A 144,179-nucleotide genomic window follows, 5' to 3' on the forward strand; every position below is an offset into this window, starting at 1 on the left:
GTCCTATAGAAGTGGGGCATCAGGGATTCTTGCTCATTTCCCCTAAATCAGAAGAAGAATACCCATCAAGGATACCACATACACACAAAAGTGTGTGATTCTTTATAAAAAGGGTTTTTAACAGCCACCACTGGGCAATATGATGGAAGAAAAAGAAGAGCACAGGGCACATACTGGAATTCTTCAGGTGCACAGTTGGAACAGAAATGCAAAACAGGATATTCTTGTTCAGTAAATATTATCATTTCTTTTTAATTTGCTCATTAATTAAGTTGTTTAATCGCTGCTGTCAAAGGAATCAAGTTTGTGACTTACGTTGCTGCACTGTTTTAATAGTTGCTGAAAAAGAAAAGGACGATGTTTGTAGGTTTGGCCTGCACTTTAAAATATGTAGCTGGAGATAACAACAACTGATGCTTCACATGTGGGTCTATAGACAGACAGACAAACAGACAGAATCTTTATTGCTTAATCCAGAGACCATAGCAAATACATGTGGGTCTATATGGGGTGGGTTGGTTTGCACATTTCTCTAGGCACATACCGCAGTGAATTTGTTTATTTATTTTAATAATTAATTTATAGCATTTATAACCTGCCCTATAACAAAAGGTTCTCAGGGCAGCTTGAACATAAATTAAGGTAAGTTTAAAATTCAATGAATGTAATAATAAAAATAAAATATGTTGTAGCATAAAACCTCAGGAAGGGAAGAATAAACAGCAATCAGAAGCTGACTTAACAGGCTTAAAAGGCCTGGGCAAATAAAAATGTTCTCACTTGGCAAAAAAGAAAACCCACTTAGGGGACAGAGAAGCCGCAAGTTATAGAAGACAGTACGAGTGAAGAGTCCTTTTCCAATAACCACCTGTCACACCATACCTGCCAGGGATAGCTCTTAGTATTAGGGCACTTGTAGAAGAACATTCAAAGAGATTACCAAGCCACAGGTAGGCACATATATATATAGAAAAAGATACATCTTAAGTAAGCATAGTATACTCTTCCAAGTCTCATTCTTCCACAAATTATGGAAGTCTGATTGGTTGTTGTGAGTTTTCCGGGCTGTTTGGCCATGTTCTTAAGGTTTTTCTTCCTAACGTTTTACCAAGTCTGATTGCTACTGTTTTCATGTTCATTTCCTTTACATGTGAAGTTGTACTGGAATATAATTATTTTCCTAGTGAGTCAGTTTTTGCATACACTTTGACAACAACAGCTTTGTATCATGGACTTTTTTTAAAAAATAAAAGAACTGGGTGGGTTGTGTCCATCAGGGGCTGCATCTAGGGTAGTTGCGATCTTGAAAGGCTGAGAAGCACACTTTTTCCCTCATGGGGCAAAGTATCTTTCAGTGTCATACAAGAAACAGCTGGGAGCCGTATGTGGTCCTAGGTCTATGCTTTTCACATCCCTGCTATAGATCATAGGAGTAGAAATTCTCTGTCTAATCTCATAAAATTAACTACATGAAGAAGTACAAGAGTTTGGAACAGTTACTTGGCCATGCTGGAATTCTGAGAGCTGTCATCCAAAACTTCCCCATCTTATGTATCATTCTATCATGCTTCCCCTTGGATGCCGGTGGATTTTCCCCCCAAGCTAAGAAGTCCCAAGGGTTGCAACGTTTCCTCATAAAAAGAACTGTATTATTCCCCTGTTCATTTAAATAATAGTTAGAAACCTGCCAAGACCCAAGAGATAGCGTTTCCTAGGTTGCAGGACCTGGCTGTAACTTTATCACAGCACAGCCATCTCAGCTGGGTCCATAATGCTTCTCTCAGCCTAGTCAATTTCTTCACCACTCCCAGCTCAACAATATCCTACTGAGGTGATTTGTCAGCCAGGACTGGACACAGTACTGTATTCCAAGGAGGGCCATGTGATAAATCCTAACATGAAGCTGGCAAGGTTTATGATGGTGTCGTTTTTAACCTTTCCAAATCAACTCTTCCATGGGATGTGCTTTTAAAAGGTGCCCACTGTTGCTATGTTGCCATGGTTTTTCCCCCTCTCAATGCTAGTTTGACAACTTCCAAGACTTACTTACTCCACAAACACTCTTATTTGTCTATCTCCCTGTACTCCAGGAGTTTGAGAGAGAAGTCATATTCTGATCGAGAAACCCATCACGAAATAGAATTTTAGAAACCACTCAGATGCTTCTTGAATTTATACATGTAACTTAAGTGCCTATTTATAGAGGTCTAAGAGATTCCTGATCTTCTTCTATGTCTCTGTCTTTTTCCCTGTCTCTCCCTCTCTCCCTGGCACATGTAACTACCCTGAAAGATTTCCATGGCCTGCATATTTCTGTCATTACCCTGTGAAAATCATTTTCATGCAAAATATTTCCCCTCTTTTAATCTAACTTTCCCACAAGGACCTGAAAATGGAAACAGACTCAGGCCCTGTCAATCAACACAATTATAAATATTCCCACCCCCACCAAGGATGGATTATTTGAAACTCTTTGAGGAATACATATTTTCTAGTACACTGTGTTGATGAATAGCCAATACTTAGACCATATTGTGCATGTAGGTTGTGGCATTATGTACATGATAGGGTGATTAGATGTTCTTAAAGTCCTGAAAAAAGTGGTGCCTCAACTTACAAATCCCGACTTACGACCACTTCGAGTTACGACCAGCTCCGGCCACAAAATTTTGCTTCGACTTGCAGCCGGACCTTCAAGTTACAACCAAAAAAAGACAGGGGGAAAGGCAGGGAATTCAAATTGCTAACCGTTAGTGGTAAAGAAGCTGCTTCTTTGTAGCTTTCACCCCAGCTGTTAGTTAGTGTGCAATCGGAGGAGGCTTCGGACTGCCTGGTAAGGTAAGGTGCTGCTTTCTACTTTTTAAAAATTTTTCTGTGTGGGTTTTGCAGCGTGGTTTTGGGCTGGGTGTTGGGATTATGTTTCTATGCTGTGATGGGCCTTGCGGGATTTGTTTGCTTTTGGGTTTTTTCCCCCCATTTCCGATGGGTTTTGTGGGGTTTGTTTGCTTTTTGTTTTTTTTTTTCCCATTTCCAATGGGTCCTGTGGGGTTTGTTTGCTTTTTGGTCCCCCCCCCAATTTCTGATGGGTCTTGCGAGGTTTGTTTGCTTTTGGGGGTTTTTTCCCCATTTCCGATGGGTCTTGCACAGTTTGGTTGCTTTCTGCATTGCTTTTTTTGCATTTTCAAAGGGTCTTGCACAGTTTGTTTGCTTTCTGCATTGCTTTCCCCCCATTTCTGATGGGTCTTGCATGGTTTTTTTGCTTTTTGCTTTGCTTTTTTGCATTTCCAAAGGGTCTTGCATGATTTGTTTGCTCTTCTTCCTTCCCTTCAGCCAGAACAGATTAATTGTGTTTCCTATGGGTCTTGCAGTGTTTTGTGGGGCTTTTGGTGATTTTTTTCCTTCGGCCGAAATGGATTAATTGCATTTCAGTGCATTCCTATGGAAAACAGTGCTTTAAGTTATGACCATTTCAAGTTACGAGCGGAGTTCTGGAACCAATTAAGTTTGTAAGTCGAGGCACCACTGTATTTGTATAACACTCTAAACTCCTTCTTGCTTTAATATTACAATGATTAGGGTGGCAGATTTTTTTGAAGGGCAGATTGACTTCAAGCTTCCATGTTCTACTTTTTCCCCCAAACTCATTTGGGGAAATTTAAAAAAATTACAAAACAAGAAGTTTAAATTTAAGTTAATTGGAGTACAAACTCTTGTTTCAGAATGTAAGAACTCTCTTTAAGATCAAGGAAACCCACTTTCTCTGTAATTTATTGGAAGAATCCCATCAAACAACAGATGAGCCATTAAAAATCAAAGGGAAAAGTAGGTAGGAAAGCAACAAATGCATTTATTCTCTTCAACAACACTCTTAAATTCTACCAATGTTAGTTCCAAGTCTTCAAACTCCATTGCAAAATCATTCCAAACACTGGAGACTAAAGACCAGAATGATTTACACCTAAGAATGTTCTTATTGTAAATAAATAAATAGTGAGATAATTTGTTATTCATTGAACTGAAATAATACATTTATTCTTCCTCCCACCCACCTCATTCCCCCCATAACAGATATAGGGTAGCATCCTATTGATCTACAGTCTGCCTACCTATAGAATAATGTGTGTGTTGCTCTGGTTATCATCTCAAGCTGGATACCTCTGATTTGTTTTTGTAGCTGGGACAGTGCTGCTGAGCCCCTGTGGAGAAGGGGAGATGCTGACAAGTCATTCAATGTTATAATTACTTTTTGCATTATCTTCACACCAAGTTGATTTGGGGTCTGTTTTGTACTTGTTGCCTCAGTTACCAAATTTATCTGTTACTGCTTTTCCAAGACCCAAAACATTGCACCACATTCTAGTTTTTGTGTAGGAGTTTGCCACAGTTGTCTGGACAGCACACCAAATGTGTGTGTGTGTGTATGTGTGTACATGCGCACACAAACATGCATGGTTGCATGCATGGAAGAGCGACTGAGGGAGAGAAAGCAGGAGAGAGCAAAAAGGAGAAATAGTATACAAATACGTCAGAAGGCAAACTTTGTCTCTTAATAAAATTCTTACTACCTCAGTACCAGGTAATATATTAGTAATATGAAAGATATGAACACTTGGAACAATTTGTACAGTTCTTTGGGAAGCTGACAGGTGGTTTGATTAGAGGGTGTGCTGACATTAGTTAAAAATACAAAGTAGTATCGATAGGGTTAGGAGTTCTGTTTTTAAGGTCAAGCTAGAAATGAAAGGGAGATGGGTAAAGAGACTTTTGCCCCCACTGAGGCCTAGATCACACTTTTATGTGTGCCCGAGTTGAAGACGGGGTCACAAGGTGAAACAGAGTTCAACCGTAAGATGACTGATAGCTCTCTGGGAGAGAAGGGAGATGGGATGGGGAGAGGGATGTCTAGACTCCGGGAAAAAGTCACTGGAGGTTCATCCTGCCTGTGAGAAATTCCTCTCAGCAGTAGCTATCCCATTGATGAATTGACCCATGGCCCTGGCCCGAAGCTGGCAGTTTGCACTCACTTGTCTCCTGCAGATGTGATATAGGTTCTTAACTAATGTGTGCTGCCAAGCTCTGACATTTGCTGAACCAACAGCCACCTACTGTCCCGCGCAGATACTCTAGTGCTGGAAAAAATCATGTAAATGCAGTAATTATGGGTGGCAGATGATATGTTCACTACATTTTCCCCCCAGTTTGTTGGACAAGCCTCACAAAAACAGCTTTTTAATCCAGGAGTTACTGAGTGCAGAGGTGTGTAGCCTCCAACATTTATTTATGCTTTTGTTGTTATTCTTCTTCTGCCTTTTAGGGCCAAGAACTCACGAGACTGCTTACAAAATCAGAATTTGGACTGACGACATTGTAATAAAGATAGGAACAATAAAAAAACCAACCTGCAAAATCCATTAAAACACAGAGAACCAGCAAGGGGAAAAAAAAACTTGGCAGGACAGAATTTTTTTTTTAGGATCTGCTTAAAAATTGCAAAACTGGGTAGTAAATGAAGTTTTCAAGAGAAGGGGATTCTAAAAGTAAAATGTACTTCAGTTTCTTTGACTAAGAGTGGCAGACAGCAGGAGAGTGTCCATTGGGAACATTAATTATAACTTAATCAAATTTAAAACCTGAAACCCTCCCCCTCACCCCATATTCTTACTTCAGTCCACAGGAAATCAGCAGACCTCTCTCTGGGATCATCTCCCCAGAAGAGTCCCTTAAACTGCATTTTTCCAGGGAAGAGGAAAAAATAAAGATGGAAATAATTGTAAAATTCTAGTTTCTCCGTGTTAATTTTAGCAGCAGTGTGATTTTTTTGACTGATGGCAAAGATGCTTTGAAATTTAAGAAAAAAAATTAGTTTGTTTCACACTTTTAAAAAAACCAGACAAAATTAGAAAGATGCATCTAAGATGATCATTTTCCCTCCCTGATGAGCCATGATGGATCAAAGCAAGAAAGGAAGTATCTCAGAACTGACATATCTCTAAAAATTTCATGATTGTCTGTATTTGATGTGACACGTCACCAGACTGTGTGTCAAATCTAGAAAAAATCTTATAAAAGCATCAAGACTCAGAGTATGGTTAACTGCATTTGTGATGGGTGGGACTGCAGAATTAGGAACAATTCCTGGTCATTTAAAAAGAAATTGTATCCTTATGATAAGGATCTTTATAGATCCTTATCAATCTATAATTTGATATATTTATTTTTTAAAAAAAACACCTAGATATAATGAAGAACAATAAAGACTGGCTGGTACCTTTCTGATGACTTATAGCATGAGAGGAAGTGTTTGAAAGAAAAGATAAGTATATTCATAATTTAAATTAGTATGGCTGTTTGTCATTTTTCTTACAGAAAAATTAATATTATTAATATTTATACAAATATTAAATTACTCAACTTTCCTGGAATTAGCAACTTTATCAGAATCAACATAAAAACTGATGGACACAACCCACCCAGTTCTTTTATTTTTTAAAAAAGTCCATGATACAAAGCTGTTGTTGTCAAAGTGTATGCAAAAACTGACTCACTAGGAAAATAATTATTGTAAATCCAAAAACCACCAACCAAAAACTGTTCATCTTCTAACAGGTGAGGAGGAAGAAAAAAAAAGACATTTCTTGTTCTTGTGCCCGAGAATGAAATAAGCAAGCATTTAGATCTCTAACTTACAGAACACCTATCTTGGAGTGAGCCCAGACAGAGCTTGGTTCTGAATTAACATGCGTAAAATACACAGGAAAGAAGTGTGAAGAATGTTTGACACTAATCAATATACACATACAGTTCTCTTCTTTTTAATGGTGAATCAATATGGCCTATAGCAGAGGTGGGGAACTTCAGCCTGAGAAATGGATCTTGCCCTTTACTTAGGCGCATGGGACCCTTCAAAGCACTTTTCAAGGAGAAGTTTGACCAGCATTGGGGAATCTCCCACTTGAGGGGAAAAGCCTTTCTAAAGCATAGTTAGGTTGGCTGCCAATCAAGCTGCTTCACAAGCTCTTGCCAGAGAAAAGTTCATATGCTTAAGTGTATGCTTGCTGAGATAACACCCATTTGTGGAGAGAGAGAGGCAAGCTACAAGTCATTTTAATTTCAAAGATGACCATCTCCATCAGATTCACCTTTTAGGGAAGAAAAGAGAAGAAGTAATTGGTTAAGATTGAGCAGTAACACATGGATGGACATTCAGGTGACTAAATGGCCCAATACAAGCCTGGAAGATACAGAAATAGTGGGGGCAGGTTGGCTACTCCTGAGCTTGTTGGGCTGTTAGGAAGTTACATTCTTGTTTTCTCACTTCTCTTTTCCTTTGTGCATCTTTATTCTTTTTGTTTTGAATTATTTAGCCTCTTGTTTGGCAGTGTTTTGCCAGGTACTTCAGTTTTGACATTGGGAATATTAAAATCTTTCAGAGTTGTCTTCAGTGTGTCCTTGAATTGTTTCTTTTCTCCACCATGCAATCAAGTGCCTGCAACAAGCTCTTCAAAGGATTATATATTTTGGGAGAGAGTTGTCCAGCATCCTGATGACACGACCAGCCCACTGAAGTTGTTGTTTCAAGATTGTAAAAAATGCTTGTCATCTGTGTTTGATCCAAGACTTCAGTATCAGGGACTTTATCCTGCCATTTGATGATGAGAATCCTCCAAAGACAGGTGAGATGAAAATGATTGAGCTTTCTTGCATGGCATTGATAGATCGTCCGCATCTCTGCTCCATACACTAGAGAGGATAGAGCAACAGCTTTGTACATCTTCAGTCTAACAGAAAGGTTAATTCCACACAGAGGATCGATGTCTTCTGAAGGCAATGCTGAATTTAGAGATTTGTGAGGCCACTTCATTGTCAATGAGCACAAAGCAAGAGACAATATTGCCAAGATGCATGCACTTATCCACGGCAGTAACAGGGTGTCTGTATACCTTCAGAACTGGTCTTCCTAAGGTACACTTCTTGCATACCACCCCAGAAGAAATGAAAAGAAAGTTCCCGTTTTAACTTTAAAATTACATTTTCTCCATTTCTGAAATGACATTGTGGCTTTACACCAAGTCTCTTCTACTCCTTCTACTCCTGGTTTTACATACCTTGGCCACTGCTTGGAAAAAAAATACTTTTTTGGATGACAACTCCAAGAATGTCCTACCCAGTAAGGATAGTGGCCGTGTGGGAAAGATCATTTCTGACCTTACCTGCCTTTGCAACTTCTCCAATCTCTGACTTTACCTGCCTTTGATGCTTTTGTCTGGTTTTAACAGAAGTATTTTCCTAAGATGGTGAATCTAGATGCTTCTGGGTCCCAAGAAGCTTTCTATGAACTTTCTGCCTTTTTATCTTCCCTCTCCCTGAACTTACTATCAAGTAACGTAGCATGTTTAACTCCTAATCACTTATTTTCTTCTGTCTAAAAGATATGTTTCATATCTGGTAGAAGCTTAGCAGGGGGTTTAAATAGTAGATGGCTTTCCTTATAGTTCTTGCCATTTTTCTCATCCCCTCCTCTTTTAATGCACAGGTTGCAAACTCTGGGGAAGAGCGAAAACAGCCCCTGGACTCTCAGAGGTTGCTCTACTCTATAAAGATAATATCTGATGGGGGGGAGAAACGATGATGTCCATGTTCAGATAGATAAGGGGATGAGAAAACTCTGACCAATTCACTGTCTTTTCCATATTCTTCTGTTTATGTTTATAAAGCATACTCCTTTGCTTCCAAACTTTCATTTTTTAAAAGCAACTTTTTGTTTTACTCCAGATTCCCACTGCAAAGATTTTACCTGGGTAAATAGCAAGGGCAAGTTGATATAGCTTTATGCTGTACTAGCACAAACCTGCTTATGTATGGCTGGATGAACCAGTGTTAAGCACATCTAAGGATTTAGGATAAGGTGCTGTGATTCAGCAAAGTGGCTCCATCACTACTCATTTAAACACGACTACTCAGCATGATGTAAATGAAAATGGAGAAAAAGCTACACAAAGTATCACAGAGGCTCTAGTGATTTATACTTCCTACAGGTATCTCACAGATCATATTTGCTTTGTGAAATTCAATCTGGGCCAACGGCTCTTCCAGATGGGCATTTGTACATCTTATCCCCCTCCTTTTGCTGTCACGTAGTGATGGAAATTCATGAGATTTAGTCATATCCTGATGGTGGGTGGTCTAGCATTGAACTATTTCTCCACTTCTTTGCTGTCCTGTCCTGTATTTGCTCTTGCCAGTGCCCTGTGTGCACCCAGGGTTCTTCAGTAAAGCTCTTCTATGCTTCCCTATGCTGAAATCCTAGGTAAATATGCTGAGTTCTCAAGAGCCTAACAATGAAAATCTTAGAAAGTGCCAGAATACAAAACTCCACCCTCCTGAACAAAGTGGAGCAAGGGTTTTGGCGAAGTTAAAAGGGATAGTGAGTTGGGTGGTGATCATGGGTAATGGATAGGAAAATCATCATTTGGAAATCAGGAAAAATCACAATACGATCCATGCAGAACCTGGAAAACATGGCAGTACAAATGTACCATCTGGAAGATACCTAAGATTGGTTGGTTGGTTGGTTGGTTGGTTGGTTGGTTGGTTGGTTGGTTGGTTGGTTGGTTGGTTGGTTGGTTGGTTGGTTGGTTGGTTGGTTGGTTGGATGGATGGATGGATGAATGAATGAATGAATGAATGAATGAATGAATGAATGAATGACTTTGATTTATATGGTCTAAAAAATTTAAAAATTGGGCAACCAATTTTTGAAGAGAGGTAAGACTGGAGGCAAGGCATTCAACTGGGGTTGACATGAAAGGCCTCCCTAAATAGTAGTACATCTAACTGCCTCCTAAATGAATACAGGAAGGGGCCAGGTGTAGCTCCTCTGGGAGTTGATTCCAAAATGTAGGTACCACCACTGAGAAGGCCCTGCCTCTACTAGGTGACTGTCAGGCCTTTCTTGGTCTGGCTACATGGAAGAGCCTAGCCTGAGAAAATCTGGTGGGTTGGGCAGATGGCAGTGGGGAAAGACACTCTGACAGGTAATGTGGTCCAAAACTGTGAAGGGCTTTATATGTGAATGTCAGAACCTTGAGCCTAATCCGGGACACAGTGGGTAACCAGTGGTCTGGGGTGATGTGATCAAATTTGCTACAGCAGCCACTAGTCTGGCCATCATATTCTGGTCTCTGGGTTAGTCTCAAGGGAAGCCCCACATAGAGAGCATTGCAGTAGTTGTTCCAAGAGATGGCCAGCACCTGCACCAACATCCAGAAGGAGCACTTATCTAGGAGGGGGGCAGAGTTGGGGGATAAGCCTAAGCTAATTAAAAACTGATTTGGACACAGCTACAATCTGGGAATCCCAAGAAAGAGCCTGGTCCAGAAGAATGGCCAAATTATGAACTTGATTCCTAAACAGGTGGACAGTTCCATCCAGTCTAGGTATAACCCCCCCCACCTTTCAGAGGAACCCCCAGGAACAGAGTCTCAGTCTTGTCTAGATTCAGTTTGAGCTTGTTTGCCCTGGTCCATTCCAGTACCGAAGCCAGGAATTGCTCAAGTGTCTGAACAGCCTCTACTGCAGAGGTGGTAAAGGAGAGATAGAGCTGGGGGGTGGTGTCATTCAGATCTCCTGATGACCTCCCCTAGCAGCTTAACATAGATGTTAAACAGCATTGGGGTTATTGATGACCCCTGTGCATCCCACAATTGAGGGTCCAAGAGGCCGATAACTCATCCTCAAGCTGAACTCTCTAGACACAATCCTCGAGGAAGAACTGGAGCCAGCTTCATGCTAGGCCCCTGACCCCAGTCTCCAAGAGCCCATCCAGAAGAATACCATGGTCAGAAGTATCAAAAACTGCTGAGAGGTTAATGAGAACCAGCAGGGTACAATGACTCCTGTCAGCTTCCCTTAAAAGATCACTGTGCAGTGTGACCAGGGTCATCTCAGTATCCCATTGTGGCCTGAATCCAGACTGGAATGGGTCAAGACAATCCTGCTCCTCCAGGCATGTCTGAAGCTCGTTAGCCACCACCCACTCAATCATTTTTGGTAAAAGGAATGTTGGCGATTGGACCGAAGTTACTAAGATCTATGGGCATTTGATGATGGGTCAGATGTTTCCTTCTTTCAGATAGGAGGGAAGAACTCCCTTTCTCAGTGAGGAGTTGATAATGTTTGTGACCCAATCCTATAGATTGAAAAACAAAGTTGTGTTCATTGATTTTTTTGAAATAATATAGCCCTGGCATTTGAGGACCAGGAAAAGAAATGACACACAGTCAAAGTCCAAATCTACAATAGCATAGAACTCTCCATATTTGAGTAACACGAAATCTAGGTACAAGTTCTCTTTCAATGTATATTTACTATATTGATCTGTAACTAATATGTGACATATAATATGCACTACTATTTGTGTATATGCATCTGCAGAAACAGTCATTTAAATAAAGCTATACAGAAATGCACAGATTTCACCATCTCTCTTTTTTCTTCTAAGCCACAATACTGTGGCCTGTTTGTTGGTATTCTTTAATATATACTGTAATCCCTATATGATATATATTTTTCTTGCATCTCCATATTCAAGAAAAGTAATTTTGTTATTGGTCCAGCCAAATCACTACAAATAGATTGGATGGCACATAAATAATACAAATTTGCACATTGCCTCCTGCTTATGTGGGGTAGGAGGATTGTTGTTATTTGTTAGGAAATGTTGTATTACAGCCTCATATTAAATCCTGATAATTTCTAAGGGTCATCACTGTAATATATGTGTGGAAGACAGTTACTGTGATGCTTCTGTCAGCCAAAACCTTGCTTTCAAATGCGTGTTCACAGCAGAGCATAGCATAAATCAGAATAGGTTTCTAACAAACCATATATCTTCTGCCTTTACATACTTTTATAATCATGGGTGCAGTTCAGGCACTAGGGATATTTTATAACTAGCACTGGAATAAACTTAACATCATTGGGAACCCCTTTTCTGGATTTCCTATCAAATGTCCGCATGTAGGGTTATCAGTGTGGGTTACCGCAGTCAAGCTCTAATCAAAGCAACAAAGTAGTGCAATGAAGTAGTGTCATTTTAGGCTGGGCTGAAAATGCCACATACGTACCATATTTACTTCCCACAAAAGAGGTAAGCTTTCTGTGGGAGACTTTCCTGAAATTTGGATGGGTGTCCATGTAGTAGATGAAAGGTGACATAAATTTATGGCTAGTCTTCAAAAAAAATTTAAGAAGCAGCAAAGTTGCTGGGTTACCACAAACACTGTGGTAAAAAATGTTCCCAAGGGATGAAGTTACTTCATGATATCTAGCAAAATCCTACTGAGTAACATAATCAAATTTGCAAGTTTAGGTCCATCCCTTGTATGGAAAGAAAGAGCCCCTGACACACTTCCCAGGAATAAATCAAAGCTTAGGAATTTCTTTACATTACTAAAGAGGATTTTGGGCATAATATAGTTCCTATTAGGCCATAATGCTGCCAGGTTGCTCCTTTCTATCTCAGGTCAATGAGAAGAAATAATGAAAAGAAAACTATGATCTTCTGCCAGTTTTATGTAAGGTAGTTCCCTCATTGCTTCCCCAGTCCAGCACGTATGAGTAATGCTAGGGCAAGTATTTCAGCTCCACACTGCTGCCAGGAGCCTGGGACTGTGAGCCCAACAGTACAGAGAATCTGCTGCTAGAAGACAATTGCTTCACATCAGGTGAATGCTCATTCTTTGGCTCTGCATTTTGTTTCTTCAACAGTCCCTGAATATCTTAATACTTAAAAATAGGCAAGTCCCAGGAAGCATTCTCAAAGCACGTTGTACACTAGCCAGCATCTCCTGCACCCTGCCTCAACTTCAGCAATGCTGGTGCACTTTATCCATGGAAGATCCTTAAATTCAACAAAGATTTCTATGTATAAAGTACTCATTCAAAAATAAATTTCTTCAGTGTTCCTTGTCAGGATTAGAAAAATCACATGTTGTATGAAGTTTCCATTCTGCATACACTGTTTGCATGCATTGTTCACATAACACTGCATACTCTTGTAAGAAGACAAATGGTATACATGTGTGGTGACTGTCTGATCCCTGCTGAGCAATCTTCCACTGGTAGTCTTAGATCCAATCTTAAACAGGAATCAAGGTGGATCTTTGAGATTAGTGGTAATCAGGGCAGATCTTTGAGATTAGTGATAATAAAAGGTCCTCTTTTGTTCAAAGGTTTGTTCAATGGGGTCTCCTCTCCATAATAGTTTTGGTTTGCTTCAGACTCCTAGCAGGACTTGTTTGCTCAAGGTCTAGCACTTAAAGGAGGAAAAACAGTTTGCAAATTGCAGGAGCAGGTAATTGGCAGTCATAAAGAGCCGGACCATTCCCCATAAATATGGGTTTTTAGAGAGGAGGCCCTAAGTTTTCATAGACTCTGCAACTCATCAGGACCTTTCAACACGGCTAATGTCAGGTCCTATACAGTATTCCTTGTTTTTCACAAAACTATTTCCAAAGGTCCAGATGATGTTTTAAGTGGAATAACATGACTCAAAGTAGTTGTGCCAGATGTGACATCCTCAGTTACATCCTCAAATAGACTGCAAATGAAGAATGCATGCTCCATTAATTTCTACTGGAGTGAATAATGCATTACTGCAATGCCATTCCCTTAGTTTTCTCAAGAAACTCTCTTCTACTCCTTGCTTTGTTTTCTTTTGTTCAGGAAGTCTTGTATTGCAGATCGGTTCACAGCTTACCTTCTTTCATTCTTTCTTCAGCACACAGAAACACACACAGACCCACAGAAACAGAGAATCATCAAGAAAATACTTGGAATGTCCTCTTCCATTGGGTATTATATAGCTGTTTTTCTCCTCCTGGTGATTAAACCCACAGTTCTTAGCAAATATGAAGAACAGGTTTGATACATAAATCAACAGCTGTAATTGCTTTTAAAATGCTGAAACCACTTTCAGATGCTGTCATCCATTTCTTAGGTGGTGGCCTCCTTTTTTTAGTAGCATCAGTAAATCAAAATTCTGCTCCCTCACAGCTCAAGACATTTATACAAGGAAAATGGGTTGTGTGTGTGGTCTTCCTGACATATTTTTTGGCAGATTAAAAATCATAATCTGAAAATGACTGGAAATATTGCTTAAAGTGTTTGGGATATCTTAGATACCAAAAACGTTTTTAGCATATGTTTACTCCTGGGGAAGTTTCTTCTCAAGTAAAACATTTTGGAATAAGCAGCAATTAGAGGCAATGGCAAACAAAAGTCATCAGAATGCCATAGAATGGTGTTTCCCAACCTTGGATCCCCAGGTGTTTTTGGACTACAATTCCCACAAATCCTGACCAGCATAGCTAGTGGTGTAGTCTTTTGGGAGTTTTACTTCACAGACACCTGGCGATCCAGGTTTGGAACTACTGATAGAGAAGATTGAACTGGGCACAGTGATAAGACCTACCTCTACCTCCAAAGAGCTATTTGACATTTAGTACACAAATTCTGCTTATAGCAGCCATACCAGTGCTTACTACACATTCCACAAACATAAAGATTGAAGGCTAGATTTGCAATTATGTAATTCACTACTAAATTAGTCGGGGGTTTTTTTCCCCTGGGCTTTCTTTTTGTCTCCTGAGCACATGGCCTGGGGGTGGGGCCTAGGGGTGGGACTTCCTGATTTAAAAGAGCATGTCCCAGGACCCTCGACCCTTTCCCCTAGGAAGCTGGGCTGAGGGCGAAGGCCAGGTCTGTTTGCATGGATGCCTTGCTGAGTTTTTTTTTTCCTGGGCTTTCTTTTTGTCTCCTGAGCACATGTCCTGGGGGTGGGGCCTAGGGGTGGGACTTCCTGATTTAAAAGAGCATGTCCCAGGACCCTCGACCCTTTCCCCTAGGAAGCTGGGCTGAGGGCGAAGGCCAGGTCTGTTTGCATGGATGCCTTGCTGAGTTTTTTTTTCCCTGGGCTTTCTTTTTGTCTCCTGAGCACATGTCCTGGGGGTGGGGCCTAGGGGTGGGACTTCCTGATTTAAAAGAGCATGTCCCAGGACCCTCGACCCTTTCCCCTAGGAAGCTGGGCTGAGGGCGAAGGCCAGGTCTGTTTGCATGGATGCCTTGCTGAGTTTTTTTTTTCCTGGGCTTTCTTTTTGTCTCCTGAGCACATAGCCTGGGGGTGGGGTCTAGGGGTGGGACTTCCTGATTTAAAAGAGCGTGTCCCAGGACCGCGCTCCTAACGGCGCGCGAAATTCTCAAGTTTTATATCTGGCCTTAATATGGTAAATAGGAAAGGCAATGAGATTTTCATAAGCCGGGGAGTCAGGAAAGTTTTAAGGATCAGATCATACTTTTGCACTATTAAAGAGCAGGCCGGGTAGGTGGGGCTCGTCAGCCATGGAAGGCAGCCCATCTAGGAGAAGGAAAACTCCAATTTCAAACCTCCGCTGCCTTGTGGCTATATCCACTCATGGAAAAGGCTTCAGGAGTTAACCTCGAGGCAAAATCCGGAGCTGGAGTCCCGAAGGCAGCATGTGTCGTTCTGCCAACTCCTGCGACATTGCTAGAACCAGTTGTATTGGCTCTTGCCTTTCCATTGGACCATTTCAGCAATGTGGAGAGGGGGGATCTGCTGCTTGGGTAACAGCCTATCCTCCATATTACCTTACCCGGGCTTCATGCTCTGGAGAGGACACTCCTCAATTCAGAGCATGTTACCATAGTCTCTCGAGACTAAAGGATGCCTATGCTTACTAAATTAGTCACTGCAAGCCAAGCCCAAGTCTGTTCTAAATTTCACTGGCTTTTAATGCTCAGCATCAGCCTTCTTAACTCTTAGTTTGATTGCTATCTCACAGCCCTTCAATGTACTTCCTTTCCCAAACTTTCCAAGTGGCAGAAGGGAAAAGAGAAATTAAGTTGAGCCTAAAACTGATAGCTTTTATAGTAGTTTATAGAGATATGAATGCTTAAAGTAGTTTATGGAGATATGAATGCTGGGAAATCTGGTTGGCTGATTCATTCTCGTTGTTGTTGCAGAATCATAAAACTGTACAGGTTGAAGGGATCCCAAAGAGTATCTAGTGTAATCCCTGGCTGATGGAGGAAATCTACCTCTATAGCATGCTTGAGAGATACCTACCCGAATTCTATTTAAAAACTAGAAGAGAGTCTGCTATATTCCTGCCCCAACTTGACTATAAGGAATATGATCCCCAGACTCAAATGAGAGCTCTTCTCCAACAAAGAGTGACCCCTTCACAGAATTACAGAATCAGAAGGGGGCAGCTAGTCCAAACCCCAGTTTCAATGCAGTCTATTCACAGAGCAAGAACAACCCCAATAGATGGCCTCCTGGCCTCTGTCTAAATGCCTCCAGCACTATGAGCCCACCAGTCATTGTCAAACTATTCTCATCATTGAATCATCTTCTTCATTCATGTCAGGAGCAATTTAATGTTGCTTTCTAAGTGAAAGGATCAGCCAACAGGTTGATATCACTGCCCAGAGGATGCCCAAAATGTTTCACAGTCTCCACATTCTTCACGAAGGCTCCTTCTGTGTCCCCCATCATTAAAACATGTTCCTGACATGCCACTGAATTGAACCTCTGTTCATAGTGGATGGTTCAAACAAGCTTAGATGTTCCCACTGCTTGAGCTAGAAAAGAAGCTTTTTTTAAAAAAAGATGTGAGTCATATCAGAACTGCTTATTTTTGACAACTGCAGGTTGTCTTATTGACTAAACAAAGATTAAATTCCTAGTTGTTTTTAGGGTTTTGATATGACATTTTATCATCTTCAAATTATTTTTGCATGCCAGACCATTACTCATGGGCTCTGCCCTGTATGAGATATCAGCAGTAGGCTCCAATCTCTACAGTGAGCTCCTTTATTGTCCAGCAAAAAAAATGCATAGGACTTGCAAGGCTTCCGGAATATTTTTCCCTTTATCAGATGAAATGATAAAAGCTAGCAGCATGAGGCAAGGCAGCAACCAGAAGGTAGGAAAAGGCTGATCTTTTCCTTGTCATCCACAGGTTGATCTCTTTCATTACACTGGAAGATGTGATGGAGGAGATACAAAGAAGACAAAGGAATAGTCTTATCGGTAATGCAGCATTGTTCGATTTCACCCAGGATGATTCACAGACTCATTGAAAGTTGGAATTTAGAAACTTTAAGTCCTCTACCTTAAACAGCCTAAATCTCTCACATGAATTCAACATTGTTTCTATCCCATTTGAGTAGAGGGGGTCTTTCATGGTGGAAAACAGAGAGTTACCAGGCAGGCTTTACATTGTCCATGTAAGTTTGCTTGTCTACTTGATAATGTTTGCAAATGCTTGTACATTTTCATGTCCCTCGGCATAATATGCACGCATTTTTGGTAGATCTGTAAAGGTATTACCCCAACGTGGAATCTGAAATTCATTTAATGTGAGCACATCTATCACTTCTTTTGTTCATGACTTTCAGCAGTAAATTATTTATATAATCTATTGTCTCAAAGTAAATAGAAGAAGAAAAAAATTGTTTCTGAATGAATATCCAGAGTATCTGCTGTGCTTTTTATCAACTTCACTCATTCCAGTTTCAACAGAGCCAAGTCTGAAGTCAGTTAAAGGGCTGTTGTTTTGCAGTGGCTGATAGAATAAGGAAGTTTGGACACCATGTCTTTCATACAATTTATTCCAAAATGGTTAGAAACCAACAACAGGCATAAGGTAACAGAACAGTAAAGTTTGTTACTTATTCCTGTAGCCTTCCGCCAAGCTATCAAATGAGCTAGAAAATTTGCTTCAGCTCCTCAGCTTGAAAGAAAATTGATTTACAATAGGCATGGGCATTTATACCAGCTGAGGACTTGTACAACATGTTTAATATTACATCAATGCAATGAAACTGTTTATCCAGCAGGTTTCTTAAATCAGCTGAACTGGGCAAGTGGTATAGATTTATTCCCCTTTGGCCTGCATTTTACAAAAGAACAGACTACAACTTTATCAAATAAAAGCTACAGCCCTAAATTTGTTCTTAATTGGAAAGTAACAATGCAATCTTATACACATGTACTTTGAAGTAGATGTATTATTTTCAGAGGTACCAACTCCCAATTAAGTGGACTATAGCCAAAATTTCATTCAAACCTGATTCAGGTCTGTGAGGTAAATATAAACTGATCATAAACACAGTGCAACTGTATGGTTGCACTCTGTCTAAAAACACCAAACATTCACACAGCTATGTGCATTTAACCACTCTGTTAAACACACACTTTAATATGTTGAGGGGGTTTTAGTATGTCAGAGAAGCCAAGACCAATCCTGTCAGATGGCTGCAAATATATGTTAGCTAGCAACTTGATGAGAGAAGAAATAGTGAAGTCAACAATCTGGATTAAGTTGTTCTGTAAACTGCATTGTATTCCTCCATATTCCTTGAAAGTCCTATCTGACTTCATGGCAGACACTGCGTGGAGGGGAAAAAAGAGAAGCTTTCCAAAGGTAACACGTCTGCTACACTCTTTTTCTAGGGACAAGCCTGAAACCTTGACTTTAAAAAAAAGGATTCCTAAATTATTTATTTTCTTATCTTGGAAAAGTACAAATGTTTGGTGCAACCTTTTGCAAGCAGAAGTTCCACAATCCACTGCATAACCACATAATCTGACATCAAATAAAAACAACATTAAACTATGAAGAATTTCCTGTAACTCCACTTAATGGGCATTGTACTATATTTAAAATGGTGAGGATTTGTTCATTAGACATTTGCCTATCTTAAAAAAATGAATTGTCAGGCTTTGCTTTACTGACTATAATTACAAATAGTTCAGATAAACGTTTATTTCATTTATGCATGACATGTGTGCACTACATTTATAAGCATCTAATTTAATCCCCATATAGTAGTGTGGGAGTTTTATTTTTGTTTATTTATTGCATTCCTTCATTGAGCTCAAGGTGGCAAACATCACTCTCCTTCACAAAAATTCTGTATGGCAGGTTGCAGAAAGTTTTTCACTGCAGCTACCAGGATTCACCAGGAATTCCCTCAGCTAGAATTCTTGTAGCTTTAGCCAAAAAAGGAAAGGAAAGGAAACCAAGTCCTCAGAGAAGTTTTAATATACATACATATACCTTGGGAAGATACTCTCTGCAGCAATGTCCATTAGAAATGAAGAAGAAAGACATAGGTAGCACTTTCCAAGTTCCATGGGAGCTGCAAGGCATTAGGGTACTGTCAGTCAGTCAGTCAGTCAGTCAAATTTTACTGAAGAAGTCTACAGACCATTTCATCAATCATTCACCATATATAATAACATTATTGAATTTTATAAACTCACAAAGGATCGGCTCTTACATGAAAAAAGAAAATTGGATCATATGTGTCTCATATATAAACCAAATACTCAGAATTATGTCAGTCAGGTCCTCAATCTAAAATAAATTACAGTTAATCCCATAAAACCTTGCTTTAAAATCCTTATAGAACTCTGCTATATAATTTATAAAACCACACATTTCTTTTCATCCTCTTTCTTTCTAAGGGGAACTGCCTTGACCGCATAAAGAGCAACCCTTTGTGCTATGAACGTGCTGGAGCCACACAACAAGTCGTACATTTTCCTCTCGTCATCCCATGTCCTCATCCTATTAAAGAGTGGGGCAAAGTAATGTTTTCTAATATTAGCATATAACTGACAGTGCAGCAAATAGTGGGCAAGATCTTCTATTTTATCATTCCCACAGGGGCAATGTCTATTTTGTACAGGTATGACCCAAAAATGACCCCTCTGCATCATTGTATCCATTTGTTCAAAACAAAGTTGTGTAAAGGCCACACGCAAGTCTCTTTTCATCGTAAAGGACATGTTTTTCATCCTGAAACTGGGCTTCAGCCCCAGCCAGCCATTTCATAGATTTTACAGGTGCTAGTGCAGCTAGGTCCACCTGAGCTGTAATATCTAAATCTCTTTGCTTAAAAACATTTTTATATTGCAATTAAGAACATTTATATTCATATATGTCATATATATTCATATATATCCAGAGAGTTCCAGAAAAATATCTACTTCAGCTTCATTGACTATGCAAAAGCCTTTGACTGTGTTGACCACAGCAAACTATGGGAAGTCCTAAAAGAAATGGGCTTGCTTGACCACCTTATCCATCTCCTGAGAAACCTATATGTGGGACAGGAAGCAACAGTTAGAACTGGATGTGGAACAACGGATTGGTTCAAAACTGGGAAAGGAATACGACAAGGCTGTATATTGTCCCCCAGCTTATTTAACTTATATGCAGAATACATCATGAGGAAGGCTGGACTGGAGGAATCCCAAGCCGGAATTAAGATTGCCAGAAGAAATATCAACAACCTTCGATATGCAGATGATACCACTCTGATGGCAGGAAGTGAGGAGAAATTAAAGAACCTCTTAAAGAGGGTGAAAGAGGAGAGTGCAAAAAACGGCCTGAAACTCAACATCAAAAAAACTAAGATCATGGTCACTGGTCCCATCACCTCCTGGGAAATTGAAGGGGAAGATATGGAGGCAGTGACAGATTTTACTTTCTTGGGCTCCATGATCACTGCAGATGGAGACAGCAACCACAAAATTAAAAGACACCTGCTTCTTGGGAGGAAAGCAACGACAAACCTCAACAGCATCTTAAAAAGCAGAGACATTACCTTTCCAACAAAAGTCCGAATAGTCAAAGCTATGGTTTTTCCTGTCGTGATGTATGGAAGTGAGAGCTGGACCATAAAGAAAGCAGACTGCCGAAGAATTGATGCCTTTGAATTGTGGTGCTGGAGGAGGCTCTTGAGAGTCCCTTGGATTGCAGGGAGAACAAACCTATCAATTCTAAAGGAAATCAACCCTGAGTGCTCACTGGAAGGACAGATCCTGAAGCTGAGGCTCCAATTCTTTGGCCATCTCATGAGAAGAGAAGACTCCTTGGAAAAGACCTTGATGTTAGGAAAGTGTGATGGCAAGAGGAGAAGGGGACGACCGAGGATGAGATGGGTGGACAGTGTCATCGAAGCAACCAACATGAAATTGACACAACTCCTGGAGGCAGTGGAAGATAGGAGGGCCTGGCGTGCTCTGGTCCATGGGGTCACAAAGAGTCGGACACGACTAAACGACTAAACAACGACGACGATATTAAATACTATAACCATAGTTTGTGAGTAATTTCAAAAAAAATGAGAACCAATATTTTTGAGAGGGTGTAATCATTTGCTCATTGAGGCATGCCTTACGGAGCCTACTGTTGCCAATGAACAGAGAGTTTTTGCAGTAGGAGGAGCAATCAGCAATAGTTAGATAAAGCAAGCAGCTCTGCACTGTATTGCCATCCTTAAATGTTCATCTTCGACCACAGTTACAAGCCAGAAAAAGAAGATAAGAGAATTTGTAAGAGTCAAAGCTGCACCTTATCCAAGGAGAACCCATAGCCCAAGGAACAGAAGACACTTTTGATCCTTCACACGGATCATTTGCTTATGATCCACCCAGGGTCATCCTTTAGAGAAACAGATAGCACCAAGAGATTTCTTGCTGTTCTTATATATCATCAATGTAGAACTGGCTTATAGCAACTTTAATAGGGTTTTCAAGGTATTTGAATGAGGTATTTAAGGAAGTTTCAGACACCCCAGTGAGTTTCAATAGCAAAGCAAGGGAATTATACCCCGGTCTCCTGAGTCCTAGTGCATTACTCCATTTACTACACCACACTGGTTACCCACCATCAAGAGATGACTGAAACAGATAAGATAAAGATTATTGAAAATGTTACCTCCCACATGTTTTTTATCATGGTTAGTATCCTGCATCCTGAGCTCCAAGTATAGAAGCTACCCTGGCAGTCTGACAAGATGCCAGTTGTGTGTAACTGGGTGCTAAGCCCGCATATCATTATAGCCATGTCATGTCAATACTGAACAGGACAGTGGCCTATAACTCCCAAAATTCCATGGGAACCACACTTGCTAGGTTCACTGAGAGTTCTAGGCTGCTCAACATCATTTGACAGGAATTCTTCTTGTGCTCTATACTGTTTAATACCAACATGGAACCACTGGGTAAGTATAGCTCCTGTCACTAACATGGAGATGATGCTCAACTCTTTTCTGACTTTTCCATCAAAGTTTATAAAGTTTGTATGTATAAAGTCAGGGAAGGGTTGGATACAACAAAACAATCTAAAAAAATAAAATCCAAACAAGAGTGAAAGTACTGTTGTCCGTTGGCAAAACAGCTGTTGTAGGATTGTGTTCCAATTTTTTTCAGATGACATACAATTCTCCCATAAAGATCATGTTTGTAATTTGAGACCATACCCAGATTTGCAGTTTTTGCTTGATCTTCCTTGATAGTACTAAGAAGTGTCTTTTTCCCACTTTGGTTTATACACCCAATATGCTCTTACTTAGAAATAATCTGCTCTAACTACAGTCATACATGACACAGTGATGTCCAGATTGTTCCTGGACCAAATTCAGCTTTTTTTTTTTCATTGAATGACTTGGGCAAAGGATACTTGAAGAACTACCTTTTCTGACTGAGGCCAGAAACAGATGTTACAAATAACCACAACAGAAGAGAAAAACCCATAAACACCAATTGTGTATTAAACAAGGAATTTTGTTTTGTTTTCTGAATAGTCTTCAAGACTCAAGAACAGGATTCCTCTGAAGCTGGATTTCTTGAATATGATTGTGTACCTGAATTATATTTCTCTAAAAGTAACATGCTTTCAATTCTAAAGAACAGTTATCTATAATGTATTTTTCTGCTCTAAAAATGACCTGATCATTTCAATTGAGACTACCCCCAACCCTCCTGACTTCTGACACTCAGTGTATGGCTACATATGAGAGTACCTCCTTAGTCATTGCTCTTAGGCTGTAGAATTTTCTTTCCAGGAGAGTAACCCATCCTCCTTTCTACTGACCTTCTGGGAGATAACAAAGACTTCCTAGAAAATATATGGAACTACAGTAGTCTAGCTGCTACTTATGACAAAAACTGATTGTTGTATTTAACTTTCAGAGGCCAGTATCTTACTGTGTGGTTTTGCCTGTACAACGGGAATGACATCATTATGAGCAGCAGATTACTGTTGATTAAATGTTTCTTTTTTCTGTTTCCAGATGCACACAACCCACATACAATGAAACAAAGGAAGGTGCACCCCAAAATAGGGGGGGAAAAGTATTTGATCAGCTGCAATCTGTCATCACACAAGGGAGCTGTGCAACAGGATACTGAACTGTATGTTTAATTCTGCTAGCGTCTTTTAGACACATCTTAGAAAAGTTACTTGCTGGAACTACAATTCTGAGCGCACCCTAGCTAGCATGGCCACTAGGGAAGAAAGAAAGGGAAAAATCAACTTTTCAGAGCTTGGATCTTAGCTTGTATAAGAAGATAGGATAGTAATGTGTTTATACATGCATTATTGTTATTACTTTCAAAACCTATTTTTGGTATCGTGGTGTACCTGTCTGTAATAAATAAGATAAAGGTGACTAAGTTATCACTCATTGATGTATAGAAACATTACTGCCAACGTATGAGGACTTCTGTCAAATGATTTCTAGTCTGGTAGCATAATCCTTCTTTCTCCATTTATTATCCTATTTATAATCTTCAACTAACCTTTATGTTACCATCTTTTCCTAGCATTTACTCAAATAGGGGACCTGAACTTAAATCCTTCCCTCGGGCCTCGCAAAGATTTAGGTGGCCATGACTGCAGCTATGCCCTTCCTTCAAAACAGCCAGTAGATTTATCCTTGCCCAGAAAATACACCTTCCCATTCAAACTTATTCAGAGTGCCACAGACCATTTTTTTAAAAAATCCCTTTCCCTCCCATTGTCTTGTATAGGGACACAAACTGGTCTCCAAAATGGAAAGAAGAAAAAAGATTTTTGTTTTCTCAGTGGCTTGATGTGGGATAAACTGAATATTGTGGAGGAAAGTTTTTATTTTGGAATTGTTATAAAGCTGACTTCCCATGAAATGGAGTCTTATTTCATAGATCCAGAGCCCTGGAAGGGACACGTAGGTCATCTAATCAGATATATCTTCCTTCTCCAGTGGGGATAATCTGAACATAAAGCTACATGCTCTGGCCAGTGCCCAGCGCAATTAAATATGGCAGCAGCATAAATAAATATGTATAACAAACCAGACCTGTGCTGTACATTATAGAGTATTCCATGTCGTCCAGAATACAAAGCAGATGAAGGGAGAAGGTGGTATAGAGAAGGGGTACCACACTAACACTGCCTGAAGGCAAAAGGGGGAAAAGTGCATTTGTGCCAGGCTTGTTCCAAAGGAAGCTCTCTAAGCGTACTAGCATGAGTCTGGACTGTCTTTAGTTTACTGGCAGCAAAAGCTGTTCGGTTCACCAACCTGTATGTCTGTTTAACTATCTGATGTAATCAGTCTAATGAACTTGTCTATCATCTATCAGTTTCTCCACACATCACAGCCAAGTTGTATTAAGAAAAGCAAATTCTGAGTGTTCTTTGGATTAGCAGTGTGATCAGCTCTGGAGCTGGCACAACTGACATCTCCCTTCAAGCAAGCCATCCATGGCATGTCTCTGGAACAAAACAGAACAAAACAAAACATTATAATTGCTGGGGAAAGCTGATCTGCCATAGATGCCCATTAGGGGACATAAATTGTTTGTCTAACTGCAGTAATTGAGTCACATGTGTCTATCAGGAGGGCAAGGATGTGACCCTGCATAGCCACAATGAATCAACAATAGAGGCAATGGGTGTAAATCTCCAGTTATTTGCTCACACAGTGAAAATTTTTTTAAAAAAAAATGGAAGCTTTCTCATTTTAAATAAGAGGAGGAGGATGAAAAATTTTGTGCATTTTCCCCAATCTAGCACTTTTCTAGTGAAAGGTTTGCAAAAAAAAATTCAGAAAAGTATTTTGTTCAAAATATTTTCAGTGCAAAACCAAATTGATTGATTAATTGATTGATTGACTGACTGACTGACTGACTGATTACGAATGCTTCTGTTCAGCAAAAAAGTACTAGCCTTTTAGATCTCATGAAGGAACAAAAATATTGCAACAATTGATTGTATTCTTCAGTCCAGCGTATCAGCAGGCCCAAATATTATTCTTCTATCAAGGACAAGCTAGAGTCATCCAGTTGCCCAAATGTACCAAGGGCCCTGCTTGCAGCCCATCAAGCCCTGGAACACAGGAAGGCTGACCATCATCTTCTGTGTTAAGAGATTTCAGTCTTTCATGACAAACACTTTCTGTAAACAGCTCACAGGTTTCCATTCATACGCCATCTTCATCAGGGAAGGAAAGATATTGACTCAAGCAAAGCTAACCTTAAATACCTCCAGATACAATCAGAACTAGCTGGGTACAAATGCAGACCAAACTCAGGCAGATTAACGTTAAAGAACCAGTCCCCCACATTGGCCAGCATTATATAAGGACAACCTGCCAAGTGTATTCAGTTTACAAAACAAAGGCTTCCAGCAAGCACTAAAATTAACACCACTATCTTTGTTGATGGAATGTGGCTCAGGTTTTATCAAGACAGACTCAATAATAAATCTAAAACAAGTACACATCTTCTGCTGTCTTTCCCAGGCATCCTTGCATGCCTGGAGGTTTAGTGGGAAAGACAAGAAGGTTGATCAACTGGGGATGGCTCATTCCCCAGTAGACCAGAGTGTAGCTGTTTTCACTCCATTCTGTCAGGAGAGAACATATGAAGCATTCTGGCCTCTTCTCCAACAGTCTTGGAGAGTGAGGCATTATCTGTTGTGATATTATAATAACTGCTGTGTTGTCATGGAATTTTTTTGCTTGCAGTTGAGGGGCAATTTTGCATACAAGAGCAGATTCTCAGAAAGGGAGACAGGCATTTGGTCCTATCCCAGGCAGCTGATCCTCTTCCCATGGGGATCAAGGAGTGGGGGACTGACAGGGATCAGCCCTGCTTAGGAGAACTACTACAGTGACCCACAGCTGGTACCAATGGGTCTCACCGCCCCACCCCACTGCCATGCACCTAGGGAGTACAGACTCAACTCTGGTTGCCAACCCCTGGCTTCTCAGCAACAGACTGGGAAGGTGGACATCAGATCATAGCCAGGTCACCCAATGCAGAAATATTCTTATGTTGTGCCAATACTTTTTACCTGCAACCAATCAGAGCTGTACCCTTTTATTTCCACCATTTGTCACTTTCCTAGAGGATTCCACAGGCAAAAGTCCAATAAGCCAGTCCAAGGTCAGAAATCCAGGAGAGACAAAACAGATGCCAAATTGTCAAAGCCAAAACACAAACTGAAGTCAGAGTCCAAAAGCCAAGGGTCAAGAGAGCAAGGTTCAAGATAAGCAGGAGCGTGGACGTGAGCCAGAGAATTGACTTGTTGCTTACAAGCCTCTGGGTACAAATTATGTAGCAGCAACAATCATCTAATTCCTAGAAACATTCCATCCTGTTAAAACTCAGGGCTGGTTGACCTGATGTTCCTGTGAGAAGCATTCATGCGAGCCTCAGACCTCCATGTTGTGAGTCTCTGCCAAAGCTTATCTCTCACTCTGGCTAGTGCGGGAGAAGAATCTGGCAGTGATTCAGCTGTCTGTGATAGTAATTGCCCAGCATTTTCCTCAGCTGTAATTAACCCCTCTGATTCCAGATCTTTTTTGGCTGAACTCATGACACCATTCAATAAACTGTCAAACAGTGAATAGTGCACTATATTCTCTTGGTAGATAGGGAGTGTTTAAAGCCGTCTTGCCTGGATCCACCATAAAATGTATGAGTTAATTACTTCCTTAATATATACATATTATACATGTTTTTGTTTTTTCTGTGACCTTCCGCATTAATCTGTTTTGGATGACAATGTATGCTTGTGAAGTATATCATGGTATATAATTTGGGATCTGTTTTCCTTAAAGATCCTGCCTATACACTACAATCAGACACTGGTTCCAACAATAATACTAATAAAAGATGGCAAACACAAAGAGGAGGGCCTTCTTAGTCGTGGCTCCCACACCTCTGTAAGTTTCTTCTGATTGGCTTACAATTGGCCCTTTCAGTAGTTTTTTAGGAACACTTTGTATATATATACAGTACATTTTTGTACATATACATATACACATACATATACATATATATACATACATATGTATACTATATACATATATATACATACATATATATACTTTGTATATATATATATATATATAAATTTTTATACATATACATATATATACATATATATACATGCATATACATATACATATACATATACATATACATACATACATACATGTGTGTGTATGTATACATATGTGTGTATATATATATATGTATGTATGTGTGTGTGTGTGTGTGTGTATATATATATATATATATATATATATATATATATATATATATGTATATATATGTATATATATGTATATATGTATATATATGTATATATATGTATGTATGTATATGTGTGTATATATATATACAGTGGTGCCTCGCTTAACGATTTTAATTGGTTCCAAAAAAAAAATCGCTATGTGAAAACATTGTTAAGCGAAACACCATTTCCCATAGAGATGCATTGAAAACCGGATAATCCGTTCCAATTGGAACGGATTACCATCCTTAAGCGAAAATCCCCATAGGAAAAAACATTAAGCGAAACCCATTGAAATGCATTGAAGCCTATTTCAATGGGGGAAAAAAATTCACAAAAATTCAAAAAGACTCAGAACAAAGCCAAATTAAGTTAACGAAGGTTTTATTAGGTGCACTAATGATTCCAAGCACTTTAAACATTTTTTAAACATTTTAGAATATTTTAAAAATAGCAAAAAAGGGGCTGTAAAAAAAAACGTTAAGCGAAACAAGGGGACCTAAAACTGTCATCGTTAAGTGAAGCATGGTCCAGAAATCGTTAAGCGAAAATCGCCCATAGGGAAAATTGTTAAGTGAAGCACAAGATCACTCTGAAAAAGCCATCGTTAAGTGAATTTTTTGTTGTACGAAGCAATCGTTAAGCGAGGCACCACTGTATATATATATATATATATATATGTATGTGTGTATATATATATATATATATGTGTGTGTGTGTGTGTGTGTATTATATATATATATATATATATATGTATGTATATGTATATGTATATGTATATGTACAAAAATGTACATACTTTATGACTGCTGAACAGAAATAGGAAGCCTGCATCCAGAGCCCAATGCTGTGTACAGTAAGAGAGATTTACTGGATCAGAAGAGAACTCAAAATAGAGGCAGATAATTTTGTCCATTTACATGAAGGGCATTAAAGTATCAACCTTGGCAGTGTTGATCATCTATTTTCCAGGCACATGCAGATCTTGGAAAAGTTAAGACCCAGAGGAGTTAGAGATGGGCACGAATTTAAAAAATGAATCACCAAATTCATTCAAAAATCGCTAATTCATCAATTCATATTCATACGAATAAATGCCCCCCACGAATCATGAATCAATGTATGTTTAGTTATTTTGATTCATTGATTTGTTTGGCTATGAAATGCCCCCCCCCAGCACCTAGAGACACAACATTCACAGGAAAGCTTCCTCTGACTGTCCTCTACAGTCCCTCCATGTCTGGTGAAGTTTGGGTTTCAGATGTCTGAGTTATATACCTACAAATAATCATGATGAATCAAAACAAATCACAGTTTTCTGATTTGTGCCCATCTCTACCCAGAATCCCTCAAACAGTGTCACAATCAGCCATGCTAGTTGTAAATTCTGGGATGTGTAATCCAAAACAGTGACTCTCCCAAGTATAAGCATGAGGATCTGTAGACTGGGGCCAGAAAGAAAACCTTACTGAAATTAAATAATTTGTTTAGGACAGTGGAGTTCCTGTAAAATATATGTATAATATAAATGTTTCTTAGTCCTGATGGTCACATATTTAATTCTTCATGTTACATCTGTTTCAATTTTTTTATTTCATCTGCTTTTATTTTAATAATAACCTTATCTTAGAATTGCAGAGCTGGAAGGGACCCTATGGATTATTGAGTCAGGGAGGCACAGTGGGGAATCGAACTCCAACCTCTGCCTCCTCAGCTGAATACCTAAACCACTGAGACAGCTTCTACCCAAATTGTTCCAGGGGCATCCAAAGATTTGGTTATTTATAAACTCAGCAGAAGGAGAATGGCAATTATAGGGCATGCTGCCATAAGGCAAAACAGGAATGAGCTTTGAATTCACCTGGAAAAAAATTGGTTGGCTCAGATAATGCATGTACAGTAGTACAGAATCCCGAACCTGCTGAGCAATGTCCAGTGATGTCAAGGCAATACTAAGTAAATTGCTCTCATCATCAGACCCATGCATATGATGATAAACATAAAGAATCCTGTAGCACCTTGTTGTCATTGTTTAGCCGTGTCCAACTATTCGTGACCCCATGGACCAGAGCACGGCAGGCCCTCCTGTCTTCCACTGCCTCCCGGAGTTGGGTCAGATTCATGTTGGTAGCTTTGATGACACTGTCCAACCATCTCGTCTTCTGTCATCCTCTTGCCTTCACACTTTCCCAACATCAGGGTCTTTTCCAGCATCTTACAGACTAATAAATACTTTAATGTGTTTGTAAAATCATCTTGGAAAAACTAAGCACAACAAGCCTCCACTGATGAGGCAAAGTGTAAATCAAAATGAAGGGAGGGATTTCCCCCTTTTTTTCTCATTTTCTTTTTTTTTTCTTTCTTTGTTTCTTTTTCTGTGAAAGCTAAGAAAGAGTAAACATTCAAGTATATGCTGTTCATGAAAATTTAATTGGGGTTATTTTTTTCTGCATTTTTTAAAATGCTCTTTTTAAAAGTCTGTGATTCTGTAACACCAGCCATCTTGGTGCACATCCAGTGAACCTCACAGCAGATCTTTGGAACTGAACTTTTATAGCTTTTACTTTAGTTTTAAAGTGTTATTATCATGAATGGTGGAAACCACACTTAAATTCTCCTGCTCAAATCAGGTATTTATTTTGTTAAAAGTCCAGACTCCTACTGAGATTTTATTCCATAAAAAATAAAATGGTGTAGACTGGGGAGGTAAGCTGCATAATTAATTAGGAGCCCATCATATGTCTAGTTGTGTGTCTGGTCATGTGACTGACATGTGACCAGTGCATACAAATGGCATCCTGTTAACTTGTTTAAAAAATCCCCAAGAGCTGCTAGGGGGAATGGCAAAAGCAGTCAAACCCAAACTAATGAACCAAAAGGATTATGCACAATTAACACTGAGTTCAGCAAGTCAAGTCTTGGTCCCTCTGCGTGCTGAAACAACTGTTTACTTGTAATGTTTATGTCACCAGCTAAAGTTTACTTATTCATTCATTTCAGTTTCGAATTCACCCTGTCCCTAAAAGCACAGGGCAGATCTCCCCACCACAGACACACACATATCATGTAGCTAAATTAAGTTCAAAATAATGTCATCAACAAACTACTGGCATAGGAATTTGTCGTGTTATTCAGTACTGTAGGACTTATGTATCCACGGAATCAATATCTGCAGTTTCACTTATCCGCAGTTTGCCACAGTCCTACATACAAGGACACCCTTTTGTGGCCTTTGTCTCTTATATGTTGTATATGGGTTTCCTTGGATCCACAGTTCGGGCATCCATGGTAGATCACAGAACTGATCCCCAAAGATGCAGGGTTCTTTCTGTACTTCTTGGAAGTGTTCTTATGTTATAGTTCTCAATAGGCTAGGAAATAGGAGAAAATAGTTTCTTGATTCTCTCTACTGACCCATTCTGATATTGTACCATGAAAATATTTATAAAAAATACAAAAGGCACAACCAAAGAATGCTTCCCTTTGTCATTTAGGAATAATAAAAGAATTGGCGCCAAACCTGAAAAATTCTTGTCAAAATGCCTTTAAATGATGTTTAAAGTCACTTTTAAAATACTTTGAATACTTATTACACCTAAGTACTGTGGTCTTACTCACCATACCTAAAAACAACTAGTTACCTGTTCATTATTATAAGTGAATTAGTCATAGGTAATTATACTACTTGTATCTACCTACTTCCAATCTCTAACCAGTATGCTTTTGTCTGTATTTGACAGTATAAACTGAATACATGCAAGAAAAAGGGGGGGATTTGTTTGCCAGGTCTTTGTGAGACATTTACCCAAAATGAGAAGCCCGGGCAAAAAGCCCTACAATTTATCATCCTATCCTACTTGTAACTCTTAACCTAAGAGTGTGTCATTTTACTTGCCTTGTTATTTATTTACACATGCATTTTCAGTATCAACCCCTTCATTCATTAATCCTAATGTGGCCTTTTTCAATGTCTATTTACCATTTTAAATACTTACTATAATTTACAGGGCTTTATTGAACACATCCGAGGTATATTATATGAGGCTAGCTTAATGGAAAGTCATGTATACCAAAGCAGGAGAAAAAACGCACATTTAATTTATGGTTGGCTTTGGGTTTTGATCATAATTTACTTCCAAAGAACTGACTATTCACACAAAGTCACAACATTAGATGTTTTCCAGTAGCAAGATGAAAGAGAATGTCATTTTTTAAAATGGTTTTTGCTGTTGTTGTTGTCCAAGATTTCCCAGATTGCCGTCTGGGATGGTGCAGAACGCATATCACTGCTTTACTAAATATTCGTTGATGCTTTGTCTTGATACAGTCTGATCTGGTGTCAAGATGTCTATCCCAAAAGAAATGGGTGCTCAGAGCACATTATGGATGCTATTTTTAAGGATAGGAAAACAAAGAAAACTATGATGTCACAAAACTGACTAAAACTCTATTCAGACACCAAGTTAAATCCAGTGGTAAACCCAACTTGAAATGAATGGGACTTATTAGTAGCTCTTGGAACAATAGGAAGTGTTCAGCTCCATGACCTGACCCTGGTCCCAATGTCTTCACACATACATCTTCTTCCCTCTTATATTCTCAGTGGCCCCATATGATCATGAGAACAGAAGCCTGCTACAATCAGAAGTAGAATCCGTTGAGCAGATAGCTGGAGCTGGATGCATCAGTAAAAATTAAGGCCATGCATGGCCCATGCCATATTAGAGAACTGACTGGCAACTTTGTGCGCAGAATGTTGGATTAGATTAGTCCAACATGGCTCTTCTTGTGAAGGAGCAGGAGCATCCAAAAATATTAAAGCTTCTAGTCAAGTTAATAAATCTTTGTTTATGACCTATGCCAGTGTCATGCAAATGAAATACTAGAAGTGACAGATTGCCACTAATTAATGAGTCCCTGCTCTTCTTCTAGGTTGTAAACCACTTCTATCTAATGAGATGAAGTTAAAACAACTGGAGTTGAGCAATTGAAGCAGGGACTCTCTAATTTGTACCAATCTGCCAGATGATGACATAATTTTCCCCTACACCACAGTTAGCTATAGTAAGAGGATTGTGTCCAATATGGCTACAATTTCCCCTCTAATAAGGAGAGTTGGGATACAGCTGTATCCCGTTTATATGTGCTGATGGGCCCTATTCAGGCTGCAAATAAATAAATAAATAAATAAATAAATAAATAAATAAATAAATAAATAAATAAATAAATAAATAAATTTATTTATTTATTTATTTATTTATTTATTTATTTATTTATTTGATTTTTACCCCGCCCCTCTAGACAACGTCTACTCGGGGCGGCTTACATCAGTTAAAACGAGTTAAAAAAACATATAAAATGCATTTATACTAAATTAGTACTAAACAAAAGGTTTCCAAGATGGTGGTATAAAAAAAAAAGATGGAGAAAGAGAAAAGGAAAATGACTTAATTGACTGGGGGGTAGGCCTGTTTAAACAACCACGTTTTTAATTGGCTTTTGAAAACCCCCAGCGAGGGTGCCAGCCGGATTTCAGTGGGGAGTGTGTTCCACAGCCGAGGGGCAACCGCCGAGAAGGCCCGGTTTCTTGTTTTCTCCTTCCGGGCCTCCCTGAGCGTCAGTCCCCTCAGCCGTCCCTGCTGGCTATGTCGGGTGACTCGGGTAGATCTGGGTGGGAGGAGGCGATCTGCCAAATATTGAGGTCCCAAACCGTTTAGGGCTTTATATGTAATCATTAATACTTTGAAGTCAATGCGGAAACGAATAGGTAACCAGTGCAGCGCAGCCAGAGTGGGGGAGATATGTTGGTGTTTTCTCACCCCACTAATAAGCCTGGCTGCTGCATTCTGGACCATCTGGAGTTTCCGCATGAGCCTCAAAGGCAGCCCCACGTAGAGTGCATTACAATGGTCTAGTCTCGAGATTACGAGCGCGTGGACTAGAGTAGTGAGGGCCCCCCACTCAAGATATGGCCACAGCTGGGCAATCCGCCATAGATGAAAATAGGCAGAACGGACCACGGACGCCACCTGGGTTTCCATGGTTAGCGCCGGGTCCAGATGTATCCCCAAGCTGCGGACCTCACTCTTTGTGGCAAGGGTCGTCCCTCCAGAAGAAAGGGAGTCACCTATGCCACTGATGGGAGGGCCACCCACCCTCAAGACCTCCGTCTTGTCCGGGTTCAGCCTCAATCCATTTGACTGCATCCATTCCAGTACGGTGTCCAGGCAGCGCTGGAGGGACTGGACGGCATCCACTGAAGTTGAAGTAAAAGAGATGTAGAGCTGTGTGTCATCAGCATACTGGTGACACGATGCCCCACACCCTCTGATGACCCCGCCCAGCGGCCTCATGAAGATGTTAAACAGCATTGGGGAGATGATCGACCCCTGTGGAACCCCACAGGGCCGAGACATTCTCCCCAATCTGCCCTATCTGGGGGCGGTCCTCCAGGAAGGAGGGGAGCCAGGCAAGTGCCAGGCCACCAACTCCCAACTCGTAGAGCCTCCCCAGGAGGATACCGTGGTCGACGGTATCAAAGGCAGCTGAGATGTCGAGGAGGACCAACAAGGACACATTGCCCCCATCGGCCTCCCTCAACAGGTCATCCAGCAGTGCGACCAGTGCCGTCTCTGTACCATAGCACGGCCTAAAGCCCGACTGAAATGGGTCTAGAGCATTGGTTTCGTCTAAGAGCGCCTGAAGCTGGTCTGCCACCACCCTCTCAACCACTTTGCTGAGGAAGGACACAAATAAAGATCTGCCAGAGTTTATTCCTTGTACGTTCCTAATCAGGACTGCAAGAAGGCAATCTGCACACATCCAAAATATCTTTTAAAATGTCCACTGGCATGCCTTAAGGTTCACCAGTTTTAAAATCATAAATAGGGGGTCCTAGATCTTGAACTTCACAATAAATACAATTAGATTCTAGTGATTTTTGTATCTGAAAGCAGGCCAGTTTTGCCCTGCTGAGGATCCAGGATAATTCAGATCCCAAATGTGGAGATGAAACTTCTGTATTTACTGGCAATCACGGGTAAGCAGTAAATTCAGCTTGTGGCATCACTGCAATGTAGTTTATCTGTCTCTAGAGTTTAAAATCATTCTCCTGCAAGAGACAACTGGTTAGGACCTTTCCCTGGACAAGTGGCCAGAGCTTCCTGGCAATTGTTTCATAATGAATTATACTGCATCATCTGTCTAACAACCCTCAACCTAGAAGACATTAAGGAGAAATGAACCCAAAAAAAGCTGGCAATAGTACAGGCTGAAATGCAAAGAGAAAAAAAGCAGCTCTTCAGACGAAAGGGAGCTGCTGATTAACAGAGCCGAGGGGAAAGGAAATATCTCCTTTTTCTGTTTGTCCAGAATTAAAACAGAATTAATGTACTCTGGTGTTTGAATCCTCACCTGTGCTATAACACTGTGTAAATGCTGAGCTGCTTAACAGCAAAAGAAAGGGAGTGCAAGGAGCAGAGCAGCTCCTTTGCTGTCAAACCAAACTCTAATTGCATTTTAATTCTTTTGTCTTTTTATTGTATTTTAAATGTTGTAAGCTGCCCAGAGACCTTTGGGTAGTGTGGGCGGCATACAAGTTAAATTAAAAAAATTTAAAAAGTAAGTAAGTAAGTAAGTAAGTAAGTAAGTAAGTAAGTAAGTAAGTAAGTAAGTAAGTAAGTAAGTAAGTAAGTAAGTAAGTAAATGTATGTTGATTTCCTTCCTGAAAACCATCCAACTGATAGGAAAAATTAATGAAATTAGACTGTTCTACTTATTTTCTTGATAAAAGAAGTACCAAGTATTTCAAAGTCTACTTCTGAACAAAGTCTTCCTTCCTTCCTTCCTTCCTTCCTTCCTTCCTTCCTTCCTTCCTTCCTTCCTTCCTTCCTTCCTTCCTTCCTTCCTTCCTTCCTATTAATGGCCACAGCAAGGTACAATTCATAGAATGGTTGTTGTGGGTTTTTCGGGCTCTTTGGCCGTGTTCTGAAGGTTCTTCTTCCTAACGTTTCGCCAGTCTCTGTGGCAGGCATCTTCAGAGTGCTGTCCTCTGAAGATGCCGGCCAACCTTCAGAACAAGGCCAAAGAGCCCGAAAAACCCACAACAACCATTACAGTCTGGCCGTGAAAGCCTTTGCGAATACAATTCAAAAAACTCACAGAAAACAACAGACCAGAGAACAGCTTTTCATTATGTTTCAGTTTGCTTTTTGTTAACAGGGTTTGTGTGAAGAAAATGACAACTTGACTGCACCACTGCATCTTCCTGCAAAGTTCAGTATCCCAAAAATATTTGTGGTCCTGCAGTGCCCCAACTCTGACACGTGATTGTTTGGCACGGATATGCATGCACATGCAATTGTACCTCTTAGAGATACATGTACATAGACTTCTCCAGTAGCAGATGCATGCACACCCCTTAATTTTGGACATTCTGGATACAGTTTCACATAAATATACATGGGGAAATTTGTTGCAGAGTTTTTAATTTTTGGTTTAATTTATGTAGCTGTGCAGCAGAAATGCAGGGATTCACAAAGCAGAACAGGTTCAAGCTCCTCAAAGTAGACCACCACTTTTTAAATCAACTGGCATTTACAGTGTGGCACTCACCCTTGAGGCCCCTGTTTTATTTCGTCCTCACAAAGGCTTGCACTCCTTCCTCCTCTTCACACTGCCACCAGATGTTATTTCTTTAACATCAATTAAGTACTGGACACTTATGCTGCCAAACACAATCAGTTTATTGAACAGGGTGGGGTTATTCACATATATTAAACTAGGTTTGGTTCATTCAAATCACTCTTTTAACTCTCTCTATCAATCTCTGACCCTCCTGGTCCCATTCCCAAGCCTCCAGCTCTCTAACTCTCTTTCCAGTCTTCTCTCTCCTTCTGCCCAAACTCCTCTGGCCCCCGCCTTCCGGTCTCTCTATTGGCTCTCCCGTCAAGGGTCCACAGTGACGGACAGATGATGTCTGGGCTATCCGCTACACACAGCCTCAATAACTCACATTGAGATATGTGAAGCAGAAAGAATAAAAACTATTTTCCAAACTAACAAAATATGTCTGGCTGCTTCAACAGGCCTCAACAGACTACTGCTTCTAATGGACTAGTGACAGAGGGGAAATTCAGAGCAGAGAGGCAGGGCTTTCTTTGAATTCAGAGAGAACCATTGGTTGATGCTAGGTAAATTGACAGTCATCCCAGCCCAGAAAGGTATCTCCCAATCACACCTACTAGAGGCAGCATGCGAGACTGAAAAACTCCAACATTCACACAGCTCCCATATCCCTTCCTATATAGAGACCCCTTTTATATACAAGTTGTAACAATATTTGCTATTTATGCTAGAGGAGGGCAGCAGACTCATGTAGAGCTTGTGGCTATCAAGCAGGCATAACTGTTCCACAAATTCCTATTAGAAAAAATAGAAAACCTACATTCAATGCTTCAGAAAATCCTTTCAGAGGTAGTTCAGGAAGAAAGAATCCTAAAGTTGATTCCAGAGACCCCTAAAGCCATGAATTCCAGTATGCAATTACAGAAGAGGCTGCATGTGCTACCTCTCTCTGGCGCATATAGCAGCCACTACACTGACTTCAGAAAAGGAGGAGGAAGCAAAGCCTGAGAGCAGCGATCCTCAGATCAACAAATAGCTCTTTAGTAAGGCTACAGGAGAAGAGGACAGAGATGCTAATCTGGTTATCTATCTCTCGGTCATGCCAAAGTGTTTTAGGTTTCTTGATATATTGGCACTTTAACCTCTCTAGAATTCTGTTCAGTGTTTGATGGCTATGCCAAAAACAGTAGGTTGCCTGAGTGGAAAAGTTGCCATTAATCAAGGAACACATGAACTCCTCTTTTTAATTATTGGAGGTAGTTCACACGTGAAGCCAAAAGTTGTAAACAGTAGGACTACCATGTGATGTACATATATAGGAGTCAGAAAATGTGAGCAGACAGTGAGGTACATGAAAGTTAATTATGCCAGTTAAATTTATCTCTGGTTTTTACAGGGCAAGAAGAGTCAAGAATCTAACTTCCCTTCCCACTGTCAGCAGCATAATCATCTTTCATATTTGAAGCATCGTTCTATAAAACAGGCAGGAATAAAGATTGTATCCTTCATTCTCTGCAGCCCCTCCTTCCTGCTTTCCTTTTTAGTGGTATGCAATGAGTTGAAGGGATGGGAAAGTTCTCCTTAGCTAAGCCAATATCCCATGAGTTATAAATGGCATTTCATACTCATATGCAGATTCCCCCCTCCCCTTTGCCTAAGTGAATTATTTACAAGCTACAGCTTGTGGACTCCAACAGTCAGCTGCCAGAGATTTACACCTACACTGAGTTTCTGCTCGCCTGCTGAGAGAATATGGAGTTTTCCACTGCCCTTTAAGATCTGAATGTTGAACACAAACCAGCTTTGCCTGAAACCCTTCCTGGCTGGTAGCAGACTCGGATTCGTTATAGGGAAGAGAGACAAGCTACCATTAAGCTGAGAAAAACCGGAAGATGGGGTGTTCTTTAATACCTTAACTGTAAGAGGAGGGGAGATTTTTCTCACACCATAAATTCATTTGCAAACTAAAAATACCAGGGCTGATATAAACAAATATATTTCCCCTTCACACTTCAGAATATCGGAAGCAGTTTTTCTTAGTACCAGTAAAATAATAACATTGTGGTTGCCACAATGATTTTTAAAAGGGATGCTGCAGAGTAAGGAATAATGAATAAGGAAGGAATGCTTACTCAAGGTCTCCTCTGAATATTTTGTAGAACCTGTTAAGATACTCTTGAGCAAAGTACTACTGTTACTAAATCAAATATTATTATCTATGGCACTGAACTATGTCAGAATGTGAACACATTTTGTCATCTTGCCTTCATTTGGCTACCTTGTGGTGAAATGCTTTTTGAACCTGGGCAAGTAACGAGGAATAGTGGTAAGACCCATAATTTATGCCAGGTAATTCATCCACAATTTACCCTGAGTTTGCAAACTTTATCTCTAAGAACACAGTGAACAAGTCATGCAACACATTCACTGTGTGGCAAGCATATCAGAAAAAAGAGAGAGGGAGAGAGAGACAAAAAGATCATGGCACCTTAAAGACTAACTGTATTTCAATGTATTTTGTATTTTCAATATATTTTGTATTTTGTGGACCAAGTCCACTACCACTACCCGGAGACTTGATCCACAAAATTAAAATATTGCAGTTTGTCTTTAAGTTGTCAGAACATTTTTGTCACTTGTGGGGTTTTTTCCTCTTGCCTTGTCTTGTATGCTTGCACAAACTAACGTGGCAATTTCTTCAAACCCTCCAGTGTGGCTAGGCCACCCGATATCCTTCAGGAGTTTATAATGAGAATTGGCCCCACATAACTTTTATTAGCTTACATGCCACTTTTTTTTTAAAGTTCTGGCGCTGCTGTAAGCTATGCCAAAAAGCAGCCAAAATGATACTGGTCCTGCAAATCCCCTTACATATTCTCTTTAACTAAGAAGTGATGAAAGTTTGTAAAGTTGTTTCAGTAGCTATAGGACTGGCCAGAAGATATGTAATGGCTTGATCCACTTCACTTGATTTTCCAAATTTCCAGATACCAGAAACCATATCTATAAGTTTTCTGCATTATATTTAATTTCCCCACCTTGCAGTCATGTAACCATAGCAGCCTTGTTTTTAAAAATAAAGAAATAAAATGAACACAGACAACAGCTTTTTCAGGAAACTACCGATGACCAGTGCCTCATTCAAAGCACTACCAAAGGAGATATAGGTCAAATACCCTGAAATTCTTTGCCTATGATTGATTTGGAATAATTATAATGTCGTAAGGGGATAATCTCAACTATGAAAACAAGCCAATTATTAGTGATTAAGAACACAATCCTATGCATATCTAGAAAGAAGTAAGTACTATTAAGGTCAATTGGTGAATCTGTGTATCTGATCACTGCCTCAATCATTTAAGTACAAGCCACTTCCAGCAATGCAATCCTCCATGAAATATGCTGCACATATAGTTTTATTTTGTCCCCAATAAACCTTTTTACTCACCCTATGGTCTGATGAAAAAGCTTCAAGGAGGCAAGTTCCAATGCAAAGTGTATTGGGAAGTGTTCAAGTAACCACTGCTTTTTTCCTCATGTTGTTGCCATGTTTGTTTGAATTTTATTTCAGGGATGCACATAAGCTGTGCCCCACAAGCCACGTGCAACCATCTCTATCAGGCTGAGTACCCTACCCCCACCGCTGCACCAATTAGTTGTACGGCAAGGGCCCCAGGAGTCAAACTGAGATACAAATTGGGAACAGGGCAGAGGTTCTCTCCATCTCTCAAGTGGGCAGAACAGTCCACATCTCCAATAGTAACAGGAGATAAGGGACACGTAAAGACATTAAAAGGTTCAAAATTCTGCTTTTAAAGTGGGAATATAAAAATGTAAATACGCCATTCTTTAAATATCTTGTTTCATAGATGTGGACATTTTTTCCCCACAGGGGCTTATGTCTCAATAGATGTGCATTGAATTGATTTTTAGGTTGCATGCTTGGTGGGAGAAGTTCTAATTGTGTATATGTATGCGTGTGCATGTGTAGAAAGAAGTGCAGGCCCCGTAAAGCCTACTCAAGAGCTGAAAAAGTTATGCCTGTCTGGTTTTATGCCCACACACATTTCACAAAGCACTTGAGGAAATTGAAGCTCGGAAGCTCAGATGCACACCTTTACATGGAGGGTGGGACGTGATATGTCAGAGAAGCCAAGAGCAATGTTCTCAGGAGGGGTCTAGGCTCTATTGACTCTTAGCAGGGTCACCCAAAGTGGAATGGCCAAAGTTGAGACAACAGACTAAGATGCATCTATGCTCTTCAGATGTATTGGCCACATCAGCAGAAGAAAATGGATGGCTCGAATGGTGATGGAGGCAGAAAAACTTAGGGAAGGTAGCTATTGGGCAGCAGCAATAGCTGAAGATGACACTAGTAAAGGATCTTTCATGAACAATTGCAATGGCACTTCATGGTACTTATACGGCAAGCTTTTATCTGACTTGATTTTATCATCTACACCGTGCTCTGTGGTAGCCAAAATTCCTCCATGTGGCAGGGCCACTTAGACTAGCATAATAATATCTCAAAAAATGGGTTGGATCCAGACTTACAAATTCACTGAAATCAATGAGATAAATCAATCATGACTGACTTTACATTCCACTGATATTAATATAGCATGATTAAATCTGATCTAACTCAATGTTTTGCCTTTCTGCACATTATTGCTATCATTTTTAGCATGCAGAAATGAATCCTGATTCACATCTCATCAGATTGGATATACACTGGGGGCTGATGTTAAACAGCAACAAGACTTTTTTTTATACATACAAGCAGGATGTAAAAGTCACATGCGCCTTACTTAGGTGTTCTAACCTGAAATTATTTAGGGCTGCAACGTGATGAAAATGCAGAGCTGCAGCTGAGTCCATTCCAGCTTCTTCCTCAGAAGTTACCCACATCTTTGTACTTTCCATCTGTCTGTGTATTCATCTGAATGTGTTTACATGACTGAGTTCTTAGGCAACCCTAAGAGTTCTTACAGGTTCCTCTTCGGACCTACATGCTGAGCATGCAAAGGTTTGCAGAAGGTTCTGGGTGGGGGAAGGTATCAGTGCGTGACTGTTGAGTGCACCCCGACTCCAGCATGCTTAAAGCCCTATCTGGTTTCAGGCAATAACACTGAATAGGAATTTGGGTCATTGAGCATTCACATATAGTGTTGCTGTTAGGGTGCCTTTTTAAAAGTTTTTGAAAGACTAAACATGAACTGGAACTTTTAAATGTCCAGAAATTGAGAAAAATTAGAGGAAGAGATCAGCAACATTTTTGGCGGGGGCGGGGGGAATAGTGACAGTCAATAGCAACTGGCCTCAGCACAGTTAAAACTAGCTATGCCTGAATTCCTGGAGTTTAACCACTTTGCACTGGTTTTAGTGGTAACTGGTCACAACCTATTTTGGTGTGAGTCAGTTATTCTGCATTAAGAGCTTCTGGATAGTGGTTTAGGTATCTGGCTTAGGAGCCAGAGGTTTGGAGTTCAGTTCCCTACTGACCTTCCTTGACAGGGGCTGGACTTGATGGTCCATAGGATCCCTTCCAGCTCTGCAGTTCTAAGATTACTATTATTATGTGTTTCTAAAACATTGACTATAAATGCATTGTATCAAAAATGGTCTCCATCACAAAGATAAAAGTTACCGAATGAATGAATTTATTTCAGCACCTTATTTTAATTAGTGAGAAAGCTACCTTCTATGTAGCCATCTAGATCAGTATGTCGTGATCACGGCTCTACAAGGTTTAGGGCAGGATTCTTTTCTAACCTTACGTAGATATGCCAAGGACTGTTAACTGGGGCCAAAAAACAGATGTTAGAGACAGAACATGGCTGGAAGAGGGAAATTCTTAACTAATGTGAACACTGAGTGTTATAGCATGAACCTCTTTCATGTCTGGGATTAAGCAGATTAGCTTGTTTTGTTTGGTGGGTGGTCTTCAGGATTTAAGCATGGGATTCCTCCAAAGTCTGATTTCGCAAACATGGAAAGAATGCCTCTCTGCAACATTACCATGCTTTCAGCTCTAATTGTCAGGTCTCTAACACTTGTTTCTGGCCCAGGACATTTGCCATACATTCAATGTGCTCTACTATCAGGATACACCAGCATTGTACAATCTTACTCTGATCTTTGAAACTTTGCTAAGAGCTCCAAAAAGCAGATAGATGCTTCCTGTTAGAAACTGAATTACTTTTAAAGATATCTCGACTTGCAAGTATAATTTTTCTCTTGCAAGTGCTTTTGCTTATTCAAAGACCACCTCAGCTTTTGCAAGGTACACAACCACCATCCGAGCCATTCCTCAGAAGTTCTGTACATCATATGGTTGCTAACAACCTGTCAAAGTCATCCTGACAGCAAACTGAGAGGCTGATGGTTTGGGTAACGTATTAGCAGAGATGAGAAAAGATAGTCCTCATTACTGTAATAAAGCCAGCAGAAGCACACTGGGAATCAATTACTGATTTGTGACCTGTTGAACTAAACCTCAGTCAAATAGGGAAGTGCACGGCGAGCTTCCTACATTATCAAATGATTTAGGATGGAGTGCTGTCTCAAAGCTTGCAACAAGGCATGGCAAGCATTTTTTTTAAATTGTAGCTTACTTAATTACCTCGTTCCTGAGCACAAAGATCAAATTGAGCAACTTAAGGTGCTAAAGCACTTGTGCCAGTGAGACATGAAAGGGAAATAATTAACACCCTATACAAGACATATGTCTGGGGATTGGACATCTGCTGACAAAAGACAAGGAGACTGAAAGTTAAGTCAGACTCTGTGTCCTTGACTCAAAACATGTATGTGTGATGGCCTGAATAATACAGGACACAGTTGACTGAACCAAATGGCCACAGACAGGGTAGATGGCCTTTTCCTTTTCAATATTTTCCTTCAAACAATAACAATAGCTGGTTGTTGTAGGTTTTTCAGGCTGTTCGGCCGTGTTCTAGAGGTTTTTCTTCCTAACGTTTCATCAGTCTCTGTGGCCGGTATCTTCAGAGGACAGGAGTTAGAACTCTGTGTTCTGGTGTAGTATGTAGTTGAGTATTTGTAGCTGTGGGATCAGCTTTTTGTCCTTTTCAGGAGATTGAATTATTATGGTGATCAGGGTGTTTTTTGTTATGGGTGTATTGTTGTAAAAAGGGGGGGAGATGATCTGTCACTGTGATTGATGGGTGTCATTAGCTAGTCTTTTGTATGCAGTGATCACCGGTCCTTGTAGCTGGGTAGAGTTCATTGACTTTTTGCAGGTTGTATTTTTCAGTGCTAGGAGCCAGGCTTTGTTGAGTTTTAGACTTTCTTCTTTTTTGTTGAAGCATCACTCAATCTCACACTACACCAGAACACAGACCTACAACAACCATCGAATCCAGGCCGTGAAAGCCTTCGAGGATACAATAACAATAGCACTTAGAGTGTAGCGATATGTATACTACTACTACTGCTACTGCTACTGCTACTGCTACTACTACTACTACTACTACTACTACTACTACTACTACTACTACTACTACAGTGTAATAGTACAACTAAAATCATTATATACAAACCAGATAAGAAATGGTAGAATTGTGGGGAGTTACATGCTAATGAGCAGTTCAATCCTACATCAATCATGCTCTGATAGCAGAGAGTTAAGCTTAGGCTCAAGTCTATTCTGCTTGCAGAAACCTTTTCTAGCAGTACCCCCATTTTTTACTCTTGCGGATATCTGTTGGCAGTACAGTTTGTCATTAGAACTACTCTCCTGACAGAAGAGGCAAAAAATGGCATGGAGAAGAGGTTAGGTGCGTTATGCCAGATCCAAGCCTCTACCAGCCCAAGGACACAGACACTAGGCTAGCACATGGTCAGAAGAGGATAAAGGTAGGATTTTGTTTCAGTACAACTTGAGCTGGTCAGGTGTCCATGACCAACTCAGCCAGTTAGGACTGCACGTTTTCGACCCTATACCAACATACCAACAATTATATTAGGATTAGTAATATTTGTCACTTTTCAGGACATGAAGGTACTCAAGGTATTGTGCAATAATATTAGAATATTGTTTAAAACAGATTATAAGACAGTTTAAAAGACAAACTTTTAAAACTCATTCTTTTTAAGAGGTAAGGAAAACTCCAAAAACCACAGTTAAGCCCAGTTTTTGGCATCAAAGGAAGCAATTTCAGTGGCCTGTAATCTTGACCGTCTGTAGAAAACTGATGAGGGATAAAAGAGACTGATGTTTTCTTAGAAGGCAGTTTCATAGTTAAAATGCTACAGAAAGCCCCATCTTTTGCACCGATCACCCCTTTTTGGGGTGGCGGGACATGCAGCAGGGCCTCTGCTGTATATCTCAGATTCCAAAGTAAGCTCACAGCAGAGGAGACGGCTTTTCAGATATTCTGACCCTAAGCTGTTTATGGCTTTGTAGGTGAAAACGAACATTTGGTACTGAGCTTGGAATCAAAATGGAAGCCATGACAATTGGGTTGGATATATCTGGTGATATTTTGTTTCTAAAGTGCCTCACAATGTAAACTTAGACATGGCTACTGTGAGGTTTACCCCCAGGTAAATGTGTAGCTGATTGCAGTCTTAATATATGTGTTCTGAAAAGATGAGAAAATAAATAAAAGGTTCTCGAAAATGATATTATATTAAATAATCCCTGGATGCAATATCCCACCAGATCCAATTCTGTGAACAGAACAGGAGAGCGAGTGAGAGAAAGATAACATTGAATGACGCAACACTGGTGATTTGTAATACAATTCCATACATGTCTATGCAGAAACATTAAATTCTACAGCACTTACTCAGAAATATGATACCCACTGTGTAATTTGGGGGGTAACTCATTTTTCTGTCGTTGGTTGTTTTTCCAGCATCTTAGACTTTCCAATTGGGTCATCTAGTTCGGATGATCTTGACACCATTCGGGAGTTCAGGCTTCTGGATAACGTTCTGCCCTATGCACTTCTTTCAGTTATGTGTTTGTTTATACTTTGTACAGTTAGATCTTTAATTCCTTGAATGAGCTCAAGACAGTGTATACTGCTGTCCTCCTGGCACAGTGCAAACAAATCTGCCAGGTTTTGACAAAAGGCACTTGACCTGGAGGGAAAAAAAGCTTCACCAACATTTGTAATGTACATTTAATATATTAGAATTTTAAAAACTTGGGATCAATTCTCTACTTGGGAGCGGTTCTACACTGGTAAAACCACTCCTTAAATATCTCATATACGCAAGTGTGGGTGGACAGGAACTTGCAAAAGAGCAAAGTCAACATATAATTTCCTACAAACCTCTGATGCAATTCAAATTGTGCTGATATCATTTAGTTCCAATGGTGTGGTCAACTCCTGCCATTTATTATTATTATTTATTTTATTTATATCCCACCTATCTGGTCGGATCAGGACCACTCTAGGCGGCTAGCTGCGAGGCTGTGCCTTACATGTGCTATAATTCCTGTCAGAAATCCAGTGCTCCTTAAACATATAGAGTATACGCTGCCTACTTTTCTGAGGATAATAATTCAAAATAACTGAAACAATTTTAAAAATCTATTGAATATGGATGGGTAAAAATCTCTGAGCAAAAATAATATAAATATAGCATAGATTCAGGTTTGTGTGTGTGTGTGTGTGTGAGAGAGAGAGAGAGAGAGAGAGAGCGCACGCGCACAGTGCTCAGAGAAAAAAGTGTCCAGAGGTTATTTGTGCATTACTGGAACAGCATAGGACAATTCAAGAAGTCCTCAGTTGCATTCAAGGGGGTAGGGAGCCCTTACTAATCAATTAATTTTGGTCTGGCACCCTTTAGGTTTAAATGCTAAAATGTAAATAAAAAGGGAATGCCAAAGCAGAAGCAGATTGAAAGCTGAAAGCCCATGCCTCTTCTGGAAATGGGAAATCCAGTTGCTGAGTCCTGAAGAGGATGCGGATAGATCTCACTGAACCTCACTAGACTGTTCCTTCTCCATCCACCAGCTCTGCAGAAACCCAAGAACAAAGTGGTTTAGGCCAATCAGAGCAAGTCAGTCTTGAATTATGCAGCAGATATTGGATATGAATCAGATTGAGTCGTATTCACACATCCCTACATTCCTTCACTTCCTTCTAAGCAGAATTTGGCAATTTATGGCCCATGGGCCACTCTGAGCTCTTATGTCACTTTTCTACCATGTACTAATTTTTGTCAGAATCCTCAGAATCTCAGTTTCCCTGTGAAAGTGTATGCTTCTAGTCCTCATTCATGTGTGGAGATCTGTGAATTAAAAAAAGAAACACCACAGTAATTTTGGAGCGGGGAAAAAAAGCAATGTCACTTTAAAAGTTTGGTTGTTCACTACGTAAAATGTGGATCTAGCACAGAAAAACTTACATTGGATAGAATAACAATGTGCTCATTAACTGTAGCTTGGCACCTGACATATTCATGAAAATTATGCACACTTTGTGTATTTAAAACACATACAAATTAATTGTAGGCCTCTGGCTCATGACACATTTCTCATTAGGTCCTCTGTACTGAACAACTTGTCCAGTCCTATTTTAGACAATGAAATAAATCACATAATGTCAAAGAGCTGGTGCTTTATTTATGCTCTCGATACAGAGCTACAAATCATCTTTGTGACTTGCATATCCCAGGAAACTGATTCCATTTTATTCTGAACAGTTCAATGACAATATGCAGAATTTATCAGAAAGGATAACACAGTATCCAGATGTTCCATCAGTATAGAAAGTATTAATTCTAAATATTTGAATATAAAAAGCTATGGCTTTTTTTCCATGGCATTTGTTTTTGGCTGTGGACATAGTGATAAAGTCTGTGGAAAATATCCGTCACATAAGGTGTTGTTGGTTTTCAGCAACCTAGAACAACTTTCCTCTAAGAATACTGATCTTCTGAGCATGAAGACTGGATTTCTGGGGAGTAAATGTATAATCTCCATTTTATTTTATTTCTAAATGTATTTAAACAGCCTGAGAGCTGGAGGGTGGAACCACTTTCTGGACAACAATTCTCGGAACTCCCCTGCCAGTATGGGGGATTCTTGGAGCTGTCATTCAGAAAAGTAACTTGCCTAAGCTGCACTGATAAGATGTGTTGGCCAAAATATTTGCCTACAATCAGCAAACTACTTGGAATCACTACACAATAATGGGAGGCAGAAGGCTGTTACCCTACTGGCAGATGTCTGGGTGACCTGCACTATATTCCCATGAGTGTTATCTTGTGTACGTTCAACCCACAGACTTTGCATTTCTAGGTGTTCTATGCAAAAAGGCTATCAAATTCAGATCTCATTAGGTACGGAGCCAGTGGTGCAACAGCCTTCAGGAAAGGGATCTTCTGCTCAAATGAAGTAATGAAAAGCATGTAACTCTCAAAACACCTCCATTATTTATTTCCACACTTGCCTCAGATGCCATCAAAGATGAACCAAATATGTGTCTCATTTTAACATCACCTCCTGGAGGATTGATCCTTTGGAGCATTCAACACTGCAGATTTGTTCTGATCAGAAAGGCCAGATGTCACAAGCTGAATGGTTTGTTTGATGCAGAGCCACCAGTATGTGTTCCTTCCTCGGCTACTGCCCTGCCCTTATGCTGACTGCTATGATTCATTGGATATTGGATCATTCCAACTGCCAGGCAACAGGGATTCTCACCAGCATAATTTTCTGACACAAAAAGGCCAGGGAGAAGAAAAAAAACAAGTGGAAAGGGTGCTTTGAAAAGAGAGGGCCTTCATTCTTTGTCATGGTAGCTAACAATTCCCATCACCACAGCATTCATGAAAGTATTCAGTTTTAGAACACACTCCATTTTGTTTCTGTTATATATTCCTGCAAAGTAGATTTCCATTTCTTATTAAAGACACAACCCTGATCTTAAATTGTAAAAATTGTGGTAGGAAGGCTCTGTTAGTTTATTCCATCAGAACTCCCTATTTGTATAAAAATAGAAAACTTGTTGTCTTCGTGACCTGATGACTTAGTGCACTGTGGCTCTTGATTCTGATGTCCTCATGTCTCCCCTGGCAATACCACCTTTCTTTGGACACAACTCTTTTACTGTTCTAATCTGTTTTGATCTGTAACAATCTTGGATCCCCAGAAGTTGTTGGACTACAACTCCTAGAAGTCTTCACCTTTGCTGGCTAGGATTTCCGGGAATTATAGTCCAAGAACATCTGGGGACTTGGGAACCATTGGTCTATAACTTCCATTTGAAGGAAAATTTTTGTCATTGAGAAATTAGAAAGAAGGAGTGCTAAAGCATTTCCTGCCACTCTAGGCCACAGAACTCCATGGTTTGTCTCTCAAAAATCTTAGGAGAAAAACTATGTGTATGCTATCTATTTCGTGGAACATACTCTACCTCTCCTTAATCTATATTTTCCTCCTTAATCAGTCATTTTTCTCTCAACACCCTTACTGACTTACCTTATTATTTAATCGCAACTAATGATTACACCAGCCCTCCCCCTGTGATCAAGGAAGCCTTTCTTTTCTCTGCTAAGAGATCAGAAGAGAGGGATGCAGTATTCTTCCTTTTTCTGTAGTTTCTCCTGTAAGACTTCAGACAGGAAGTGTTTTGTTTGCCTCTAGAATTGTGTAACACACAAGGAATTCCTTTACATTGAGATGCATTGCTGCAACCACACAGATGTAAATTTTATTCATAAATATCTAACCAGCCAGATTCTCTGTCTTTGGCTCATCTGTTTGTGTGTACGCAAATATGCAAAGGGCACCAATGGGAGAGATTAATAGAGGAATGCAGGATCAAAGGCAAAGCAAAAAAGAAACTAAAGCAAAGCATAGCTGATCTGCCTGTGACTTTCAATATTGCTCCTCTTTAGTCCTCAGATTTATTAGGAGATAGATCAGGGCTGCAGTGATGTACCTGCTGGTAAAGATTCTCAGTAACTTGTGTCTTATGAAGAAAGGATGGCTGGATTGAATGAATATATTGGTTACTTAAAATCTGCTGCCGTCCAAATTAGCAGTTGTTTAAATAAGGTTGAAATTGAGAATTCTATTTCTTGGACTAAACTAGGTATTAACACCACTTAAGATAAACACCAGTTGTGATTTATCTGTTGTAATTTATCTGTTAATTTGTACAGCAGTCCCTTTGCCAGATTTCGCAAACCACAGGCCTGGTGTAATGCATGGTCTCTCTGTCCAAGGGAGGGAAAGGTGGTTGTTACCATGTCATTCATGTCATCCACAAAATTCTTACAATGGGATGAAGAAGGGCATTCTTGTCACTTCCTACACAACAGTTCTTTGGCCCTTTCAGTTTTCCAGACCCATTTGAAAGCAGATTGTACCGGATCCCCTCAACTGGATGATCTGGGACATGGAGTATCTTTGTTTAAGGCAAACAGAAATAGGAAGGAAAACTGCATTTTACCCTTCAGCTGTGACAGGCCGACTGACACTATCTGAATAACAAGCCCTAACATGCAATTGCTGCTGACTATAAATTGAAGTACATGAACAAAAATGTATTTCATATTGATCTTTCTCAGCTGAGACTGTGGTATGCAGTCATGTATTTCCATGGTGTACAATCACATGGTTGGTCCTTGTTTAGAGTCATGAAATAGGAACAGAGGTAGCTAATAACAATAACCATCAGTTTTGAAAAATCATGGAATCTGTATGGAATACTGTCACTATATTAGACCCCAGTTTACAAACCAGCAGAGTTCCTCACAAGACTTCAGGAAAAGACTCCAGGCAATGTTATAGCTTCTGAATGGTGGCCAAGAATGAGTTTTAATTCTATGGCCAAGTGTATAAAATAAGGAGCGATCCTTTTTATTATATATTACCTCCCTAGTCATTATGAAATCATTTGGTATTCACTGTGATCACACTAATCATTAATATACTCATTTGGCATTCATATGACTGCCTTATGCACTTCCATAGAAATTCCATTGTAATTAAGCATTAGTTAATGTTAACAGTAATGGACATTTAAAGTAAAGTGTGGCCAGCTAGGGTCACTAGCAGCAGACAATCAATTTATTCAAGTATTGCGGACATTAAACAAGCTCCTGTCACTTAGGAAAGCTATTGAAAGGTTAGCGGAAGCTGAGCAGGAAGTATGGTTACTTTCCGAGTAAGACCGACTGAGACTTACTAGCTTCTTCTTGCCCACACCCCAAATCAGATTTTGTTTTATGAATAGTGTGCATTTATGTATTGCATTAGCTGTTGAAAAATCAATCTCAACAGAGACTAAAGTTCAGTAACAACGTAGAAGTTCTCAACATTCAAATTTCTTTTTAAAAGATTGCAGGAACTTAACCTGTACTGCACACTGCCAGCTGAGGTAAACAGTCCTGCTAGATGCACTACTTACCTCTAACTGGCAAATCTGAAATAGTGTCTGAGGCAACCTTTCCCCAGGTATGATGATGCACCATTTGGAGAGAGTGAAGGAAGTATCAAGAATCTGCGCCTGCGTAGTCTTGAACTTATAAAAAGTTAAGATCGATAGGTGTCATATTAAGTACCTTGTTTAAGGCATTCCAGCTGGCATATCCCACTAATGTACATAGGTTCAAAAGATAAACGGCCATATTAAAGCGAAGGCATGCAAAGTCACCAGTTCTTTAGGATAGATGTTCTCACCTATTTCAGATTTTAACCACACAAATCATGTTGTTTTGCCAGTGCAGGAGGAATTTTATGCTCTTGTTGAAGGCAAACACCAAGAGCAAATCTGAAAAATCTCAGAGTCTGGTTTTCCTTTTTAATTTATATTTTTAAGGTTATTTCTCACATGTCATACAGGGCTCTCAAATAGTAATATGCATTTTTATATGATATGATGAAATCTGTGGAAGCAAGAAGGTGTCTATGATGTTCAAATGTAATGAAGAAGCATGTTTTCCCAGGGAGAAATCCAGCTAAATGATTTATAGCATGATATATGTTGCATGTCTGTTTTCTCTAGCCTTCCTGTAGAACACTCTTTTCCCCTAACTCTCTCAAATTTCTTCAACTTTTATCTTGTTCCAAGCCTAAAGTAAGTTGATACAATAATGAAAGAACAATTAATTATTACATATATGAATTCTTACCAAGAAATTAGTTTTGTTAATTTCACACTGAAAAGTATGGTATTGACCCAAGTAAAATAACTTTGTGGAATTGCTCATAGATCACCTTGATATGTAGAAGAAGAAACAAAAAATTTGCAGAATACTCATTGCACTGTTTACCACCTTAGGAATCACTCAGAACCATCAGACGGTGTGGGAAACTTCTGCTTAAAGGTTGTAGCTGCATTCTGTTCCAGTGATGTGCATACACTCCTGGCAGGAAGTGGCAGCTGCCAGCAGGTGGGGTAACCCCTTACTCTGCCCTTTGGCTTAGAGGTAGAGCATAAGATCAAAGGGTTATTTTAACCAATCCTAGTTGCAATTAGGTAACTACAGTAGTATCCTATCTAAATTCTAACAACATACTATGTAACTCATGCTAAGTCAATAAAAAGAGCTCTCAGGGTGTTGCCTTTAGGCTCTGCTGGTTGGGACATCCATGCTGTTGACTCCTTTGTTCTAAGGCAATTAGCCTTCCTTTGTTCCTTGATCGCCCACAAGATGGTGTATGCAAATTTAAGTTGTTGGCATTTCTGCAAATAGATATTGACCAGAATCTTATCAGTGATTTAAGCAATCATAAAGGAAACTGTGTAAATTGTGGTGGCAAATTGCTGCTTATTAATAAAGCACTATTGCTCCCGCCAACCTAGCGGTTCGAAAGTATGCAAATGCAAGTAGATAAATAGGGACCACCTTGGTGAGAAGGTAACAGCGTTCCGTGTCTAAGTCGCACTGGTCATGTGACCACGGAAGATTGTCTTCGGACAAATGCTGGCTCTATGGCTTGGAAATGGGGATGAGCACTGCCCCCTAGAGTCGAACATGGCTTAACAAAAATTGTCAAGGGGAACCTTTACCTTTACCTAATAAAGCACTATTAGCTTCCCTGGGAATTTACCTGAATGTACAACCAACCAGATACATTGTTACCAGCACTTTGTTCATGAGCAAACATGTTCCACCACAATTTACACAATTTCCTTTATACAAGCATACAATTCTGGCCATTCCTTGAAATATTGAAAATTGGGCTTATTGCTAAGGATGTGATAAATGCAAATCCGATCTGGACAGTCCTGCTTCTGACTTGCCACAAGGCTATAATTAAGTGATCTGTTGCTGATTTGATGAGCTTGATAAATTAACACTCCAATTTATAAATGCATCATCCAAATGCATGATGAAAAGTTTATATAACTCAAGGTTGGAAAAAGGAAGAATATGAGGACATAGCTGGATGCTTGTGGGAAATCACTTTCCTGACCCAGTTTTTGAAACAGTAAGTCATCAGTGAAGTCAGCTTTCATTGCCTTGTGCCACAAGCCAGGCCAGTGCACGACATTTTGCTGCCTTCCCTACAACTGTGTTTAATATCCATGACCTTTGTAAAGGTGGCACAGATCAAGCTTTCGGGCAAAAGCCAGTGAGTAACTTATGAAAGTATCTGTGAGGATAGTTTCTTATAGAAAGTAAAAGTATGATCTTTAACCAATCTCACAAAAAGGATGTAAACCACTATGTAAGAAAAGTGGCTAGGTGAATTATTACTGATCAGAGGTGTCTTGTGTAGACTACACTAGAAAAAGAATACAGTATTTATTATCAAGTGATGTCCCATTCAGTCTGATCAGGGGCTGCCAGTACCTATCCTGGAAATGGTTCAACATGAAGTTCTCAAGAATGCCTTTAAAGCACCTAAGAATTCCCCTGTGACATGGGCATTCACTGAACATTTTGCAGTTGTTGGCTATATTAACCCATCACCAAAGAACTTTACAATAATAGATATCACCTTCACAAATTAGGGGAAGAACTGAGATTCTTTCAATGCCATTGAACAGCAGACACATACTCTTGGAAATAGTTTATTTTTCTTCAAACAATTTGTAAAAACATATTGTTGGAACTATAATATGCATGCCTGCCAAAGGAAAGAAGCACATAATGGAACTTATAACTGCCAACCACATCTGTCAACGCAGACACCTAAACCAACTCAAGCATCCCTCAAAACCATTTTCAAAACCAGTTTGAAAGCTCCCTTCCATAGCAATTGTAACCAAGGCTCTATATACTGAGAGCCAATACAAGGCTTCTGGCCTACTTATAGCATCACTCAGAAGCCACTAGTGTACAAACATAACAAAACATACACAAACAGATTTTTAAAACAATAATAATAATACTTTGCCTCATTGCTGACTCTCCAGGTTATTTTTTTTGCTCTGGCCTCTCTGTTCTTTCCATCTAGAAAAACTCTGTGTTTTTGGTTCCTATCAGCTGCTGTCGCAGACATGAAAGAACTTTGATGACTTTCTGAATGTCTTCTACTTCATGACTAAACTGTATTAGATAGATTTGTGTGAGTGAGTGTGTGTGTGTGTGTGTGTGTACACTCCACCTTCAGTAGAGCATCCTTATTCAGGACAAAAGTTTGATACAACTATTCGCTCTCATCAACATTGATACAAGCACCATTAAATTGTTTTTTTTTTAAAAAAAATCTATGAATATAGCATGCCATTTTTTTATTTGCTTTAATCCTGGGATGTCAACAAGTACACAGCCATTTCTCAAGCTATTTGAAGCTCACAAATGTAACAATAGGCACCTTTATCCTCAGCTTTAACAGTGAGGTATTACTTTGGAAAAATGCTCTCTTTCCTCACACAATACTGAAGCATTTTGAGCTTTTTTTCTTTGGTTGTGGTGGGGAGATAAGGTTTGCAAAATTCTGCCTAGTGGGGAGGAATTGGATTGAGGGAGACATTTTCTCTGTTTTGTTAATTCCAATGAAATTAACAGGACTTTCAGGGCAGAGCAAAGAAAGTATTTCTTCATAATATACATAGTTAATTTAAGGGTTTTATTTGGTACTGTCATTCCACAAGCACAAACTTTCTACAGATTGTGTGAACTGCATTTTCATTCTTGTGCAAGTATCAGATCTAGCTGGCTGGATAGCCCAGTGAGTTGAGTACCTGATTGCAGATCCAGAGGTCTGGGATTTGATTCTTCACTGTGCCTCAAAGGAGAACAATCAGCTCATGTGTCTTACACAGTCATGGAACACCCCGAAAAGAAGGGAAAGGTAAACCACTTCTATGTACTCTATGCCTGGAAGATCCTAGAAAGCACTGGCATAAGCTGGAATCGTCTGAACAGTATGCAAGTATTACTTTAATTGTGTTTGTACATTCAAGCAGAGCCATCTCATAAGAAGAGAACACTCCCTGGAAAAGACCCTGATGTTGGGAAAGTGTGAAGGCAAGAGGAGAAGGGGATGGCAGAGGATGAGATGGTTGGACAGTGTCATCAAAGCTACCAACATGAATTTGACCCAACTCTGGGAGGCAGTGGAAGACAGGAGGGTCTGGTGTGCTCTGGTCCATGGGGCTACGAAGAGTCGGACATGACTTAATGACTAAACAACAACAACAATTTATTGCACAAGCACTTTCATAAACAATTTTATGACTGCCCCTCCCAACCTGTTCCAAAAGCCCTTAGTCTAACTCTTGTGCTGGGGATAACCCACGGGGGGGGGGGGGGGAGTTAGTCACAGTAAAACCAATTTCAGACTCCACTGCAGAAACAGTTGCAATAGATATCCCGCTTGCCCTTGCCTCACTGTGGCACCATTGACACTAGTCATGCTTATGCAAGTTCTGCTGGCTACTCTGCTAAGAGTTTCATAAAACCTAATGGGCAAATGAAGAACAATCAGGGCAGCATTTACAAACTGGACAATAAGCCCCATGGAAAGCCCCACATCAGTCAGAATGAGACTCAGATGGTTACACAGTTTTGAGCTGTGGTAACCCCCTCATGTTAATTCTTGAGCATTTTTACTAGTGGGAAGCCTCTTGAGAGGATGTGTAATAGTCATAGGAATTCTTTTTGGTCTGCACATGGGTTCAGCATCTGGCCTAATGCAATTCAACTTCTATATACCAAACATTAGTTGATATGATGTAGGAAAATAATGGCATTTTTATCAGCCCCATGGAAAGTTCTGCACTAAGCATCTAATCTTCTAATAAGTGGTGAATAAATACAAATAACAATAATTGTGTGCAGTTAAATAAATTCAGTCTCATAGTGAGCTTTTTCAAGGTTTTCATGGTAAAGGGTACTTAGAACTGGTTTACCATTCCTTCTTCTGGGGACATCCTGGAACTATGCAGCTTGCCCAAGGCCACATAGGTTGGCTCATCTGGGTGGCACAGGAGGGAATGTTAACTGTTTTCCAGGATCCTTGAACCTCTTGGTACATCTCTGAATATCCAGATGGCTCTGATGTTCAAAATGCCCTCTTTCATATAGAGCATATGAGGGCAACTCAGATGTCACGTTAAATAAGTTAAAATTAGCTATAACTAACGGGACTAAATTCACATAGCTAGATTTCATGACAAGCATCATCACAGACCATGCGTCCCTCTCAGACCTCTGTTCAACAACAGGAGCCCAGCTGGGACATGAAAAGCCGATCAAGAGCAAGCTATCACTTGTGATTAATAAAAAAAGAAATGCAGTGGTCTGGATCCAAAGGTGCCACTGCACTCACACACTTTCCTGTGACATAAGCTATCATATCTTTTCAAAGTCTATGCAAGATGGCATCTAAATATTCCCTTGTGTAAACAGCTCCTCCATCTTCATCCTGTTCACCCAGGCTGTGCAATCGGCAGGTTACACGCTTCCCCCCCCTCCCCCGGCTGAGCAGGGATCAGCCACTGCAAGTGGAGACTAGCACTGACTGTGTCCCAGGGGAGAGCGGAAGTTCCCTGCTGCCTTTCTAGATACTGCTAACAGCCAGCCGCTAAGCTAGTCACCTTGCTCTTCCTTCTTAAGCTCAAGGTCCTGTATAAAAATGCCCATGAGACGTTCACCTCCACCATCATTACACCGTATCTCACCAAAGTCTGGTTTCTCCAAATAATATGTATTCTTAACTGCTGGTAATTTTTTAAAAAAATCTTCGTAGCTGTTTGCTTTTGCTGCACATTTCATTTTAAAATATTTCAAAAAGAATAATGATTTGGAAGAGTCTCTCATACAGCACCACAAATTGTGAAAGTATCACTATTCAGTGCATGCGTAGCTGCCTTGAGGCTTGATCTGAGGTTGATTTAGATTTTAAATTGCTTCCCAGCTTACCCAGTCTTCACTGGAAGGACGTAGATCATTGGGATGATCCTAATGTTTGCCATCCAGCATGAAGGAGAGAAAACATCTTGATGCTCTCTGAAAAGTCATGTCACATAACACTGAGTCATGCATATGGGCACAGGATTTTAAAGAAAAAGAAAATCTTACATTCTCCAAATGGTAAGTAATGATCAGAGTTAAGCAAGAGATTCAGTTGTAACTCTCTTATTCTAAGAAGTGTCATTATAAGCCTGGTGGCATGCCAGCAAAGAAAATACTATGTTACCTTTGGTTCATTAGTTGTTCCTCTCTTAGATCAAGGAACATCCATATACATTTTAAGTTTCACCTTCATTTTTTATGCTTTTCTTCTCACTGGTGTTACTATGGGAAATGGGATTGTGGGCATTGGGGGAGGCAACAATACCTAGCTGGTTTTAGTGAGAACATTAGCTTCATGTTCCCACTAATCTCGAAGTTGCTCATGAGTAACTAAAGTATTTGTGCTTCTACTAGGAACCAAAAAGAAATCAGCCTTAATACATTTGTTCTTATAATTATAAACTATCATTCACCTCACCTTTTAATAGTCACTTTACCTTCTAATAATGAGTATCTCCATCAGAGTTTGCCTACACATTTTTACAGCTGTAGCGTATGAAAAAGATAATGTAGGCACTGCATGCAATAGACTGTTTTCCTAAAGAGATGGGAGTGTCTCTCGCTACTTCTTGACAGTAGCTGCTAAATATTGTATATTTATTCGAAGCATCAAACTGGGTGGTCTGGCAAATGGACTGTAAAATGAGGAGCACTTTTAAAAGTTAGCAGGAGTACATGTACATGTGGGGGGGGGGCTCCCCTCCTAAATAGGAAATACAGGAATGAAAAATCTTCTGCATGGGACCAGACAGTTGCTTACTCAAGTCAGATTTCATAATTTATAGGAATAATAGTTTCAATTTCTTTTTAGTGTCAAACGGTTTTTCTAAAGCAAAACTTTGACAGCCATTTGATATGTCCTTCTGATTTTGGACAATGAAGATCCAGAAATCAAAAGCAAAGTATCAGTTACTTTTAAATAAACAAACTCTTTTAATACTACTTACTATGCTCATTCCCCATAGACAGAACACTGGTCCATTTTCTTCCAAGCAAAATCATATAGATTTGTGTGCTAGAAACCAGAAACTTGGGAAGGTTAAACATTGGCTTAAAATATCCTCAAATAACTAAGGTCAAATTCCATAGCTCATTTAACTAATGTCAAATTCCATAGTTTATTCACAACTCAGAGAAAATATTTCTGCACCATTTTATTTCTGGACAAATCAGCACTTTTACAAAGCTGGAGAGAAGCAGAGAGACTTACAGACAGAGGTCAAACATGAGTAATCAGTGTGGGAGCAAAAGATCTATCTTCTGACCACAAAACAGTATATTATCATCCTCTGTATTTCATTCTCTTTTACTTCATAGAGTTCGATCATGCTTCTTTCCTGGAATTTAACTCACCACCCAATCAGATGTCTGGATGCTGTGACAAAGGAAATTTACCTCTAAATGAGATGAACTTTTGCCTGTCAGTTTGTAAGCAAAAAGGTGGTGGTGGTGATTGGGGCACACCTGTGAGACTCTTGAGCATATTTTGCTTATAACTAAAAGGGACATTTTAAAGACCCAAATTCAAAATTTGCCTGGATAGTAATTGCATTATATTGAATATAACAGTGATTCTCAAGCAATGGTGTGTTTACTTCCAGTGGGACGCGGATGTAATCTTGGTGGATGCAGGATTTTCATAAATTAAAAAAAATTACCTCAATAGCCTTGTGTGATACTTTGATTTGAGAACTATACAGCAAAATCTGAGCTAAAATGACCAGGCTCCAGTTCACATACTATTTTTGGAAGTGCACATTAGATCAGTTCATATTAAAAAAGGAACTATACAAATGTGTCCCTTACACTTTCCTCTGGGATCTAGAGCCAAGGAGGAAATGTTAATAGGATTCAGCGGCTTTTCATGACCTTGAGGTGAGGTTAGCTAAAAATCAATGTTTTTTTTTTTTAAAAATCAAATTGATTTAAGTTACAATTTAAATTACAATTTAAATTTTTTAAAAATTTTAAATTGTCAAAAAATCTGGTTTTTTAATTTTAAATAATTTTATTTAAATGGAATTCATCCTGCTTAGGGCAATTGAGGGCATCTCAGTTTTAAATATTAAAGTTGTATCTTAAAAAGGGAAAACAAAAGGAAAGGTGAGTTGGCTGACTTAAGCCCTTAGACACTTAATGGCACCCCAAACCCTACCATGATCCACACCATGAAATCTGAAAAAAAAATATCTTGTGCAAGTTATGCATGTGTGTCGGGGAGAAGGTTTAAAGGTTTCCATAGTATGGGGAAAGAAGACCCAAACAATAAATACCAATCGCCAATCCAGGGCTGAAGCCCCCACCACTGCACTTGAGTCCTCTATGCTGTATGGTGCAGGGGAGAAAAGTTACAAGGAGGTAGAATCATCCCCCTTCCTTTTTGTTTTGAAAGCTGAGTATCCAATTCTGCAAACAGTGCAGAGTATAAGACTCATATTCCAAACTGGCTGGTTGGCCTGAGTACTCCTGTGAGAGGTTGGGGCACACACTAACATTTTGCTTTGGGTACTCTGTTGTGAATTAACTGTTTCTAATTTCGCCTTTCAAGGCAATCTCCACCTAATAGGAATATAAAGAGAGATGAGCACAGTGAAGAATAAAATTAATCATCACATATGGTGGAGCACCACGGCTACATTTTGAAGTTGTTGGATTTTTTAAAAACTCAGACGTGGCAATCCCTCCAAATTTAATTGTGCCATGAGTATTTGTAAAAATGCAGGACACAAAGGCAATATCACTTAGCAAGCCCCGTATACTTCCGCGCCAGCATTTGTCTCCTAGTTACAGCAAGGGTAATATCATCAGCGCCAGGCAACTTAGATGAGAATTATCAATTGGTTACCAAGAAACCTAATGATTTCATCAATAATATTTTACCAGTTCCAAAGGTCATCTGGTGAACTAATGCCACGCAAAATGCACCTTCCAAAATGGGTGACAGGAGGGTGGCTCTTAAGGGTCAACACTTCATTTCTCATCTCTTTAATTGATACTTCTGAATTAGTATTAACTGAGCCACAATGAGAAGAGTGTGCCATTTGACAGTGTAAGCGACAGGATGGAAGTCCCATTTGCAGAGTGTATATAACCACAGCTAACACCCTCAAAGCGTTAATTCCATTTTATGTCTTTCACATTTAATAGCAAATTTGCCATTTAATCTTTAAGACAGAAGTTACTTATTCTCAATCTACCTCTCACTTGCACTGATATAATCTCATGCCACTCAGACTGGCCTGTGGCATGAAGCACATCACACTTTCAAATCAGGTCCATTTTTTCATTAGCTCATATCCTTCCTGAGATGCCCTCCTTTACAGATGGCTGATCAGCAATCAACACTAGTTTGTTTCAATCAGAAAAGCAGCCGTAACTTCTCATTTAAAAACTGTTCCTGGAGAAGCACATTAGTTAAAAGACATAAAACTAGCACTGTGGAAACAATGACTGCAACAACCGAGTTTGGGTTTTTTTTTAAAGCCAAAACTCCAGAAGAGATGCTGATTTCCTTTTATATGAAGGGAGAAAAAGGCCTGAAAGCAAGTTATGGCATGTCTTTTCAAAAGCTGGCCAGTCACCAATAAACTATAAATCAAAGGTGTGACTAGAAAAGGCAGCGAGAGATCAGAGGCTCTGCTTGGAATATTTCCCACATATACATATAATTTATTTATAAAGCCTCTATAAAAACCAGTAGGCCCAATACAAAAATCCAAAATAAAACAGGCCTTGGGATTACGACACACACACAAAGACACAAACACAAAGACATACACATTTTTCTCCCTCTTTTTCTTCCCAGTGGTATATAGTACGATGCCTTATGATATTACTTGACCAAGGTTTACATGTTTACACTTTTAAAAAAGGATGCCTTAGCCCCATAAGTGGGAAATGACGGCTTATTTTAAATAGGAGGGAGATTTCAGATTTCTCTCTACTTCTGACTGAACTGCTGTTAGCAAAACCAAAAATTATGGGTTTTGGAATTTGGCATTACAAAGCTATTTAAAGATTTTAGCCTACTATTTTCACAGGCATGCATTTCAGCTTGGAGAGAGGAGAGAGAGAGAGAGAGAGAGAGAGAGAGAGAGCTTCAGATGTTAGTTGGGGCCTAGAGTATTACACCCCAAAAGAAAACCACAATGCTCTAGAGCAGAGGTCATCAACCCCTGGATCGCAGCCCAGTGCAGGTCCATGGCCTGAGCCGGACCGAGCTGTGAAGACAGACCTCCTGTCCCTCCCCAAATGCACTCCCCTCCCTACAGCTGCTTTGTGCATGTGCACGTATGCCAGCGCCGGCGTGAGCGCTCCCCCACCCCTTCACACATGTGCCTGATTGCCCGCGTGCCCGTGCCAAGGGATGGGTGGGCTTGCAGGCACCTCTGCACATGCGCAAAGGGGTGGGGGAGCGCTCATGCCAGCACTGGCAGGCAGGCAGGCACTCCCCCACTGCTTCGCGCATGTGCCCAAGTGCCCGAGCTCCCATGCCAAGGGGTGGGCAGGCACACATGCGTTCCTGCAGGCACCCCTGCGCATTTGCAAAGGGGTGGGGGACACACCAGTGCTGGCGGGAATGTAGGTGCTCCCCCACCGCATCATGCATGTGCCCAAGAGTGCATGAACACCCACGTGCACCTGCAGGGGGGGCTGCCTTCCTCGGAGGCTCAGCCTGTCCACGGTCCCAAAACAGTTGGGGACCGCTGCTCTAGAGCAGCCACAGCCATAAAGAGAATATGAAACAAATATAGGCTGAATCAGGATTGTATGAGATATATAATGAATCTTATAAGGCGGTGTATGAAAAATTGTTTCCAGTCTGTGACCCCCTCAAATGTGCCAGGGCCCCAGGTGACAATGTGGCCCCTTTGAAGATGGCTGCTCTAAAGAAGCTCATTATGAAAGGTTAAGAATGGCAAATATTCTTTATTTTTTTTGTGGACTGTCCACCACTGCTGCTTTTCTGACACAAAAACCTTTGACAAGATTCTAAAGAACCTCAGTTCCTAGGAATACAGTTTGAGAACTAAATATAAAATCCAATTCTGGTAAATAAGGACCCTTACAGACAGAGTAAAAAGTCTTCCCTTGGTTGCAGTCAGTCACAAAGGAGATTTAAACAGCAGTTTAAAAAGTCAAATCTTCTCTATATGAAATGTTTTAAATCTTTGGATCAATAAGTTAGAAATTCCATTTTCTTTTGAAACTTCTTTTGTAGGATTCTGTGCTAATTAAAGGTCCACCGATACACACTGGAACAAAATAAGCCATGCTCTTGGCAAGGGCAAAAAATTGTGGAAAGGACTAGCCATACACACCAGCCATACAGCCAAAGAATAGCAGGAAAAATACAGGAACAACCAACTGTTCCTAGTACTTTTACATGAGCAAACGATCCATTTGAAAAGGGATTTTGCCACAAATTCTTTTTAGATAAAGCTACAGGGAAAGACTGTACTTAGAAGCTAACACTGGGAAATTAAAACTGGTAATGAATTACGAACCAGGCAATGGTAGAAAGAAGATTTTATGCAGCACTGAAAATAACCTGCTGTCACTTGGATTGCTCATTTTGGGAATACTTTTGGAAACACGATTTTAAACAATTTATCCATATCGATAATGCACGAACAAAGATTACTAATCTGGCCCCCAATAATTTCACAAGATATTGAAGAATTTACAGAAGTATTTCTACCTGGTAAGACCTCTGGGGAAGGTAAATGATCTTAGGAAATGTGACGGAATGCCCACGTCACTCCTGTCACTCATAGCTAAAGCTCAAGTGCAGGAGCCTATGAGAGGACAGGAGGGGCGGAGTCAGGCAGTTAGAGGGAGTTAGAGTTTGAGTTAGAGGGAGAGCAGGTAGAAGAGAGAATGGGAATGTGGAGGAGACAGATTGAATAGTCAAGATAGTTAGATAGTCAGAGAACTAGAGAGAACTGATATTATTAATAAGTTGGTTAAAGTGAATAAATCAATAAACAAATGAAGAATTGAATGTTAGGTTAGGCATCCTTCAGTCTCGAAAGACTATTTATTTATTTATTGATTGATTGATTGATTGATTGATTGATTGATTGATTGATTGATTGATTGATAATAAAAAAATAAAAACATAGACAAATACATAATAATCAAACAGCAAGAGCAGTGAAATAAAGAAGGAAAAGTAAGAGAGAAATCAAGAATTGGCTGGAGGGAAGGCCTGGATAAATAACCATGTTTTTAGTTGGGTTTTAAAGGTGCCCAGCGTGGGGGCCGCGCGAATCTCCGGAGGGAGATTGTTCCAGAGGCGAGGAGCCACCGCCGAGAAGGCCCGGTTCGTGTTTTCTCCTTCCGAGCCTCTCTCGGCACCAGGCTCCTCAGCCTCACCTCCTGACTCGTGCGGGTGATCCGGGTAGACCTTGGTGGGAGGAGGCGTTCCGCCAAATATCGAGCTCCTAAACCGTTTAGGGCCTTATAAGAAAGCATTAAAACTTTGAAGTTGACACGGAAACAGATGGGCAGCCAATGCAATGACTATGTTGACATGCTCTGTATGGAGGATTTGGAACAGCGTCTAGTGTGGCTAAGGAGGCCAATTCGAGAGTGACAATCCCTTCCTCCACGCTGAAGACAAATCCAATCTGTCCCATGTCCAGTCCCCTGATTTTGCTGCTTTTGTGACTTCCTCTTTGCCTCGGCCTGCTGGACAAGTGTCTCTTCAAATTGGGAGAGGCCGTGATGCAACGCCTACCTTCAGGCTGAATGCTCAGATGTCAGGGTTTCCCATCTGTTGAGGTCTATTCCTAAGGCCTTCAGATCCCGCTTGCAGATATCCTTGTATCGCAGCTGTGGTCTCCCTCTGGGGCAATTTCCCTGCACCAATTCTCCATACAGGAGATCCTTTGGAATCCGACCATCAGCCGTTCTCACAACGTGGACAAGCCAACATAGACATCACTGTTTCAGTAATGTATACATGCTGAAAATTCCAGCTCGTTTCTATTTGGAACTTTGTCCTTCCAGGTGATACCAAAAATCCGTCAGAGGCAATGCATATGGAAGGTGTTCAGCTTCCTCTCCTGCTGTGCACAAAGGGTCCAGGACTCACTGCAGTACAGGAGTGTGCTCAGGCTCTATAGACCTGGATCTTGGTATGTGTCATCAGCTTCTTATTGAGCCATACTCTTTTTGAATCTAGAGAACATGGTAGCTGAACGTGTAACCAAAGATAAATTTTAAGGAGTGATTCTATACCATGATAAAAAAGAACATCTGTGAATCAAATTCAATCTAAATAAACAAGTTATGTTGGCAGCAAGTGTCTGATTCAAATATTGGGCAAGTGTGGGTAAGGGGTATCCACTGGTGGCAGCAAATGAAAGAAAAAACATCACCAGAGTGAACCTTGGTTTTTGGGAGACAAACAGGGAACACTGGGTGGAACATCACAGGAAATATTTAAAAGAGAGAGAGTGGAATGGTAGGGACCAGGTTTCACTGTTCATAGATATAATGCTGCCTATTTAGAGAGAGGGAATAGAGACAACCCATGCAGCTGCAAAACCATAAGCCTTTTAGATGTGGCACGCAGCCTGGAGGCACAATTCCTTCTCCATAAAATAGAAAATTGGGAAGAAACTGCAAAAAATTACATATTAAGAGCAAGAAGATTTTTGTCATGGATGTTCCACATTAGAACAGTTTTCCATTTTGCATCAAACTGTTGTAAAATCTACTTTGGGCCCAGAAAGAAATGCTTTATAGCTTTATTTGACTCTTTGGCTGCCTTTAGCCTAGTAAACCAGAAGCACCTTTAGGATATATTAGACAATATTAACATTGATAAGATTAGCTAAATTAATATGGTTAATATGAAAGCTACCATGACCAAAATATTATATGCATTAGCGTAAAGAGCCACAGAATCTTCACAGCATTTATAATGGAGCGAAAGAAGAATTGAATGTTGATCCCATTCTTGTTTCATTTTTATATCAATGATATTGCACACACTTTTTTCCAATATTACCTACATGGAGCAACAGCTGGGCAAAGGAAACTAGTATTACCCCTGTATATTGTTGATACTGTGTTAATGCTGCTTTCACAGATTATTCTCAAACTATTGCTATAACAATTTGCCCTGTTTAATAAACAAGAACACCATAAGGGGGGACGTTGTCTGTTTTTTAAAGGTGGTTTATGGTAGGTAGCATACAAGTGTAGATGGAGGCCAAATGGAAGAAAATATTAGGTAATAGTACAGTAAGATGCCCCATATTGATTGGGGATTGGGGAACTGCCTTTCCACAGATACTGAAAAATGTAGATTATAGCAAACAGGTACCACAACCTTTAAATTACAGGCAGATATACTTTCCCCTGACACCACAGTGGCAAGTGAGGGGAAAAAGAAACAAAACATCCAAATTTCTTCCAAAAATTAAATGCTTATGTAGAGCTGAGCAGATTTTGTTTTTGCTTTTTCCAAGATATTTTTGGGATTATTTTCAGAAGAAAGGAAGCATTTTGTCTTGGATATATGAGGAATCCTACTGCTGTCTCCAAGGTTTCGCAGGCTGCTCTTAGTCCATACATCCCAGACTGGCTCCATGCCAGGTGCAGTTGTCCCACTGATAGACACCATGTGACCCAAATGTACAGTTCTGAAAATTTTGAAATGTGCATAAAACACTGCTGAAACGTGCTTTGGTCAATGGAGACGATGCATTCAAATAACGTGTGCAGTTATTAAAATGCACACATTTGTCTGGTTTGTCATACCAAAAAAAAAAAAAAAAAAAAGGATTCTAACTCCAAAAAAAGATGGAGGAATGGAGAAAACTGGAATAGACTGGAGGTGGATATGGGAAAGGGAAAAAGCCGGCTTCTACAGATTTTATAAATTTCACCTCTCATGTATTTTATTGATGTTCACATCTCAGGATTTTTTTTAAATTGCTGTTAATTTTGGGTCTGTGGTTAGGAAGAAAACATATTTCCATTAACAAGCAGATACCAGATCATAATGTCAGAGGCAAGGTAGACCTCCTTTGGGTGGTGATCAGCACTTTTATACAAATTAGGCCTCTATGTGGTAAGTTGATGAAACAGTGCTATTTAATAACAAGTCAGGGCATTGGTCTGTCTCCCTCAGTACTGCCTTTTATTACAATCAGCAAGTCTCCATAGTTTCTGAGCAGAGCCTTTTCCTGCCCTGCCAAAAATGCTGTGTGTTGAGAGTAGAATCTTCTACATGCAAAGGAAGTGTAACCCAAAGTTAGTGTCTTTCTCTCAGATATGGAACTCAAGCGACTGAACTGATGGATGCTGAATGTGGGAGCATCTGCTTATAAAGCTATGGTCCTTCATGAAGATGTTCCCCACAATTCATGATTTTGAGTCTTCTGGTCAGATACACCAGAACAATGTTATTGACTTCAATTGTTAATTGCTTTGAAATTTCTAATTTTAAAAGATGGTAACCTTTATCTATGATTCCTATCACCTCAGGTATCTTTCCTGTAGTTTCCTCTTCCAAGTAATTCTTGAGGATCTCATACTTGAGAGATCATTCCCCGGCTTCAGTAAGATAAACCAGTGTTGTGGTTGTAGCTTAGTTAAATATGAGCGATCAGCAAACAATTATGCTAACTTAATTATTTTATGCACACTTTGTTGGTTTCAATTTTAGCTGAGGGAGAGAAGGAGGGCTGAGCAGCCATGCATTTTGCAGCTATGAAAAACTAGGTTTGTATGCTCTCATAGTGGCTGTAGTTCACATGAGAAAAGTCACTGGAGCACTATATTCACTGTGGGTACCGCCAGACTATTAGACTTATATTTGAAACTTGGAAATGTCATTTTCATTTTCAGTCAGCTGAGCTGGGAAGTTCAGTATACATTTGTACACTGGGAAAAATAAACTGCAGCTCAACAGGTAGATTTTATTTTGAGGTCTACTAGAGTTTATTGGATGAACGTAGTAAATTATGCTTCACTTGTCCATCTCCTGCATTGTCTGGGTGTTTGTTTTTTTAATGCAGATGTTGCACAGAATATCTTGCAGACACCATGACATCAATATTAAACCAGTTTTCTTTCTTCCCTTCTACTGTACCTATACCTGCTTTTTGTAACATTTTGCCTGCAAACAAGATCTGTTGATCTCAAAAGCTTGGGTGCCCTTTATGCCCTTTTGGTTGACCTAATAAAGGGATCACACCTTTATTTTGGAATTTTTCTTAAGGCCAATGAAGCTACCTGGTTTAATACTAAATATGTGACTAAGCAAAACGCTATGCTAATCATCATTTGCCCCCCCCCCAAATTTCTGTTAAAGATTAGTTTGGAGCAAAATGCCCAGGTTTACATGCTTTCTAAATGACAGTTGGCTCTTAGCTGCATGCCAATTGTTCGTAACTATAATGGGTTAATTTTCCTAACCTCATCTGTTCTTGTGCCACCCTCAGGGTTGTGAGAAGGACAGATAAGCATAGTGCTATTTTCTGGTTTTGTTTCAGTGTCAATCCCAAGAGTGGACCAATTTCATACCATTTGCTGCTTTCATTACTGTCACAAGGTTGTCACAAGAATTGATAAATTTCAGACTGTTTTTCTTGTCCTCATTACAATCTTAAAGTTGTCATGAGCATGAATTGATTTTGTGCCATTTTCTGTTCTCATTACAGTCTTTCTATCTTTGTCATAAGAATGGCTTCATTTGGGACCATTTTTGTTCCTGTTACACCACTTTGTCACAAGAACAGGGAGTATTTGATGAAAATGAGAAGGAAGCAGCTCAGAAGCTGACATTCAGGGATAACACACTCTCACGACAGAGATCATAATGAGAATAAAAAGTGCAACAAAATGTATCCCATCTCATGATGAGGTTATGATTTTCTGGTGGGGTGAGTTCACTGAGGAGAAAAAAAAGGAATCCATAGTTTCGGTACAAAAAAAGACTACCTCAGTCACTCTACAGAAAGCTAAGTGCTGAAACACATGATCAAAAGAATCATCCGGTAGAATCCTTTTCTTGTTGGGCTACAAGCATGGAACACATGTTTATAAGTCCCTACATGAAGTACTAATAGATTAAGAAGATGGGTCCCAGTCTAGAAACAATTTTCTTTACACCTTTTCCCCCTAAATGTGCAGGATCCAGAAGTGCCCCGCTCTTTGGAAGAGCTATTAGGAAGCGCCTTAGGTCAGTGGAAGAGCATACATTTTGTCTGCAGAAGGTGCCAGCCTCAGCTTCCAGTGTCTCCAGATAAGCCTGGGAAACAATGAGTTAAATGGATCAATACTCTGACTCAGTATAAGGCAGCTTGTTACGTTCCTAGGTACTGTCTGAGACATCTAGCAGTACAGCCTACTAAATAGTCAAACAAGTCTCAGATGAAGCTACAGACAGGCCTTGGTGGGCAGACCTCTTGATTCCAGGTGGGGCTACTTGGTACTTAGATATACACATTATTTTGTCCACACAGTACCTTTGAGGTCAGGAAAACTTTCTTTCTTTGTCCCCTAGTGTGCCCAATGCCTGGAAGTTAATTCAAAAATAAAACTTCTTGTTTTTGTTGTCAGCCTCAAGAGTTCAGGCTGATTGCCTACACCCAGTTGTACGGCACAAGCTTTGCTTAAGAAGAACCCAGATGCCATCTGCAGCATATCTAGACAGGCCTAAAGAACATCTACGCCTAGGGAACATTTTGTTAGACAAAACTGACATAGAGTGGCCAAAGATCTCAAACTGTATGAAATGTCCTGTCGTTTGAGTTGGGGCTACAGGAAGATCAGGGCTAGTTTATAATCCCAACTAAAGAAGACCTACTGAATGATTATGGCATGTTAAAACAAATCATTGGTTGAGAGAGGAGTCGACTCTAATTTAGCCTAAGTGTCCAAATGGAACTGTGGGAGCTGAAGTTTAGGGCAGAGAGGTTGTGAGCTGGGAGTCTGGACAATCAGGCTTGCATAAGTGCCTAGGGAGTTCTTGGTAATTTTGCTATGTTAATTTTGATGATGATGATGATGATGATGATGATGATGATGATGATGATGATGATGATGATGATGAACATTGGCTATCCCACTCTAAAACACAAAACCATTAATTTAATTCAGGAACCACTAGTTTAAGAGAAGGTGAGTCTAACAGTGAGTTGTCATTGGAAAGAAATCAAAATCAATGCCTACCTGGGGAAAATGTCCTTTTTGAGGATTGGTACACTTATACAAGGAATATGGAACAATATGGAACAGTTAATGGAATGTCTCATGAGAAGAAGGTAGCAGTCTTGCTGAATATAATTGGGGTTAAAATCTATAATTTAACACCAGGGACCAGGACAGGAACAACGTACAGTGGACCCTTGACTTACAGACGGCTCGACTTACAGACTTTTTGAGTTACAGACTTCTCTGGCTGCAAAATTTAGATTCGACTTGCAGCCGGAGAATCGATTTACAGACCAGAAAAAATCCAAAATGGAACAAAAATAGAATAAAAACTGCCAGTTATGGGATTAATTGGTTTTCAATGCATTGTAGGTCAATGGAGATTCGACCTACAGACTTTTTGACTTGCGGCCACCGTTCCAATACGGATTAATTCTTTAAGTAGAGGGTCCACTGTAAACACAAAACTTGAACTCTTGCCGAAAATCGAGAAATTATGAAATGTTACAGCAAGGCAAACCTAACAGTCTGTGGTTTTCAAAAAAGAATGATAGAAATTTGGAAAAGGAAACACCCAAGGAGTGACATAACTGAACAACGATTAATGGAACAGAGAAGGTTTATCATCCAGAGTAAAGTGTTTTCAGAATTGGAATTGCAAGAAGTAGAAAAGGTGGCAAAATCAACACAGGACAATGACCATAATATGGAAGACAAATGGATGGTAGAGGTAGACACAACAGTGGAAGAAAACATATCAATAGAGGAGCAACTTATGGAACAACCCAGAAATTATGAGTGGAAAGAACGGCAAACATCACTGAGGGAAAAAATAGTAACCCATATTAGTCAGAACACAGAAAGACAAAGGCTCCCCAATTTGCGCCAATTACAAAGTAAATCAGTAAAAGATCTACTGAATGATGCAAATGTTGTCATCAGAACAATCCCGACCAACACGCTAAAGGAAACAAACCAGCTCATGTATAGCACAGCTAGCAGAGTAACCATGGAACTTGGTTACAAACTGCAAAAATCCCAGAAAACTCATTGCACTCGAAAATGAAAAATTCATCTGGAAAGAAAAATAAACAAATTATGTGCAGACATTAGGAACTTAAAGCACTTAAAAGATTTAAAACTTAAAAATGAAAAAATAAAAGCCAAACTATGCAAAATATATGACCTAGAAAGGAAAATGACTGTTGAAAATATGGAAGAATTAAAACAATGGGTTACAGCTAAAGCTAAGACAACTGAAAGATATGATGGACACTTGAAACAATATAGAGAAACACGCAATTTCAAAATGACCAATGATTATTCTATACGTCACCGGGAGAAAATGCATAGCAAAAGGAATTAGGCCCATATAAAGAAACTAGGCTAATGTAAAATTCCAAAATTTTAGAAAGAAATGTTGGAAAGTGCAACTGGACATAACAAAAATGCCTCATGGATTAAAGACGTTTTTAAAGAAATCCTGATGTTGGGAAAGTGTGAAGGCAAGGGGAGAAGGGGACAACAGAGGACAAGATGGTTGGACAGTGTCATTGAAGTTTCCAACATGAATTAGACCCAGGTCTGGGAGGCAGTGGAAGACAAGAGGGCCTGGCATGGACCTGGAATGGAGCTCTGGTCCATGGGGTCACAAAGAGTCAGACATGACTTAACAACTAAGCAACAACAAAGAAACTCAAGGAAAGCAAATGGATGATATTGTAATAACAACTGAACCAGATTTTGGTTAAAGCATCTAACAAGTCTCCATCAACATATAGCAGTGCAATTTAACCACTTACTTCAAAATTCTACAACTGAAGACTGTATGACAACGGGCCACACATTTCTGATATTAAAAGATCATCAAGAGGGCAATGGAACCCAGTAAGGAACCGAGTAAATATAAAAAAATTACATGCCTTACAACAATGTTCAAGCTCCTCACAGGAGTAATTGCAAGATCTATATATAAATACTTAACTGAAAACTCCCTATATTCAACTGAACAGAAAGGGAACTTTAAAAAGTCAAAAGGCACAAAACATCAGCTGCTTATTGATAAAATGATCCTGAATAATACAAAAAGATGAAAAACAAACCTTAACATGGCCTGGATAGACTATAAAAAGGTATCTGACTCATTGCAACACAGATGCATTAACACCTGCCTAAAAATGATTTGGATTAGTAAAAGCATTCAAAAGTTCCACAAGAAAAACATGGAAAAATAGGAAACCGTCTTAATGGCTCATGATGAAGAAACTGGAGAAGTTAACATCAAAAGAGGAATATTTCAAGGGGATTCTTTGTCACCACTGCTGTTTAACATCTCACTAATCCCCATGTCAATAATTTTAAATAAAACTGGATTGGGCTACCATATTTCAGAACAAGCTGGAAAAATCAGTCATCTCTTATAAATGGATGACCTAAAATGATATGCAAAAAGTTCCAAAGATAGAATCACTGCTAAACACAGTGCAAATATTTAGTGAAGATATCCAGATGAAATTTGGAAATGACAAATGTGCAGCTCTGCCTATACACCGTGGCAAGATCCAAAAAGTAGATGGAATAGAGTTTTAAAATGGCAATATTATAGAATCACTATCAAGTGATGAAAATTATAAATACCTTGGAGTATTAAAAGCAGACAACATCATGCACACAAAAGTTAAAGAACTGACAGAAAGGGAATATATCTAAAGACTAGAAAATCATAAAATCAAAATTAAATGGGGGAAATACAACCAAATCCATAAACACATAGGCCATTCCAGTAATTTAGATACCCAGCTGGAATAATAGACTCAAAACAAACTAGAAGAATTGGATCAAAAAACATGGAAACTAATTAACATGCATCACATACTACATCAAAAAAAACAATGTGGACAGTTTATATTTACCACAAAAAACTGGAGGCCATGGATTCCTGCAAATATCGGAGATAGTAGAGGAAAGAAAGAGAAGCCTAAATGATTATATCAGTAGAAGCAGAGAAAAATTACTGGAAGCAGTGAAAATCAAGAATATTTTTAAAACAACAGAAAAAATATAAGAAACAACAATTAGAAAAGAAATTAAACAGCTGGAAAAAGAACCAATACATGGACAACACCTGAGAAATATTGATGGAAAGCATGATCAAAATTCAACATGGGCATGGCTAAAACTGGGGACCCTTAAGAAAGAAACCAAAGGCTTGATTTTGGCTGCACAAGAACAACCACGCCAAACCAACATGATGAAAGCTAAGATCCAAGGAGTTAGTGCTAACAGCAAACATCAACTCTACCAAGAAGATGAAACTGTGTCACACCTCATCTGTGAATGTCCAAAGATTGCACAAACAGATTACTAAGTTAGGTGTGATAGAGTGGCAAAATTAGTGCACAGGTCATTATGCAAAAAATATAACTTGCCAGCCTCTAAAAACCAACCCGTGGGAACATCAGGTAGAGAAGGTGTCAGAAAATGAGAAAGTCAAGATCTTGAGGGACTTCCAGATCCAGACTGATAGACACCTTGAACATAACACACCAGACACAGTAGTAAAAGAATGAAGAAATATCTGGATCATTGACATTGCAATTCCAGGGGAATGCCAGAGCTGAAAATAATTGGAAAAACTAACAAAATACAGAGACCTGGCAATCAAAACATCTCACTTCTGGATGAAACACAATTCAGTGGTCCCTGTAAACATTGGGGCTTTGGGAACAATATGAAGAAATTTCACACGGTACTATAAGCAGTTGCAGATCTCAGAAATCACACCATTAGAACTACAAAAATGCCAATATTAGGAACTGCATACATACAGCATCTATATTTAACAGATACTTAGGTATTTGGTTAAAACCTGTGAATGCTTTTATCATTTTGACTGTGCCTGGTGTTTTTGAAAATGAAGAAGAAGATGCCATCAAGTCAGTTCTGGGTTTCTAGGAAGAGAGTACTCCGAAGTGGTTTGGGCATCCTCAGTCTGTACAGCCTGTCCCAAGGTCACACAGGCTGGCTGTTCTCCCAGGAGGCACAGTGGGGAATCAAACTCCCAACCACTGTAAACAAAACCTAGCTCAAAACTGAGCCATTTTCAAATATGTGTATTAAGAAAATTAATGGAACAGTGGCAATGTTGAAGAAATTTAAATGATACATAAATGGGCTTGTTAGTGTGTGAAGGGCAAGAAAAGGCAACCTATTGACTCCCAATAACCTGACATTTATACATTAATAGGAATGTGTTATATTTTCAAACAGTATAAAAGATAGCAGGGAATTGTAGAAGCATTATGTAACTCTCAGCAGTAAATATACTGGCTATTAAACAGAAGGTGCCAGGTGGACGACACTCCAAAAATGAGTATTTCAGCTATGGCAAAGTGTTTCCCAATGCAAATTATTGTTGGCTTCAGCACAAGTTCCATAACCACAGCAGAAAACAACATCAGATAATACTGAGAAAATGTATAGGCCAGTTGGAGAAGTCATAGGAAATCCTGCTTAGAGAAACCCCAAGATTCTACATTCTACACTTTTAGACCATAGAGCAGACATTCTGGCAGTTCAGTTGCCAAGACAATTTAGCATCTCCATGAGTTTGATGATGATAAGAGAAAATCTTATTTTCTTTTTAAATGTATTTCCTTATAACCGGAAACTTCACCCTGTTGTCATTTTACATATGAGACAAGTGAGTTGTTCATCAGTGTTTGGACCTAGGTTGTTTCATTGCTGTTCAAATGTTACTCAATGAAGTAGCAAGTTCTGGCTCTCTCTTTTTGTTCTACTTTGCTCTCTGAATATAGTGGGGGGAAAGGATCTTCTTGCCGATGGCTCCCAGCTATATCAAACTTCTTTCCTCACACTGTATCTCCCTACCAATTTAAGTGAATGAGAGCAGAAATGATATGATAAGATCTATAATAGGAGTGAATAACCTGTGCCCCTCCAAATGTTCTTGAACTGGATGTGCATGCCCCGGACAGAGGCCAGGCTGTTTAGGACTGATGGGAATTATAATCAAACAACTTCTAATTAGCCATAGGATACTGCTCTCTACCATCACCACCCTTAAAAATGGCTAATCAAGCAAACATTGCATCTACTTTTGCATTCATTCTGTATGTCAAAGTGTGAATAAATCATACTGGGTAGGGTTAGATCACTTCACAGAAAGCATTGATCAGCTATGAATTGATGTAGAAACAATGTAGAGCCAGCCTCCTAAAAGGACTCTGTGTGTAGACCTGGTATTTCAGGAAACAGGACACACCTAGTCACAAATTTCAGCTTTAGTCAACAGGATTAAATTGTTTTGCAATTCATCTTCTATTGAAGAAACACACCAATGAACACAACTTGATTTCCCAGTACTCATTTAAGATCATTTACATATGCCTTCTGAAGAGGTCACACATGCTCTCACACATACTCCAGAACAAGTGTAATGATCTTCTCTGCTTGACAGAGCTACTCCCATTTTCTTGTGTTCAAACTCCATTTTGGGAGACAGCAAAACCCACCTATCTTCCTTCCCATGTGTATTCCTTTGCCTGTTACCTAGACAACCCCGGGGAGGTGAAAGGTAGAAATTGTATCCTTCCTGGAAGACTCCATTTAAATGCAAATAAGTTGTTACTGAGTGGAAATGTAGTTCCCTTGCATCAGTGTATCACACCAGTCAGAGGGTGAACTTATACAGAACTGGCACACTACATATGTAAAGCAAATATTTACTGCCTTGAGTAACAACTTATAATCAGTAGCAATCTTACTATAATGTTTAGACACAAAACATTCTGCTCTAAACTTTAGAGTGAGCTCCAAGTCCCTGTTCCATGATTTCTGGTGGCTTTAATAGGCTTGAAAGGAATACAGAGGAGCTGAGGGATGGGGGGCTCGCTCTATTTCTGCTGTATGGCATTTTCACTTGTATTCAACTAGCAGTCTTTTCCATCCGTTTCCTGCATTTTCTTCTTTTCCAACGTATGTTAAATTTTGCACATCTTCCCATAAACCATGGTTTTTGTATGCAATTTTCCCTAATATATCCATTAAGTAGAACTAGGGAAAGCTATTTTAAGAAACTACTCAATGTAAGAAGTGATAATGTATGAATTTTTAAAAATGCATTCCTGCATCATGTACACATTGTGGTACTTTCCTGAACCGTTTTGAAAAAATGTGAACAAGTATGCAGCCTGAAGGGAAAGTATATTCTGAGTTCACACAGTGCAACTTTATGCTCCTTCCAGTTCCAGTTTTAATCATGGCAGAACCTGTCAAGAAGTTGAAGCTGACTATAGAAGCTTTGGTAGACTTAAATATAGTTTGGTGTTTATTGCATGTCAAACTCAATTTTTTCCAAACAGATGCCAAAAGAAAGAGGGTGGAGGGAAGCGCAATTTCTTCACAATTAAAAAACATGGAGGGGAGGTGTATGAGGATGTTTGGGTCCCCAGAGACTGTATTTCGGCCCTTGAAATATGCATGTACTTTATCAGTCATATATTGTCAAGCTTTCCTCTCCCTTTCCATCTCCACCCCTTCTAAACTCTTCCACCCCCTCTCCTTTTCCACCTTTTTATGCTTCTTTCTGTGCCTGAAAAGCACAGTAATCTACACACCCGGGTAGGTGGGGCTCGTTAGCCTTCAAAGGCAGCCCATCTAGGAAAAGGAAAACTCCAATTTCAAACCTCCACTGCCTTGTGGCTTTATCCATCGATGGAAAAGGCTTCAGGAGTAAACCTTGAGGGGAAATCTGGAGCCGGGGATTTTCCACTTGGGTAACAGTCTGTCCTCCATATTATTTTACCCAGGCTTCGTGCTCTAGAGAGGACACTCCAGCTTCGCATAAAGCATCAAAAGAACATGGGAAGTAGCACTTACCAGTTATAAGTCTTTGCTCAATTGTCATAGAGCGTAACGCCAGGGACGACTTCTGATCGTGGGAGAGGTCATTGCACCTCCATAAGCTGGGCAGCCCCCAGCCAGTAAGGTGCTATCTTGCCACGGTATGTTAACCTCATGGGGTGCATGGGGTTTAGGGTAAAGCCGACAAGCAGATCGATAACCCTGCACCATGCAACAATCAAAAGAAAACTTCTGCCCTAAAGCTGGGCACCTGAAATGTTCAGACAATGACCCCTGGCTTTTCTGACAAACTGCAGGAAATAGATGATGCGCGCAAGACAGCTGTCATCAACATGGAACTGAGTAGCTTGCAGATGGACATTGTTGCCCTGCAAGAGACGAGTTTGCCAGACTCGGGATCAGCCAAAAAAAAAACAAAAACCCTTCTCATTCTTCTGGCAGGGAAAACCATGAATGAGACCAGGGAATATGGTGTTGGCTTTGTGGTTAGAAATACTCTACTGAGATCTGTTGTTCCACCTGCTGTGGGGAGTGAAAGAATCCTATCTCTGCAGCTCCAGTCATCAGCAGGACTGGTCACCCTTATTAGTGCATATGCACCAACACTGTTGTCTACAGCAGAAGTCAAAGACAAATTCTATGACAACCTGGCAGCTATTATCAAAAAAATCCCAAAGAGAGCCACTGTTCATCCTTGGAGACTTTAACTCTAGAGTTGCTGCTGATCACAATTCTTGGCCCACTTGTCTAAGCAGTTCTGGCATTGGGAAGATGAGCGAAAATGGTCAACGCTTGCTGGAGTTCTGCTGTTATTATGGTCTTTGTGTCAGCAACACATTCTTTAATACAAAGCTTTGACACAGAGTCTCTTGGTGACATCCAAGATTGAAGCACTGGCATCAGCTAGATTTGATCCTCACTAGATGCTCTAGCCTTCCTAGTATTACGATCACACGTAGTTATCAGGATGCTGATTGCGATACTGATCACTCCCTGGTGTGTAGCTGAGTAAAAATGTCCGGGTCTGAGTTCAGGGACTTGATGGCATTTCTCTCCTTTCTTGTTATCTTGCTTTTGAGGGTTTTTGCTTTCTGTAGGATCCTAGTCACTTCCCCTCTTATTTCCTCTGCTTTTTCTTCTGGAAGATTGTATAATGCTGATTCCACGTTGGCAATTATGTCTTCCACAGGAATTTTGTTGGGTGTTACTGCAAAATTTCCTCCTTTGCTTAAGACTGAGGTTTCTTCCTGGGGAGAGTTGGCATCCTGATAGGTTGATGATGATGCGTGTGGTGTCTAGCGTAGGTTTCTGTTGGCTTGTTTGGCATTTGTTGAATTTCTGTTTTTGTCTGGCTGTGTGTTTCATCATTTCTTTTTCCAACTTTTTGTAACAGAGGGTATCAGTCTTGTCCCAATCTTGACTTCTCATTTTTTGGCTGATAGTGATGTGTACGCTTAGTAATTCTTTGTCTGTGGAGTCAAGTTTTTTGCAGGTTATGTGGATTTTTTCCCATAGGAGGGCATGTTCCAGGCGGTCGTAGATGTGGCTGGCCTGTGGGGAAATGATGGTCCTTTTTGTCCTGAGGAAGGCTGGTATGGTTTTTGTGTCTCTGCAGTGTAGTAGAAATATTAAGGAACGTAATAGGTGTGCTCTTTTGCTTCTGAGTGTTTCCAGTCTCTGGCTCTGTCTGACTGTTTCCTCCCTGTAGAGGCGTTCAATGTATTCGTGAAGGCTTTCATGACCAGGATCTAATGGTTGTTGTGGGTTTTTTGGGTTCTTTGGCCGTGTTCTGAAGGTTGTTCTTCCTAACGTTTTGCCAGTCTCTGTGGCCGGCATCTTCAGAGGACAGCACTCTGTGCTCTGGTGTAGTTGGCTAGGGAGTGCAGTATTTATGGCTGTGAGATAGGCTTTTGTCTTTTTCTGTAGATGGGTGATTAGTGTGTCTTGTTGTGGGTGTATTGTTGTGCTAAGGAGAAGAGATTATCTGTCACTGTGGTTGATGGGTGTCATTAGCTGGTCTTTTGTGTGTAGTGATTCCCTGTCTTTGTGGCTGGGTGGAGTTCATTGACCTTTTACATGCTGTATTTTTGAGAGCTGGGAGCCAAGTTTTGTTGAGCTTCACAGCTTCCTCTTTTTTGTTGAAGTTCTGCTGGTGCTTGTGGATTTCAGTGGATTCCCTGTGCAGTCTGACGTAATGATTGCTGGTGTTGTCCAGTATTTCATGTCCAGCTTGTTTTATTTTTGCCATACATTAAAGGGGTCATGTACCACATGGGGAAACCTTTGAAAAAACACAACCTACAAACAGTATTCAAGCCCACCACAAAAATACAACAAATGTTACAGTCAGCAAAGGACAGAAAGGACCCCCTCACCACTGCAGGAGTATACCGGATACTTGCAGTTGTGTCCAGGTATATATTGGAACCACAAAACGAAGCATCCACACCAGAATCAAAGAACATGAGAGACACTGCAGACTAAAAAAAAACCAGAAAAATCTGCAGTAGCTGAACATGCCCTAAAACAAACTGGACATGAAATTCTATTTCAAAATACTGAAGTACTGGACAACACCAGCAATCATTATGTTAGACTGCACAGGGAAGCCATTGAAATCCACAAACACCAGCAAAGCTTCAACAAAAAAGAAGAAAATTTAAACTCAACAAGGCCTGGCTCCCAGCACTGAAAAATACAGCCTGCAAAAGGTCAACGAACTCTACCCAGCCAAAAGGACGAGTGATCACTAAGGACTACACCCATCAATCACAGTTACAGATCATCTCTCCCCCTTATCACAACAATACACCCACAACAAAAACATGCTGATCACCATAATCACCCAATCTCCTGAAAAGGACAAAAGCTGTTCCCACAGCTATAAATACTCAACTATCCAACAAACTGCAACAGAACCAATCCAGATCTTTTACGGATTCAAAATTATGGAGTTTCTGTTTGGCTTTTGACAACAGTGCTTACGATGCTATTTGATAGGAAATTTCCCTGATAATTTAACAGACAATTGTGCATAGAAAGGGTAAATGAAAGAAGGAACAATGAAAAACACAAAACATTTGTGTCCCTCTTTTTCATTAACATGGAGCATTGTGTTTGAGACATTCTCTTTTAGGAATCATCAAAAAACATGAAAAGAAAATAAGAGCCTCTTTTGTGTTTGTGTGTATTTTACCATTCAGCGTAACATGAAAATCACATTCCTGAAAACCATATATGTGGTACACTGCATGTTCAACATGCACAAGATAAACTGCCCTTAGAATGATATTCTGCTGATCTTTAATTTCAATATGCAATGGGCAGATTCTTGTTAGGGAGAACTTTTAAGAAACACTTCACCTTTGTGTTGTATAGAAGGATCGTGTGAGAATGTAAAGATTCCAAAATGTTCCTCACATGCACATCTGTTTAGTAAATATTTCACAATCTCTGCACATTTTCCCTCTGATAAAGTGTTCAAGCTGTAGCCTCATTCGTCCACCTCTGAATGCCATCTGGCACTTGTAAAGGGTAAAGCCCCCAGACTAACTAGCCTAATGCTGTGGATTGCTACCCAGTCAGTCTGCTGTCTGCGAAGGGATGTACTTGTATCAATGATAGATAAATCCCAGCTAGAAATACAGGTCCTTGACAACCTAATCACTGAAACCCTGTCAAGTAACCCCTAATTTTGAAGCAAGTGGTTAATTCCCAGCAAATTGATTTATGCACTGTTTGAGGGTTGGTGAGTTGTGTTGTTCATCTGTTATTACCAGGAACTCAGCTCAGCCTATTCATTTAGACCAGTGACACAACACAGTGCATCTCCCAAGAAAATTTCCTTTGTCAGCACATCTAGAATTTGCTAATTAAATCAACGATGGCATTATTCACTTTCTGGGGGGAAAATTGCTCTCTTCCTCACCCCTCCCCCTCTCACCCACACAGATGGATATACTTTTAAATTCTGAAATTTTGAACTTCTAGAGACAGCACTAGAGCAGTTGTTTTTGGCTTGCTTCTCTGATTTAATACAGTAAACCAACAATAGCGCAAAGTCATTTCAAAATAACACAGCTCTTTTATATCTATATGTAGATGGAAAAAGAGAGAAAGATGTGTAGTGAACAAAAATAGTGATGATGTTGAAGTCCCACATTTTTTCTACACAAACAAGAAAGGTGGTGTTCATACAAATAATATTTTTATCCAACAAGGATTTTTATTGTTGGATTATTAAAAGAGAAATGAATTTAGAATGCCAGTTTGTTCTCCAAACTCTATGATTCTTTGTCTATTATAGTTCTGTCTCTTCTTTTGTACTGTTCAAAAGACAGAGAGTAAGGGGAGGTCAAAATAAACCTTTTCTGTACAATATAATTGTGTGTGTGTGTGTGTTTTTTTTTTTAAAAAAGCTTCCCACCTTATCAAAACAGCTTTGCAGAGCAAACCGTTTGGGCATCCTTTATCCCAATGATGTAATTAAGCCAACAATGACAAGCTGTGGCCAGAAGAACCCTACTGCCTCATGTAAGATTTGCATAACTTGCCACAACTAATTGCTGCTAGTTGATGAGGTGCTGAGGCACATTTCAGTCACATCATGCACTGAGTTGCACAACTAAGACCACCTTCTACTTTGTCAGTCAACCAAAATTCATCTCAACAAATTCTTCAAACTTTCTGTGAATATCAATGGGATTCTGACTTGTGTTTCTCAGATGAACGCAGACAATGTGTAAGATGGAAGAGTGCTGCAAATTTTTATAATGTCAGTCCATCTGGGAATCATAAAAGTAACCAGAAAGGCAAAGATGATCTCAGGTCCCTGTTTCAGTTGCACATTGTTCTGACAGTTTCTTGTGATGTTTGGCCAATTGCCTGCCACAATTTCTGTAGTGACTAGAGAGCACATCACTGAGTAAAAACAGAGCAATTTATTTCCTTGATATCTTCTTCAGAACAACTGGGCCCTACCTATAATTGCTAGGCCCAGCTAGAGTAGTCCATTAAATCAACTGGATTTATGTAGCTGTTGGCTTGCCATTTAGCAGCTAAGTCAGTGGGTCTCCTTTAGCTGCAAATAGCAATTGGTTCTAAGCATTGGTTTTTATCCTATCCATATTCAATTCAATACATTTAAACATATTTTAATAAAGCTGTCATTACTTTCCAGTGACTGTTTTTGTCTTTTAGTAAATGGCTGTGACAATTTTGGCTCTCACAGTATACATTTGAGGGGTTTATCATGGTGCTTTCTGATCATCTATCCTACCACTTCATTGTTTATAATCAAAACAAGAATAATCTGAGAACTGCATCATGTCCAACCCCTATCAATACGGCATAATGAGGAATTGAACTCCCAATCTATGGCTCCTCAACCACTGAGCTATCATTAATTTTTTAAAAGGAAGTCAACTGCCATTTCTTTTAAAAATGCAATATATCAGATTTTAAGGAAATAACTTATTTTGCTGAAAGAATTCTGCTAAAAGGTGTAAGATAATGGCTGTAACAAAACACCCTGAAACACAACAGAAATGTTCTGTAAGGGTGTATTTTTTATTTTTTGGGAAAGTGTGGCCCCTGCTTGTCTTTCCATCACAAAGGCTCATGTTGCATTTTCCTCTCACTGCCACCAGTGGATTACCTTAATCCACAATATAAATGACGTTTGTTAGAACACTTGTCTTGTGAACACAAACAGAACTTATTTATTGGAGTGAAGCAGACTGAATAATAACAGAAGTTCTTCAGATACACATTATATGCAAGCAAATCATCAACAGTTCTCTCAGTACATACTTCTTTTCTCTAGCTACATCGTTACCACCTTCTCTACCTATTTTCTTAACCAGTTTTATCACTCAGTATCTGTTCCCTCTCTGACTCCTCCTTCTCTTGCCAAACGATATGTAGCTGCTGACTCCGCCTCTCCAGTCCTCTCATAGGCTCATGCAAATCAGCTCATGAATATGAATGACATGAATGACGTGGGTGATCATCACACCAGGGATTAACTATATGACTGACTAAATACAGACTGCTGACTGGTTACTGACTCTAACTGACCGCTGAGCTAACAGACACCAAACTATCTGCCTGAAAAAGAGCGGGGGGGAGGGGAAGAATTCTTAAGCAGAGAGGTGTGACTCTTTTTAAAATCTGACACAAAAAGGGAACAATTGGTTGTTGCTGGATTGATTGACAGTCATCCCAGCCCAGAAAGTCCCTGACAGCTAAAACTTCTTATAGGCAGCATACAAAGGTTGCAATAATTCCAACACAGCCTCTGGGATTCTGGGTTTTATAGTGAAAAAAAAGGAAAATTCTCCCAGCTCGGTCCCTGAACAGCATGGTTAAGGAGTCACAGAGCCTATTCAGTGCAAATGCTGTGCCTTGCCTTCATGCTTCTCCTAAATTATTACACAAATAAATCAAACAGTGCAGACAAAACTTTTTAAGGGCCTGAAACTAGAAACTTCCGTGCTCTTCCAGAATTAAATGTATATTGCTGTTTCAGAAAGGAATTCAAAGCAATAGAGTCATGGTACTGTGCGCTTTCTTAGAAGAATAGCTACTCATATGTATGTTTTGATGTATGACTGTATAGAACAAATGTTTAATGATCTGTGGTGGAGGTACTGACCAGATAAATAGTAATCCTTGCCTTCTAGGTGGCTAGCTATATACAGTTTAGCAAAATTGCAAATTGTTTCTAATGTAGCAATGAAATTTCTTACCTCTCTTGCAGTTGGTAAATCTTTCAACCATTCTGTTTCCAAATTTCCTTTGGCTCACATACCTAAAAAGTACAGTAGAGTGTGTTTTACTGCTGTTATAGGAAGTAGTCCAAGCAAATGTGAAATCCTAAATTTTCTCTGAACCAATGTTTTGGTCTACCACTTATTGCCTTTCTTCTTTTGGTAAAATCATCATCATCATCATCATCATCATCATCATCATCATCATCATCAACAACAACAACAACAACAACAACTGTGTTTAATCTAACATAGTGTAATATATACCTGCTAAATATTGTAAAGGTTGGTAGTGTTTTCTATATGGATGTATAATTAGTGTGATTCGTAAGCGACATGATTTCTTAGGATGGGCCATCTTGACTTTACTAGTCTTCATTATAAAAATGATTATATTCTGTTTGGGGAACAAACAAAACATGCATATAAGTGATATATCTTTTGTTTAATCCTGTCTGTTCTGTCACCTAGTGGACCCAGTTATTCATGAGCTGCCCAGCTTGAATACTGGTAAGAGAATAAGGAAAAAGAAGAGAAATTTGGAATAGTTCAGCTAGTTGAAGTATGCAAATCTCCAAGTAGATCAACACACGAAGGTCAGCTGCTCCAGTGATGCAGCTACACATGCACAATGGAAGACCTGCAAGAACCTCAGGTGGGTAGCCAAGCTCCCAATGTGATTGGACAGCAACACTAAAAAGACATTTGTCTGAAAACTGCCGAGTAGTGCATGGAAAGAGGAAAGCTCTTGATCTGGATATGGGGATTCATTCTCAGATGGGAGGATAGTGCTAGGGACAAATTAAGTAAGCCAGTCAAACCCAGGAGGAGTTGCAGCTTGACTCACCCAACAAAGAGTATCTGTACATTAGGTCTAGAGACTAGATCCAAGAGCAGCTGCAGAACATGAGAAAAGAAGAACTTCAAGCAATCATGGGCTGGGATGAAAAATGGGGTGCAGGGAGGAGGGTCCTTAATAGTCTGGTTCCTCAACTGAATGCAAATCATCCTGAGACTCCTGGTCTTATTACTGAATTCAGGATGACCTGGCTGCAGAGCCAGAAATGTGGATTTCAATTTTTCACTGTGCCTCCTGCCAGAAAAGCCAGCTTGTGTAGCCTTGGGCAAGCTGCACATTCCAAGAATACTCCCAAAAGAAGCAACTGGTAAACCACTTTGAATTATACTGTACCTGGAAAAGCCTGGAAGGGGCTCTGTAATTCAAAATCAACTGGATAGCAAATTGTTATTAATTAGTTAGACATTACAAAGAAGAATCTATAGGGGCATTAATTTAATGATCTCACCCATGACTGTTAATGTAACTTTTCCAGACATGCAGACACTTCAAGATATGGAGAATATTTTTGGCTGAGAGTTTTTTGTTTTTCTTCTTCATCATCATGTTTCATCCAATTTACAGTGACCCTAGAAGGATCTTCAAGGCACATGAAATATTTAAGGAGGAGTTTCACCATTGGCAACCCCCAGGGAGTTCCTGTGGCTAAGTAGAGATTTAAACCAGGTCCCAGAGCCCTGCTCCATCATTTTATCCCCTGTTCCATAGTGTCTAAAGCAGGGGTGTCCAACCTTTCACCTTCCCTGGGCCACATTAGAAGATGAAAATTTGGTTTGGGCCGCACATAAATTTGGTTTGGGCCGCATGGGGGGGCAGCCCTAGCCATCCTTCGCAGCCCCGCTCCAAGCGTGTTTACCGGCAGCTGCGATCTCAGACAGCAGAGGCTGCCAGCTTCGACTCCTGTGGCTTTATGGGGCTGGGAGGGGGTTCGCCTATTGACGGGGACAGCGCAATTCAGTCATGCAGCCCCCCTGTCCCCTCCCGTCCCACTCCTTCCTTCCGTCTCTCCCCCCCCTACCATTGTGACATGCCCCAGCCGCGTTCCAGCCGCAAGCGCCAGCAGTGTAACTTGAAACTTTGGAATTTCTTTAAAAATAAAAAATTGCACTGGGCCGCATTATGAGCCGACCTGGGCCGCATGCGGCCCTTGGGCCGCAGGTTGGACAAGCCTGGTCTAAAGCTTAGACTGGCAAAATCAAAGTTATCATGGAGATAGCTTTTTTTTCTGTAGTGGGTTAGCATCCAGCAAGAGAGCAATGCTTATTTCATTCAAATAAAGTATTGTGCTCTTGTTGGATGCCTGCCCAATATAACAGGTCATGACCTTCTAGTTCATTTAGTGGTATTCACTCAGTTTTCATCCAGAGCCTGATTGTCTCCAAACTGCTTCCTCCAACAACCTTCCAAAGCACATGAATGCTTTAGATGTGAGGGTGATGCTTGCAGAAGTTAACATGAATGAGCTCTCAACAGCACAGTCTGTGCTCAGTCTAGTTGTGGACAAACATTTGCTCCAAAAGAGAGGGGGGGAGGGAGGGAGGGAGCCTTACCTTGTGGCTAAGATCAAGGTATTCAGGCAAGGTCACAACTCTTTCTTGATCAGACATGTCACATACCCTAATTTTTCATAGCCATGATCTGAACCAATTTTCTTTAGAGTCAGCCGTGCCATGCAGTAGAGTGAAGGAACTTCCTTCAAGTGGCGCCACGATGGAGGACAGCTGGAGGCACAACATCATGAATAATGGAACAAGTACTGAATTTACTGGGGGCAGCACACCATCTAGGCTCCTCTTGAGATAGCAAAATACTGTATCTTTGGCTATGAATACACAGGGAAATAGACTGCATTTTGGACTGCTAGTGGAGTGGTACAGTGCAATCTATTTCCTAGTGATCTCGTGGCATTTGAGAAAATGTGCTCCAGCCTAATCCCAATCCATGCTCAAGATGGATCTTTTTTGTCCAGCTGCAGAGCTACTGTTTTGGAGGGACAGGCTGGAGTGATTTTCCCAGCAGGCCAGAGGGTTGCTTTTAAGGGAGATTGTTCTCTTTAAAGCAACCCTCTCCAGTTCAATCAGGCACATGTCTTTCCAGCCATCTCATCACATACTTAATTTAGCACTGGCACCCTCCTCCAATTCAGATGAGGTAGACTTCCTGCACAAATAATATGCACAAAATATATTTTGTACAAGCAAAGTAACTGCTAGAATAGCCTCACCGATTTTCAGCATATTACTATTTTTCCCTCAAGTGTACGAGGATGTATGATGACCTGTATCTGTCAAATCAGCCTCCAAATTCATCTACTTCCAGGTAGCTTTAGAGCTAACTAGGAACTGCTTCTGAGCACAGCAGTCAAACGTTTGACAACCATTTCTTTAGTGGAAGCCACTATTTCACTCCCAGTAGGAGAAAGCTTTAGTTTTTCCCCTTCTCTCTTTTCCCCATGCCATTTCCTCTAAAATTTAACTTGGGAAGAGAAAAGTTAAGCATACAGAAGCTGCTATGCAGGCCCAATATAGATGAGGATGTGTTATGTAACAAACTCTCCAAATCCTCGCCCACCTGTTTCTCTCTGCAACACAAATATACTAACCACTCTGTCTAATTCAGTACATTATTTCTAGACAGTAGTTTTCCTTCATGCATGCAAATAGCAGTTTGGGGAGCCAGCCAACAGTTAAGCTCCCGCTTGTCCAGACTTCAGAAGTAGAATGCAATAGAATTGAAATGACCATCTGCATAGAGTTAAGCAAATGCTTCAGTGCCTCTTCATGGGAATGCAATCTTAACTAGTACAAAGTAGTTTCTTTTCTGCTGGAACTTCAGAGACAGGAGTGGAAGTTTGCCTAAATAAAACAAGTTGTATTTGACCCATTGTGAAGATATGTCTATTGTTTCAGTAATTCAAGACAATTTAACTTCTCTTTTTAGCTGGTGTGTGCACCCATTGCACTTACTTTCTGTAACTGATGCATGTAGTCTGCATTGCATCAATTGACAGTTTTACAACTATCTCTCCCCCCCCCCCCCCCGCAACATAGCATTGAAATGAAAAGTTTGGATTACAAATGAGTATGATCATTGGGATGGTACAGTATGCATTAAATTCAAGAAAGAAAGAAGATGGAGACACGTCCTCCTATAATGCTTCATAATTCCAGATCTAAAAGACATTATACATGCAATGTCCATCCCTTAGTGGATGTAGAAGAGCCACTAAAGCAAAGAAGGACCTCTAGAGGTATTGCACTTCTATTCTTTTAATTACAACTGAGAGATCAAGAAGCAGGCTTCAGACTCATACATGGGCTACACAACTGGATTCTATGGTGAATGTATTTCCAGCTCAAGAGCTGTCTGCAGCCCAACTGGGAGTCTAGGAAACTGCCATCTGAGCATGCCCTACAAAGCTCAGAAAGTTTAGTTAATCCTGCTTAAAAGCCAGTCAGCCCACCTTAATATTATTTTGTAGGAAAGTGCCTTGTTCATTGTGCCACATATATCTCATAAGCCTACAGATCAGTTCAACATTACTCTCATGGGGGATTATGATTAACCCAGTGATGAAAGTGGATTACATGTTTTGCCACAGTTCCTAGAATGTTCCACTCGTACTCATAAGCTTAGGGACAAATGCAAGGCAAGGTTTTGCATGGGGAAAGCAGAATGTTTTCTTGAGACTTCCTTCTTGGCTGAGGGTTTCTGGGAATTGTTGTCCAAAACAAGCTTTGCCCATTCTTGCCCACCTTATTTGGTTCATATTTTTGCAGAAGTGAATTAAAGTGCCTGGCTGGTACCATTTTAAAAATGCATATGCATGTATCCACTGATCCCTTAATCACTGTGGCCATCCTGGCTGGGAAATCCTGTGAGTTGCGGTCAGAAATAAACTTTTCCAAGCTCATGAGTTCCAGGCAACTGGGGAAAAAAGACTGTGGGAATGCCCTCCCTCAAAGTTTTATGTGCGGGGAAAACAATTTTTGTATAGAAAGAAGACATATTTTTAACAAAGCAAATATGCATCTTTTCATTAGACCAGTCCAGGAAGAGATGGGAGGCTATGAGAGAATGATGCAATGTTAATTCTGCTATGATTTTTAAAAAGATGATGATATGTATTCTACTTCTAGGCAGCATGGGAGAAGAACACAACCCCATAGGTTCTCAACAGTTCCCTAGGGGAATGTTCAGGAAAATGCTTAGCACTGTTGTTCCTGGGTTTTTGTTTCTGCTAGCTTTGCAAAAATGCGAAGGTGAGCAGGTAGACAGAAGAAAGCTGGCAGTATCAGAAAAAAAGTATTTGGGGCAGCATTTAAGTGAGAAGGATTAGCTTGCATGATGTTGATTTATAAATGGCAACAGCCAATCCCTTACATTCTGTACTACAGTCATCTCTCCTCCACAGTAATTCCCAGTGTTGCCTTTTGAAAGCCCTTGATACTCCGTTAGCCCCGAGGTATAATGTTTGATAATATAACTACTGCTTCTGTCACTGCATTTTGTATGAACACATTACATGTGGCCCAGAATGGTAAAGATTTATGTATGGGTATGAAAAATAAAAATCAGCATTGATTAAAAGCCCCAGATAGGCCATCCAATACTGCCCAAAGAACATCAGTTATTTTGCATTTTGACGTGGCGATTGATAACTCATAAATGCAAGCAGGAATGACAAATGCGGATGGAAACTGGCTTTGACAAAAACGATAACAGTATCAGTCTCGAGGGGCGATGGAGGTATAAGCAGGAGCTGTTTAAAATATTTAATCATTTTATGAAGGCTGCAAGATGTTGTTTGACCCTGAAGGAGTGTGAATGTCACATGGATCAGAAATTGCCAAGTCTTTGAAGTGAAATAAAAAAAATTGTGTTATTATAGATCCTTCTTGACATCCTATCATTTTTGTATAGGATTAAAAATATGTATACAAAGCTCTAGATAAAGGACTCTTGCGAAATATGTCTTGGTTGAAGGGAGGGGGGAAGTAAAGACGTACTGTTGTGAATTTTTACTTCACAATCTTAAAGCGTCTCTTCTATTCCTCTAGAATGGTATGAATAGATCCAGCAGCCCCTGGTTAAAAAAAAACTGTATATTTTCAACTACAGGGCAAATTACATTTCACTTTTGTTCTTGTGCATTTGACTCTCAGTTTCTGAGGGGAAAAAAACCTTTTTATTCTGAAATTTAAATAAATACTGAATGTTACGAGTGGGGGTTTTGTGCATGTGTTCACATAGTATCTCTCTGAATGATTGTAGTAATATTTACAGACACATAAGAAAAATTCTACAACTGGTTGCATCTCATATCTTGTCTATGTAACTTTCTAAAAATCTTATCACGTATAATCTCACTCGGTAACTTTCTTGGCTAAATCCTGGCATTTGTCCTGACTAAAGCAGACCCATTGAATTAATGAGGTTTACATCAGTTTTAACTTTTCCCATTGATTTGATGGATCTACTCTAATTGGGATTCACAATTGGCTTTAAGCTTCAAGTTTCCTCCCAGCAGTAATTTTATTGCATAGTAATAAAAAAGGTAAACACATACGAATAAAAATTAATAGAAAGTATTAAGCATTCACAATAAATAAACAATTGCAGAATGATAAAGGCAACAGCCCAATAAATATTTCACTTTCAAAAGTTTTGCCAGTTTTGTACACATTTCAACAGAATGAGTTTGACAAATCTCCATAGGGAAGGCATTTAACAAAAAGCAGATATTAGTATGAGAGTTAAGCTATTTGTTACATGGGATGGCATAAATGGTTGGCCTTAGTTTGTAGGTCTCAAGTCACTGGTGCAAATGGGGTGTAAATAGAGAAGCTGTTCTTTCATAAAGCTGTTCATCCTTTCCATGATTAAGATTTGTTGTCCAGCATGTCCAGACTATGCTGGCTAGGGTTGATGGGAATTATAGTCCAGCACATCAGACAAGCATCTGGCTAGGGATGGAGGTACTATTTCAAATACTAAACCAATGCAAATCCATAAGTCTCAGCAGAATCACCAAACACTGGATAACATATAAACCAACACATTTTGTTTTACACCTTTTTTCTTGCTTTCTAGTGTGTTGGTTTATATATTTTGTCTTGGAGATAATCTGATTTTATTCAAAGCAGTCATCTTTTTCACTCCCTTTCCACTTGATCTACAAACCTGTTAAGTCAGAAACATTCTTATTTAAATCTGTGCTACTTCCATTGGGTAAAATCAGTACACTGCTGTTCAGATTGGCTTCTGCACAAGTAATGCAACTGGGTCTCTCTGTAATGTTATTACAATTTAATTTGTTGATGCTCAGGAAAATATTGTTGAAGAGGACTTCCATTTAGTCTTTATACTGGTCTTGTCCCTATAACCCCGGTCCTCCACAGATCAACCTAAGATGTGTATTTCATCAAAACAACAAATCATTAAACTCTGGCATTTAATTTGCTTATTTGGAGATTGTCATGACTATCTGCATCATTTCCTTTTCCTCCTATTTAATGTTTGCTTTCCAATTACAGATGTTTCACTTCAACCTGTATTTGGTGACCTGAACTAATATTCCCTGCCAAGGACTAGCTAAGCTTCTTGCTTGCTGTGTACTGAGGCTGCTGTACATTGTTTGAGCTGGTAGGAAATTGCACATATTATCAGTCCAGAGTACAGTGCGGTCACAGTTCTTTGTGTTTCCTGCTGAAGCTGATCCTTTTATTTGCTTAGGATACTGGTGATGCTTTGTTCGGAGCAGCAGAAAGGTTTTAGCCTGTGCTCATTTACATGTTTCATTGACTGCAGCTAAGCGCACCGAATAGACGATCGGCAATGAAGCCCATGGAAAATATTGCTGTTACCACCGCAGCCTGCTGCACCTCCTGCAGCAAATCTGCGGTGTAATAAACCTTTGTCCTGCAGTATATAGAGAGATCTGCATCTGTATCTGGAGAGACCCCGAAAAAGCAGTAGTAGAAAAATAGTGTGGGCTGATGGCTCTTCTGAGCTGCTAACCAGTCTGTGATCTTTGGGGTAATACTTTCTTACCTTTTCTGGGTAATCAAATATTAACTGATATAATCATATACTCATCAGACTCTCTGTGCATTTCAGTTTCATTCTATGAAATCGGAGATAGTACCGGAAGGGTGACACATCCCTCATTAGCTCACCCCAGCCACCCCTGATATTTTCATTCAAACATTTTTTCTTCTTCTGTCCACTCTCCCATCACACACACTATTATTGTACCATGTGAATTATGGGCTGTTACATGATTCCTTCACTCTTTTTGTGGGTGGATGAAGTGCTTGTGACCAGCATTCTTTGATCACTACTTTCCCATTGATCCATGATGTTCTCTAAAGCTTATCAGGAGTATCATCGTAAATATACTATGTCACTAGTAAGCAGGTTCTCCTAGTGCTTTCTATTCTCATCCTAATTCTTTCTACTATAAATCACTAACAGACTATAATATTCATCCGCACATTGGGTCATCTGACTCTCTGAGTGAAAGATGCATCAATGTCCCCATGTTTCAAATAGGGACAAGTAGTCTGTGGTCTTGGTTGGCTTGCTTTGTACCGTACAGTTACAACTCTCTTTCAAATTGAAGCTTCTTTTTATCTGTTTGGGAACTTTCTCTTGTCTTTGAAACATCAGAGCATATAGTCATTAAGACTGGGAAAATAAATTCTGCTTTTTGTAGCCAAATTAAGGGAAGATTTGTTTTTAAGCTACCAAAGAAAAAAGTCAACAGCAACACAACAACAGCTTTGTAGCATAAAACAGGTAAACTTCTCCCAGTTATTTCAAGATTAAGCTTCAAGGCATCCATACCTGTTCAATAAAGGCGAGGGCGTTGCTTTGAATCTCATTTTGGTGTGGATTTTGTTCACCATTTTTAGTGTGGCATTTATTTGATTCTTTAAAAAAAATTATACTTATTGTTTTTGGATTTTAAGTATTGCTTTTTAATTATGTAAGACCCCTTGGGTTCTCTTTAAGGTGAAGGGGGGATAACAAGTATTTTAAATAAATACATAAGTAAGACTGTTTCGTACAGAAGGAGGCCCTACATTCTTCAAGGCATTACAAATTTCCCTTCTTAAAGGATGCTGGTCACTTCGTAAAGTTTTTCTTCAGGAAACACATTCTAGGATCTGATGCATTCTACCAAAGCCAGGGCAGCATAAGGGGAGATAGATACCTGTAATTTTCACCCCATAATTACCATTCTAATGCATTGTCTACTTTCAAAAGGAGATAGGATTGAAAGCTAGAACCACAGCGTTAATAAAAGCTGTAATTAAAATGGTACGATTTTTTAAAAAGCGTTCCTTATTTGATTGTATGAGGGATTGAAAATGGAAATCTCTCATCAGCTGTCCATCGACCCATCAACTATATGATAGTTTCATAAATTTGTATTTTGTATTTGTTTATAGCCTGTTTTGGTATATGTGTTCTTATTTCTTTTAGAGTAAAGCCAAATGTCCCAATTATTAAAATAACATTTAGATATTAAAAATTCTAGACTATAAAAAATAAGACATGAAATATTGAATGAATATTCAGTTAATAAGTACAAAATAATGAATTTTACATGTCACACATTATCCTGTTTGAGGTAAGGTAAATGTGTCTTCTTTTTTCAAATCTAGACTACAATAAATGAAGACAAAACATTTTAAGTTGATATACTCCTGCAAATGTGAATGGATTTCAAATAGCATCTCCAAAAAAAATTACCTTCATTGAATTATGAATTGCTTTGCCCATAGCCTCTAATTCACTGTGAAAATACTGGAAAACCAGTGAATTAATAAATCAACATTTATTGTTCAAGACATGTTAAATGAGTAGAGGGTTGGAATAGCAAAATGAATACAATCTGTGACAACTTTTTATTTTATCATCTTTATGAACAAGCTTCCGAGTAGCACAAAATTCTTTGTGAGATAAAAATAAAAAAAGTAGTTGAATTCTCCAGAGAGGTAACACTTCAGAGTGTTATTAAAGCACATGTTATTTTAATTTTCAGCCCCTATACACTGCTGTGTCATCAAGAAACTGGCATCAGTAGGTTCCAAGTACTGTATAGCTATTCTACATTCTGCATCAGCACAAACATTTGTTGGAACAAGCAGTAGTTTGGTGCTGCCATTACACTGGGAATAGAAATCATTACTTGACTCTGAACAGCAAAGCTATGACAAGAATGAAAGCAAAATAGTAGATATTTTGTATATCCTGAACCATGGATAGAAAATGAAAGGCCCACCAATGTTGCAAATCCCATTGCCCTTCACTATTGACTTTGCCAACTAGGAATGGTGGGAGTTGCAGCCCAACAATATATTGAGAATTACCTACTGCCCCTCTGCATGTGAGCCACCAGATAATCCCTGGTTCTGATTTGGACATCAATAGGTGCATGTGTACCTTCTTATAGATTACAGTTTACAAACACAAGTACAGAGAGCCTGACTCATACAGGTTAGTGATTGTATTAACTTGTCAAGATACATAGTTTTGTTTGCATAGAGTGTTAAAATAATTAAGGAGGGTGTAGAAAAAGAAGCCCTGAAAATGAAAGTCCTTTTAAAAAGGAGGCTTGAACAATAGTTTACTATAGTCATTGCAAAACAATTAGCCAGCTCTCCAGCTGAACAATGTCACTGTACCATAACAATGCCGACAGTTGAACATGTTGATGTCGCAAACTGTAAATAAAGATGTGGCGTATGCAGATCTCATAGCTTGCACTCTCTGTAGTTCCAGTACCTTCGTGTTCCCGTATTCTGGTTTTACAGTATTCTGGCATTTAAGAACCCTAGTACAGCAGCCTTTATTCCCCAAAGCTTTGCAAAATTTTAACCAAAACAATGACATTATCGTTATAGTGGCAGCTTGCCAGATTCTGAGATACAAATCTTTGGAGTTACAGAGACTGCAGGGACAATGGAATTTCGTATTAATTTTTTTTTTCTTGGTCCTCCAGACCTCTGTATCTTCAGGCCCATAGAGAAATAATTGTTTATAGTTGGAAGAGAAGGAAAACAACTGAAAGAATTATAAATAGAGGCAGATAAGACACATACACCAATTCAACTTATCACAAAGCAGCTTCATACCATGTGACACACACCAGATACCAAAAACAATATTTAAGCAGAGCAGCAGCAGGCTTCATTTCCACAAACCAGCAACACAATATCCATAGATTCAAACTAGTTTGGCTGGGTAACCACTTAGAATTAATGTTTGTGTTATTAATATGCTTAAGTAAAGGTAAAGGTTCCCCTTGACAATTTTTGTCCAGTCGTGTTCGACTCTAGGGGGCGGTGCTCATCCCGCTCTTCAAGCCATAGAGCCAGCGTTTGTCCGAAGACAATCTTTCCGTGGTCACATGGCCAGTGTGATTTAGACACGGAACGCTGTTACCTTCCCACCGAGGTGGTCCCTATTTATCTACTCGCATTTGCACGCTTTTGAACCGCTAGGTTGGCGGAAGCTGGGACAAGCGACGGGCGCTCACTCCGTCGCGTAGATTCGATCTTACGACTGCTGTTCTTCTGACCCTGCAGCACAGGCTTCTGCGGTTTAGCCCACAGCGCCACCACGTCCCTTATATTAATATGCTTAGAGGCAAAGAAAGTCATTTTCTTAAACACACTTTTATTCTTAAGAACTTTAATACAGTATTTTAGAGTAGTATTCTATGTTTTAGATGTACCTTTTAACCCTATAAGCTCTTGCATTTTTAGAATGTAACTAAAACAATTTTTGACATTTTATTATAGTTTTTATGCATCTGTATTTTGGATTGAATCTCTATTTTGGATTAAGTATTTACCTGCAACTAGAGTTAGGTTTTCATATATTTTTAAGTATTTGTGCCGACCGTGAGTCTTTTAGATGTTTTCAGACTTAGAAGTATTTTTGTTCTTATGGAATATAGAAGCAATGTAGGCAAAGCTGATATTCCCTGAAATTATTGCAATAATGAAAAAATTTATACGTTGATAGATGAACTTTGATATGATTGTCAATGAATTTCTGGTTTCATTCTAGAATTAACCTTTAACTATAATAAATGCCTGCTGTGACAAACACAGCTTCTGATTTTTCCCTAGAGGTTTATAAAGTTATGTAGGACTCAGAGAGATGTTAAGGCATCAGTATCTCCTGACCTGACAAACTGATTGAGATTATGATGATGATAAAAACTGTAATACACTGTCCATCTAGCCCTGACATCAGTGGAATGGATCAATAAAATCATTTAAAACTGAGGTCTTACAGAAGGACATTTATTAAACTCTTCCCACCTGATTTTTCTTTCTTTCTATATTATTATGTAATCACAGACCCAAATTAAAACAGTACAATGATAGACCAAAATATCATCATCATCATCTTAGAACTGCAGAGCTGGAAGGCACTTTATGGATCATTGAATCCAGCTCCTGTCAGGGAGGCACAGTGGGGAATCAAACTCCCAGCCTCCCAAGATGTCTAAACCACTGAGCTATAAAATAATAAAATAATCATTAAAACATACATATATTTAAGAAAAAGAAGTCAGTTAATAGTAAGAGGTGTTTTTTTTTTACAAGATATTGAAACAGGAAGCAGAAACTTGGCCACAGAGTCTGTGATTGTTTGGTTTATACCTGCCAACAAATATTTCCTATACCATATGAATAGCCTTTTCTCAAAATAGGACATTTCCTCAAAATAGGACAGAGAAATATGTTACGCTCTTCTCTGACAAGGTTAGATACAAACAAAATATGGGCCAAAGACTCAACTACTTTATCTCCATGGGCACACAGCCAATCTTCATATGAAATGATGTAATAGTGCCTTTCAGATACTGCTGACCTGAAGAAAGAATGCTGGTATTTGGAGATAGTGAGTTTACTCAGATACTTAACATGCTTAAGAAACTCAAAATTTAATCCAGAATGCATGGGAGTACAAGATCTGGGGGCACTTGATAAACCTACGTCTTTGATTTGTTGCTCTAAGATGGGTTTTATAATATGATGACCCTCTGTATGGAGAAAATAATAAAAAACAAAGTGAATTGAAGTTATTAACAAACCCCTTGAACCAGGAATTAATAGAAACATCTTTCTTGCAAGAAATAAAAGTAACCCATGGATGGGTCAATGTACACACCCTTTAACCAATACCAAAAGCCCTACAATCCGCAGAAATGAAGCCAGCCTGCAGTTGTAGTCCTGCAGAGGAAATACACATAGGTATTTCAAAAAGTGAGCTCAACAAGTTTGAGAGAGACTTTTAGCACCCGAATTAAAATCTTCAGTCCATATTGTAATAATGTATAACAGTTGAGAAAGAATATTTATCTTAACTACCTGTAAGGCAACAGGAATGAACTGTCTCCCCTCGGTGTAAAATACTGTACCCTAAAAACGTGCTAAACATATTATCTGGTTTGACTATTGGAATGTTATGAAGAAGGCTGTTCTATCCTAAAGCAAAGGATCTCTAGATACACTAGACAAATGCACTAAACCTGAATATCTTACTAGTAAAGAGGACTAGTAAAGAAGAGGATCATGATAATTAGGAAGTGTTGTTGGAAATCCAGAGGACCTCTTTCTTAAGGCCTGAAAAACTTGGGAGTTCATTCTGCAGGAAGAATTCATCTTGCACCTGAAGAAGTTTCAGCAAGCTGATAGGTAGACAGTGGTAGCCTAGGTAGTGAGGGTCACTTGCTTCCCTACTTGTATGGCTTTCATTCACTGTAAAGCAAATCACACAGTGCCTTAACTGTTCTACTAGTCCCCAGTTATCTTTTAGATTACAAGGTTGCTGGGTAATTCTGAGGTGTCATCCAAAATTAACATTTCCAAGCTCTGCTATTTTCCATGCTATAACTTTGACTCCACATAAGTCCTGTTTGTGGCTCTAAGTATGCCACTGATGGACGCAATGGCTGCTTCAACCTTGAAAGTAGTTTCCACCCACATTTCATTCACAATCTCATTTTGCTTTGCATTATGAGTCGTGGGCAACACATGTGGGCAGTTTTAATATCCAACATGCACTTGTTACAAGGCCACAAGGGTTCTCCCAATAACAGTGCTTTCAAATCAATTGCTTTAAGCTTCATCAGTTCTGTAGAGCAGCAGCAAGGTGCTGAAATAATTTGTCCCCAAGATTATTCTACACACAGGTGCGACCACCTGTGGGACAGTCTGGTGCTACCACAGCTCACACTTAGCAGCCTTTTAGTAAAGGGCATTTGGAAATAGAGGACGCAATCATTTCAGACAAAATCCTTTAGGAGATGAGCGGCAGGTTTTCAGCTGGAGCCTGATGTCTCATCAAAGGACAAAGGAGAGACGGCCTCATTCACTTCTCTCTTCCGAAATTTTGTGTGTGTCTTTTGCTTTTATCTCAAATGCTTTAAGACATGGCAAAAGTGGGTCTTTTTAAATCACTATGGGCTTGTTTACATTTACATTTGCCTTGCAATAAATCAAATGAAATTGATTTAGAAATCATGTGGTAGTCACATGCTATTGGGCTGGTATATATGCATCCCCTTGAGAAAACTTTTAATCCGCTTCTAAGTTGTGCTGTATCTCAGTTGAGGGGGCTACACTGGCTTTTAGAATCATTTCATTTGAGGCTTTGTCCTGTGCCCACCCGCCCTGCCCACACACTGGCCACTCACCCCTGCTGCTGAGGTGAAGTAAGGGAGGGAGGGAGAGGGCAAAGCTGCCTTTCCCTTTAGAAATTTTGGCTCCTTTTAAGAATGCTAAGGCTGTTCCCATTTGTACCCACAGAACACACCACAGAAATGATGGGTGCTGGGCTTTGCAGTGATGCAAAAACACTGATCCAAACATGGATCCTCATGATTTTAACATGGGATCATTCCTAAACCACTGTCCAATCTGTGGGCAGAGATGGTGCCAATGACCAATTCAACATTAAAATCATGTGGATCCATGAGGAACTGTTCCTTTTTTTCCTGGCCCAAAGACAGCTCTTCACTCCTCCAAACCTGCATTGGACTGGCCATGTCCTCCTCATCCTCTCAGGCTGCCTATGCCAGAGATGGGCATAGTGTGTGTTCTTTGTCAGATGTTTGCTAAACATACTTCCCAAAACTTGCACTGGACAATGCTCTAGTCTAACTTTCACCTCAAAATGCTTCGTTTCCGAGTCTAGCTATGTTTTCCCCTCATGGGGGAGTGCTCAGTTATATGAGCTTTTACCTCATGTCTGCTGTAGGAAAGCTGAGGCAGACATTTACCTCAGCAAAACTGAGCTCTTTTTCAGCTCACAAGTAATCATATGCAAAAGAATGAAGGGATCAAGGCCACGTGAGGCTTCAGAGACTTTGAAGATTGCTACAATGGCCAGAATCTGATTGGAATTCACCCAAGTTTTGCATAAGTGGCTGCAGCTAATTGATGAAGTTCCAGAGTGTGTTTTGGATGCATGCTGGATCATGTGTCCCATTAGACAATGGAAATGTGTCCAGCCATTTACTCCTAGCACCCAGATCAACACATCTTTTGCTTCTGTACTCTTCTGATCAATCCTTTTTTAAAACCAGGAATATTTATATTTATTTATTTATTTATTGGACTTATATACCGCCCCATAGCGCCTGGGGGCCAAAGAGCAGCTCACACTTCCCCTTATGGATAGTTTGGCCTCTGAGTATCAAACTTTTGGTGTAACTAATTTAATGTCACTTGCTTAATTCTTCCCTAGTGCTCTTTCTCACCTATCCATAATCCCTGTCCTCATCAAAAATCACTCTTAATTGCATCAGTGGGAATTATTCTACCTTTGTTATTTCTCTATTATATGTTGTTACCATCTCTTTATTTTCTGAGCTTTTAAATAGTTTCCCGCAACCCCATAAATGAAGGGAGAAAAAATGAAATAACAAATATGCTATTTGAGAAAAACACGTTTATTAAAGAAAATTTTCCAAAGGGTAAGCAAGGTGCTAGACCTGATTTTGGACCGCTTTCAGGGTTCATGGTGGAAGAGATGCTCTTCTTTAAAAACAAAATCCAAAAGTTTTGCCCACAAAACATTGCCAGTGGTAGATCATGGACTTAACAGTGCGTACTCCCACCCTCCTTGTCCCAGTCATGGGGCACCTATAAAAAGTGTATATCAGAAACAAGAGCTCTTGGATATCCCAGTCTTCTCTCTGGCATATCAGTATTCTATGCTGAAACATTATTTGTTTAATTTGTATGTAAACCCTATCACTTGGGGGAGTCATATTCATCAAAAATTGAAGTTCAAAATGCTGAACTGAGAATACTGATCTGACAGCAATACAAATACATTTAGTGAAGGCAAATGTATGCTATTACATATTTGGAAATTAATGCAAACATCTATATGTTAAATGGTGTGGATTGATTAAAATCAGCATGATTAAAACTACTGATTAAAATCCTAAAGAAAAACAGCTGGTTTAGATACTGATTGTAATCAAGTTTTCATTTTTCTGAGAGTGCAGTTCTGTGTGTACTTTTATGGAGTACATCCCATTGAGCATACAGAACATACTGGGCCGACTTCTAAGTAAACATCCATAGGCTTCTACTGCACTTCATTTATGAGAAATAATTGCTTGCTAGTATGATTTTTGACTATATATTACCAAGAAATTTAATCTAGTGGTTTCCAAAACGGGGTTCCCAAATATTGTTGGATTATTACTCTCATCCACTTTGACCACTGACCATGCTGGCTGGAAATATTGAGAGTTATTGTCCCTCAATACCTAGGAACTACAATACATGGTGACCACAGCAGTCATAACAGCACTATAATTCTGGCTTGTGGGATGTACTTAGTTTTTCGCATCAAGATCCACCAAACAGAACCTGTTGTGAAAAACAGACACGTAGGGATGGATCCAGCAAGCGTAGATTCATTCAATCAGCTGGCTTTTTCTTAACTGTTGATTCACCATTCATTCATCAACCAATTCAATGGGTTCACTCTAGTTAAGGCTGCCAGTTTTATTTAGGCCTTAGAAAGAAAGCATTTGAGTGTCACCGACAAGTGTTCCTTCATAAAATTTATTATATCACAGATGTAAACCTCACAGGCCAGAATGAAAAAAATCACAAGTTTTTTAGGCTCTTTATTTCAGATAATTAATAGGCAGTAGTTTAATTGTGCAGATGGATTTTCATCTACTGCTTGAGCTTTTCTGTTGCTTCAGTACTTTCAGTGGTGGACTGGAATTAATTTAATGTATATATATTTTATTGGTTTTCATGTGATTAATGTTTGAGTTTTTTATGTAGTTTTGTATAGGTTTTTAAACTGTTATCATTGTACAGTTTTAATTGTTTTGATCTACCTTGGGACCTCTGTGGGGAGAAAGACGGAAATAATATAAATGAATAGTCAACCACTCATCTCACCCCAACTCCCTTTCAGTTCCATTTGTAAAATTTAAAGGGGGAAAAGAAAAGGAGGGAGGCAAAAATACTGTGGTATTTTAAAGAATAAAAGTTTATTGTAATCTGAGGTTTTGTAGAGCAAAATCCATGTCCAGACACAAGGAGTGACCTTTGCAGTAATCCAGAAGATAGGTATTTATTATGGATTCACTGCAGATAGACACAAACCAACTTGCAACACCCACCCTGTTTTTAATGCATATTGTACCATTCTGAAAGATACCCAAGTTGGTGTAGTGGATAAAGTGATGGAGCCAGGGTTCAAATCCTTGCTTAGCCACGGAAGCTCACTAGGGGTGCAGAACTGTTAAAACAAGTCCTTAAATATCACACTTACCTTGAAGCCCTCTTAGGGTTGGTATAAGTCAGTTCTGACTTGATGTAACACTCCATTCTGAGCTGTTTTTCTGTGCCTCCCTGCTGCAGGCCACAATCTTCACCTGTCTTCATCTATCCTACTTTGCCCTGCCCTGGAGCCCTTTCTGCTCATGTTTTGAGAGACAGTTGTGCAGATATGGAGGCACAACCACTATCCAGGTTTGTGACAAGGGCTTGTTCCTTTCTCCATCTCCATGCTGTGTTGCCTATTCTCTGGCGGGATTCTTTAAGTTCAGGTTGAGGGCCAAAGCTGAGCTGAGTGAGGCACCACATGAAGCTGAAGCAATCACCAAACTGAGCAGTATATGGGTGGTTTTTTTTTCCCGAATGTAATGACTGTAGAAAACTTGGATGGCCAAGAGCCTATGTCTGTAATCTTTTCCCAAGGTTCTACCGATGGTTGTGGTTTGTATCCTTTATTTGGTAAGCAATAATTCTCTGTCTCTTGTCTCTTGTCCTAGCACTGCTGTTAACTTAGAGGCTGCTGATTCAGTTCCAAAAGGATTAGACTGACCAATCCTTCCTTTTTGTAAATATTTGTGGTATAATCAGGAGATATGGGAACATTTGTTGCACCTACATGGAGTTGCTTTTGAAGAGTCAAGTACAGTAGCTGTTATAGCCAGGCCTGCCTTTACCCAGCTTAGCTGATGTAGACGTTGGCCATCATTTCTGAGGAACCACAATTGAGGAATATTCTGCTTTAGGATATCAGATTAGTCTCATCTTTGATTAGCTTTAAAAGATAACTTCATGTGGAATGACTATTGATAACTTTATACTAGTTCTTTTACTATCTGGGTGTTTTCAAGATGGTATGCTCTGTCTTTAACTTTATTATTTGATATGAGATTGTTTTGAAGATGTATATCACCTTTGGAAACTTTTGGGGCATAGAGGTAATTCTACTAATGTTTAAATAAATATTTTGGTTCTATAAATTCACATATATGTGACACCACTGCAGTGCCTTTGACTATTACTGCTGGGTTCTTTTGTTTCCAAAAGGGTGAGAGTCCGTTGTTATTTGGTAGATCTAGAGTGGTCTAGCCACCTAGAGTGGTCTAGCCGCCTAGAGTGGTCTTAACCGACCAGATAGGTGGGATATAAATAAAATAAATTAAAAAAGATCTCCCTCCCTCTTTGCTCACATTCTGCACACTGCAACTTACTTGAAGACACATGGAAATTTATGCAAAGATAAGGTATACTGTACTACTTAACATAGTCTGATTTTGCTTGTAGACTTCCCATAGTCTCTGGTGTCTTGTACAACATTAAGCATCCTGGTTAATAATTCAAAATGTCTAATTCTTAATCCAAACGAAGTAAATATCACCACAGGAGTTTTGAGGAAAGTGCAAGAGAAGCAAACAAGCTCAGGGCATCTAGAGCTCTTAAAAAGCAAAGATGCAAAACCTTTTCAGTCAGGCAGAAAGCTGCAACTTTTGTCTTTTTCTCCATTCTCACATAATTCTTCCATTTCAATGTCCCTGTTATGTACTACAGATAGTAATATGTGATTATACAGAAGTGAAGTCTCATAAGAAAATGAATGAAGGTGCCTAAATTATTCTGATATAAAAAGATGGAAGATTCTCCTTCCCCCTTCCTCAATGCAGGGGAAAAATACAGTACCTCTTTTTTCTTTTAATAATGGCAAACAACCTCCTACAAAGTCAACTCCGTTTTCTGAAAGTCATTGCTAGTTTTATAATTTCTGAGTCATTAGATAACAGATAGAACTCCACACTTAGTGGTTTCAAATGTTTATGGTCTGCAATTCATTCTTAATGAGCTCTCTCCATGTCTTTATTCTTCTTCACACCCTCCTGCTGGGAAATGTCTTCCTCTGCCTTGGCTTTTGTTAATGATTCCACAATCATTTCAGAGCCATTTCTTCTGCCTTATGTAATTCTGACACGGCATAAGAGCCTAGCTCTGCAGCCTCACAGTTGGAAATGTAACCTTTAATGTATTAATTTTTCTTGCTCAACACAATTTAACCTCTGCTGTAGTTTTGAAATTGCCAAGCCATCCAATTAAAAGCCTTCTTTTCAAAGTCCTAAAAGGCCTTCCCCAATATCCTATTTCCATAAGCTACCTTAAAAGAGAACCCTAGCCCCCTCCAACCTGTGCTATGAAAGCTTGTCAGGAGGTTGGTTAAAACCGACAGACAAAAGAAGACCAGCCTAACAATTATTTACATGATGTATGAACACTAAACCATAGAAGTTGCGCAAATGAAAAAATAATAATAAACCCAAAGAAGTAGGCAAAGATGTGTTACTGAATTAAGTGTCTTACCCATGGCAGTCAGGCATTGGCTTGTTTAGGTTACAGCTGTCCACATGAAGATCCAGCCCATGCCAAAAGCTGTAAGAACATGAAAATTAATCACACCAACAAGACGTCACTATGCACTTATCTCTTTTTATTTCACCACCTGGTACTTAATAGAAAACATGCCCAGCACATTGTAGGGCTTTCTGGAGACATTCTGCACCAAGATCATGAAGAAAAGTAATCATTCTTCATGGTAGGGAGGGAGCAATTTTTAAAAATCTGACAACACAGAATCTCCTACTGCTCGTATTGTGACTACTGCTAATGAACATGACCCGGTGACTAGCTGCAGATAGTTTAAAATGCACTGCTTCATTTATTAACTCAAAACTACTCTGATACCACTTTGGTTAAAATAAAACAGTTCTGCCTCTCCACATAGACACACACATACACATACCCCAAGTCATCTGTACTTTAGTTTTGTACTAAAACAAATGCAGTTAAGACATAAAAAAATATAGTGAAAATGCATCTACAAAAAAGAATCCCAGTGCGTTCTTAGAGCAGGCAAACCCAGTGCCTACTACTGGGTGGGGGAGGCAGTTTTTCACCTCTTCCACCACCACCACCACCCCAGGCACCTGAGCATCTCTTCTGTGGGATACGGTACTTTCCCAAATACTGTAGTACCACAGTTGTCCTGAGTGCTATACTGTATATGGGGAAAGAGAAATGAAAGACTTGTGAATCCCAAGAAGGGAATATAAATAATATAAGTAAATAAACTTATAAAAAACAATATCCTTGGTCCATTTGAAAATGCCCTGTCATTTGGGAGCATTTGGAAGTGGAAAGGATAAGGCAACATGATGATGAATCATTGCACGGTGGATTTTTCTGGGAAGAAAAAAGCCAACTATTGTCGATCATGCAGAGCTGCAGCTCCATGGAGCCATTAACATGTAGTTATCAATAATTTGATACCACTATGTGGGATAGTATCATTTGTTATTTCCCCAGTGCTATTATTTCTTAAAGACACAGCGTATACATTGAACTACAGCAGCAGTTCATTCATTTAATTCCATGGTGTTAAACTTGAGAAAAACACAAGCAAATCCTTTTGGAGGAAATGGAAGCCTTATGCAGTCCAAAATCTTGTGCATCATAGGTACTATTAGGAAATATACAAATAGAACATGGAGGCCATCGCCCTATTTGCACTACTATCCCACAGAGATTAGGGCTAGCATGTAGCTATTGTGATTAGTATCCTTCCTCACAGGCAAAGAAAATAACAGAGAGTTCACTCTCTGTTTGTGTGATCATATATTTAAAAAAAAAAAACAGACAGAGCTGTGCATCAGAGTTCATATTGGAAATATCTTGGTGTTCTATAGGAAAATCCTTGCAAATTAATTTCGAATCATTTTCCTTTTGAAAATGCAGCCACAAATAAAATCAAAACTAAAACTTAAAAAAAATGTGGGCATGTAACCCTTCTTGGTCTGAAATAACAGGCAGATCTTAACATACAGATAAATGTAATAGCAAGAATCAAAGCTGAAATGCCCATTTCATAAGTGTAAAAACAGTTAACATTTAAACAGATGAATAACTCCACACAACACTGTAAAATTAATAGAGCCTAAACGATAGGTCTCAAAGCTACCAAATACATCTTTGGAGACCATGTTTTTGAAATTGTCATAAATCATTTTTTCCCTCCTAGGTTCTGTTCCCATATACATGGGTTGTTAAGCAATAAATAATGTATGTCACAAGACGTTGTCAACTGATCCAATGTTCATCATCATCATCATCATCATCTTAGAACTGCAAAGCTGGAAGGGACCCTTTGGATCATCAACTCCAGCCCCGGTCAAGGAGGCACAGTGGGGAATCGAACTCCCAACCTCAGGCTCTGCAGCCAGAGACCTAAATCATTTAACTATCCAAGAGTTCTATATCAAAGGATTTTTTGTTACTCATATTGTGCTCTGTTGTACTATTGTACAGTATGTTACTCATATGGTCTATTACATAATGGTTCCTTTTATATAAAAGTCATCCTAACAACCAGATTACTCTAGAAAGGTAGAAAAAAACATTTCTATCAGAAATCTCAGGATGTATCCCCATAAAGAAAGTCATTTCACTCTTCATTTTTATTTGCAAGTATGTTATTCGATTCTCTAACCGAACACAACTTTAAAACTTTAGTTACTATCATGCTAAGTGAAAGACAATCATGCACATGAAAACAGCAAAGAATAAGAGCTGCCTTTAATTTCCCACAACTGCAACTGGTCTACTTTGTAGCAAAGCTCCTCTCCTCTCATATATAGCTGGAGCTTAGAAAAGCGACCCTGTGTTTTTACATCTTTCCCCCCAGAATCTCGGACATTCCAGCTGGAGGATTCCAGAATTCCTGTCCGAAACATGTGCTGATATACCAAGCACCCCAAATTATCAGGAAAATCATAGCATTAGGGCTGAAATCCTGTTGTGAAGATGCTCATGTGCAACAGGAATGACATCCGCAGCAGCAGCATATCACTGTTGATGAAAGGCCTCCTTCAGCAATTTCATACAGTGTATGAGTCACATGCACCCTAAAACTGCCAAAAGGCAGCCTTTCATGAGTGGCAATTTGCTGCTGATGACATCATTCCTGTGGTACACAAAGAGCTGCACAAAAAGATTTCAGCCTATCAAGGCAATCTTATGCATGCTTAGTCAGAAGGAAATCCTATGGGGTTCAGTGAAATTTGCTATCAGATAAGTCTATATGGGATGGTAGTTTGACATTGCTTGCTTGCTTGCTTGCTTGCTTATTTATTTATTTATTTATTCATTCATTCATTCATTCATTCATTCATTCATTTATTCATTCATTCATTCATTCATTCATTCATTTATTATACTGCCTTTCTCCTCATTCCCACCAACCTAGCGGTTCGAAAGCATGCAAATGCAAGTAGATAAATAGGGACCACCTCAGTGGGAAGGTAACAGCATTCCGTGTCTAAGTCGCACTGGCCATGTGACCACAGAAGATTGTCTTCGGACAAAACGCTGGCTCTATGGCTTGGAAATGGGGATGAGCACCGCCCCCTAGAGTCGAACACGACTGGACAAAAATTGTCAAGGGGAACCTTTACCTTTACCTTTTTTCTCCTCATAACGAATCCCAGGTGGCTCACAACAGTTAAAACTAAACAACGCTCAGAGCCTTAAAATACTATGCAAAAAACTATTTTTAAATCAATCAAATGTTCTTGTTATGTAAGAACCAACGTACAGTAACTCTAACAGGGACTTCAAGGTAAATGAGATATTTAAGGAGTGGTTTTACCAGTTCCGTCCCCCGCTCCAGTGAGTTTTTACAGCTGGGTGGGGATCCTAGCCTGTCATTCTACTGCATGACACTTCAGTCAATATTAAAACCTAGATTTAAAACATTTTTTAAAAGGCTTTAAAATATTTTAAAAATTCTAAATTGAATAAATAGAATATTCCTCTGACTATTTATTGCTTAAGAGTCTGTCTGAAAGGAAAGTATTTGCCTAACAATGGAAGGAAAAAGACATGGCTAAAACATGGCTATGGATGTGATTTGGCTCATCTGCACATGCTAAATAATGAAGTACTTAAAAGAAATACCCATGAAATGATGAGGTTTTTTTTTTTCTTATTCTTGATCTTAGAGAGAATGTGTGCATTTGAATGGCCTGCTTTTCTGTAAATGTATAAACTTTGAAATTTTGGTCACTACAGTGCTTTTGGATGGACTATTAAATAATGGAATCATTGGATATTTTTTCTTTTCTTTTTTGTCAGCAATCATTCCATGCCCACAGTGTGTACTTAGCTTCATAAAAGAAAAAGATGCTAGAGAATTTTTTTAAAAAATTGTTTGCTGCCTCCCACACTATAGACGAGTTTTCTCATGGGGACTTGAGAAATCTACATACACAGAATCACTGTGAGGAGACTCATCGTCTGAATCATAAACAGGACGCTGGTGAAATTTCTTTTCTTCTTTTCTGGTGATTTTTTTTTTCATATCCTCATTAGTAACTAGCAACATCTATAAATGTTATACAGTCAAATATAAATGCAGAATGCAGGCTACATTAGGACTGAAACTCAAGAAATGGTGTAATGGAGCTGCCAGCCTGAGATATGCCCGTCTGTGGGAAACCCTTTCATTAGTGGAAGAGATGACATTGGCTGCAGAATAAAGATGAAACTCGATCTGATGTTCTCTTGCTGGAATACCACATGGGCTGCTGCTAATTATGAAGCTGCTTGATGAGCAAACAGTTCTCCAGATTTAGAGCATTACAGCAGACATCAGTCAATTTGTAATTTAAAGGCCTGATCAAGGCAAAGCTTTTGCTGCATTTAGCATAATACCCACCACAGTAAAACAGGAACAAATGGTGGAAATATTTTCATACCAAACAATGGTTGCCAGCTTTGGGGAGAGGGGCACCTGGGCATTCCTTAAAGGGATCCATCTGAGAAATTATTCATATCAAATTATGCAGCTTGAGTCCTAAAAGCTGTGAGTGTGGTTGCACTTGTAGAATGGACATTTTATGCCCTTTCTCCCTCCTGCAGTCCCTGAAGCTACTCATTTTCCTGTAAAGCAAATCCTAAGGGAACTGTATGTAATAGAGGTCAGGGTACGTAATTGAAAAAATAAAAAATATTGGCCTAACAAACAACACAGAATTTGAATAACTCTCCCCCTTTCACCATTCTGAAGGAACTCAACCCTGAGTGCTCACTGGAAGGACAGATCCTGAAGCTGAGGCTCCAATACTTTGGCCATCTCATGAGAAGAGAAGACTCCCTGGAAAAGACCCTGATTTTGGGAAAGTGTGAAGGCAAGAAGAGAAGGGGACGTCAGAGGACAAGGTGGTTGGGAGGTGGCATCAAAGCTACCAACATGAATTTGACTAAACTCCGGGAGGCAGTGGAAGACAGGAGGGCCTGGCGTGCTTTGGTCCATGGGGTCATGAAGAATCGCACACAACTTAACGACCAAATAACAACCCCCCCTTCAGCCAATAGGATAAGAAACAAGAGAGTATGTATTCATTCATTCATGCATGCATTCCACCCCATTAGTGTAAAGCACTATTCTGGGCAGTCAACTATCAATGAATCCAACAATAAAAAAGTAACACAACTATAACAAATAAATAAAAGAAGTCAAACAATACAACACAAGGGCACCAGAAAGATAACAGAAAGACAGCAGCAGCTCATGCCCTCTCTCCACACATATGGCCCAAAGTTATCTAGAATGTTGAGGTTACAGTAGGAACAGTCATGGTCCTGATGTATCTAACCTCAGAACTTAGAAACCATTTCTGAACTACATCTCTGGCAACCTCTCAGCCACTGGGCGGGCTTTCTAAGTTGTATGTGAGCTTAGTGCTTTAGTTTTTTAAAAAAAAGAAAGTAACTTTCCAAGCTCTTTCTATAGGATGGCATAGGATGAGGAATTTTAACATTCAAGGCCAATGTAAGATGGTACAGCCACAAATCTTATGATGTATTCCTCAGTGATTGAAATGTTATATTAGCTTAGGGGCATGTGGGGTCACAGCTAAAAACATTTGAAAACTCATGGCCTCAGGCAAAGCCAGCTTGTAAACCAGAGACACTGGCAACCACAATAATTCAGAAACAAAGATAGCCTTGTCAGTCCAAAAGAAAAGGAAAATAAATTGATGGTTGGACAATCCCTTTTTCAGGACTCTTGAAGCTACAGTATTACAAAAAAATGTGACTGCTTTCAATTTCTTCCAGCCTAAGTAGTACAAAAAATTGCAGATGAAAGAAACAGGGAAGTCCAAAAACTGTAGTCCAGAAAGCAGGCCAGTTATTTTAGTTGTGAGGTATGCAGGGAAACATTAAGTCTTCTAAATGGAGACAAAGTCTGAATGAGTCATTGCCTGGTGTAGAGTTATCAAATTACACTTAGCAATGCACACTGAAGTGAAGAGGCAATAGCGAGTTTCTGTTTCTGATAACACAAGTCTATTTGCAGTTGAGATATCTACCTCATGCATAGGTGAAACAACACACAAGTTCTTGAGGGTAACATTAAAGAAGGTGCAAGCAAAGAACTCAAGCAGGTAAAGAGAGGCAACTCACACAGTTCTGGCTGAGAGCTTTTCACTATTGAAAAGCAAACTAAGGATTGTTGCAAGTGAGTTTGAATTATTAAGGGACTGATGTGTGTATTTCTGTGAGTTTACGAGAAAGAGAAGCCATTAGATAATTTACAAAGAGTCATTAAAGGTCTTGGGATAGTGGCTTAAAACTGAGATGAGGAAAATTAATTTTCTTCAACTGCAAGGATTCAAATAGATGTCAGTCTCCTGCCCTTCAGCAAAATTCATAAAATGTATATTAAAATGTGAGAATTGTTTTTCAAAGAGAAATAATTGCTTTATAGCTTGGGGACATTACTTATCTGGGCCATTCTGACCCATGATTCATTTCACCCCTTCACCTCAAAGGAAGGTGAAGTACTTCGAAAACAACTTCTGGGTGATACACACTTTTTTTAAAAAATATTGTTTTTGTACTGATAATCTACACTGAAATTTCACAGATTTTGGACTAGTGAAAAGGAAAACTCATTCCCCTGCTGATTTCTTCTTGGAGTTTGGCGTAAACTGACCCACATCAAAGCTGAATGAATGCTGCTATTTCTTTCACGTATGAATTTTCTTCATACAGTGGTCCCAGTAAGGCTGGGCTGCAGCACAATATGGTAGCAGCAGTACTAAATGTAGGGCCAGCTATCTCATGATCTACATGAAATCCTTCTCAGTCAGGTGCACATCCAATAAATAGTTGGCATGAAAGCATAGCACTGCAAAAAGTTATAAGGATCATCATGATGCTGTTTGTTTTCTCTGTGGTGGAGAACAATTCTTAATTCTGAATGGTTTCTTTCCTCATTAGAGTATTTGCAGGTGACAGCTCCATTGTATTCTTAGGTCATTAGACTGAGGCAGGTCAAATCAACAATGGACAGTTTGCTTCAGCTGAAATTTCTGGCTGTCAGGTCCAGCCCTACCTTTAAGCACAATGGTAGGGTCACCCCTGGGTACTGTGGCTTTACCGATATCAGTTAAGGCTTACATTTATTCATAATTCAGTGCTAAGCAGAAGGCTATGGAAATAAGTGAAATCAGCATAATATGTTTCCAGGTAAGTGCATACATGTTAAGGAACTGTTGGTATAAATGTGGATGTTATGAAAAACAAGTGGCTGCTGCCGATAATGGTGTCCCCATATATATCCCCTTCTTCCCCCCCCCCCGCTTCTGTTAAGCTGACCAAGTGATGCCACATCTAATCTTGCCATGAGCTTTACCACCATTGCAAGTGGCAATAAATGATGTGGAGTGAGTTAAGGGAGTGCCCAATATGATGATGTCACTTCAAATAATACAACAAGTTTCAGAAAATGTTATAGAAGAGGAAGACCTGTACATCTCTCCTGGAACATCAAGTTCCTTCCACCATTGACCCCATTGCCTTAGTGCCAGAAAGAAGTCTAGCTTGCAAAGTTAGCATTTTATTTATTTCTTGATGTATTTTCAGAATCACATTATTGTAAGGTGTACTTTAGGGAGCTGTAACATCTTTGGCTGCATTATTGTCACGAGGCTGTTACAAACTTTTTATAGACTTCATGCAAACACTCTCTCCTCTAGCTAGCCTATCTGTTTCTAAAGTATACCACTGCAGGTTAGTGAATGGTACTGCTTGACCAAGCAGTAATTATGGAAAACCAAGCCCTGCAATGCTGCATCTTGGCCAGTGGAGGACAAATCTGAAGACACTGTTCATAAAAACACAGCAGCCCCTTTCAATGCCAGCATTTTATGATCTCAGAACTTCTCCAGCCTCATATGTAGCAAACTCCACTGCAAATACCTGAAGGTAATTGTAGTAAGCCTTGTGCATTACATCAAAATTGCCTTGTCAAAATGAATGTCACATTTCAAACAAATATCAGATTTTTAAAAATATATTTTTAAAGCAATCAAGAGTTATTCAACTCAGCATATGATTTTTTTTTCCAGTAGTAGTCAAAATTATGTTGGTGATTTACACATTTGCAACTTAATTGAGTAACTCCCCACTAAAAATGGGCACAAAGAGCCAATTTGGAAGTTCGTGACAGTTCGTTTTTCTGCCGGACCAGTGTTTGGCACTTCCTAGCCCCACATCCTCCAGTAGGTGCCCACTCAGAGGGAGCACCCAGAAGAGGTGTAGCAGGAAAGCTGAGGCACTGCCTCTGAGGGGGCACCCGACAGAGGAGGCAGGCCTGGGAAGCACCAAACACTCGTTCAGACGAAAAACAAACCAGCACAAACGGCTGAAGTGGTGATTCATGCCCATTTCTACTCCCCCACAGTAAACTGCCATTAAATAATAAGGCAGCAGTCATATTACCAGATGTACACCTGATAATATGTCAATTGGGCAAGTATTTTAAACCTGTACTTTTTTACCTTTTTCCTTCCTTAACTATGAGTCTCCACCAGGGGTACATCTCTTCCTGCTTTCAGATTGTAATGTCGGAATACGGGTGACATTTCATTAGTAGAGGTAGCCTTCCTAATAGTTCAGTCTTTGGTTGTATGGAAGCAACTTCCATCTTTTCTCCATTAAAAAAATAGTTGTGGAAAAGATGGACAGTGAAGGTGAAACAACAGCAGTCAAATGACAGTCAGTCTCATTTGTACACAAGCAGCACTCCACCAGCTGTCGGACTTGTGATACAATAACAGGTGAAATAACAGAGGTCTCAGCAACACTAGTTCTCTCCTCTCCTGTGGCATAATATAGTCCCTTTAAAAAAAAAGATGATGTAATTGGGTATTTCTCACCCTTTATGAAATTGTGTTTTCCACCTACGCTATGCCTGATGAAGTGAATTTCATTCCAGAAAGTTTGCACTGGATGTTTGATGTTTACAGGTCTAAATAAAGGTATAATCTTTTCTACATTTGGATTTCCACTTCCTTGTTGACTAAAGGTGATGATTTCAGTGAACATTAATTTGCCTATAATCATTTTTTAAAAAAACAGCCAACTGTTTATTCCATTCCACTGTGCAGAAATTAACCAAAACAAAACAAAAACAACACAAACACACATACACCCAGTTTATGGATGGAGGAGCCAACTGAAAGCCATACACTCAGCAGTATGATGGCCATGGCAGAAAAATTGCTCTTTAATAACACTTGAAATCCCTGACTGATCTAATTTTGTACTCCTTTAATGTGGCAAAACTACAGTATGGAAAGGCCATTGAATGCTCATCCTGCCCACCATAATACTCCTTGCACAAAGAGAACTAGCATATCAGAAGGAAAGCTAAGCTGGAAATGAGTCTTGGACCATTTTGGTACTTACAGGATACAAATTTATAGGGTCAGAGGAAAAGCCATGTGAAAGAAGCTATTGTGTGAATGTGCGATCAAAGTCTGTTTATTTATTGGGGTGCTAGCCATTATTAGAAGAAGCAGGAAAAGGCTTTCTTTTAAACACTGGAGTTGCTATGTCTTTAAAAATGGCTTACAGAAATGCCATATTGGGCTTGCAGGACAGGAGCGTGGGGGGGGGGAGCGGCAAAACATGGCAGCCTGGTCACCCATTGCCCCTAAATGGCACAAGGGGACTTTTAAAGAAAAACTTTCAGTGGGTCTGCAGAGAGGTTCAGGAGCCCATTTGGATTCCTGGAGGGCTGTGTGCAGCCCATGGAATGCATTTTCCTCACCCTTGATTCAAATGCATACTTTCTTTCTTGCCAGTAATGCTTACCTAAAAATATCCAATTATTAACCCTGATGTGAGTACTCTTGCCCTTTTGTTTTACCATCAAAACGTTCCTCAGAAGCAAGCCTGTTTAGTTTATAATCAATAGAAATCTTTACATGTTACATAAGTGGGTGTTTCGTTTCCACTGGAGGAAGGGCACATGAATTGTGCTTCTCTTTCTGGACCTTCACAGTCACACATATACATATAATCATCAAATATTTCTCAACAGGAGACACATTAAAATGTTCCTTTACATAATACAGTGGAGGGCCAAAAAAGGTGTATGATTCATTTGTCCTTCTCATGTGATTCTTTCTAATTGACTGCAATGCCAGTCCTAGTGCTGATCTGGTCACCTGTCATATTAGTATCTAACGTCTACTAGTGTTTTGGTGCAGTGGTTTAGACTGGCCAAATTCTGAAAGGCATTGGATTCCTGGTCTTTTAAGAGCCTTCAGATTGGCTATAGCTCCACAGATTTCTCTGTTATCATACCAGTGGTGGCAGGAGGTATATCCTGAAGTTTCCCATCTTTCTGAACTCCTATGAAGATGGAGACTTCCTCACTTTAGAATTATGCTTGCCCTAACTTCACTTATTAGAGCACATCTCCAGTGTGATGAGCCTTAAACAGAGAAAAGTGTGGGCAAAGAACCCAAATGGATTGACTCAAGTGATCAGCTGAAGGCAAAGAATTATTAGATGCAAGGATCAAAGGCCCAAATGGTACTTCATGCGTAAATGGTAACCTGAGAGACAACCAAATCAAGGACAAGGCTTAAGGCATAAACTATAAAGATCTCAAAAGGTGGGGAGAACTGATCAGAAACTCGTATCCTGTTCCCTTCTGTATCATATATCTACTTCATCCTTGTCCCTAAGCTAACATCACAGGGCCAGACATGTGATGGTGCAGCAAAGAGGAAAGAGTGAGTGGGGAAAAATTAAGTTCAGTTGAAAGATGCAACCAGATTAATGGAAATTCATTTGCAAATTTACAGGGATAAACCTCAAGTCCAAGACTTTTTTTATTTTGTTTTATCTATTGCACCCCACAACACACTTATGCTGTCAAAGAAAATCTGAAATTTGAGACATGGTATAGGAAATTATAGAAACAAATTTAGAATTTAGTTAGTGATGTTGCTTTGAACAGAATATATTTCTGTGTACTTACAATATTTATGTTCTCTTGTGTGGCAAATGTTTTTCTTTGCTATTTCCTCAAACTGGACAAAATTTATTTTTAAGATGCTTATTAAACTGTTTCTATCCCGCCCTATACACAGATCTCAGTGAAAGGTACAATAAATAGAAACCTTTCAAGAGTTTAAACATTTTTTTTCAATTCAGCAAAATCAAGATAAAGCCTATTAAACTAAAACCATGCCATGATTACTGAGATGCAGAAGCTTGGATAACAGTCTGGTCTTAATTCTCTGTTGAAATAAGGCCAACGTTGGCACTAGTCAGGCTCCCAAGGGGAGGCATTCCACAACAGTGCAGCAAGAGTTGAGAAGGCCTTCTGCCACATTATGGGGAATAAAGGGAGGGCCACTTCGAACATCGTAATGGGCTGGAAGACCCCCCCCTTCAGATAGCCATGTCCTAGGATGTTAAGGGCAAAATGAAATGATCACATCCCAGTCTAGTAATGTTGATCTGCTAACTTCCATTTGGGCACATCTGCATTGCAATATTCATCCAAGCCTTCTTTAATTGGCCTTAAATATAGAATTCTTAAAAGCCCTGCTCCCTAATTGTTAAAAATACTGTGGATTTCCCACTCCAAATCCATCTTGACTACATATCTCTTAAAGTGTGTGTGCGTGCGTGCGCGTGCATGTGTGTGCGTGCACACACACACACACACACACAGAGAGAGAGAGAGAGAGAGAGAGAGTCTCTTATCAATTTCTACTACACAAATAATCATACTAGGAAAAAGGCACTTTTGAATGTTTGACTAATTACTTTTAAGGTCTACCAGGTCGTATTTTTAAAGCACATTTTAATAAAATAACAGTAGCCCCAGTGTGTATAATCAGACTGCTAGAGAAAATTGGGGTTGTCTGCTCTCTAGTTCATGACCGATGAATAAATGGGCTCAGCATTTTGAGGTCATGCCTGCAGCTGAATATCCCTGTACTTAAACAATGGAAGATGTGCAGCCATCAGTGAACTGTGTCTTGCCTTTTTTCCCTCTTCCTTTCTTCCTTTACATTTTTTCAAACACATGCCTGAACACATTCCTTTTGATAGAAGGGACTGGGTAGGAACAGATCAGGATATGGTAGCTTACCAATGCCTAGTCCATCAGTAGAAAACAATTTCTTGCATTTTCTATTTCTAATCAAGTGTAGGACTTCATGAAGAAAGCTTGAGGGTGCGTATGTTCAATCTGGAAAACAAAAGATGACAGAAAAATCAGAGTGTTCTGTCCATGAGGAATCATTATGGGGGGGGGGGAAGAGCAAAGATACAGACTGCATTCTTACTTAGGTATTTTTATTTATTGTTTTGACTTATATCAACCCTGGATAGATGGAAAGCTGAGTCAACCTTGAGCCAGCTCCCTGAATCCACTGGGATCAAACTCAGGTCATGAGCAAAGGCTTAACTGCAGTACTGCAGCTTAATCACTGTCCCATGGGGTACCCATTTCTTTCCAACATGCTTAGAGGGGAGTATCTAATCCTTCCTTCTCCATCATTGCTTTCTCTACATGAAGACAGACGAGGGATCCCTGCTTGCCTGGTGACTCTTCATATGAGGGAGAGCTCTGGAAAATTAATGTTCTTGCTTGCATGGAAAGCTTTCACACAAGCTCTCCACTGTATATAGCAATGGACAAAGTGATGATGGAGAAGGCAGAGGTTAGGTTCTCTCTTCTAAAGCATATGGGAGAGAACCAGATAAGTAACACCTGAACAGGGCTGTAGATTTGGAACCAAACAATCCATTTAGGATGATTCTCCTAATCTACTCTGGCTCTCCTAATCTCTAGCCCAACTCATCTGCAATTCCAAACAGGGATTACCAGATTACAAAGTAGTTATGATACATAAAGATGCTTGCCCAGCAAATAACTATAGACAATCCACAAAAGAGAAGCTGTTTTCTTCCTGAGAAAAAGAGATAAAACATTTGTGTTACTCAAAAGCTGTCATACTATTTTCACCCACACCGAACACTATTATTTTACTTATTTTGAATAGCAGTACACTGAACCTTCCTCACATCACCTTGCATAATTTTGCTTCCTTACACAAGGGAAGCATGCAAAATTATCACTCAAAGTAGATTTCCAGTTTATGCATCATTTCATTTTAGTGCTATTCCAAAGTTAATGTGTTTAGGACTGAGTTTTGGGGCTGTAGAGAAAGAGAGAGTGGAGAAGTATGTTCAAAATTAATAATGCATTTACATTTTCAAAGCAAGAGACAGTGATAATTCAGCCGTGTACTCACGTTGTGCTAGATATATATATGGTAAAGTCCAGTCTTAATCAGTGTGGGCCTTCATTTACAATGATTTGCACCACTCCTGACAATGGAAGGTTTTACTGCTGCATGCCTGAAACAGAGGGACCAACATACTTGCATGAACAACTTTAGCAGAAATGTTAGTAATAACATAGGTCAAACCCAATTGCTAATCCCAACTAGAGTTAACCCATTGACCAAGTGAGGTTTACATTAGTGTTGATTTGCCATTCAAGAACTGATTCAAAGGCTAACTGGGCCTGCCAATTGGATTTAGACCTTAATTAGCCCATTCCCTCCCCCTTTAAAAGATATAAAAATTCAATTAGGATCACAAACTGCACAAAAATCAAAAAAAGTAACCAAAGCAAGAAAAAGCCCTACTGAAAAAGTGGAACTCAACTTTGAAGAACTGAGTGAAATCTTGGCTGACTTCAGTTTTGTCATATTCTGACTTCTGTGAAGCTGGCTTTCAGGTCTCTGATGGGAATTTCAAAGTCACAAAATCCTTCTGTAGTGTGACATGGAGACATCACATAGTTGATGCTTGTGCCATACACCATATAATTATGAGCAAATGTCATCACACAGTGACACAGCATCACAAACATATCAAGGGAAATAATGCAATGTGGAAGGGTGTCATATTGAGATTCTCTCACAGCTAATTCCATCTCAACACAGATTCTAGATATTCCCCTCCGCCTTCCACTTGCCTCTCCTGTCCTTCTTTGCACCCATTTGAATAAAGTACGAAAGCAGGGTCACATAAGCACTAGATGGCCTCTAATAAGGTTACAATTTCTCGGTTCCTGTTTGATTAAAGAGGAATGTCAACAAATTCTACTTATCTCAAAAACGGCAGTTAGGTGGAATAAAGAGACTTATGAACCTTGAGTATTTTGTGCACATTAAAGGAATTATTCAGAGGACAAGCCTGCAGTTATTTTTACAAGAACAAGGACAAAAGAGATCCTTAAGACATATCCATGGAAATGCATAATACCAGAACAGTGACTGGTTCTTCAAAAGCTGGGGCTCAGTTAAGCATCTGTGGAAGCCAAATCTGGAAATCTGGAAATTTTGGGCATAGGGGTTAACAGTAGCCGGCCAGTAGCAAGGAAAGCCACTTTGTCCATGCTTCTTGGCTGCAGGATTATTATCAATCCACATAACTGAAGAGTAAGCCCTAGTTCAAGTTAGAGCTTGCCCAAACAATTAGGAAATTTTTCAGCAGAGGTGGGGAAATAGGATTGCTAATGCCATAAGCAAAATTTCATAGTACTGTAACAATGACTATGTGAACTTCGGTACCCAGTGTGGGTATGTTGGATAGAATAATGGATTAGGACTCAGAAGCCCAGGGTTCAATCCCCTGGCTCTGCCACAGAAACTCACTGAGGGATGGAACTGGTAAAACCATTCCTTAAATACCTCACTTACTTTGAAAACCCCATTAGGGTCACTATAAGTCACTTCTGACTAGATGGTACATAACAACAGTATGCTTCAGCTTAATGGTCGGGGGGGGGGGAGAGACACTCTGTTAGAAAAAAATATTATAGGATGAACCTTGTTGAATTAGACACTAGTCCTGTATTTTTGTTCATGTGGTGGCCAAGCAGTTTTCCATGGAAAGACCACAAGCTAGACTGATATGGAGGTGTACCCCCATCTCACCTTCTCTGGCAACTCATACACAGAGGTATACTGCCTCTTGTACTGCATGTTTCATATATATAGTTAATCTGACCAGAAATCACTGACATTCCTTAAGTGCACTGAAGTCATGTGCCTTAAATCCCTCTTTAAAGCTGTTCAGTTCAGCAGCAATCATCACATTTTGCAAAAGTTAATTCCACAGTTTAATTATGAACTACATGCAGAAATACATGGAATCGTGGAAAACTGGTATTCATAGAATCATAGAAAAGTGAAGCTGGAAGGGGCCTACAAGGCCATCAAGTCCAACCCCCTGCTCAGTGCAGGAATACAATCAAAGCATATCTGCCAAGTGATTATCTAAGTTTTTCTTTAATGCCTCCAGTGTTGGAGCACTCACCAACTCCCGAGGTAAATGGTTCCACTGTCATACTGTTCTAACAGTTAGGAAGTTTTTCCTGATATTCCACCTAGGTTTTGAGCCATACTATTGCATTTTCTATGACAGTATTATCTATGTTGACTATGTTCAGACATGAGTCTATTCTAGCCTACCTGAAGACTCCAGAATTTAAGCTGAGACGAAAAACAAACATTACAGATAGCCCTAGAGCTGAAAGAACAGTCTTTTCGAGTTTGTGAAAACAGGCTTCAGAGAAACCCTATGCTTAAGTCCTGAAGACCAGTAACCAAATAAAACAAATTAACCTCCATACTCTGGGAGCTAGAGAAACTCCCACAGTGACATTCATTAGTTAAAGATTTTCCACTTCTAGTCATGGGCTATCTCTAACATCTGTTTTTGGACTGAGACCTTTTGCATCCAAAACTTGTGATCTGCCCTTGAACTGTGATTCTTCCCTCAGACAGCAGAGGTGGAATATCTGGTCCTCCAGATGTTTGGGACTTCTGTTTCAGGAGCTTTAGCCAGCCTAGCTAATATTAACAGACTGTGGTCTGAAATATCTGAAGAGCCAGCATTTTCCCATCCTGGACTCTCTACAGCACAGACAAAGTAGAGAAATGTAGAAAGAAGGAGAGATGGGTAGGAGAGAACAGCCAGGAGGCTGGTGTTTCTATTAGAAGGACAGACGCATGAACACACTACAAACTCTATTTCTTCCACCTTTTATCCCTATACTTTGTATGCCAATTGTATGTCTCCAGTACCAGTAATTAAAATTCCAGGCATTTATGACATGGAAACAGCTGAAATCCAGGTCTATCATAAAGGAACATTTTTCAAAAATACATACTCAGTAATTCTAAAGACCTTGATGGGTCCATATGTCAGTTTAAAGGTCTTAATTAGAGATAGGGACAAACGGCCAAACTAGCAGTTCACGCCAATTCATTTCTCAGCCGAACAAGTATTCAATGCTTCCCAGTCCCCACTCCACCCCTGGGCAGGCACCCACTCAGAGGCCATGGCCAGAGGAAGTTGCAGAGGGAACCCAAGGCACTGCCTCTCAGTGGGTGCCCACTGGAGGAGGCAAGACTTGGAAGCACCGAACACCTGTTCAGCTAAGAAACAAGCCAGCATGAACCATCAGTTTGGTGCTTTGTGCTCATGTTTAGAAAAGTGTTTGGCCTTGAGCTGTCCAGATATGTCCCAAAATTCAGAATGTGCAGTAAGAAATAACCAAGAAAGTCCGTTAAATCATGCCAGAAAAGCTAGAACAATATATACATATACATCTCTCTCTCTCTCTCTCTCTCTGTCTGTCCATCTGTCTGTCTGTCTGTCTGTTTGCACACATATACACCAGAGAGAGAGATGGAGAGAGAGATGTGCTATCCGATGTAAAAACATGTCATGGTATACAATATAAAAACATGTCATGTTTGAGTATAGCGATATGGTCAATATAAATCTTTTATTTTGCATTTCATAAGGTGTGCAATAGAAAAAGCCATACTAACAATAAATGTTACCCACCTGAGGTCTATAGCTTGTTTTGCGGCCAAGCGAGTTACATTTTCTGCTATTATTAATGCATAGCAAGGCCTTTTTCATATCAATTTGAAATTATACGTTGGGGAAATCCCTGTACAACAGCAACCAATGCTTTGTTTCCTCTGTGTGGCCCTTTGCAATTACTAGAATGTGCAAATATAATTTAGCTCAGGTAAAATTCAATCAGTCACCCCAAGCACAAAGAAATCTCCATCTCCCAGGAAAAACCCATGCACACACAAGCATCAGAGTGTTTCCCTAGAAATGGCACAAGGGAGCCGTAAGAATTTCTAAAACAAATTTATTAGAATATTTAAATTCAAGTTGTAATGGAAAATTTACTTGGCTAAGAGGAGTGTACGTTAGAACGGTTTGTAGGTATGTGTGTGAGTGCTTCGCTGTGCCTTGAAATCAAGGCAAACCAGGGAGATTGCTTTCAAAGCTCTGCAATTTTTTCATGGACAAAAATATATACAAGCGATTTCTTTGGGAACTCATAGTAAGACATAAAATAGAACCAAGGTCGTCCTAGCAGTAAATGTTTTTTTTTTTTTAAATAAACCTAAAAGAAGTGCGTGCTAGTTCAGGTCCTATATTTTTTTTGCTTAACACTTATATATCTACCCAACATTTATTTCCAATCGAAACCTGCACACTGCCCTCCTACCTTCTTCTTCTTCTTCTTCAACTTCGTTGTGCTTCCTTCTGGTATCCCCTCCTGCGGCACTCTCTCTCCAAATCTTACACTCATTCAATCCCAGCATCTCTTCTTCTGTTTCTCTCTGAAACGGACCTATCCTCATTGCAAAGGACTCATCCTTATCTATCTTCCTCTCACTTCCTTGACCTCAGAGCTAACTGGTTCCTCCATCCTGATACTGTCTCTCTTTCCTTTGGAGGCCTCTCTTTTTGCTGCAGGCATCCATAGTTACGCTGTTAATGGTGGCTCTCCTTCGTAGTGCTACTAGTCCCTGCCCTCATCCTCCACTACCTCTCACTCCTTCCCAATCTTCGAAATTGATTCTTTGACATTTTCTCCTTTGCGCCCCGGTCACTTCTTTTTACTTTATTAGAATAATTTCTATCCCACTGTGAGGAGGACATGGACGCCCCTGTTGGAGGTCTGTAAAGCTCCAACCCAGGATCCACACAACCTGACCAACCTCCTTAGTGAGCCAATCAGAAGACTTCCTATGCAACTCACTGAACTTGAGGGCACCACTGAATGTAGCTCCCATAAAATCAGGACTCACACAGAAGCCTATATGGCCATGTCAGCCTTAAGAATAGGAGGGCATGCAATAAAAGAGATGGGGAAGTTACTTTACCCCTGATGCAAGGCAAATATAAAGGCTGTGTTGCTGCTAAAATGGGAGAAGAAAAAGGAGGAACCAGAAAGGAAAGGAACCCCTGAGAGAAAGAAGTGGAATTTGGGACAGGTCAGGGGAGGAAATATATGGTTCCTTGAAAAAGACAGAAGAGAAATCTGAAGATAAATTGGTAGAGAAAGGAAGAATAGAAGAAGCAACAAACCCTGAGAAGAAGAGGAATTAGAGGAAGGAGAGTGGGGTGATGCCCAGGAGGAAGTGTTGGGGACTTACATGGCTGAAGATTTCCCTGGCAAAGAACCAGAGCCCCCCTGGAGAGTATAATTACATTTTTAAAGAAGACCCATGGGGAAGGGGTATTAATCAAATTAAGAGTGCCTAAAGGAGAGGGGGGAACACAAGAACCCCAACATTCCCTACAGGCCATCATCCTAAGGTAAATGAGAGAGGTAAAGAGCTAAGAAGGATGAGGATAACAGTAATAATAGCATTATGTATTCATATCCTTAAGAATAAGCAAATTATGGATAACCAAAAATGGGAGCTAGCGTTAGTTATGGAGAGCATTGTTGCCAACAAACTAGTAGCTTAGTCTAATGTTTATTTCTGCAGGTGCTCTCCGAGCAAATTCAATAAATTTCTGCTCTTTACTTCCAGTGGACCAAGACAAGACATACAGGTGCTAAAAAGTTGCTTGCTACTGCAGTATTTACTGTGTTATATCTCTGTATTATAAATATATACCAAGGAATAATCAGTGAGTAAGACCATTAGAAGACATGGCTGTTTTATAAAAACTGACCACATTTACCAAGGGGTGTGGGGGAGAGAGAGACAAAAGCTATATCAGCACTCTAGAATATTCTCTGGGACTATCTGAAAATAGCAAGAAGGAGGAGGAGGAGGAGGAAGAGGAAGAGGAAGAGGAGGAGGAGGAGGAGGAGAAGGAGAAGGAGAAGGAGAAGAAGAAGAAGAAGAAGAAGAAGAAGAAGAAGAAGAAGAAGAAGAAGAAGAAGAAGAAGAAGAAGAAGAAGAAGAACCATTCTTGGCAGTATATTGGGTCTCCATTTATTACTGTGCACAGGAAAAACAAGCCACTTACTTCAAAGTTAACTAGGTGTATGTTCAATGTACTGTATTATTTTTCCCTGATCAAATCCTCAACTCTGACCACATCTTGCCTTCAACATGTTACAATTTATTAAGAGGAATGTGGCAAAAAATGAAAGAATACCCCAGATGAAGTTTGGAGAATTTCACTTCTGAAAAATTCAGAGCAAGTCTCATTTCTGCATTGCCACAGAAAGAAAGAAGTGTTTGCATTGGATACAGGGGCACCTGTCACCAGGAGGAAAAAATCTAGATGTCATTAGTCCCCTTCACTAATTCACAAACCCTTAAACAGTTTGGTTGACCTTTCTGGAGTAATTTATCTTTTGACATCACATTGAATTGGGGATTTGAAGGAACAGAAAGCATTGTTGTTTACCACACCTCAGTAAATGGGGAAATTATCCCCAGGCCATAAAAGCAGCGTTATTTGGTTATATTAAAGTAGCTCCTTTTTGACATGCCATGCCTTTACAAACCTTTTACATAGAATTAACATAAAGAAATCTCCATCCACATGTTAATAACAGCACAACTAGTAAATTAATGTGCCTTCCTTTATCCTGTGCTCAGTTGATTTATGATTCCTTTTTGGTCTTCAAGTGTGAAGTTGTAGTGGCAAGTACAGTGTGTTCTGGTGCTGGGACAAATTATACTGATATTCTTGCACCAACAGACAGGAAAAGTCCGTATGTGGCAAAACCACATTACCACATCATGGAGAGAATAAGGTGGCATGGAGGTGGAGACTGAGCTATTGATGACTCAGCAGTTCAGTCCTCCAACCACAGCAACCTTAGAGGGGAGGAACCAGCAGTGTTACTACCAGGGCAAAGATTAACAGCTTTATCCCATTTGCAGGAAAACAGCAGATGCAATACAAGGTTTTGCTTGAGCCAGAATAGTTACAGAGAGGATATAGAATCTGCTTTGTGGTACTTGCCTTCATATTCAGAATCCTTGGCCTTAACCACCTAGATTGCATTTTGATAATGTAATAGTAGCATTCCAGATGTAAGGGCAAAGTTGCCATGTATTCTTCTAATGAAGAATTGAACCCATCAAGATTGAAATAGATACGAAACTGTCAAAGTCACAGTTAAGTCACATTCTAGATTTTAAACAGTTTCATTCAGAGTTTCTTAGACTTTATGAAACCAGGCCTTATTCCCCACTCACATCTTATGATGTCTTCTTTATGCTTCCCCAGTCATGGAACTTGACTGAGCATATTTACAGAGGCCCCATGCCTGCCAGAATTAATTCTATAATCCCAAAGCACATACCCAACACAAATTGTCCAATACAAGAAGTGGATAATACACCTAATAGACAGAGGCTAGTATTTCCTAGAGGGATGTGGTGGCACTGCGGGCTAAACCACAGAAGCCTTTGTGTGCTGCAGGGTCAGAAGAGCAGCAGTCGTAGGATCGAAGCCACACGACGGAGTGAGCTCCCGTCACTTTTTCCTAGCTCCTTGCTAACCTAGCAGTTTGAAAGCACGCAAATGCAAGTAGATAAATAGGTACCACCTTGGTGGGAAGGTAAAAAGGCGTTCCCTAGTCACACTGGCCACGTGACAACAGAAACTGTCTTCAGACAAGCGCTGGCTCTACGGCTTGAAAACGGGATGAGCACCGCCCCCTCGAGTCGGACATGACTGGACTGAAAATGTCAAGGGGAACTTTGACTTTTACCTTTAGTATTTCCTAAATGTGGAGGGAATGGGAAATCATGTAAGTGCTCCCCCTGCTCCACCAGCTTCCCCTTAATATGACCAGTGCAAGAACTGGCACAAAACAGGAAGCCTGAAAGAGTAAACAGGGGCTTATGCAAGTTCCTTTCTACTCTGTGTTTGGACAATAGGATACTAGTCATAGACTACAGTCCTAAAAGGAGGGGGGGTACAGGAGGAAGTGTTCCAATCCTGGGGGCTTGTCCAAAATTATGTGCAGCTCTTGTTGGTAGAGTAGAAATATTAGTTGAACTAATTTTGAGCTCTTTTTCCACATGGTGTGTATGTGACTGTAACATTTAATATGGGGGGTAGATGCCACTGCAAACAATGAGAAGGAACTAGGTTAGACACCTTCTGAGGAATGTTTAAATTTCTTTTTGTGATAGTGGCAATGACTGGAGGCAGAGAAGACATTAGGGTCCAACAGCTGCAGATCGGCTTCCTTTCTTCCCACTTCCCACAATCAAACCTGTTTAGACCTTTTTCAAAAGTCAGAATTCTGAGAGGAAAGAGTAGCTTGGAACTGTCTGTGCAGGCTAAAATTGCGGATCCTTCCAAGATCAGAGTTTCATCAATCTTCAACAATCACCGAGGAAGGAAAGATCTTATCTGCCTCTTGGTCCCTGGGATCTATTCTTTGTATTGTATTTCTAAACAACATCCACTAGTGATATCTGAACTTTGATTTTTCAGCCCTGGGATCCATTCCCCAGGTCTAAGGGCTACATCCCTGATGTAATACCTGAACTAGCTTTTGATTTTCAACCTCTGTGTGATGATGTCACCCTGATCTGAATTGTTCATCAAGTAAATATATCCTTATGATGGAGTTGTTGTTCAGTTTAGTTGGTTACCAGTGACAAATATAAAGCAAATATAAAACACCACATCTGAGAAACCGGGTGCTATCAGATAATTAAAATGTAATACCCTCCTATAATTCTTTTAGGGAGAGAAGGCGGCTTATTACTTACATGTGCACTTTCATAAGACACTCTTTGAATTGCTTATGAGACTGGTCTTAGCCATTGGTATCTCTCAAGAACTGGCTTCTGTATATGTGTTTCTTCATTGGAAATAAGAGGGTACATTATCAAGAAACTGCACATAGCCAAAAGCTTTCAAAAATACCCTTTTGGACTCACCGCTGCTTGAGTCATGCCCATTCCTGTGCTCTCCTACTTATCTTTCTTTTTATTCACTTCTTTGCTCTTGCAAATCTTGCTCTCTCTATGACCTTTGACATTGACTCTCACAGCCCATGACTGCTGTAGTAATGTTGATTGTCTCATTTATCATGAATTTCATTTCTTCCCTCTTTCTTTCAAGTCACACTCACACATCCTGTTTTAATGTTGCACCTTAAACACCTCTTTTTTGTCTCTAACTTACAACTGACTCGATAAAATGACATCAGGATTGTAACAGCTCCTTTGCAGCTGAAGTGATGGCATTTTCTAAACAGATTGCTAACACTTCTCTTTATTTATGTGGTGTGTGCATGGAAATTGCAACATATGTTCAGGTGCTAAATGTTATGATCCTGAAAACACTTACAAGTTTGTATAACATTTCAACAGTGAGACTTCCCCCCCTTTTTTCTTTCCTCTGTATGTGTGTGTATGAGTGAGAGAGAGAGAAAGTGTTATAGAGATTCTAGTTTAGCCATTTTAAAATTTGGCTGTCAGAGTATGTAGTGACACCTTACAAAGTGTGACAGATTTTTTTCCCTATAAAAAGATATGTTAGTGGCAGACCTCTTTAGGTCCCACTTTTAAGCATTTTCTTTTATATTAGAATGTTAACATCTGAACCAGGAAATACTGCGTTTGTCTCAATTTTAGGATCTTCTTCAACCATCAATTGAAACATCTTTCATTTGAGGCATGGATTTTCAAGGTCAGTCAGATATCATGTTCAAATGAACATAGTATCTCTGTTCAGATGCAGTATTGTGTTCTGTCCATGAGAGGATGGGGACAGGGTGGGTGAGAGTGACATTAAGATCTGTTTGCAATATCAAAATGTGTTGGAGATCAAAATGTATGCTATACTGAGAGCTCACCACATACCTCTCACAGTGGTTTCTGTGTGTTTCTGTTTTGTTCATTTTAACATCCAGAAAAGAAGATTGGCACCAAACAGGTTGTTTTTAAATACTTCATAGCTTTTGTCTTTTCTGTATGGAAAGAAATATGCATATACCCACAAACCAAAAGATATTATATATCTCAGAAGAAATGGCCTGAGAAATCTTTGTTTTTTCACTTGTTTCTAAAAGATAGGTGTCAGTGTGGGGTTCAATAAAATGGCATTAAATTAAATATGAATAAACACTTTAAAACATTAGAAAATAATTTAAACAATTTAAATATTTAAAAAGAAAAACAGCAAAAAATTATCCCAAGCCATGTTGCCTCCAATTAACGAATGTATGCGTCAGCCAGCTTTTAACTTGGCACTGACGGCAGTGTTGGTGCCAGTTGGGCCTCCAAGGGGAGGCATTCCAAATTGCCAAGAAATCCTTCTTCTGCATCTTCACACAGTGCACCAGCCCTGAAATCAGACCGAAATTAGGCTATATTATCTGCTTGCTGCAAGCATGTATGAACCTACTCAGCCAGCACCCTTTCAAGCCCAATGTAGACTTCAAGATATTTGAAGTGATTTCTGAAATACCCCTGAATCCAGAAAGGTCCTGTTCTGGATACAGTGCACCAATACCTCTTTCAACAACAGGTAGCATCCTGTGGCTGAAATTCAGTTGCAGGTGTGCAAATGGTGCAACCTTTGGAAGCAAATTGCTGTAAGTTAAAACATTTCTGTAGACATTAACAGTTGCATACCAAGTCATGTCACTCGACGTGCATAATGTCAACAGAGACGTCTTAACTTACTGTAATTCACATCTAAGAGTTACACTACTGGTGTAACTGCACGGACAGGATTTCAGCCTCTTACATGAGACATTTTCCATTCTTTGGCCCCTGGCCCATCCTTCTCTGCTAGTTTGTATCAACTGAGATGGACAAGGATTAATCTTGGTATGAACAGAGCAAAGCATTTTGTCCGTGTCAATATGCCATGGAATTGACGCTAAGCTATCAACAGGCCTGTTTTGTTGTCTGTACACTTTTGGTTTCATTGCCACACTGCTACACCCACATACATTGTCTGCTCACTTGCATTGCATCTCGGCTGTCTTTCTAACTGCTGAGGCCCATTTGATGTACATTTAGTTTTCCCAAACGATAGGTAACTTCTTGGTTAAAGAAACCATATTCTGCCCCCAAAAGGCCATGTGGAGATCACATTTATACTGGGACATCCAGGTTTCCCCTCCTCATCACAGTTTTCTATATTTCTTGTACAATTTAAAAGGCATTTCTCAAAAGCCTGATCAGTAAGCACAAATGTGCTTGGATATCAAATTGCGCATGCTCCATCTGTGAATAAGGCAAGGCACACATATCTACAATCCACTGTAGGTATGACACCAAACACTGTTCACTAAAGTCCTCTTTGTCTTTTAGTATATGTTGTTATGTATCGTCAAGTCAGAAACAACTTCTACCAACCCTAATAAGGCTTTCAAGGTAAGTGAGATATTTAAGATGTGGTTTTACCAGTTCTACCAGTGAGTTTCCATGGCTGAGGAGGGATTTAAACATCCAGGACTCCTGAGCCCTAGTCCATCTCTCTATTCACTACACCACACTGGGTATCTTTTTAGCATATAGCTTCAGCAGTAATGGATGCTACCACTTCTAACTTGGCAGAACCACATTATATCTACTTTTGAACCATCATCATGGCTCTAGATGGAAATATGGATTTTGACTAGATCATGAATCAGTAGCAAATGGCAGGAATATGCTCGGAGAAGGACCCTGAGTCTGCAATTCCTTCCTGAATTTTTGGAAGCAGGAGTACACTTTCAGAGTTTTTGCCATGAGTTGAAGTCCTTTTGTTGGATGCACTACAGATAAAATTTTAAAACAAAAAATCCCACATATTTTGACAATATGAAAGTGGAAGATTTCCATCTTTAAGAGCATTTGTTCTGACTACTGCAGCAAGATTACTAGTACAGGACAAAGAAAAGTGCTTCTTCCTTCCTTCCTTCCTTCCTTCCTTCCTTCCTTCCTTCCTTCCTTCCTTCCTTCCTTCCTTCCTTCCTTCCTTCCTTCCTTCCTTCCTTCCTTCCTTCAAGGGATTTTTAGCATGCATGCCTAGCACACAAACAAGTTTTATTTCTGTTTATTCTTTATTTATTTAAAGTATTTTCCCCTCACTGAAGAAATGGAGAGTTTCATATGGGAAAACTCCCAGCTGGAAAGGCTCCCGGAATGGCTTACAGATCAATAAAAAAACAAGACAGCCTCTGCCCTCAAGCTTACAATCTCAAAGACATGACAGAAGAGAAAAAAGGAGGAGGAGGGAGCAATAAAAAAGCAAACTCAGGGCCCAGTTCTTGAAGTTACAGTTCTTATGATGGCTAGCTAGGATGCAACCAGTTGTTGTAAAATGGCTCCTTCTAGCTAGATGACAGTTTGAGGTAAAGAAGAAGCACAGGAAACTGGTCCCTCAAGTAGAGCCTTAGCCCAGCTTCTCTCCATGGCTGAACTTTAGTGACAGCCTGGTTCACAGGCATTCTGATATAACAATATACACGCAATATCTAGAAGAACAAATGAACTGAGTAGAATCATAGCTGATCCTGAGGGAAAATCATATGTATTCTGTCATATGGGACTGTGTTGGTACATGAGACAACAACCTCATCAACTCATGTTTAGAACTGACTGTGTTGTTCCTTCCCTCAACACCATGGATTTCTTCTTTTAAAAGGAATTATTGTTGGAGACTACTTGTCCCCTGCCCACCCACCCCCCAGCAAAGATGAAATAACAATACTTCTGCACCCAAGCATTTTTTTATCAGTTGGGATGAGAGACCATCTCATCCCAGGGGATTGAGAACTGGACTAGGACTCAGGAAATCTGGGTTCCAACTTGGCCATGGAAACTCAGTGAAGGGCTGTAATATCTCCCATACTTCAACAACTGTCTCACAGTCATCATAAGGAGGAAGCAACTTGATGGCACATGATAACTACAAATGCTGGGGTTACTAGGAAATTATCTGAGAATGTATACCCATTGTATTGTTCAAAATGGGTGTGGGGGACAGTATTGGTAAAGAAATTTCAAGTCAAAATAAAACTGAATTAGTTCAATGCATTTTAAAAAAACCTTGTCTGCTTGACAACCATTAGCTTTTGGTTGTTTTACTGAAAATTTCCAGTATATAATATGAGGGAAGCCTCTCTCATATATTTTCCATAGTTATGTGAGAGGCCTCTTGATAACACTGAGGGGAAAACAGCTGTAGTACTGTCAAGTCCTAATATTTTCATGTTCAAGGCTCTTAGGCACAAAATAGAATTACATTTTGTCGAAGAAGTGAACCACCGTACAGCCCCACCTCTATTTGCATAATCAAATATAACATTCAAAAGCAAACAATTTAAAACTGGCAGTGACTTCTTTGTTTCATCAAGAAAAGAGAGAATGTCTACATGCACACACCCCACAAGCTCTGAAGTTTGCTCCCTTTTTATACAAGAGATATTACACATTACTCAAAAAGAATATATGGAATTTACTACAGTATATTAATCTGATAGCACTGAAAAAGTCTTCTCATGAAAGCAGAGAGATGGCAAGTTATAGTTCAGAGCCTAATTCGATAACAAAATATACAGTTGCTAAAATCATTTTTCCCTCAGTGTCCCAACCACCATTTTTATGTAACTAATGTGTGCAACCAACTTGGAATCTGGAAAGGTAGGGAGGGGGATGAAGAGTTATGGCTAGAAAAATGGAAGAATTATGCAGACAAATATCAGTTATGTGGCTGTAGCTTCAAAAACATGTTCCTGCCTCTCAGTGTCCTTATTGCCCATAAAAGAACATTTCACATGGTCAACAGCTCAAATTTATGGGGACCCTTAAGGGTATGTTTTCAGTGCCTTGAATGAGAGGACCACACATTCACTTCACAATATCGTTAATGGGAGTTGTGTCTCTACTTCTCATTTAGTGCAGTGTGCTAAAAATATGTCCTTTGTTGTAAAAAGCTAAATATCTGTCAACCGATTCTCCTCCCTCCCCCTCCCAACGCAGCAATAAAAAGGCAGTATGTGTAGTGGGGAATCACCATATAAACTCCTCCCTCCTTTTCTGTCATAAATCTGTGAAGAAGAGTGCAACCCAGAGAAAATTAAGCATGCTTAAGTCCCACAGAAATCTATTATACACTTATGGCTAATTGATCTTAATGGGTTTTAAGCATCTGTTTTCTTTGCTGCTTTGCACCCAGTCAGTCTGATTAAAAGCTTTTGTTCACTCTGATGTTCACACAGAGCTACTGCATGATGGGCCTCCCCATTTGCTGCTCCCAGAAAAATGTGTTGCCTCCATTGAAGTGAATGGAGAATCCTTCATGGGGCTATACTGGATGAGGGATTCTGAGGATGAGTAGTCTAACTATGTAAGTATTCCAACTTCTGCTAATGGATGAAGAAAGGCTAATGTGCACTTGAGAGTTCCTTGCACAATAAAAGGTAGTGAATCAACTGTGAGTGCCTCTAGCTGTAAGTTCCATACCACCACAATGGCACATGCTTATTAAATTGTGGCTGTAGCTATCATATAGTTATGATTGACGGGGGTGTTCCACATTGTTGATACTGTACAGCTGTAATGATTACTGGCCTGATCCCACCCACCCCATGAAATTCTGTATTTGCCATGGAAGTGTTAGTGACTCACAATCTTGGGCAGATCATAGCATGAACCACTGGAAGACAATCATGACAATATCACTGTTTTAGAGATCAGCCTTTGTTTTATTTCCCATCTAGGAATATCAATAATGCAGATTTTTTCCCCTGAAGTGAACACACCCATGACTTTCATTTGTAACAGGACCAGATTCCTGGAAGGAGCAGATTGTTCTGCTCTTCGCCAGTTGCCGATATGTGTCTATATACTGTTAGGGCAGTAGTCTGTTTCTCTGAAGTGAGAAAATAATTTCTCATAATAGGAAGTACCTTGCTTTGAATTTATGAAGTAAATCAAGACTTTCAGAATTTTAATGGGAACTAGTTTCACTCACCTCAGCAACACTAAAGCAGACTTCCTATCCATATTTTATAGATGATTCCAATGGAGAAACACAGATTTTATGCTTAAAGGAATTGTCCCTATCACTAAAAATGTGGGCTGAAACTGTACCTCAGGCTATCCAAAGCTCCTCTTAAAGATGTAGTTTACTAAGTGTGCTGTTACACTCCTAGGTTTGCATTGGGTTTAGCATGCTTGAAATTGATTTAAAAATATCTGTTTACACAACATACGGATAAGTACATATTTTTTGGATGGAAATATGATTTTTTGTTTGTTTGTTTGTTTGTTTGGAAAGCAAGGTATTTTAAACAGCCTTGAAAGGGTTGTTTATTTTCACTTGACTGTGAACTCAATTTATTTTGAACCTTTTTGGCATGTGTGACCTGTGCTAGCTTAAATATCTCTTTGGAATTTATCAAGTAATGGATGCCAGGATTACACATTTGGGCTGCAGCTAAACCTTGCAATCTGATCTGTTATGTATGTTTTTCTATCTGCAATATGGAAATAGTGATATCTCAGTTTGAAAGAAATAAAAAACACAAATATTAAAAAAAAAACAATGGCAGTGGCAAGTGGCTGTGAGAGGCAGCCAGTGTGAGGGCAGGCAGGCACCACAAACTCACTGCATTTGTGGTTTTGTGTGAGCTATGAGATCATTCCAGTAATATAGCCATAATTACATAATTATTATTCTTTTTATGTGCTGTGAAGTTGCTTATGACATAGGGTAATCTTACGGTGTTTTTTAAAGTTATGTAAGATACTCATGGAGTGGTTTGGCATTGCTACCCACCTCCTAAAGAATACATTTTTAAGGGTCAGTAGTAATTTGAACTCAGTATTCCTCAGTACTAGCCCACGACTCAATGCACTTTACCACATTGGCTTTCCTTTACGTATTATACATAAATAAAATTAGGCCTTCCCGGACCACTTCCTTCCTTGGCCAGTGGCAGCGGCGCCCGCCTGTCCCTCCATTGTGTGCATCGAGGAAATGTTATCTCCCCTTCCTGCTTAGTGGTGGCCAAGATGCAGAGCATCAAGGGTGTGGTGGTGGGCGATGAGGTGGTGAGCAAGACAGGACTTGTTACACCATCAACGCCTTTCCCAACAAGCACATCCCCACTGTCTTTGACAAATACAGTGCCCAGAACACAGTGGATGACAGGACTGTGAATCTGAACTTGTGGGATACTGCAGGACATGAGGACTATGACCATGTGCGGCACCTCTCATACCCCCAGACCAATGTCTTCATCATCTGCTTCTCCATCACCAGCCCATGCTCTTATGAGAAAGCGAAGCACAAGTGGTACCCCAAGGTCTGCCACCACTGCCCGGATGTGCCGAACCTCTTGGTGGGCACCAAGAAGGACCTCAGGAACAACCAAGAGGCCCTAAAGGAGCAGAACTAGCAGCCTGTCACCACCCAGGAAGGTGTCATCCTCTCCAAACAGATCCAAGCAGCCAAGTACATGGAGTGCTCATCCCTCAACCAAGAGGGAATCAAGGTCATCTTCACGGAAGCTGCCCAAGCTGTTTGCAACCCTGCCCCGGCCCAACCCAAAGGGTCCTAAGTCCTGCTGTGAAGGGAGGCACCCCACTTTCCACTGCCCAATGGGGAGCCCCCGGATGGGTCGGGTGCCAAAAGCTCTGGAGATTGCGGGAGGCCTGTCTTCTCCATTCTGTTACTCTGATCCCCCTGCTCCTGTACTTTTCCTGCCTAGACATTTCTGTCCTTCTTCTGAGGAAGAGCCAGTTAATTGAGATCACCCAGCAGAGGTGGCGAGGAAGGGAAGTCCCCTATGGTCAGAAACACAGGCCTCGTTGCTCCCTGTTGACCCCTTCCAGGTGCTTCTTCAGTCCCAGGGAGCACCAGCTGTTTACAAAGCCAGGACCTGGTGTTGACCCTCAGGGCAGCTGCTCTGCTTCCTCCCATTTCCAGAGGACATCATCTCCCTGAGAACAAGAAGTCATTTTCCCAGCTGTGGCCGCCTCGACTGCCAGCAGCCTTCCCTGCACTTCTTTGAGGTGCGGGGGTGGGTGGGGTGGAAATCTTCCAAGACCAGTAGAAACTGACTCCCAAAGGTCTACCCTTCTGTCAAGGATATTCAGGTTTCTGTGTGTGCTTTATAGTTGAAGGAGAGTGGTAGGTAACCATCTCTGTTCTGTGGACTTTGCTTCCTTTTCCCTCATCTACTAACATTTCAATGCCAGCCTCCTTTGGCTTCTGAGGGTCAAACGAGATGAAAGAGCACATTGTTCGAAGGAGACCTCCTTTAAGCAACAAAAGACACCTATTCCAGCACAAGCTTCCCTCAGCTCTTCATGCTGCAGATCAGATTCTTTTTTCTGCTTTGTGAGGGAAACAGAAGCAACCCTTGCAAACCTGATTGTTCAAGCATGGAGCTTTGAAGGAAGTACATCTTTGGAGGGACAATGTGTTCTTGAATTCTAATGGTCCTGTCTAGTTGGATCCCGAGGCTACACTGAGCACTGTGTCTCCTTTGCTAGCCTTCGTTTCAAAGCCGTAGGGCCAAGGAACTTACCTGAATCTTTGAAGGCTCAGATTCTCAGGTCTTGAGCACTCAGGCAGGTATCAAATGTTCTGCTTCAGACAACCACATCTCAGGGCATGCCCCAACCTCTCCTTCCCCCAGTTCAGGGTATGTGACTCGTATAGAAGCCTTGTTGGCATCATAAAAAAATTAAGATAAATGAAATTATAAGCTTCTATACATCCTGTCTGAAGAAAGCAGAAGGAAATGCTTCACTTCAGGTCATGTACCATCCTGACTAATGATTTGTCCTCACTGCAGTTCTACGAGTTATTAAGTAAAGTCTGCTTATATTCCACCCTATAGCACATAAAGCACTCTCTGGGCAGGTTACAGTACAATTATACAGGCTACATCGCTGGGTACTCAATTTTACTGACCTCAGAAGGATGGAAGGCTGAGTCAACCTGGAGCCAGCTACCTGAGCCTAGCATCGAACTTAGCTCATGTGCAGAGTCTTCACTGTAGTACTGCAGTTTAACCACTGTGCCATGAAGCACCTTTGTTATTATATTATCACAACAACAAGAGAAAGCCAAAGAAGCTAACTTCAAGAGACAGAGAATTCAATCCAAAATATCCCATTCTTGGACTGCATCAGTGTAGAACTTCTAGCCCTCCATTATCCAACCTATATTGCTGGACTACAGTTCCCATCATCTTTCACCATTAGCTATACTGGCTAAGGTTGTGAGAACTTCATGCCAACATTTGGAGACATGCATTCTCTGCCCAGGTACATAGTAACAGAATTTATGCTAACATAATAACAGACACCTCTTAACCGGACAACCAGATTGTCCCAACTTTACTCAACTGGAACCAACTTGAAAGTAAATTATAACAATGCAGGTGGTTGCAAGATATGTAATTAGCACAGAGTAGTGTTTGACTCTCAGGCTGTATGGAGAATCAATGCTGGAATGGGAATGGGAAGCAATTTCCTCCTCTCCTTTCCCACCCTCTCAGTGCTTCATCTCTCACTCCTCTGGAGAATCTCCAACTCTCCAGGTCAGATTTTCAGGACCACAGAAGGGCTGGGAGATAAGGGGAAACAAACCACAAAAACACATGTTCCCCTCCTTTCTTCCAGCACGAACTTTGGTATGTCTGAGATCAAGCCTACTGAGTGTAAAGGCCAAGGCAGGCTTATTTTTGTATATGTGAAATTCCCACTGGGGGAAAAAAGCCACTTGGTTGGATCTAAATTTAGTCATACTTGGAGAAGAACCATTGAAATCAATGGAATCTAAATTTAATTGTGGCTAACTTAAACTCTGTTGATCATAGTGGGTCTCATCCAAGTACGGCTAAGTTTGGCTCTAACCTACTATCTCAAATGATAGGTATCAAAGGAAAATATCAAAGCAACAGTACAGGATGCCTCTATACATCCAGTCTGAAGTAAATTTCCAAAATTCATCCCTTACTTTCATTTTACGTTTCCATAGTCCTATGATTTTTAAGGAGGAAGAAACATTTTCTGATAAAGTAGGGTGCAGTCTATAAAAACATACAACTTTTCTGCCTTTAAATTGTCACAAGACTCTTCATTGTTATTGCAATAGTTTAATATAGCTGCTCAACACCATTCAGCAATTACATTGCAATATCAAGAGTTCACCGATTCAAATGAAAGTTATCAAGATCTGAACTGTTGATGTATATGCTAGGTCTTATGGGGGCTCCAACCCCAATTATACATGAAGTAATACCAGGAAGTAGAAAAACTATGTATACGTGTAGTTGGTTTTTTTAAAAAAAAAATTGGGATGTCCACTTCACCTGTGGAAGTCACCCCTTTACATATTAAAAAATTAACTAATAGACATGCTTACGTGAATTTGTATTTACACAGCACAAAATCCTACATGTGTTTCCCCAGAAATATGATTGATATATTTAAGCAAGTGTATTTGTTGGAAAATCAAGATGACTGAGACACCTGTATGTAACAATATTTGCATAAGAGGTTTGCTGCTCAGTTTAGAAGTTAACTATGTTGATGCACATCTTTGCTTCTCTTTGGTTGCATTTCAAGCTACATACAATGCTAACTTGCAGTTTATTGTAAGCTTGGCTTTCTCCATATATATATCCATCTTATCATAAGCATTGAATGCTACAGTCTTTGTATTGACAATGAGATCCATTACAGTTGTCCACCTATTCTTGTCATGGCTGCTGCTCTAAATCTGTCCGATGAAAGTTTCCGAAAGAAGCAAAATGTTTGTGCCTCTACGCCCACAATATTGTAAATCAGTGGTTCCCAGGGTTGCATAACCCAAGTGTTCTTGGACTGTAATTCCCAGAAGCTTTCACCACCAGCTGTGCTGACCAGGGTTTCTGGGAGTTGCAGCCCAAGAACACCTCAGCTACTCAAGGTTGAGAACCACTGTTGTAAATTGTAGAATGGAGGAATATCCCTCCTATCTTGTACAATCTAGTGTTTCAGAATCACTTAAAACAACAGAACCATCCAAATCAATAGAGATTAGCACATTAGTACCCCTTCTGGGAAAGCAACACTAAAATTCAATGTTGTTGTTCCAAAGTGAAACACAATTTTCCCTGACATTTTTCAGCAATATGAATCATACTGTTTCCCTTCTGGCCCATACTGCAGGTAATGTAACCACCCTAGCCATGGTTATTGTTCTGGCCCTTCTGGTTGATTTTAGTATCATCTGTTCATACCAAATACCTTGCTAAATAAACCATGGCTCAAATGTTTGATTTGTAAAGCAAAGCTCAGCCTTGTGGTCAGAGCAGTGGTCTAGAGAGAGGAATACCCTTCCTGCTTGCACCAGAGGCTGTCAGTAATGGAACTCAGGTAGTCCACATTTCACCTTTCCAAACACTTACATGTCTGCGTGCAGATAAAGCATGATAAAGTGCAAATAAGCTTGAATATGAATATGCAAAGCTAACTTAATATCAGTAAACACGCGGGAATTAAAGAATGGTACAACACAACAGATATGCTTGTGCAAAATAATGCATGAATAAAAAACTTTTCAGTCTGATAAAATATTTTCTACCTGCACTGTATCATACATTTACCCACCAAATTGGAAGAGGCAATGAGAGTGCTAAACACATGACCAAACTAGAACTTAATCCTGCCATGACTGAGGTCCTCTGGACAGCGTATTTCACTAGTCACCTCCTGAAACACTGGACTTGCGGCTTATGTTGGGAGTGCTTCTGAATTCAGTGTTGCCCTTAATGTACAGATGGCCTTGACATCATGGAGTGTCTTGCAATAACATTAGATGGTATACTAGCTGTAACTTTATCTGGAAAGTTAATCCGGCCAAGGAGATCCACACTCTGGTAGTATCTTGTCGAGTGCTAAAATATGCTATATAATGGGCTTCTGTAGTTTAGTTTACAGCTATCTGTAGAGAATAATGCCCAGACCTTTTTGATTTCAGTGCTGGTATTGTGAGGCCAGTAAATTATACAAAACGCCCTCCCCTTAGATGTGCACGATGGCACCAGCTTTTCTTTCTTTTAGACACTAGACAAATTCTCTTTTCTTTATTTATGATTTTTAAAATATCTTTACTATTTTTCCGCAAACTAAATTCTCTTACTGTTGATTATGCTTCTGCCTGTTTCTTGTTTTGTTTTTAGTGTCTGTTATTGTTGCCTTACATGTAGCTTTAAATGTTTGCAAGCCATCCTGAAATAATAGACAGAAGGCCATGTATAAATAGAAATGAGAGAAGAATAAAATACATTATGTATAAATCAGCAATGTGAAAATGAAAACATAAAGCTTCTGTTGCCTCCATCTAAGGACGCTGGAAACAGTCCTTTGCTGTATTTTTGGTCTGAAGCTTTTTTGAAATGACTATGCACACTGTTCCCGCCAACCTAGCGGTTTGAAAGCATACAAATGCAAGTAGATAAATAGGGACCACCCCGGTGGGAAGGTAACAGCGTTCCGTGTCTCTAAGTTGCGTTGGCCATGTGACCACAGAAGATTTTCTTCAGACAAAACGCTGGCTCTATGGCTTGGAAACGGGGATGAGCACCGCCCCCTAGAGTCGAACACGACTGGACAAAAATTGTCAAGGGGAACCTTTATCTTTACCTATGCACACTGTATGAACACTCAGGCTCAGGGCTTTGGGTAAGACGCTCCCAGCCTGTGAGCAATAACAAGGCAGATGAATGAAAGAAGTGGCATTTGGGTTCCTTTACCCTTTTCAGGGGTTTTCCCCACCCTTTACTTTTACGATTTCTCCCTTTGGTTGCACCATATCCTGTGTCTACCAGTTCAAGAAGTGTGTTGGGAGAAATGGAAGGCTATAACCCCAATTGTATCTAAACTCTCCCCCCCCCCAATTCATTCCCACAGTCTTGCCCTCCCTCTCACACTGATCCTCTTCCTAGGATGTCAGTAGAAAGGGGCAGAGAAATTTCTACCATGGTCAGGAGACAGGAGGGAAGGATGCATCTCCTGCTCAAGGGATTTAACCTATCCTCCTCCCCTGCGTCAGAAAGGGGCATCTGAGCCTGGCCCCTGAGTTATCTGACTTGGGACCATTGGAACATAGTCACAGTAATAGGTTAGTTAGATGTGGCTAACAGTGAAGAAATATTCAAAGGTCTCTTTTTGTACCCTTTTAAATGGTGGGGACTGGTTAAACTCAAAGAGTTCTTTCCTGAAGTGATTTCACTTCCCAAGCTTTTTTTCATGGCAACACAGAGGTCCGAGAGATACTAGAAAATGTTCACAAAAACTGGCCTCCTGAATCCAGTTTCTCAGTGTTCATATAGCAAACACAGAATACTGCAAAGTAGCCATCAAAGCAAAAAGCAACCAGATTTGCCAGCAGACCCCGCAATATTTCTGACTGCTACCTGAACCCATTAAGAGAACAGAATTTCCAACCTGCAGAACACCATCAGAACTTGCTGGTTTCAACAGGACGACAGATTTATGTCTGGTGACAAAAATATTGAGACAAGCATCTAATGTTGTTTTAGGTGCATACTGTATATAACACAAGGTATACTCAGTGTGGTGTAGAGGACTGAGAAGCTAATTCAACTGTGGTGGGCCAATGACTTATTTCTTCCCTATCTCTGCTTAAGTTAGTGGTTCTATTTTTGGTCCAGTTCTCTACCCTCCTATTATGAATTTAAAATATTTATTCTATGTGTTAAACATTTGATTCTCTCATCCATCATCTCTCCATGGATCTGCCTATCCACCCACCTCCATACACAAATACAAGCACACATGGACTCATGGACTCACATGAACTTACCAAAAATCTTTTTCATAGCAGTGTACTGGATTTGTGCCAGGTTGGCTTTGTACCAGATAATTGTATTCCTAGAAACACGAGTAGCAATGTGTATTTGTGTGCGCGCAAATCTCATTGTATGTATATGAGACAAAATGAGAGAGAGAGAGAGACAGGGTGCGCACACCAGGAATTATCTATGCATAAAGAAATTAAAAGAGGTTTTTTTTCCAGAGCAATTGAAGCCCATCTCCTGAACAATGACGACAGCTCCTCATTTTTGACAACAATAGAGGGCACGTAGGAGTCAGCTCATTAGAATATCTGTGGCTCTTTTCTGTTCTCTCTGCATTAAGCCCCCATAATGTCAGTTGTCTCTTATTAATGACAATTAACTAGTAATCAGTAGTGAGACTCTTCGAGGTGGTCCTTGCCTGACAGGTGAAGAAAGAGAACATTGCATAGTGCTATACAGTGACATGGAACCTTCAAAGGGAGCACGGCATTTCCATAAATTATTTCAGAAAGAAAATTTCTTTTATATATTCTCTTTAAAGCTTAAAGATCTTTAACCCTACAAGGACTATGTGGAGTCTGCTGGCCTCACATTTATTCTCTCCAGTCGGTGATAACTGGTATAAAATCTGAAGGCAGCTGGCACAATCTTCAAATCAGGATATGGTTCAAGTCCTGGACTATGAATCCACCCAGTGACTTTATGAATGCTACCAGCTTAAGCAGGAAACACAGTCTGACACTTTGAGAAACCGTAAGATCATGGAAAAGAACTATAATAACATTTCGCACCATTTGGCTATGTGCATTATTTATTAGATTCATACCAGTTCGACCTAAAAGAAGCACATGTTACTGCAATGTCTGAATCACATTTTATTTCTTTATTTATTTGGGTCATACTAGTGGATAATACCACACAGCTTCCTTGGATCATCAGCCCTCTTCAGAATTAAGCCGCGATCGGATGGGTTTTCTGTGGGCCACAAGGTGTTTTTCAATCTCCTGGGGCAGAGAGGTTCAACCTTTGAGGAGGAGTTGTAACCTCACAAAACAAAACAAAAACAAGCACCACCGTGGGAACTTCTATGGGCATTATCTTTTTGAAACCAGAGTCCCAATGTTGATAAAGGCAAAGGTGAGGGTGGGCATAATGGAATTGGGAGAAATGCACGCTGGTTCTGCAGCTCACACACATTGTTTGGTTCAATTGCAACCATGGGGAGGGCAATCATGAAAGTAAAAGGTGCAAATGAAGAACAGTCTTTGCCCTGCCAGTTCGAATCCGGTTTTATGTGGTTCCACCTTTGGATCTTCCTGCCCGTACACATGAGTGGGATTGCTCTACCTGGATCGTAGCAATATAATCTACGTAATTTACTATGGTGGATATTTTTTTGCACAAAGAAATTTGTACAACACATCCCCTATCATCCTTTTCTGATCCCTGAGTGATTCTCAGCTCACTGTCTTGTAAAGGGATGCAGGCAGTTGTCTAGAGATGTGTGTTTCCCAGCTCACCTCTAGCACATGCTCATCTTGAAAGAGCTGGAAGACAGCCTTGGATGATGTTATTTCCACATAGCTATCTCCACATTGTATGCATGTAAATGCAGCAATAAACTGATAAGAAAGATCAAATTCCAGAGCAATGCAAGAGCATAATGAAAATAAAACTTGACAAACCTAGAACATGATTAAAAGCTACAGCACAGTTGAAAAGACCTGGGAAATTAAAAAGTCTTTGTCCATTGTGAAAACAGTTTAGAGTAGGTACCCATTGGGCTTCTTTGGGAAGAGTATTCCATGCTAATGTGCAATTACTAAGAACAATTCATTTATAGCTGCCCAGAACAATCCCCTTGTCATGGCAAGTTCGACAAGGGTATTCGAAGGAGATTGGAGGTATGTACCAGGTTAATACGTGTGAGAAGAGGCAAAATGTTAGGTACAGAGGAAAAGCTTCTGCCATTTTCTGCTCTTCAGAAAGGCAATACAAAGTACTGGAGCCACTGTGGAACATTGAAGTTTCCTTTACATATAGGAAATGAAATGTCAAATGCTTTCCCATGCCTTCTTTCATTCAGATAAAGGAGGTATCCTAGCACAATGCAAAACATGCCTGTGACAGGGGCACATACCCCTATTCCTTTCCATTTCCAATCCTTCATGCATGACAATTAAAGATTTCTGATTTACATCACAACATTCTTGTAAATAAAAGCTACGGGGTGGGAGGCATTATGTTTCAAATGTGATACATATATGATAATTTTTCAATTTAGGGCTCAAGAAGTGAGAAACTCTGTCCTGCTCTGCTACATTGGTGCAGGTTCAATCTAGATGTTAAGGAGAAAGTGTATTTCTGCTGATCAGTCTGTTTTCCATTCACAACAGGATTTCCATACAGATACATGCCTCAGGAATCAGAGTTACACATTTAAACCAGTGTTTACCTTTAAAAGCTCATTCATAAAAGAAAGCACGCTAAATACAAGATGAGCAGATGAGGAAACACTTGGGCTGTGATGACAAACAGAAGCCTTTCACCACTTGAATGGACACCTCTTCTGAAAACATGTTATGTGCAAAGAGACAGAGAAATTGGAGGAACACGGATTGAGAACCTTCCTGAAAAAAATGCAGGCTAATCTTGGTGCCTGGAAACAGCTGGCAGAGAGCAAGGAGTGAGGCAGCTTTTCTCCACAAAGGAATAGAAACAACACTTGTGATTTATCTGTTGGACTAAAACTTCAAGGCTGCATTGGCTTCTTACGTGGTACTGTGTTAATTGGGAAATGACTTCAACTGTATGTGAAGGGAAGGAGGCAGAAACTGCTCATGTCTTTGTGAACACTGAAGGGAATTTGAATGGTAGATACCTCGAAAGATCTGGAAGATGATGGGTAAGGTATTTTTAAAAGTTCAGAAGTTTCTTCTTCAGTTGGCTTAGTTATCTCTCAGGAGAAGTTATGTTCAATTGCTGTCTTGCTATGTCATGCTGTAAGAGATGCCCTCTGCATGTTATAATGTGTAAGTGCTACGTAGCTTAGTTACCTTTCTTGTTTTCTTGTATGTTTGCTCTTTATTACTCCTGTCTTAGATTTTTATTCATTACTTGCTCCAGAATAGTTTGATGCTCTTTTTGAAATCTTTTGAAACTTTTGATTGCCTTTACTACTATCTTTAATAAAATATAAAAAAAACATTCTCCATTCAATTAGGCTAAAGAGCATTTGTGGTACTTAAAACCAGGCCTTGCCTTGACAATCTATCAGGAATGTATGTGTTTTCTAGATGTGGTGGGAGTTCTACCTTAAAAGACTGGTGTGAAAATCAAGGCACTTAGCATTCTGTTGTTTGCAACTCCCTGGAAACACTGTTCAATAGGTTTAGACTGGAATGTTGAGAGATTAACAAGATGGCTAGATTCCCCCAGCCATTGCCACATTTAATTCTCCTGGCCTCACCTATTCCAGGAACAGCAGGGTAGTGCAGCTGATAGGGTGGAGGGGAACCCCTGGACTGTGACATGAAGCATATAATATAATTGACCTTTAAGTTAACTTATGACGTTGTCCAGAAAGAATTGGGAAAAGGCCATGTGATCCTTAGGATTACACCGTACAATGGTAGGGTGATACCCCTATTGAAACATTTAAAAAAAAAACCATTGGCAAACTTTTCAAGAAAAAAATCTGCTTCATCAGGCTGGACTCTACCCCTTCACGGATAGAGCAGTAAAATGGTCAATAAGAGTCCCAAAAATTCATGGCAGATGACTGTGTCAAGTCAGCTTGTGTGAGGTGAGTTCAGACAGGTTGCAAACAAGAGCGGGGGGGGGGGGATTTGCAGTCTCAAGCACCATCCCTTGCAGCATGGCTGGAATTTTCCACCCCAAACTTAAGACAAGGTAAAGATAAAGGTAAAGGTTCCCCTTGACAATTTTTGTCCAGTCATGTTCAACTCTAGGAGACAGTGGTCATCCCCGTTTCCAAGCCATAGAGCCAGCGTTTTGTCTGAAGACAATCTTCCATGGTCACATGGCCAGTGCGACTTAGACACGGAACGCTGTTACCTTCCCACCAAGGTGGTCCCTATTGATCTACTTGCATTTGCATGCTTTCGAACCGCTAGGTTGGCGGGAGCTGGGACAAGCGACGGGAGCTCACTCCGTCACGTGGATTCGATCTTACGACTGTTTGGTCTTCTGACCCTGCAGCACAGGCTTCTGTGGTTTAGCTCACAGCGCCACCACCTCCCTCTAAAAACTTAAGACAAAGGCTTTGCTAATTACTCTGTGACTGCCCACCAACACATTACCTGCTTCTGAAGCACAAAGTCTCTTTTGGGCTGTGAGATTGCTGGGGAAACAACATAGAGACACAGCAACCTCTACTTGTAGAAGGTTGTGGTTATAATTTAGTTTATTCACCAACTTGTAACATTGTTAATAAAGTTATTCAATGCCCCAACTACCATCTTTTTCTGTCATACACCCACACTTTTGGTAATATGCATCGAGTCATTTTCTTAAGATTATTATTTTATGAGACAAGAGATAATACTAAACAATAAAAAATTAAATGAAAAACAAAATATAGATATTCAGTAATTTTGCAGCAGTGACTTTTTCTTCATTCGTTCATTCTGTCTTTCTCCTAATAAAGGGACTCAAGCTTACAAAATATTAAAAAAAACAAATATTAAGACAGTTTTTAAAATCACAATAAATGGCAACAGTAAAAACAATAAAACACCCGCTCTTGGACGGGATTTAGGTACTTACAGTTTGTTTGCTTCTACAGGAATACTGGTGTGTTTAAAGTGAAGAAAGCCACTTGAAACCTTAAAGGCCTTTTAAAAGTCCTGCTGCTGTCCTCCCTTCCCCCGCCTCTGCAAAAGGATGGTGACTTGCTGAGTTACTCTGCCAATTCTCATTGTTTTGTTGGAGGATGGCTTTTTGTGTGTGTGACATTGAGCTTGTAACTGTGCTTCCATGACAACAAATAAGATGTTATACATTGGAACCTCACAGTGACAAATGAAGTCTAACCAGGGCTTAAAGAAAAATGTTCATGTTACATTTAACAGAACAATCAGGGGGAATGAATGACAGCAGAAAATGTGGACAAGTGTGTATGCCTGCGTGTTGCCTAAGTGTTCGTGCCAGTTTTAGATTGGAAACCCAAAGGACAAGCCCTTTGGTACGGGCTTCTGCCATGGCTAACTTGAGTCTGAAGTCAGTGGATTCATTCAGACATGGAGAAGGCAGGGGGGTATATTGTCGAAAAGGAGAAAAGGGTTATTCTTTGAGTGCACAGTTGAGTCAGGAACTCATTCCCATGGGTAATAACATATTCTCTTTCAGAAATGCAAGAGTTCTTCTGATGACACAAAACTCAAGTTGCCTGGAATTTACCAATTTAAAACATCCTGGCCTTTCTGAAGAGGGATATCTAGAAATTATAGAACAAAAACAAATATTTTTAAACAACCAGACTGATTTTCCACTGATAATGTAGCCTCGTTGAGGGTTTCAGACATTTGTGCAAAATGTCTGCACAAAATTAGATCTGATTTAATGCATATTGGGGTA

General features: G+C 39.9%; 1 long non-coding RNA gene and 1 pseudogene across 2 annotated transcripts; one reads left to right on the forward strand and one right to left on the reverse strand.

Annotated features, from left to right (window-relative positions):
* Positions 1-18,925: 18,925 nt before the first annotated feature.
* Positions 18,926-119,462, reverse strand: LOC140706385 (uncharacterized). 2 transcript variants are annotated; one of them, XR_012086025.2, is made up of 4 exons: positions 115,738-119,462; positions 114,570-114,668; positions 102,410-102,478; positions 18,926-19,227 (listed from the first exon to the last, which is right to left on the reverse strand). It is a non-coding gene; the product is annotated as an uncharacterized LOC140706385 (long non-coding RNA). The 2 variants fall into 2 exon arrangements; XR_012086026.2 differs by lacking the exon at positions 18,926-19,227 and adding an exon at positions 82,336-82,401.
* Positions 119,463-131,772: 12,310 nt separating this feature from the next.
* LOC110083383 (rho-related GTP-binding protein RhoG-like) lies at positions 131,773-132,332 on the forward strand (annotated as a pseudogene).
* Positions 132,333-144,179: the final 11,847 nt, after the last annotated feature.

This window comes from Pogona vitticeps, chromosome 4 (assembly GCF_051106095.1).
Source record: "Pogona vitticeps strain Pit_001003342236 chromosome 4, PviZW2.1, whole genome shotgun sequence".
In the NCBI taxonomy this organism is placed as follows: domain Eukaryota; kingdom Metazoa; phylum Chordata; class Lepidosauria; order Squamata; family Agamidae; genus Pogona; species Pogona vitticeps.